The 121,896-nt window shown below is 40.5% G+C and overlaps 2 protein-coding genes across 2 annotated transcripts; one reads left to right on the plus strand and one right to left on the minus strand.

The window, feature by feature from the left end:
- Nucleotides 1-8,507: 8,507 nt before the first annotated feature.
- Nucleotides 8,508-85,710, minus strand: mettl15 (methyltransferase like 15). Its single transcript, XM_053616722.1, has 6 exons — nt 85,588-85,710; nt 82,386-82,650; nt 37,814-37,950; nt 26,359-26,550; nt 23,230-23,408; nt 8,508-9,312 (listed from the first exon to the last, which is right to left on the minus strand). The coding sequence occupies exons 1-6, from the start codon at nt 85,608-85,610 to the stop codon at nt 8,858-8,860; spliced, it is 1,251 nt and encodes a 416-aa protein (XP_053472697.1). The 5' UTR covers nt 85,611-85,710; the 3' UTR covers nt 8,508-8,857.
- Nucleotides 85,711-86,065: 355 nt separating this feature from the next.
- Nucleotides 86,066-121,388, plus strand: kif18a (kinesin family member 18A). Its single transcript, XM_053617082.1, has 18 exons — nt 86,066-86,201; nt 87,017-87,358; nt 92,224-92,381; nt 92,998-93,102; nt 95,298-95,408; nt 97,500-97,697; nt 102,918-103,094; nt 104,458-104,532; nt 104,777-104,877; nt 107,173-107,335; nt 107,655-107,819; nt 109,135-109,256; nt 110,160-110,404; nt 110,908-110,967; nt 116,140-116,521; nt 116,739-116,831; nt 117,641-117,750; nt 118,209-121,388. Exons 2-18 carry the CDS (start codon nt 87,040-87,042, stop codon nt 118,346-118,348), a joined length of 2,724 nt encoding a protein of 907 aa, XP_053473057.1. The 5' UTR covers nt 86,066-86,201; nt 87,017-87,039; the 3' UTR covers nt 118,349-121,388.
- Nucleotides 121,389-121,896: the final 508 nt, after the last annotated feature.

Here is a 121,896-nt window from a genome sequence, read left to right on the forward strand (position 1 = left end):
AAATTTCAATAAATAATTTTTTCCTGTGTCATTCTGCTTTATTACACATAACTTCATTTATGGGCTTTAATGTTTGAACTTTAATGATTTCTCGAGTCTGGTGAAAATTTCATGTGAATAACCTCATTGGAAATATATTTACTGAAATATTAGTAATACATACACATATGTGTGTGTGTATATATACACACACACACACACACACACACATACAAACATATCCACTGTGCTGTCTTTGTGAATGAGATTTATGGCTTTATTGAATAAGGTGGGTCATTAAAAGTCTACAGAAGGTCAACTTCCACCAATTCGGTTAAGGACAGTGTCTATGAATGGAGCAGTGAAATACGAACATAAATGAAATATCAGATTTGAAATGAAAATTTAAATGGGGCTTGGGATCCAAGGTTAAAACGTGACTTGAGTGAGGCTGTGGGATTTAAACAGGAGGGACTTGGCATTGGCATGAGTGAGGAAATTGGGTGTGTAAGTTTTAGGGTGCTTTCTGACACACTCAGGCTACTGGAAGACAGATGAGGTGGCACTAATCAGGAACAGTGTGAGAGGAGGGAAGGGGGACAACACAAGTGCATTAAAACCCATTAGCTGCCTCCAACACCGTTACGCTCACTTATTTTGACAGATTCATGCAGCCGGGTGATTCTCTGCACAGAGGGTGTGCACACACACAATTCGTCACGTCCCTTGTACCAACTGGCCCATCCAGGCGTGACTGTACACAAGCAAATTGGCAGAGCAGGTTTCTATGCTCAGAGATACAGTAGCTCTTAGGGAGCATTTGGAAACAAATACAGGAATTTTATCCATGTTGTACTTTCTACAGAGGAACACATTATCAGTGTTGTTATAGATTAATTTTCTATAACAGTAGCTCTGACAGTAGTTCCGACTGGAAGTCAAATCACAGGTTTATATCAATACGCATGTTCTAATACATTATCATTTCTATAGTAACAACTCCGTCACAGGAACTTGTACAGCAGGCTAATAATGAACAAAACCATCCATTTTCTGTACTGCTTATCCTACACGGGCTTGCAGGGAGCCTGAAGTCTATCCCAGGGGAATTGCAGCACAAGGTGGGGGACACCCTGGATCGCAGGGCACAATCCCACATACATTCACACACCACGGACAATTTAGAGATACCAATCAGCCTACAACGCATGTCTCTGGACTGGGGGAGGAAACCGGAGTACACAAAGGAAACCCCCAAAGAATGGGGATGACATGAAAACTCCACGCACACAAGGCAGAGGCAGGAATCTAACCCCCAACCACGGAGGTGCGAGGTAAATGTGCTAAACACTAAGCCACAGTGCACCCAAGAAATCTAAAATAAATAACTAAATAAAAATGTGATATTTACGCAAGAAAAACATGTTCTAATTGTTGATGTGGTGAGATTTTCTCTAAGATGTTTATTTACCATTTATGGAAGGAGTCTCCAGCGTCAACGTTTTGTATCGGTAGATTTTCCGCTGATGGAAAGTCTACAGGCAACCTTTTTTTTTTTTTTGTCTTATTAACTTCTAGAGAGAGAAAAGCATGAGAGACTGTTTATACGTAACTACGTAACATAGGTGAAAACCGCAATTCGTTTGTTAATTGAAATTCCACAACATGAAACCTAACCATAAATGGTTCAAAAGCACGTTATGTGATTCATTAATCAATTCAAATTTGTAATCATCAGCAAGTTGCGGTGGTACAAGAAGAATAAATCACTTCAGGACGTGCTGCTATTGGAAAATTTTCAACTACAGGGTGCTAACAGTAACTCCACATCACACAACTCAATCATGTATTATTTATCACATCACAGCACCCATTCTTTCGTTCCTTATTGTTTATTTTGTGCTCCTCTGGTGGTTTTCCAAAACTCCCCATTCACACTTCAAACAGAAGCTCCTATATTCCAAGGTGACTCCACCTCCACAAACAGCCAACACCTCCTACTGAGCAAGCCTTTCCCACCATCCAAGGTAGATTTCACATAATGGATGAAAAAAGGCTCTAATTATAGCTAATTAGCAGGAATACACGTGTGGATCTCATTACCTGCCCCAGGATTCTGTTGACTCATATTTTTAATTAGTACATGGCAAGGGAGCCAGTGTGGTGCTGGGTAGGGATGACCATATTAATTGAGGTTTGGAGAAAAGTCTACCTAGCGAACGTCGGAGAAGAAACCGACGGGATTCGATCACGCCCCCGTATTAGCATACACCTGTTCAGATGATGTTCAAAGCAATCTCTAGATTCATTAAGAGAAATGATGAAGTTAAATCAAAACTCCTATCATGATGACTTGCATAAAGACTGAACTTTTTCTTGGAACTGCAGTGAGCTTGAACAACCGGATGAGACAGAGTAGGATGCATGTTCTTTGTTGATGCAATGATTTTGCTTTTAGTGCGTAAAAACTTGATGATTAAGTCATCAAGGGGCCAAGAATATTCATCAGATATATAAGAAACTTTGTTGGTTAGTCACGTTTACATGACTACCACATAGAGCCAACTCTCACGCCATGAGGAGAGGCAGAGCCATAAATAAACCTGCGCCAGTGCCAAGAAACAAGCCAACACACACACACACACACACACACACACGCTCTGCGTCTCTTTCTCCCTCTGATAGCATTACTAAGGTAACTCATGTTTCCATAAAAAAAGGTACAAAAACGAAAACAGATATTGATACTGACGCACTGATCATTTTATTCTTAGTTGAAATGAGTACAAATAGCTTTTCAGAACATAAATGTATTAAGAGAAAAGGTCGAGAACATTCATACACTCTGACTGGGAGGAAAAATAATGCTTTTGTGCCAGAAGTTTGCATTTTTTTTTATCATTCTTTTAAATGCAAACTTAAAAGTATTGCTATTTATCCGTCGGCATAAAATAATCGCATGTCAGAACCTGATTCATGATTAAACTGCATATTGCACATCATCATTTCAGATTTCATTTGTAAGCTATCTGACAACCACGTCTTTAACTCCTTCTATTATGATATTTGTCTCCTTAATCCAAAGAAATCCCCTCAGAAAAAGGTGGACGTTGTTCAAGATGAGAAAGAACTGGCGTTTAAATGAGCAGAACTCCCGTGGTGCAGTGTGTCTCTCGTGCATCACGCTCACATTTCAAAACGGCGGCTCGAGCGGTTCGTGTCTGTCTCCTGTTAGCATGCAGGCAGCTTGCGCGAGAGGCCGTGACGTCAGTGAGGAGGGGGGATGGATAAGAGGCGGGGCTGTGAGAGGAAAGGGAGGGTCTGTGGCACCAGAGATCGCTGTGGCCCCTGAGATGAGGGGGTTGGGACGACTTTTAAATGTTATCAAGTTCAATGTTATTGGTAGTGTTTAGTTTCCATGGCAACCATGGGGCGATGGATATTTAGAGCAGGGGCGTCCAAATGCAGTCCAGCGCAGTTTGGTGCTTTCTTGAGTTTAGCTTGGCTTTACGGACACAAGAGGGTGGATGAGAGGGGGGAAAAAAGAGAAAAAAAAGAAGGCGAGAAAAAGAAGTAGAGTGGGTGAATTTAAAAACATGGTGCAAATAGGAAGCAGAGAATGAGACAAGACCGTAAGGAGAGTCTAATTTGCAGATAGTGATGTTCATTATGACTCGTTTTCTGATTCGGCTCTTTCGACTCCTCAGACTGATTATTCAAAGGAAACATGATTCATTTGGATTCATTTGATTCACCACTCAGAGCACCATCCAGAGATGCTGCTTATCTGGCAGCTCATTTTAACAGCCAAGAAAGTACATTCATTTGTGTGATTACACTAGCATATAACACCACATTTATCATCAATCATTTATAAGAAAACAAAGCACAAAAACAACCGAGGGAAGTTTTTCTGTGTTCGATCTGGCTTGTGAATCAATCCGTCCAACCTAATTAAAAAGAGTTGTTAGGAAAGAATCGATTTGTTTGCAAACCACTCATCACTAGTCACAGACTCCTGCAGAGATGCTGCCATGTTTTGAGTCACTGAGTATTTAAAGCATCGGCACGCTACTGATTCATGCCAAGCAGAACAGTACAAACCAAGGCCGGGCAACGTGTTTTTTTTTCTTCTCTGTCTCTCTTCCCTCTCCCACTTCTAAATGTCATCTTAGCACTTGTGAAGTGCTCATGAACGTCACAGGAACATAGCAGTGGTCAGCTCCCTTGAGTGGACATTTGATCTGGAGTTATTTTTTTAGTTAGGATTCTGGCAGATTGTATTTTTTAAACGTCGAATGCTAACCAGATTGAAGAGGAGGCGGCAAATCGAGTCCTAATACACCGCAAAAAAACGCTGAGAGACTAGCAAGTGAATCAGATTCAGATAGATCATATGGAGTGCAGGATTTTAGTTCGATATTATTACAGATGAACATAAAACAATCTAATAACTTTTGGAAACAATGCAATTTTGGAACATTACACACACACACACACACACACACACACACACACAAGTGCCATGTGACTTGGCTGACAACTCAAATGCACAAATCTAATCAGGGCCAAAAGGACATAAGGATTCATATTAATGGCAGAATTCATGGCACACTTTCATTTTGCTGTTTTTCGACACAAACGCCGAGGTGTTTGGTGTCTTGAAATGCGGTGTTTATGCAAAGTTAATCAGATCTGATGTGACTCAGAGTTTGAGCGAGCGAGAGAGAGTACAGTGCACAAGGCGCAGTGCATCACCATGGCAGCCAAAGTCCCACCCGCGTCCTGCAGGTGTGTGACTCACCCATCAGCTCCACAAAGAGACAGAGGATGCCGCAGACACAATCTCCGCATCTCTTTCTCTCTCTCTTTCCCTCTCTCTGTGTGACACATGTCATACTGCCAACTTCCAACGTGGACGCACTGCACAGCCACGCACTCATTCACAAACTCACTCCGTCACTTTCGCTCACAGTGCAGTAATGCGAAACTTTATAGATTGTAATGTTCTAACCTCTGATAGTCTTTAACACTGATTAGTCTCTCCCTCTGTAAAGAATCGACACATAAACACTGCTACTCCTGCCATCTCTTTCACATTAAAAAAAAAAAAAAAAATCAATCATTCAGTCAAAGTGACATGAAACCTTCTTCCTGAAATATACATGCACCTGGCATCGGGTATTAGATTGTGGTGAAGGGTGTAGTCATGGTGTGGGAGGACAACAAAAAAAAGAAATATTGAAAGATCCAGTGCCCTGTGATGGATTGGCACCCTGTCCAGGGTGTACCCCGCCTTGTGCCCGATGCTCCCTGGAATAGGATCCAGGTTTCCCCGTGACCCTGAAGGAAGGATAAGCAGTATAAAAGATGGATGGATGGATGGATGGATGAAAGATCCAGCTTAAAGAAAAGTGTGAGAATCATTTTTCTGGAACTCCTCGTATTTAAAGACAGGATGAAATGAACGTAAACACGAACGCAAAATCAAGCAAACGCCGCAATATTCTGAAGAGCTTGCAGTTTTTAAAATTACAGCAGATTTTCTGGAGGTTTCAGTCAGTCAAAGCCCTCGTCGATTCATGTGCGTCGAACACGAGTACAGCTAAAAATGTCTCATTGACCAACAAACATCACTGCGAAAGACCGTGCAAAACAATTTCACCAATTCAAGTCATTTTACTCAAAAAAGGCACCAAAAAAAACTCATAGCAAATTTTTTAAAAAGCCACAGCAAATCAAGTGTTTTTGGCTGCAACGATCACACAAAAACTCCACGAAATCCTGTACAGATATTAATACAGTAGCGGTTGACAATAAGGCCCCAAAAAACATGCGGTGGTCTTGCGAAACCTGTTGGATGTCGTCACTGTGACTGATTTCTGGGAAAAAGCCAAAATAAAGATTGGATTTTTGCCAAATGTTTATTTTGGGTTACAGCCAAAATTGGGCTTTTCTTTAATATAATTTGACACGTCAAACTGTGAACATATTTCACCAAAAAAATTTTGGGGGGGGGTTTTATTTACTCTTTTGAAATCTTGCTCAGACTTGCTTTCTCCAAAGATCATGTTGTGTAAGTCACTTTAACAAATGTGGTGAAACTGGACTGCTGCAGATTGGTAAAAATGGCCAGTTTCGGTGAACCTGTTCTCACAGTAGCCTCAGTTTACTGTTTTTGGCTGATAGGAGTGGAACCTGGTGTTTTCTTCTGCTGTTGTAGCCCCACCCACCTCAAGTTTTGATGTGTGTTCTCGGATGCTTTTCTGCTCATCATGGTTGTAAAGCATGCTTATTTGAATTACCGTAGCGTTCTTGTCAGATTGAGCCATTCTGGCCATTGTTTTTTTTTTTGCTCCATTCTGTTTAAACTTTATAGACTGTGAAACATTTAAACCAGCCCATTTGGCACCAACAAATTTGCCATGGTCAAAGTCACTAAGGCCACATGAATGAGCAGTGCTCATATTAAAGTGGCAGGTGAATGTATATTATCTGTTTTTTCCTGGTGGTAACAAGCTAAACAGCTGCATAACTGTAAAGATGGTTTGGTTATATACATAGATATGTTGCTGTGATCTCCAATCAAATAAACGTTTCTTATTCTTTGTCAAATCGAGCATGCATCATTGGCACACACAGAACAATGACATTTACCTATGATCATATTTCATGTATAGATTTTACTTCAATCGCTAAGCGGTAGAAATAACCAGCTGTTATTCAGACACACCACATACAGTGGGGGGAATAAGTTTTGAACGCGTCAACATATTTTTCAGTAAATATATTTCCAATGAGGCTATTCACATCAAATTTTCACCAGACTTTGGTATTAACTCAAGAAATCCACACATATAAAGAAATCAAGACATTAAAGTCCATGAAGAAAGTTCTGTGTAATAATGTGTAATAAAGTGGAATGGCACGGGAAAAAAGTATTGAACACGCTAAGAAAAAGCAGTTCTCCAAGGAAATATAAGGCAAGGAACCAGCTGAAATCTCTAAGTAATTATACCCCCTATCTGTGCAAATTAATATCCGCTGGGTTAGTAAAAAGGCTTTTCGTTACCAAGGTGTCACACAAGAAACATCTCATGATGGGTAAAAGCAAAGAGCTCTTCCAAAACCTTTGGAACCTTGTTGTTGCAAAACATATTGATGGAATCGGATACAGACGTATTTCAAAACTTCTGAATCCTCCAGTAAGCACCATTGGGGTCATCATCCACAAGTGGGAGCAACATCACTCTGTCATCAACCGGCCACGCACAGGAGCTCCTCGCAAGATTTCTGACCAGGGAATCAGAAGAATAGTCAGAAGAGTAGCCCAAGAGCCAAGGACCACTTGGAAAGAGCTCCAGAAACACTTGGAGGCAGCAGGTACCATCGTCACAGAGAAAACAATAGGAAATGCACTCCACTGTTCACACTCACCTCGCAAGACTCCATTACTAAAGAAAAGGCATGATGAAGCTCGTTTAAAGTTTGCTACAACTCATTTGTACAAGCCTATGAAATACTGGGAGAGTGTAGTGTGGTCAGATGAGAGCAAAGTTGAACTTTTTGGCCGTCATACTACACACCATGTTTGGAGAAGAAATGGCATTGCAGATCAGCCTTAAAACACTATACCAACAAGCATCATGGTGTGGGGCTGTTTTTCATCACATGGTACTGGCAGACTTCATATAACTGAAGGAACAATGAAAGGAGCCCTTTACCGGGAAATTCTTGAGAAGAATCTGCTGCCATCCAGCCGGATGATGAAGATGAGACGTGGGTGGACCTTCCAGCAGGACAATGATCCAAAACATGTAGCAAAGGAAACTCTCGATTGGTTTCAGAGAAAAAAAAAATCAAGGTGTTAGAAAGGCCAATCAATCGCCTGACTTAAATCCAACTGACTATTTGTGGAAAGAGCTAAAGATCAAGGTTCACAAGAGGGCCCCCCCCCCCCAGAATCTTCAAGATTTAAAGACTATACGTTTAGAAGAATGGGCCAAAATCACACCTGAATACTGCGGCCGATTAATTTCTTCATACAGGAAGCGTCTTGACGCTGTCATTACAAAGGCTTTTCCACTAAGTATTAAATAAATTTCAGTTAGTGTGTTCAATACTTTTTCCCCCCCCGTGTCATTCCTCTTTATTACACATAACTTAATATATAGACTTTAATGTTTGGATTTCATTTTATTACCGAATTTGTTGAGTTAATACCAAAGTCTGGTGAAAATTTGATGTGAATAACCTCACTGGAGGAACCTCACTTTTTTTATTTACTTAAAAAAAAATGTTGACGCGTTCAACACTTTTTTCCCCCACTGTATGTCTCATTCACATTTAGTAGTTTGTTCTTATTTGTTATGAAAAAATAACCCTGAGTGCGGCACTGCAGTCTGCGAGTCTGAGTCCTTTTTCCAATTTGAAAATACCAAATGAAACAGGCAACTAAGCATAAATGCACAGATGTTATATTAGCAAATTACTCTGGTGACTGGACAAAATTGATCCATTTATATTATATGGCTTTGAGATGTAAAGAATATAGTGTGGTTAATCCGAACTTACATTACTGCAATTACAATAATGGAAGTTCTTATACAAGCCTACTCCGCAGTGCGTCATACCTTGTACAATATTGTCAATTTTTCTTGAAATAACAAACGTTAATTCATGATCATTTACGATTCTTATCCACTGAATTTCTGTAACAGATCTGCAAAAGTCCATTTCACATTGAAGACCTTTGAAGAGTTTGGCTGCTGTCAAGAGCAGACTAGTATGTACTCTGTACTCTATGTACCCTATAATCACTGATGCTTCTCATTGAAAGCCTCTCTCTTGTGTCAAAGTTCAGGATCAGAAGCTCTACTTATCGCCTCACGGCTGCTCTAAGCTTAGCCGATCTTCCCCTCGGATTCTTCTCGATTTCCTCCTTACTGGGAAGCACAACTTTCCTCTGCAGTCTGACCCAGTGGACACTCTCCCTATCTCCTTCCTCCTCCTCTGCATCTTCATCTTCCTCTTCTTCTAGTTTCCTATGGAGATGGGCGCGCGCCCTCTGGCGGACGCTGCGGTTCGGAGGGGCACTGAGATCCTCTCCTCTGAGGAAGCGCTTAGCGATGCGGTCCTCTAGCGAGTGGAACGTGAGGATGCAGAGGCAACCGCCCGGCCGGAGGAAGTCCTGAGCCGTCTGGAGTCCCGTTACAAGCTCATTCAGCTCATCGTTCACAAAAATTCGCAGTGCCTGGAAGGTTTTAGTGGCTACATGCGAGGGCCTCTGCAGGCGGTCACGACGGGCGTAAAGAGCGCTAGCAGGGAACGCACCTGCAGAGAAAGAAGAATTGAAAATATCTTTAAAAATATATATATACATTCTGGAATTGGTATCGTTATGGACTCAAAGAATCTTTGACTAAGCTGTGAGAAATGTGGGTTAAGGAAGGTTGTGCTGTATATTACAGGGTACAAACATTTTTAGTTTTCTTTTTTCTTTCCAATTTCTGTCTGCTCGACATGCTTACTCGCCCTCACACGTGCCACCGAGTAGGAGAGAATTTGTAGGGACTTCAAAATTCGCAATGACACAAATCCCTTCTTTTTCTACCGATATGTAGCATTGCTGCCTCAGAGCTATAAGGTTCAGCTTCTGAGAGGTCAGGACATGTTCTCAACAGTGTCCCTTTGGGTTTCCTACTGGTTCTCTGGTTTTCTCCCACCTACAAAAAAACATGGCAATAGGTTTGACTGGCCACTCTATATTTTTGTAGGTGTGTGAGTGAGATAGTGTGAGAGTGTGTGAGAAAGAGTGTGTGAGAGAGTGAGTGAGAGTGTGAGCGTGAGTGTGTATGAGTGAGAGTGTGAGAGAGGGTGAGAGTGAGAGAGTGTGAGATTGTGAGTGAGAGTGTGTGAGAGTGAGTGAGAGAATGAGTGAGTGTCAGTGTTTGAGAGTGAGAGAGTATGATTGATAGTGTGAGAGTGAAAGAGTGTGTGAGAGTGGGAGTATGAGTGAAAGTGTGTGAGAGTGAGGATGAGAGTGTGTGAGAGAGTGAGAGTGTGAGAGAGTATGAGAGTGAGAGAGTATGTTAGTGAAAGTGTGTGAGAGTGAGAATGAGAGTGTGTGAGAGAGTGAGAGTGTGTGAGAGTGAGAGACTGTGTGAGTGAGAGCGTGTGAGAGTGAGAGAGTATGAGAGTGTGAGTGAGTGAGAGAGTATGAGAGTGTGTGTGAGTGAGAGAGTGTGTGAGTGAGCGAGAGTGTGAGTGAGAGTGTGTGAGAGAGACTGTGTGAGTGTGTGTGAGAGTGCGCATGGTGCCTTGAGATGGACTGGCATCCCATCCCAGCTGTATTCCTGTCACATGCATAGTGTACTCGCGATAGGCACCAGAGCCACCATGATCCTGAGCAGCATAAGGTGCTTATGGAAGATGAATGAATGAATTCAGGATTCTCTTTGTGATATGGCTGTAAACCCTGTCTTACTGTTTCGTATTCAAATACGATACGAAACAATCACAAAATAGCCAGCAAAAGATTAACACTGTGTTTAAAAAATTCATTTTTTAAACAAACCTTTCGTGTCTACAATGTCTAATAAGATAAATTCAAATCTTTTTTTATTCATGATATTTCATTAGCGAGAGACGTTATTTGAATTTATTTCATCCTTTTCAGTTTGACCATTTTAAAGGTTCAGAGCAACACTAACATTAATCAAACTGTCAATGCTATTAAAAAAATTAAGATATCACAAGACCTGTAATATTTCAGAAAAGAGTACTGAAACGAGCTATCATGTTTTCGATATTATATTATCAGATTGACCAGCCCTACTAATTATTTCCAGTAATTTTATACTTAAATGCAATTCTAAATACCTCTGACAGCTCTAGCATACGTGTTTCATTAGATATACTAATGAGATTTATTAAATAAAAAATTTTAAAAAGGCCATTCAAACTCAACTCAACTATTCAAATGTATAAATAATAGAAGTTAATCCCCGAACTGGGTTCTAATTCAGTTGTTCCCAATCAAATGTCCCACCCCCATGATAAGATATTCCTGAACTGGGATACATCTATCATAAAGGAAACACATAACTCAACAATTTAAACGCAACACGATTAATCTCCTGCAACAGACATCTATTCGTTGCTGCAGCTAAGGGCTGCTGTCACTCTTCTGGACCTTAATACTATAAAACCAGAACAGCAGCACAATATGTGCTTGAAAGCCCAAGATTTATAATAACCATGGCTTAAGATATTAATAATGGTAAAGCAGTCAAAAAAAAAAAAAAAAAAAAAAAAAAGGATCCTGGCATATACAGGTCTAAACTTCGGAGAACACATTTTCAGTATTATCACAGCTCAGCATGGGTTATGCAGCCACGATTCTGCACAAGGACTGATGTACTAACAAAGCTTAGGCACAATGAACACGGCACAGAGGACATCATATGCTATAAACCTCCAAACAATAGAGAAACCTCACAACATGCTTTAGACTGAAGTGCACAGGGGCTTTTTTTCTGCCTCTCCACTGGGAAAAAAAAGGATTTATTTCCAGTGTTGATAGTTTCTTGCTGATCTTGAGGCACAATTCCGCTTCGGCAAGTCAATCAAAACACGGAGAACACAATGTATATCATGTAAACTTTTAAGAAACTGAGCACAAACCAAGAGCAAGAGAAGAAGCAGCTTTTATTTGTCACATACAGTTGCAATCAAAATGATTGAACCTCCATTGCAAATCAGGTTTATTGTAAAATGTACAGACTTTCAGCTGTTTGCAATGAAGAAATCAAACAAAAGCAATTGAAATAGTTCAACACAATGAATGCTTCAAGTTGTTTCCCCGAATTCAACTGAAAGTGCAACTTATAACGACTTCTCCAGTTTCACAATTATTCAAGCCCTTCATGGCGAGTATCTTTAATACTTAGTAGCACACCCTTTTGCTGTTATGACCTGCTGCAAATGAGATGCATAGCTTCTGGCAGTGTTTCTGAGGAATCTTAAATCATTCCTCATGAGCAATGGCCTCCAGTTCAGTAATATTCTTGGGTTTGCGTGCTGCAACCGCCTTCTTCAAATCCCACCAGAGATTTTCTATGGGGTTCAAGTCAGGTGACTGTGATGGCCCTGTAGAAGCTTCCAGGACTTCTTCTGCAATCAAGCCTTGGTGGAATTTGAGGTATGCTTAGGATCATTGTCCTGTTGGAAGGTCCAATGACGCCCAAGCTTCCGCTTCCTCACAGACGGCATGACGTTTTCTCAGGATTTCCTGATGCTTCAATGAATCCATCTTGCCTTCCACACGCTGCAGGTTTCCAGTGCCAGAGGATGCGAAGCAGCTCCAGAGCATCACCGAGCCACCACCATGCTTGACTGTGGACAGAGTGTTCTTTCTTCATTCTTCTTCCTCCAGACATACTGCTGATCCATCGTGCCGAAAAGTTCCAGTTTTGTTTCATTGCTTCACAGAACAGAATCCCAAAACTTCTGTGGCTTATTCATATGATTTTGAGCCGACCTTTCTTGTGCTTTTGGGTCAGTAGTGGTGAACGTCTTGGAGTTCTGGCATGGAGACCTTACTGACTGTGTCACTGAAACCTCAGTGCCTGTTGCCACCAAGTCTTGCTGCAGGTCTTTGCAGTCACTCGAGGGTTTTTCACAACCTGCCTTCTCAGAAATCTGGTTGCAGCGGTTGATAGCTTCCTTTTTCTGCCCCGTCCAGGTATTTCATGAGTTTTCTGCCTCTAGACAGTTCAGATATTTCATGTGTTCCAGCTCATACACACCAAGTGCAACTAATGAAGCCCTCGATTAGTTACATCAGGTGTGCTTGAGACAACACCTGTTTTGCATATTTGTGCTGTTGTGAGGGATTCTATTCAGGAGGTTGAATCATTTTGAAACTGGAGAAATCATTATAAGTTGCATTTTCAGTTGAATTCGGGGAAACAACTTGAAGCATTCATTGTGTTGAACTATTTAAATTGCGTTGGTTTGATTTGTTCGTTGCAAACAGCTGAAAGTCTGTAAATTTTGACAATGAACCTGATTTGCAATGGCGGTTGAATAATTTTGATTGCAACTGAATACTGTACATTACAGCATTGTTTACATCACATATCCCAGCTTGTTAGGAAGCTGGGATCAGAGCGCAGGGTCATCCATGGTACAGCACCCCTGAAGCAGAAAAGGTTAAAGACCTTGCTCAAGGGCCCAACAGCTGCAGCTTGGCAGTGCTGGGGCTTGAATCCCCGACCTTCTAATCACTAACCCAGAGCTTTAACAGCGTATATAACCTAAAATTTAGTTCAGTTCAAAATAAAGAAATCAAAAGATTTGTCAAAAAAGTCTGTAAGAAAATACATATACAGCTATGACTGGCTAGTTTCACTGTGATTGACAGGGGAGAGAGAATGCCAGCCCATCGACCCAAACATCACCATTTCTGCTCTCTTGGCGCCTGACCACGAACGGCTGTGGCGTTGTCTGGATTAAAACTTGCAATGATCCAAAATAGGATGAACGCTTTTCTGCTGCACCGGTCTGCAAGATGTCAAGCATTTTTAACAATGCAAATCAGATTCACATTAAGCAGGTATGAACTTCTTCATAAACGTATTGCTCAGGCCCTGTTTTTTTAAATACATTTTGCACAGTTCCTACATAAGTCGCTCCCAAAAGGACTAAAATAACTTTTCTGACATTATTATAATGCCACACAGATACAAATAAGGATTCACTTTCATCCAGGTGATTAGATCAGAAAAAAGAACAGGGTACTATTTTATTTATGTTGTGAAAATTAAGTAAACACCACAATGTTGAGCATTTTCCAATAAATTATTTTCTTAAACAACAGCATTTGCCAAAGATGACAATTTTTCATGACATGGTACTTTGTCAACTTTAAATATAACAGTTAAAAGGTCCACAAAACAAGTTAGTTCATGTTATCACTTAGGCTATAGCGGCTATAAACACTAGATCTCTCACCAGCCACCTTTTTTTCTCCATTTTAAAGTTATTAAGACAAAAAAAAAAAAAAATTGAGCTTGTCATGTTACTGAGAAACCGAAAATCGGTAAGCCCACCGTCCGGAAGATTTTCCCTGAGCGGACACTGGAGACGCCTTGCGTAAATGTTCCTTATCCTTACAGAAAACTTCACCATATCAACGATTATACATTTTTCTTTGCTAAAATAAAAAAAAAAACAACAAAAAAAAATCCATCTGTTTAATATAAGGCTTGGATTATGTAAAGCATCTGCCTTTCAAGTCCCTGTAAATGAGCAGTTACTATAGATACAGCAATGTATTAAAACCTTAACATAAACCTGTGATTTGAATTACAGCTGGCACTACTGTCAGAGCTGCTGTTATAGAAAATTAATTAACACCTTCTGACCAATCAGATTTGTGAAGTGCTGTGGTATAATTATTCTTAATATTCAAATAAAGCTGCAGTTCTTTTCACTGTTTTTTTTAAATTTAGGGAATTAAGACAAAGAGGGAAAAAAAAGCCTGCTTTGCACAAAATTATTAAGATAAAATCAATATACGTTTCGAAAACGGTACTGGAACGGTGAAGAAAAAAAGGACAGAAAGAAAAGAAGAAACGGAGAGACAGCAAAAAGGAGCGAGAGGTCGTTCTCACACTTCTGGCCTTAAGGGTGAGTCATGAACCAATCAATAAAACCACATGCCCTAGCCCAAGTTACTGCTTCTACATTTTATTTTATTTTTAAAAAAAGAGGGGGAAAGAGAGGGAACAGAGTGAAGATAAAGAGAATCAGGTGAACGATCATAACATATGGACAGAGTAAAATGAATAATCTAGACAAAGGAAGGGTGTGAAAGAGTGAAAGGATGTAAAAGGTGTAAAACACAGGCATAGTTAATGGCTTGTAGGATTCAGGGTGTGAGTAAGAATGAAAATGAAATGGGGGGGGGGGATTGAGGAGCAGAAGATGTCATGCTAGAACAGATGGTGCTAACTTGAAAATGCAACCAAGAGGGTATGGGCACGAGCAAACAAAACAAAACAGACAAACAAACAAACAAACAAACAAACAAACAGAGGCTCAACTTTGGCAAACATCACTACAACATAAAAAAAAAAGTTAGTTTAAGGACAATAATGTGGACATTTTTAAATCGCAGTAATGCAAGAAATAATTTTCAATAACAGAAATCATTTTTTTTCCCCCCCAAATGAAACATGAGAACCTTATGTAGGATTCTGCATAATATTATTTTGCTTTGTAAATGCAAATAATGTTGAATCTGAAAGTATATTTGAAATTTAGAATTTTATTGGAGTCGTGTCCTTGGCTTCAAACATCAAACCTTTAGACAGAGAATGAGTCAGACCTCCTTACAGAAGAAAGACTGATGAAAGAATGTTTTCGTTAAATAATCAGAATTTTTGAGTCTCTCAAAGTTATACTTCTAAGGTCATGAAAAAGCCATAACAAATATCAATTTTAGTTTATGTACATCTTCAAACGTGTGTATTTTAAAAATGTGATCCAGATTTGTAGAGCGATGTATAGAATATAATACTGTGCAAATGTTAGACACCCAACATTTGCTGCTTATTTTATGCCTAATGCAACAGTATGTCAGTAGAGTAAAAAAGCTTTCTAATTTTTTCAAAGAATTTATTTTTGCACTTTATCAAGTAGTCAGTCCCTCCAGGATTTCAAAATTGACGCAAAATCAAGCAAACTCCACAATATTTGGAGGAGATTTACCACAGATTTGGGTCAAGACGCCTCAAGTGCAGCCATCACAACACAGCCCTCTTCTAGTCACATGGGTCGGACACGAGTACAGCTAAAAGGTCTCATTGACCAACAAACATCACCGTGTTCAAAACAAGTTCGTGCCGTCATGATTCCGCCAATTCAAGTAGTTTTTCCCCAAAAATCAAGCATTTTTGGCTTCAACGACCGCAAAAAAACAAACTCCTGAAATCCTGTACGGACTGAGTAATACACCATATTAGTTAGCAGGCGTCATCGAGCATGTCTGGGATTTTACCTGCAGAGACGAGAACTGCAGAAAGTTTTGCGAGAAGCCCGGAACAACGTACAAGCAGTTTGTCAGAAAACTCAAACAGTGTGCCTAAGAGAATTTATAGCGTTTTAAACCCACAGGCAAACTGCATTGCTTTAACTTTTTTACTTGGTTGTTTTACACTTTAGTGCTCAGAATAGTAATTATCATTCCAATATTTCTGAAAGTATCTTTATTTTAGAAAACGTCTTTAGGTGTGACTTTAGGTGCACTGTATAGTGTACATATCCATAAAACATTGATCATTTAATTCTATACAGCATTATAGAACTCTCTCTCTCTCTCTCTCTCTCTCTATATATATATATATATATATATAAGAAATATTTGTAGTAATTCTTTAATTTGACTAAATTAACAAGAAAGTATTCACAGACATTTTATTTACTTACAATCTATTAACTCCCCTTTATTATTGTACTTTTCAACTTAATTTTTTTTTTTTCTACAAAAAAGTTAATTAGATTGGTAATTATAATGGATGGAGTTGCATATGAGATACAGGAAGAAAGGCGTACGGGACCGTGTCGGTTATATGGAGCGGTCCTCATTAAGAGGAGAAGAAGAGAGCGATTATCGGGTAACTAGCTGCTTGAGTACTGGATAATTGGCACAACGTCTTGCTTGGGGCTGGCTTTATATTGTGCGACACCCTCCTGTCCCGAAGAGAGAGGGCACTCTTGAACAAGGCTCTGCCCTCACACATTTCAGCCTGAATAGGAGGCTAATTCTTAATCGAACCTGTGGACTGAATGACGACCTTCCTTTTGTAATACTCTTTTATTATTAATGGACCCCTCTTGCCCCTACAGTCAAAAAGCCCATTTGAAATTCAAGGCTACATTACTGTGGCCATAATTAGCCTTGTGTTCTTAGAGCTTGTGCACATGAACACATTATCAGGTTGCTGAACTGATTGTGCTCTTCTTGTGTTCAACTGATAGTATGAAAGTCCTGGCCTAAAATACTATGATTGTGGTTAGGCTTTCATTGACTGCTTCAGAAAAACAAGTTGTTTGATTTACAGGGGGGAAAAGAAAAAAAAAAAAAACCTCTTTTTAAAAGCCCTTTAAATCATATAGCTCTTAAATCAAGTCGCTTCAATTATGAAAATTAATTACTGCCCATAAATTTATTAAAACTGGTATTAAAACGCCTTGGCAGGATAAGCAAGCATAAAAAGGACAAAACTGAAAATGAGAATGAATAAAGCAGCCTGCTAAGCATGGAGCAAATGTACTACAGACAGTGGTGTTACTGTATACACTGTATAGAAACGAGATCCCACTGTCTCAGAGTTACAGCCCTGATCCTCCTCGTACATGCATTAGACAGGAAGTAATCCTATTTCAGCAGCCTTACTCTGTGGGACTGTTATAACACATAATCCATGTGCTTCACACGCTTCTACACTTGGGATTGTAACTGAATAGGAGTACATTATTCAGAATGAACAGATAATGTGTTCTAAACAGATACAAATACAGACCTAAATAGGACAGACTATTCTAGTTTCACATGGGATTGGGAGTTTTTTTTTTCTTTCATTCTTTAGTAAGTAGTGAGATATGAAGCTTGCAGGACAAAGAAAGACCACATTCGTTAACATGAATGATACATTTACAGCATTCATTCGTTCGCCCTTAGCAACTGCCTGGTCAGGGTGACGGTATCCGAAACGATACTAATTCAATTTGTATATATTTACGGAAATACAACCAAGTATATTTGTCAGAAATGTAAAAAAATTAAAAAATTAAAAAATGCAGGATTAAAAACATTTAAATTCAAATATATATATATATATATATATATATATATATATATATATATATATATATATATATACACACATATATATATATATATATATATATATATATATATATATATATATATATATATATATATATATATATATATATATATAAATATAGATACTGATATGTTGAACACTAAACAAGATACAGATAGTGGCATTGTGTAACATCTATTCCACATTACGCGGCATCACTAATGCCAGGGGTTAAGATATGATAGATATAGTAGCTGAAAAATGTCTGAACTTTCCAGGCCTTCAAATAAACAGTTAAGTGATCTGTACGCCAGGAAAGAATTCAAGCCAGATATCAAGCTTTTGCTGACCATGAACCATTCAGAATGGAATGTCTGGGAATTTTTTTGTTATTTTATTTAACTTTTTTTTCACGTTTTTCCCGTCAGAAACGAGTGGGTGGAATTGCATATACAGTACACGGTAGCACAAATATTAAATCAGATTTCTACTTTCAAGATTTTGAAGCTTGTGGGCAGAGAAGTGTAGACAAGAAACCAAATGCTTTGTGGGCAAGAGATGGAAAAGCATCCGATTTTAAGATTTCATTTTGGGCCATACATGCTTTCAATTTAACTGGCTTGGCTAATCGTACCCAGGTATCCAGTAAAGACAATCACTTCACTCACTTATTTGAGTCAACTTAAAAAATAACAGGAAACTGAACTAGAAGTCTAGTCCATTCTGGTTTAAAATGACCGATAGGAGGCCTGCATATTCTTAATGCAGGACTGAATCCCTTGCTATGACAACAAACTGATGAGCCATCTGTGCTGACTGCGTCTCACGGACAAACCCAACATATTTCTGCCGGTTTCTCTCTAGGGATGAAAAAAGAAAAATGAGATACAGAGAGATAAAATGAAGGCCCTCCATCTTCTCATTTACTCTGTGCAGCTAGCTCAAATTTAAACATTATCTTCCAGTCGGGGATGAGCCCGGCTTTTGCCTGTGAGACAGAACATGGAGGATCTAATAACTTTAGACAGCTCCGATTGATACTGCTTCCCTTGAACACCCTATAAGGACCATAACCGACTGGCACAGCCAATGTGTCGCAGAGGCATTAGGCGGTTTTATGCACAATGTTGGTGAGCAATAATACTTCATTATTAGCTCATAAATCCCGCTTTATAAAAGCAACTAGCTGTGTAGGAACATAGTACGCTAGAAATATTGTCAAGTGCTGTCGTTGGTGAGGGAATCTCAACGGAGCAGGGCTTGGGTATGGTATCGGATTTGACGATAAAAGCTTGATGGGCAAGTGTTAGTGGATAAGCCACATGAAGCTTTGCCTCGGCTAACGTTACACCAGTGATCCGGACAAAATGCAAAAGGCACTAAACGCAGCCAAGGTAGTCAAAGAAATCAAAGCCTTTCCGTTGAGACGAAAAGAGACTCCTGCGTAAGATAACCAGGAAACAGACCAATAATTCAGCTCTGTACATTACTGCCATAGAAATTTAGACAACAGGATCTAGGATGAAGGTGTAATAAAATACAGGCCAAAATTATGATTCTTTCAGATAGGCCTGTCACGATAACTACGTTTGTTGGATGATATATTGTCCCAGAAATAATTGTGATAAACAATATTATTGTCATTTTAAGACCATTGTATGTCAGTGATATAATGATAATATAATAGCATAATAATGCAAAATAATACACCCTTTTAAAGAGCAATGAAATTTTAATTTGTAAGAATATTCAGACATTGAAATTGCAATGTCAAAAAATTCTTCTTGTCTTCTGACAAAAAATATCCTTTCAATTTAGTTAACATTTCATCAGGTCATATTTATTAACTTTAGTCAATTTTACTGCGACTAAAACGGCACGGAATAATAAACCGCAAAAAATAAACTAAATATACACATATTTATATATTAACTTAAACATGCATCATACATTCGAATGTACAGTTTCTGCACTGGGGTGCGCATTTTTATCTTAAATCCGACGAACATTGGAAGTTCGGATTTTAATTTGACGGCCCTAGAGCAGCTGAGAGGACAGAAGCAGCGTGAACGGCTAAAATGTTGGTGACATTCATTCTTATGTAAACAAACACACAAGTTAACACAATGGCCGATATCGAGGTCAACAAAAACCATCTAGTCCACATATCGCATAATAAGTCAATAACATTAGACAGGTACACAGGTCTACTTTCAAACCTGTACAGGTTGGCATGGTGTTGGACAAGGTTCTGCTAACACAGGCTGTGAGAATGACTAGGGGCCAAAAGAAATATTGAGGGAGAAAGTTGAAAGATCAATTTTCATCAGAATTACAACAAGGCTACACTCCAGCCAGTGATCAATACTGAGCTGATTAGCGTCCCATACTCATATTAACAGGAGCAGAGGGCCAAATGCGTCCCTAACCACTCCACTGGAAGGTCCAGTCTCTGCCAAATTAATCAGCTTTAGATTTTTGTTTGACGGCTCAAGTGCATTTTTCGCAGTGTAAGTAGAAAAGTGTAAGGTGCAGATGCATAAGGTTTATTAATAAGACTTAGGAGTCCATCATCAAATTTAAATTAACCTGAAACGAAAAATTATTCATTGTTTTCGTTTGTCTTGTTTTGAATCCAAAATAGTAAATGAGTAGTCATCTGACCTAATGTTGTTGTTCAGTAAAATTACTGTTAGATATCATTTTACCCTTTACAAGGTGGCACAAATTTTCAAAATGTTTTTGTTAGAAGGAGCTAAAAATCTCACTGGCGAATACTGAAATATTGCATAAGAAATACGGGCTTCCACTGTTTTCTTCAAGGGATCTTTGGATAGTTAGGGGTTTGTAGCTTCCCAAAGAGGTTTTATCACTGATAGAAAATATCACTCACTTGTAGGGGTGTGAACTGAATGTTAAAACTGAAAAACCTTTCAACTAAATGATTCCAGATTTAATCTATTTCCTAAGAATTTATAATGTCACAATAAGGGCAGGGATATATGACGATATATTATATCAATACTGCAATAAATTTTCACAATACTTTTTGGAGATATCATGGATGTTCTGACATTATTCAATTCAAATCTTTTTTTTTTTTTAACAAATAATTACAAACTGACTGGAAAGAGCTGACTTGATGTCAAAACTTGACATTTAATCTTAAATGTTAGAATTTTTACAGATTTCTAAAGCTTTTTCCCCCTCCTTTCAGTGTTCAATATTTTTTTATTTAATTATTTTTCTCAAGTAAAAATGCGTATTATTACAACAAGTTTTTAAGAATAAAAAAAATCCAACTATATTTATTTTTGTTGATATTAAACTATTAAACATTACTGTATTGCTGGGACATTTCTGTACTGTAGAAATGTCTTCAAGAATCATGATATGATCGTGATAGGATTATTTTATTGTCATATTAACCAACCTTAATTACAATATAGAAATGTAGGCACTGAAAAACACTGCCTGGCTTCTGATATTGGATCAATTTACAAGAGAAGGTGGCTAGCGCAAATAGAGTTGGGGGTGTTCCTAATTTGCATATTCATCCAATCTGGGCTTCTTGTTCAGGGCAAATTTGTGAGGGATTCGATGATATTTTTTGGTGTTTAGTAATGTTTTAGGTTGTACCTGCCGTATAAAAAAAGAAATCTAAATAGTTAGGTTGACAAAATTCAGTTTTAAAAACTAATGAGCAAAAACAAGAATTTCATTGATTGAGATGAATGATAAGATACTGTTTGGGAAGGGTGGGGGGGGGGTGTATGTGTGTGTGGTCATTGTAGTTGGGGGTGTTCGGGGGGGGGATATATGTGTTTGGTGGTGGTTGAAGGTGTTGGAAAGAGGGGGTTATTTGCTATTGGTTGGTGTCACTGAGAGTGTGAACAAGCTGTGGGCCCAGAGCCAGCATTTGGGCTGGAGCTCATTATCATTCATACTGGGCCAACACACACAAAACCACGGAGCTGCGCTCAGGGGGCGAGGGATCGCTCTCCGGTGGGACTGTGTGTAATCTCCTGTCACACCAGCTGGGCCCATACTGATGAGAATATTAAATCTGTGTAGACCTAGCTCCTATCCGATATGTTCCATTAAGCAGTAGCATTTATTAAATAAGGGTATATCGGCCTGCCAGAGAGAAAGTCCGTTTTAAAAAAAACAAAAAAAACATAGCTTTATTTACAAATTTCATGGTTGACAACAATTATGAGGAGGGAAGATGAAAAAACCTGGTGCATACTGCAAACAACAGCAGAGATCGATCTCCGGTGTGAGGGAGGGGGGATGCTGGATAAGATGGAGAAAAAAATGAATTCCCATTTTTGTACGAGGATGCAGATGCAGAGGCTGGCTAAACCCCTAATGCCGGAGCAAAAAGGTATAATGTTATGGGGTAGATTCATCTGCATAAGTTAACAAAAATGAAGAGAGCAAGAATTCCCATGACACCCATCATCACGGTTGATATGCCATTCTTCCCTCTTTCCCTTTCCTCTCTCGACCACAGTTCTTGCTTCCCTGGGCAATGGCGAGGCTCCCAAGGGACCCGTGGCAGTCAGGACCTTTTGGATTAATTGGAATAAACACTGGTGTTGACTCATTCGGCACTTCAAAAAAGATGAAACAACTGCCCTCACTCACACCTGTTCTCCCGTTGTGACGCACGTGCTTGCTCCGACACCACCGTCATCCACCGAACCTCCCTTCTTTCTCGCTCTCTCTCTGTTTCGCTCCATCCCCCTTTATTCACCTTCTCACCAGCAGTATAGGGCTATAAAAACAGCGAGGGTGCAAACAAAGCAAGCTGATAAATATAATATCGTATACGGTCATGAAGCTGCCGCAGTGTGGTTTGTGTACATGGTGAGACTTGTGTGTGCTGATGGGGGGAGGGCAAGAGGGCAGGTTACAACAAAAGACAAATGAGAGAAGGGAAAAGGGACATTGTAGACGTAAATATAAAATATGAAGAACAAAAAACAGGGAGACTAAGGGGAGGTGTAAGTGTAAATACAAATGAGAAAGAAAAAAAAAGAAGAAAAAAGGGCACCATCCAGATGTATCCCTGCCTCCCTATCGCTATGTTTGTCTCACCTTTTTTTTATTAATAAGACTCTATTAATAAGAAAGTCAAATAGGAGCCAACGGGAAGGAGGACAAGTATTTCGCACTACAACCGACATTGTTCTGTATTTCTCGCTCTCAGCCTCCCTCGATCCAGCATAAATAGATCCCAAAGGGAGACTTCAGATTAATATTTCCCTCTCCCTGCCTCTCTTTGTGTATCGTTGCTTTTTTTTTTAATTAAGCGAGATGGTGTGTTGAATTAATTTCGGGGGGGTACCTGCGACAATGCTGGCCAGTTGCTGCGTCCGGCTGATGGGATACAGGCTGCGTGCCTGCACGATGGCCGCCGCGATTTTCTTGGCGTGTTGCTCCTCCCCGTACGCAGCCAGCACACACGCAAGCGCCCGCTGATCTAAAGCGCTGACGGCGTCAGCCGCGCAGGGCATGCCGGGGTACCTACGCACAAACAGGAGCCCAATTAAGCCACTTGACGTCACGAGTTCCTCGCCGACAGGAGCAAAGGCTGACGGCTCTTCGACAACAGCGCAAAGAAAGAAAGAAAGAAAGAAAGAAAAAAATAAAACACCCTCCCTCACTCCCTCCTCCTCTTTTCTTCCCCTTCCCACTCTGGGAGATGTGGGCTCAAGATCTATAAAAAGAGCATGTGTGTGTGTGTGTGTGTGAGCAAGGAAGAGAGAGGAAGAAAGAGGTGGTAGATAGCAAATATATGGATCTCAACCCCAATGTCTAAAATAATCCCACAATTTATTTGTGTATGAATAGTGGAGTTCTCCGCTAAAGGCACCTACATCCTCAAACTGTGGGAAACAAGCGAAGGAGAGGAGAGGAGAGCGAGCGAGCATACATCCACATCATTAAAACGAACTGGTAAGACGTTAATGAAATTAACAAAGAGTTAGCACTTACTGAGCCCGAGATGCGTAAACAGAGCACCTGATAGGCTCCGCCCCTTTCGCCCACATCATTACAAAGATAATCAATGCGATTCAACGCTAAAGTGGGTGGAAAAAGACACCTAATGCAACCTAATGTAATAATCTCACCTTTAGAATGTCAGATTGAATAGTGACGCAAATCTGAAATCAGAGTTAATAATACTTTTATACTGAAAACTGAATTTGATTCATTTAACCAAACTGGCAATAGCAAATTCGATTCCTTTGTCAATTTTAGTTGACTTGACACTGGAAACTATGCATAGAATCAAGGGGCGTCACTTGAACCAAGCATGTCTTTACATCGTCACACCAAATCCTGTAAAACTATGTGCTGGTAAGTGGTACATAGGTGAGCATGTAGGCGAGCTAAAAATGCAGCCTTTCTTCCTGCACATTTTGGCAAGAAAATGCTGAACGTACCTCTCCATTGTGGAGAGTAACATCTAAACTTTATTAATCCTATATATAGATATCAAATGTCCACTGTAAAATGCTCATCCTCTAGAGATGTCCCTTGAGGGAAAGCCAGTCACACAATACTCCTCTGTAATTAGCAGGGGGCCTTGAGATGTAGGCATCGCCTTGGCCTTTCCGCTATTAAAAAAAAAAAAAAAACGAATCATGATCCTTCTTTTCCAGAACACGAGGACATCCACGGTGGCTTTAGCGGTGATGTTTTGTTAATTACGTGGGCACAACACATAGCAGTGGAAGCATTACTCAGACATGAAGGGAAAAGAGCATAAACCACCTTTTCTTCCCTTTCAAGGTCAGTGGGAGTTGAATGCGTGCATCACGTGGCCTTAAAGTTTAGTTGCTGTTGGTAGTGTTGGGCGATGAGAAGAGAAGTATTAGCATTTACAGACTCTGTGGGCTGGGCCTCACTCGACCTACTCAAAACTTTTCTCTCTCTCCGTCTTATTCTCTTTGTCGCTTTCTCTCTCCCTCCCCACTCTCTATCTCGCCCCCAGAATAATTCAAGACTCAGTCATGGTGGGTGTTTTATCCACTTCATTACCATGCAGAAAACTTCTCTCCGAGTTCTTTTTTTTTTTTTTTTTTTTTTTTTTAAATATAAAATAAATAATAATAATAAAAATTGTATCCATTTTTCAAAATGACAAGAGGGACATTAAATGGGTAGATAATGACGGCTTTGTTAGACGAATTGATATTAATTCTGGCACAGAAAAGAACCCACAAGTAAACAAAGCAAATGACTGCTATTAGCAATGGCAAACTGTTTTTCTTTGTAAATTTTTACATTGGCAGCTATGCATAGAGACAAAGTGCGCCACTTTGAGCTGGCATGTTTTCACATAGTCGCATTCTTCAGCAAATTATGTAAAATGATGTGCTCATAGGTGGTCATTTTAGATTGTGTACTTGGGGAAACTTGTTGCTCATCGAGTTGACTTATATCCTATTCTTCTGGCTTCTCTTCATGTTTGCATAAACAGTTTTTTTCTCGGGACTGGAGCTTGATAATGTCAGGATCATTTTTTTGTAAGGGTGTTATCTCTCCATTAGAGAAAGCTTCCAGCGTGTGGGTGGCTGATTCATCTTGAAACAGCCTTACAGCTTAAATGAGGGGAGATTACCATCATACTCGCACACCTACTCGCCCACACTCTAGCTTGTAAATACCCATTTCACACTCTCTCCCTTTCCCTTTCTCCCAGTGTCCCTCTGTTTCCCATCTTCCTCCCATCCCGTTTCGTATGCACTCAAGGGAATGCCCTTAAACAGAATGCCTTCGCGATGCCCCTCATGCCTGGTTTAACAGGTTTTGGTGTGTATTTCTATGTAGTGCTGAATACTTCCGCTATCCTATCGTTAAGAACAGCTGACAAACTCACAAGGACTGCAGAGTCCTGTGTTCCTAAGTACATCTCTCTGGAGTACTTGGTCATATATGTATCATGTGAAAATCTGATTGGTTAATTTCTTCCTGTGCAATTTTTTTTTTGCTGATTTGAGGCAGAAGTAAATAGTTGTAGGCAAAAGTACAAGATATACGGAACTATAATCATGCACTGTACGTAACCTGATGAAAATAAACTTCGATGTCCTTTTCAATAAAAGTTCACTAAAATCTTGGCAGGACTTATTAATGATTAATTAATTAAAATAGTATTATTATTAAAGAAGGGTTCCTAAAGGTTCCTTTGAGCAGTCAAAACTTCTTAAAGGGGTTCTACTTGGAAAACTTTAAGGGGAAACTGCTCTAAGGTTTCGTATAATATGTAGCACAGGTAAAAAAATAAATAAATAAATAAATAAAAAGTTCCACCAGAATCCTTTGAAACCTAGAAAGAACCTTTTTTTTACAACAACAGCAAAGATGGTAGATGTAATAACTGTACCAGCAAAACAACATTAACTTAAACACTGGTGGTAGTCAGAGCTGGTCTATGTAGAAACATGAAAAAAGTTGTATAAGGCACCTGTCTCCATCCATTCTCATGTCCAGAGGGCCATCCTTGCTGAGAGAAAAGCCCCTCTCTGCCATGTCCATCTGCATTGATGAGCAGCCAGCATCCAACAGGGCAGCATCCACACTCCTGTTTCCCAAACCGAGCTCGATGAAGAGATCCTTTAATTCACTGAAACGCCCAAGAACAGGCTTGACTTGGCCCCTTCGGAGAGAAAATAATAGAATGAGCTGAAGAACTCTCGAATGTGTTGTTTTCAATGACCTGCTAGATCCCAACCAGTGGCTTCAATAGGAGCCACTCCCCTGAAACTGGTCTATGGACCTTTTTGTGGACACCCAGAATTCGACAAGTCATCAGTTTGCACTCTGCCGGATCTATCCCCAGCTTTTGACTCAATAAACCATGGCATTCTTACTCATCACAAAGATCCTCCTGTTCGGTGTCATGTAGGCAAAAAGAGTTCAAGTCACCTCAGGCAACAACTTGGCCCACTCTTCTCACCGTACACCACACCACTGGGACCCATGAACCACCAAACAATTTCTACCACTGTTATGCTGATGACAACCATCACTACATGTCCTTCCCACCTCTGAACTCCTCGGTACACCTTAGTCTAGTCACAGACTGCTGAGAAATAGCACTTCAGTGTTCTGTTTTCAGTTCATTTCTTTTTATTTTCTTATAAAAAAAAATTACCTGCTACGCCAAACAATGGCTTCCAGATGAGTCACTACCTTGAGACTATCCTGGAATCTATCTTCAGCGTTTGACTTAGTGAACCATGGCATCACAGAAACTCTTCAAGCCCTACTTCCTCCAAAGATCTTTCAGGGAGGAGGGGAAAAGAATCCAAGTCATGTCAGGTAACAACCTGGCCCTGTTCTCTTTTCTTGGTTCACCACATCAATAGGACCACTAATAATCACAATCATGCAGCTTCTAAAATTGGTACAGTAATGGCACCCAACTCTACCCATCCTTTCCCCAGAGAACTTCTCAATCACGGCACAGACTACATCATGCCTCAGAGGATTTTGAGTCTGAATGAAGGTCTGCCATCTCCAACTCACACTATCAAAAGCAGAGCTTATCATTCCCACCTTTCAATTCAACACAGCCTTACTGTGAAGTTTAGTTTGTCATCCTAGGGGAACCAACAACTAACACACAGTGACCAGCTACCCTTCATAGACCATTTTATGGCTATCTCTAATGCTTGTGCATAAACATCTGGAAGATCTGGAAGATCTGGATTTGTAGTATGTTTCCTTGTCCAGACACTCACCATTTAAGGGTTGGACTACTGATTGGTTGAACAAGAGAACTTAATTGATAAATCTGACAAATGGTCCAAGACGCAGCAGTGGATCTGGTTCTTCCATCAAGCAAAACGTGCAAGTTATGGTCTTCTTCATCTTAATGACTCCCAGTCCTTGATGTTTGCCTACACAATAACAAATGAAACATCATCTACTTGTTCAACGACACCCATCAGTTCCCACACGCCATTCTAAGCACAAAGGTCTTTGTGTGAATGTCATGTAATCGGGGTCACCACCATGTGGTGTTACAGTACCTATATTCTTAGAAAAAAGGTTTCATTGAGCACCAAACGGGTTCTTCGTTTTTTTTTTTTGGTCTGGGGGAATCCTTTACGGTCCTGTGGAGAACCATATGTCTAACAGATGGTTGCCATTTGAGAAAAGGTTTCTTTCAGAATCTCTCTTCCTATCAGAATCCCTTAAAGAGTTAACACTTCCCCCCCTAAGAGTTCCACAATGGTGAAATGAATTGTCCGGCTTTGGCATATTTGCTCTGCAGATTCACTCACAACCTAAAATGACTGAAGACTCAGCTCTTTCAAAATTGCTTTTCTATTGATGTAGAAGCACCCTCTTCACTCTCATGCCGAGTGTGGTTTTGTGTTTATTTTCTGTCTGTCCTCTTTTTATTCTTTGAGCTGACTGCTGACCCGAGTTCCTCACTATTATGCATATTACACTATTATTTCTGTTATTACTATTATACATTACTTTACAGAAACTGTTTCAAATTAGCCATACATGATAGTATTTCGAGTTTTGCTTGGCTGTCTGTACTGTTTTGTCACTAGCTGCTAGAAATCCTGGGCACTAGTATAGTCTTCAAAGCTCACAATTAGTCGTGACTCTCTCAACAACTGTCTTGCGATTGTTTCAGGTCATTGACAGAAACTTACAGCATATGTTCAGCTCCTTTATCAGGTAAATGTTTGGATTGTACTCTGCTTCAGTTGTAGGCACCTTAAGGGCAAGATGGGGTAAGAATTCAGAGACGAGTACGGATCTCTGCACTAAATTCAGGGGAAACTATGGCCTCATGCTACCTGCAGTCTCGTGGAGTCGGAAACGGAAAGCAAACTATGACAAGTGCACTTCTGCTGTAGTGTGGAGCTGGTTACCCAGTTGCTAAGGTCCTAGTGGGTGTCTGACTACTGCAGTTCATAAACTATTGCTGAGAGAGAGAGAGAGAGAGAGAGAGAGAGAGAGAGCGATACCAAACCAAATAAAACCAAATAATATGCATCCCACGGGGAAGATAACATTCCATTTGTTTATCACCTTGGAGACACTGAGAAAAAGAGAGATGGGGTGGGGAAGGAGATTTAATACAGCATCCAAGTTAATTCGGCATACACCAACATGCACTGAGAGTATGCATCAATGCTTACACACACTTTAACATGTGTGTTTGGCAGAGATGGTTTAATTTTGCAGTAGAGGTGGGAATTAGAAGGCAACACTGGCATCTTTAATCAGTCATATTGTTACAGTGCATTTTTTTCAGCTTAAACTTCATCGTGAACTTCAAGCATTGGCAGATTGATTGGAACATGTACTCAAATGAGTGGTCAAAGTCTCGCAGTGTAATATACAACAAGAGCACATTTGCTGCAGTGTGATTTCTCCACCTCTCGGTCACGCCCTCTTGCCGAACTCCTGCCCGATTGATGAGGAGCCATACATTTTTCATGTGACCTTTTGTAGGTGAGTGTGCAAAAGAAGCATGATCCAGGTAAGCCGGTATAGGTCACACAATTTCACAAAGGAGAGGAGCAGAAGAAACATGAGGAGAAGGAGGAGAATCTATATATACAAAACTAGGCTGGAATGATGTCTTATCAAGGTTTTTATCTGGCCATCACGTACCACATCGGGAGATCCTTCGCCTTCTTGCCAAAAATTCTACCATGATGCAGGGAACGTGAGTGGCAGAGGAAAGAAAACTCCTCCCTGTTCTGCATGAGCAAAAGTCCTCCTTCTCTCCCACACATTTTATCCGGGGGCTCTACCCATTAGGACATGTAGTGCCTGTACGCCCACGAGCCAGCTTGAAAGATCAAGGGCAAGTCTGCACCCACAGCCAGGGCTTCCCTCGCTTCTCTCTCAAACCATTTCTCTCATTAATTTGTCAGAGAATCTATAGCGAGGCATTTTCCTGCTCGCCCACACACGCTCACGACGGGACCCACCATGGATCAGTGGGTTTGGAGAGATAGAAAACAAGTGCTTGGGCAGCCACCTCTACCCTTTTCAGTGACAATACACAGACAATTTAAGGCCTCAGAGGTGCCAAGTTTCCCCCTGCATCTTAAGCCCCTGATCTGATCTGATAGCTTTAATGCCTTTATCTTCACCAGTTTTTATCTCTCCAAGTAAAGCCCCAAGTGGCCAAACAATAAGAACACCATCTAGGCTCAGACATCACTTCCAGTGACAAGGGTTAGGAGATTATCATGATACAGTTTTTAAGATTCCACCATGGCCTGGGGTTTAAACAAAAAAGACTTGCAAAGTTCTAACCTCTATTAGTTTGATAACTTTTGCTGGCTGGGAAAAGTCTCAAATGATGAGGAGTGGGTAATCACCTCAGCATGACACAACAGAAGACCAATAATGGTGTCCTTGAAGCCTAATAAAACTTTGAACTTCAATAATAATATATTGAAAATGTCAGTGAGCAATGGAACCTTTACAAATGCTTTGCTTGAACGATTTACGGGGAAACGGACCCATTGTGGCATGCCTTCAGACAGACCACTTCAAAAGGCTCAAACAAAAAATACATTTAAAAGATTTGCCGTTCTTCCTACAAATTGGTAATCAGCCAAACACCTGTAGCATTCTCTCAATTAAAGCATTCATTGGGAGGTGGTTTTTACCATAGATAGGTGGTTTTGACCATAGATATATAAACGCTGAAGGCCAAAGCCAGACAAGGCAGCAGTGCTGCAATCTGAAAACAGTCAACAATTCAAATTAAATGCATTGTCTTTAATGGAATTTACAGCATTATGATGTCCCCAAAAACATATCTGTGCAATACGCAAGATCTGATTGTGGATTTGCGACTGAATACTGTTGACGAGGTTTTTCTAGCGTGTTTGTCATGATGTATATTAATCATCAATACTAGCTGAGGTTAGCATGAGACCAGAGGTTTGTCAAAGTAGACATCAGATTTGATCCCAAATCTGTGAATTAACATTACACAGGTTTACAGTGAAACCTGACCCATCTGCTGCCAAAAAGGACTTCTTGTGCCATAAATATAACAACATTTGCATGACTATATAGTGAAGCACCATTCAGACCAAATAACCGTTATCCTGTGTATAAAAAAAGGAAGATATTCCACCAGAGATCTGTTTCAGTGCTCTGAAATAGGCGGTAGGGTGGGAGGAAGATAAATAAATCACATAAAAATCAACTACTCTGCATCGCTTGCTCATTTTACCCGTGGAAGGAAACCTCAGTGATATGCCCTGCAACTGGCAGATCAATAACTGAGAAAAAAAAAAACACGGATTAAAGTGGGGGGAAAAGAGAATCCCCAGGCTGACATCTTGCCCCACCACCCTGCATCCTTCTCTACACTTCTCTCATAAACACAAAGCAGTTAACACTTCACATTCACACTGATGATTAAACACATTAAAAATGGAAAATCTTTGTACTTGTCATGCAACCCAATTGCCTGTAACTTTCCCCAAATCAAACTAATAAAAACTACAATTTATTTCATTACTGAATTCAATGATTAATTCATTAGTTATTGAATTCAAATGCTGTATAAAATGCCGGGATTATACTACATGACAGTTCTTTTAAAACAAACAAGTAAAGCAAATGAGTTTGTTTTGCTTAAAACACAGATTGAAGATGATGGTGTCTAAATGTCTGATGACACGGACACAACTTGTCGTGACACACACTGTCATGGCTGTTAAAGCCCAGCGTTTATGACACATCTATGCAGGCATTATGTCAAATGACATCGTGTGAGATATTTGATGAATGGCACGATGTAATTAATTTGACAATGTGAGAGGCCACTGAAATGTGCACATACACATGCACACACACACACACTGTCTCCTTTACATTTGATACAATTTCTCATTGTACTAGTGAACGTGGCTAAATGTGACTTGGTAGTGTTTTATTTCTATAATCATTAGTTCAGTACGTCAGGTTTGTTCAGATACAGATGATATAAATAACTGTGTATACGTGTGCCGACCAGCGGTGCAAGAAAAATGTCCGAAATCACGGAATTATGGAATAAAATCAGGAAATGGATAAGATTTTGCTCAATATAACCTGCTGTGATGTTTAAATCAAGGATAATATACATCGAGCAGACATAACATTAAATCCACAGTGCAGTTGGCAGCAAAGAAAAAAAAAATGTTATCTGCTATTGTAAGATTTTTTTTTTTTCAGGTCTAAAGTCAAGTGCTTGTCTTCCGAGGAGTTCTATATCAAACGTTTCTATATTTTCCAACCCAACATTGAAACGTACTTAAATTTGTGCCAACTGAGTGAACAATATAAAGGTAAGATAACTGAATAACTGAATAACATGACTTGCGTATTATCCACTCTTAGGGCTGCCACATTGTGATCAGAGATTAAACTGAGATTTAGGTATTCAGAAAGCCTTCAAAACTGGGAACTGATCTAATTACATGTAATAAACCACTTTTGTAGTAGACTGTATTGGAATTTGTATTATTTGCATTTCCATCCATTTACAGTTAGAAGCTAAGCCATCTATACGAGCCGATGCTTTAGCTGACACGCTCAACTATTACAAACTCATTGCAGAACTTTCAGAGAGTTTTTAGGGGCGTCTTTTTGGAATCCTGCCTTTTTTATTGAGTAAGTCAGCTCACTATCAGATATACGTGCAGATCCTGCAGCTCTTTATAGATCCAGTTGGGTATCAATGCTTTTGCAATACCTGGGAATGACAAGAGTGCCTAGCAACCCAGCAGGAGTGGGAGGCAGCGTGTCACAACTCACAGTGGTACAGAGAGAGTGGGCAGCATGGCAATGGCCGCTTTTGTCTGCTACCCAACATCAAAAACACCTGTGAGCCCAAACTCTGACTGAAAGTCACAGAATGAGTAAATGACGCACATATAATCGGCAGACGCAAACCTGCTGGCTTCTAAAGACTGATTTTCGCTTCAGTCACCCATAATGCATCCATTATCAACATTAAAACACATGCGTCACTGACAGTGCAACAAGCAAAGGTTACTAAAGCTGTAGCTTCTTAAGAGTCCTTTCAGCATCTACACTGCCATGGCTTTTCTACAGTAATATTGTTTTCTGTCCTCTCTTCCTTCTCCATCTCTAGCTCGTTTCTCCAGCAGTGCCAGGTTCAGCTCCAGCGTGTCTACAATCTCTCTACGGCTCTGTTAATTCACAGAATTATCCGGAATATGCAAAGCTCTTGCATAACAATTGAAATTATTAACTCGTGTAAGCTCTGAGATCATTAAACACGCAAGCGTTTAATCATTGGAGAACTAGAATACATGTTTGTGAGAACATATGCCATTGCATGCACGTGTGTTCTAAATAAAGCATTTTAATTGCTTTAAAGGACTGGTCTATTTATAAGTGTGCTACCCACGACGCTGATGTCATTTAAAGAAAAAGGTGCGCAGGAAGAACTGCATGCATCTTGCCTGATTTGATCCCACTCGGTTCTGGCAAGAGAAAAAGTAGCAACTCTTTGCACACTGAGATCAAGTCTAAAACTTTGTCGTCTGCGCAGGTTTCCATTGCAAAATGGCTCTAGAGCTAAAGGGGCTAATGGTTCTGGCCAATATCGAGGGATCTGGGAACTGGGAAGCTTAGAACCTCAGAGCATGAAACAGTCATTTGAGCAGATTTATCATTTGAACAGTATGAGCGTCTGGAATTCTGTGGCATCAATTCAAACGGTGCCCGTGGTGCAAAGTCAAAACAAGAGGCATATTTTAAGCAGACTTACGGGTTTCCGTTCGTACAAGATACGCTTTAAAATGATTTTGGCTGGAAAATTGAAAGGTTCTTCTGTTTGTGCAGTATTTTTGATCATATTTCACTTTTCAGTAATACCCCAGGTCAGGGGAGTTCAACCAAAATTTGTGAATTCCTTGGATACACGTTCAGATAAGCAACTAAAATTAACTAAGGGCAGTGGTAGCTCAGTGGTTCAGGTGCAGGTCTACTGCTCAGAAGGTTGTGAGTTCAAACCCCAGCACTGCCAAGCTGCCATCGTTGGGCCCTTGAGCAAGGCCCTTAACCCTCAACTGCTCAGATGTATGAATGAGATAAATGTAAGTCACTCTGGATAAGGGCATCTGCCAAATACCATAAAAATGTAAAAAACAAAACTTTTGTCCTGTCTTCACGAACCGCACACTGCAGACCGCAACAAGCCACAACACTGGATCTGCTACAATAGATGCAATGTTTCATGTTTAGGAAATGTAGATTGCTTCTACAGTATTTTTGTGCTTGGTTCATTCCACTGAAATTCTTTGCCGGGTTTGCACCTGGACCACGGCTCACCAGTTGACAACCCCGATCTAGGTCATACATCCCCTTTTAGAATAAATGAAGCAGTAACCAAATACCTCTCCTGGGCACTTTTTAGAAACTGAGAGCTTTTTATATCCGTACATGCACTAGCTTACTGGTGTCTCACGGTTAAGGCTCTGGGTTACTGATCAGAAAGTCGGGGGGTTCAAGCCCCAGCACCGCCAAGCTGCCACTACTGGGCCGTTGAGCAAGGCCCTTAACCCTCCCTGCTCCAAGGGCGCCTCATCACGGCTGACACTGCGCTCTGACCCCAACTCACTAACAAGCTGGGATACACGAAGAAAAGAACTTCACTCTGCTGTAATGTATATGTGACAAATAAAGGCTTCTTCTTCTTCTTCTTACTGTGAGCATCCATTTTTCCCCCAACCTCAAGCAACTGAGTAAATGCTCTTAGAATAGAATTAGTATGTTCTCAGAAAGTCAGAAAATACAGTATTCCCTGTTTTCATTAAAGTAGCACTTTTTCAAGTTCTAAAAAATTTCATCAGAATGCCTTATTATTCAGTTTATCCTCTTGATAAATGATTTTAAAAAGGAACATTTGGTGATTTCTACATTTCTGGAAAGTCAGGTTTATTTAAAGAAAGTACAATGTCTTGGTATTATCCAAAATGTTGATAAAAAAAAAAAATGCAATGCAGGTTGATTTGAAGTCAAATTAGGACAGCAAATCAATGCTAAAGAACAATAATTGGGCTGGATTAATTAGTACAAAGCTGAAAACATTCCCCCTCCCCCCCAAAAAAATACATTGAATTATGACTCTGCAAAGCAATAACACATTGCCTGGATCCAACCTGAGAATAAGTCTGTTGACGTCCCCAGGTTTGCATAAAAAATAAAAAATAAAAAATGAGAAAAGAGCTTTTCGGTGTAAGCTGTTAAGCCGGATGCATGCTTGAGTGTCCACTTTGAATAATCAAAAAGCAACAATTTCCTGCTGGCATAATATAACGTGACCCCTGACCGCCTCAACACCACCAATCCATAAACGATGTCCTCAAATTCAGAGAGCGCAGACAGACGGGGATTAGAGATGTTTGTTTGTGGAGGACGAACTGAATATGTTATGTGTGCATTGTATGCGCCGAGCCTGCTGTAGGATTATTATTCATTAATAAAATATGTGCATCCTACAGAAAAGTAGAAATCCAGATGCTGTCCTTATCAGCTCATCAAACGAGCATGCTGGATAGATACCGCGGTGTAACTTTATCCATTAGTGTGTGTGTCGAGTGTGAGAGACATGCTGTTCCCTAAGCAAATCAAGCATGAAGCCTTCCCCTGTACTGCCCTGCTCGGACACCGCACCTACGTCACTGCAGTCAAAGACAAGATGCTGATTGACTGCATTCAACAGGGGAATGCTGGCAAAAAATAACTACAGAACAAGTCCTGTCAGGCACACATAGACCCAACACACACACAATCACAAGCAAGCACACAGACAAAGCCATACACAAAGGACTAGGGTGCACTGCCTTTCAAGAGAGCATGTCTGCCACTGGAAGATTGAACTCTAACAAGTTTCCTTTTTTTGTTTCCCCGACCTTGAAAAATTGAGCTGCTGGAAAAGGCTTCATTTGCAGAAAAGCAAGAAAACATTAACCACTTGTATAAGACTTGAAGCTGTAGTTATTTGGAAGCAGCTTAAGATATATTTTGTATATGCCATGTGATTTGGACCATTTGGTATTTATCAGTTATAAAAACATTACATGGCCATTCAGTACACACACACACACACACACACACACACACACACACACACACACACACACACAACATATACTGTGCCTTAGTAACTGCTGAAGTGGCTCAGGACAGAAGGTACTGCTGTCATCTCTGACGTGCTTGTTTTAGTTGACGTGTGTGTGTGTGTGTGTGTGTGTGTGTGTGTGCGCGCACTGTTTTTGAATTGAATTAAGATTAAGAAAAATCTGACATGATGTGAAAAGTGGTCAAAAATGTAGAAAGCTGTGCAAATCCGAATAAGGAAGTTTTGTCCTGGACAAATGGAAGTGAATAAGGAAAGAACAGGGCAGGCTAAAATATATGAGAAGATATGAGAGGAAAATGGAAAGGGAGAGGGAAGGAAAAGGGAAAGCAAGAGAGATCAAGGCAGTCTAAATGATCGGAGGAGATACTGTATGAAGAGGGAAGGGGGAGAGGAGAGGAAAAGGAAAGGGGAAGGGGAGGGAAGGGAAGAGGAAGGGGAAAGGAGAAGGAAAGGAATAGGAAGGGGAAGGAAGGGAAAATGTGAAAGGGTATGTGAAAGGGTATGTGAAGGGGGATGGGAAGGGAAGAGGAAGGGGAAAGGAGAAGGAAAGGAATAGGAAGGGAAAATATGAAAGGGTATGTGAAAGTGTATGTGAAGGGGGATGGGAAGGGAAGAGGAAGGGGAAAGAGAAGAGGAAATAGAATGAAAGATAAAGGGTGGAAGGGATCAGAAGAGAAGTGGAAAGAGAAGGGAACATGAAACAAAAAGGAGAAGAGAAGAGAAGAGAACACTGGGGTGTGTGGGCTGTGTAACACAGGCCTGCGTACATTCGCTAGTTGCTAGTTTTCTTCAGCTCCTCTCACTCCTTGCATGAGTGGGAGTCCGAGGCCCAATTGTCACGGTATACATAGCTGCTGATGGAACACCTTGTCATAATCTTCTCATCTCTCCCCCTCCCTCTTGCTTGTTTCACGTGTTCCTGTAGCTGCAGCAGTTCCCCTGAGACAGGTTTCCCCAGCATCGACGTAAGAGAAGGCTCTCTACCCACGCTGCAGCATCAGGAACATCTCATTTCCATCCACCCTCATATACTCCCTCGCTCGCACGAGGCTGAACGCCTTCTCTTTCTTGTCTCCCCTTTATTAACCACTATTTCTCTCCTGCCAGCTCGCTTCCCATCCTCTCCGTCTCTCTCTCTCATTCTCTCTCATCATCATCCTCTCCCCCGAGCTGAAAGCAGGGAGAACCTGCGTGGGTGGCAGCGTCTCTCCCTGTCACTGAAGCCTTAGGCCCACATTGACAAATGAGGCATCGGGGCTTCTCTACTGAGCGTGGGTGTGAGTGGGGTTTCTGAATCTCTGCAAACACAGCAACCCTGGCTGCTAGTTAAGTGATACACACAGAAGATGGAAGAAGACTTTGGGTGGGTGTGAAGACAGAGAAAAGACTTATGGGCTGTCTATCTTCAGTAAAGAAGATAAATGCAATGCCAATGTTGAATACACAAACAGCAGCTCCGTTCTTACCGCTCTGCTTTTAATCAAGTTCTCAGCAGCCTCAAACCAGCAGAACTATCTAAAGCTATCAATGCTGCACACTAGTGATTGTTTTTGCATATAAAGGATGGAAGCACAGGTGTCTTAGTGTAATAGATGAAAATTAGGGCCATGGCAATATAGTTAACTGCTATAATTAGAGATTTGTCTAAAAGATGACATTCAAATTGTATTGTACCTTCATTAAGACAGCAAAAAGTGTCAACAAAACATGCGATTCTAACAAGTAAAACGTTTTAATGAGGGGGGAGATAACTCACGGGTATTCCTCTGCTAGCTGCTGTGCAAAGCCAAATGCCACAGGATCACGATCCACCGCCACCAAGGTCACACCTGGCACAGATCTCAGGATGGCCTTGCTGTGACCTCCAGCCCCAAAGGTCATATCTAAGACAACCTGTTTCAAGGTAATGAAAGACATCAGTGAAATGTAACATGCACCATATAATCAATATGTAGTGCATCAATATAATCAATCTGTAGTGCAAAAGATTTATTTTATGATTGAATTGATTGAGTTGACTTTTTTTTGGTGTATATTATTGCTTTGGTTAACGGTTTCCAACGTTACCCACAACGCAGTTAAACTACTTAGTAGAGATTTACGTCTTGCTTCATCTCTACCTAAACAGAGTGATGCAGCAGCGCTTTATTCCTTTAGTCTATCTGGCTCTCTCGCCTATTCATCTGTAAACTCTGCTTAAACAGATCAACTTTCATGCTAATACCGCCGTCGACGTCATCACATACGTCGCTAACTAGCCGACCCGTGTCTCTGCAGTAACTCAGTGCCACTGTGTTATATAACTGCATCGCATTCTGGAAAGTTGAGTCCAGCTTTTGCTGTCTCCACTACTTCTACACTGGATTTCTCATTAATGTGTAAGGAAAACTGGCGAGTGAGAAAAGAGGCTCTTAGTCTTTTGTGTTTTCAGGAGCAAAGCAGCGAAACCTAAAGTTTTAATAACCCTTATATTTGAGATCATTGAAATTATTTCTATTTCTATTACACACCACTGTAACTGCATTAACAGCAGCAAATGTCCCCCTGTGACATCACACAACCTCTAAAGTCTGAAAATACAGCATCAACCAACAAATTAGTACCAGAATAACTAAGCACATCGGAAATAGATGTTAATTCATAATTGATGTGTTCTTTAACAGGAAGTGGAAACCGAACATCATTGCTGTTAAACGACATTCAATCATCTTTAGAAACCACTTTATACTGGTCTGGGTAGTGGTGGAGCCGGAGCCTATGCTGGGAACACACGGCGTGGTGCGGGAATACACCCTGGATGTGACACCACTACAACAACAATTACATAATAACATACGGACATCCCGATCCCGATCAGTATTTGTGGTGATGCCGTCTTGAACACTGGATTTAAAATGAAGATTTTCTACATGAACATACAGTATATGGCCAGAAGTATGTGAACATCTAATCATCACAATCATGTGATGTGCATGTTGAACATCCCATTCCAGAGTTTGTTCCCCCTTTGCTGCTGTAACAGCCTCCACTCTACTGGAAAGGCTTTAAGCAACATTTTAGAACATGGCTGTGAGGATTTGAGCTCATTCAGCCACAGGAACATTAGTGAAATCAGGTATTGATGGCAGGCAAGAAAGTCTGGCATGCTCAGTGGAGTTGAGGTCAGGGTCAGGTCAAGTTCTTCCACACCAACCTTGGTAAATCATGCCTTTATGAACCTCACTTGTGCACAAGGCCACTGTCAAGCTGGAGCAGGTCTTGGGCCCTTAGTTCCAGCTCAAGGAATTCTTAAAGCAACAGTACACAAAGACATTCTAGACAATTGTGTACTCCCAATTGTCCCCTTGTGGCAACAGTTTGGGGAACACCCACAGGTATGGGTGTGATGGTCAGGTGTCCATGCAGTTTTGGCCATATAATGTAGGACACAAAACGCCATCATGCTTCTGAGGTTTCTCAGAACTTTGGTAGGAGAAGCTTGAAGAAAGTTCCTTGGTTACTGTAAGGATGACAATATCAGTTGATTCTCAGTGGTACCAGTATCATATCAAAAAAGTATGACGGGTACATCCTTATGATAATAAGCTATATATGAAATCTATAAAGTTGTATGACATGCGCAATATACATTATATTGCAAGCTGTTATGTAGAAATAATAATGCTGCCTCATTCCACTATATGCTTCTCCTACATTACAGCTTGTCCTACTCACAAATACAGCCCTCCAACTCCCTTTGTTGCCTAATAACTACTCGTATTCCAAGCACTGAAAATAGACTGAGAGGTATCACAGACAAAGGCATGTCCTTAGCAAGGAAGCAAACGGAATGTTTAGCGTCTTTAATAGCGATTGGCGTTTATTGATCCATGTATCGATTTAGTCAGTTCCATTGTGGAAAAGTGGAAAGATCCCCTCGCCACCCGAGTTCCCTTGGTTACTTCTTTCCGAGTGGTCACATTCAAACGAGTGGTCACATTCAATCAAAACAAAATTCTTCAAAAATCAAACGCAAATAATATAATGGCTTAAAATAGTTACTATAAGTGCAGTGTTTCAGTACTCGATACCATTTAGTCATGTGTTGTAATTTTTGAGATGTAGGTCTGCTTCAGAGTTGCGTGTCGCTCTGATCTCACAACTGATCTGAAATGTGGCGATGACTAGCACTGTGCTGTGGACACCAGTGTGAAAAGCTCACTCTAAAAGGTTACAAACTACATTTGTGCATTTACCCATTTTATCGCTTTTTCGCTCTCGCACTCAAACACTCCAGACACGCTGTCCTCTTTTCTCCTCCGAAAAAGTCAATGTATGAGTCATGGTCTCTCCTGCTGAAAAAGCTTTGGTGGGTTTTAAGAGATACTCCTGTACGCGTTCGCACTACCTGTAAGCCTCGTACTGCATAGACGCTCCAGCAAATATTATGACACTGAAAAGTAAAATCCCTGCAGAACAAATATTTACAATAGGCTTGGTTGCTCTCCAGACTCCTTGATGTCTCGCTCGGCTAAATCTGGACTGACGGTTGATTATAAAGGCGTTTATTATTTCAGAAGTGATGATGTGTCTGTAACCGGGGCCTTTAACTGATGTCCTGGTCAGGTTGTACAGATCTGATCATGTAGTATCTGACACACTGGGGGTAATGTACAGGAACAAATTGTCCGAAGGACGCTCCCATCATGCCTGTTTTGCATCACAATTTTGCATAACTTGGCAACAGTGGCTCAGAGAAAGTCCCGTCCCTGTTCAAGTCATAACATTTGTCTTGAGTGATCCAAATGCAGATGGACAGCATTTAATACGAGTGTATTTGGGTCAAATGTGTCTTGGAGACACACTGTTATCAGATTAATCAAACCATTTTCGGAGGTGGTTGTGCATATGGCCACATAACATCTGTAGTGTGAACACTAATGTGTCCTGATGCATCGCCAGTAATCGGCGGAGAGTAGCAACAAACCTTCCTTACATATAAGCGGCATGAAAATAAAAGCTGTCATCTACTTTACTCAAATAACCTTAACATGGATCCTGATTAAAACTACTCTTATGAGTATGATTTATTTTAAAAGCTAAATAAATGTAATGTGTCGTAGTCAGTCACTCTAGGGATGTGCCGTCTGCCTACTATTATTATTTGAGTATACTTAAGGAGTTAATTAATGAATATAGGATTAATTGCTAGGAGAGCGAGGTGGGGGGGATTTGGGGAGTCAATCAAGTGCCATTTTCCCACTGCAATTATATCTTCTTCCTGCTGATGGCCACGTAAGCCACATGTGTCTGACATGCAATATTGGGAAACAACAAACAGCAAAGGTTATATTGAATGTCAGCTTTAGCCTTTATTGTCTGGGAAAACCCACTGGATGTCGCTGTGGCTGAATTCTGGCAAACAACCAACAGAAACCGAAAAATTGGTTCAAAATGTTTTTTCTGCCTGGAACATACACTATATGGTCAAAAGTATGTGGACACCTGACCCTCACACCCGTATGTGCTTTCTGAACGTCCCATTCCAGATCCAGTCCCCTTTTGCTAATATAATAATCTCCACTCTTCTGGGAAGGCTTTCCGCTAGATTTTGGAGCGTGGCTGAGGGGATTGGTGCTCATTCAGCCACTGATGAGCCACTTTGTGCTGGCACTGATGTTGGACGAGGTGGCCTGGGGTGCAGTCGGTGTTCCAGTTCATCCCAAAGGTAGGGCTGAAGTCAGGGCTTTGTGCAGGACACTAGAGTTCTTCCATTACAACCTTGACAAACCATGGTCTTCACAGACCTCACTGTACACAGGGGCAACTTCATGCTGAGGTTTGGGTCTCTTAGTTCCAGCGAAACTGTAATGCTACAGCGAACAACAACATTCTATACATTCTAATTCTATTCTATTGTGTGCTTCCAACTTTGTATTTCCAACAGTATGGGGATGGTCAGGTGTTCACAAACCTTTGGCCATATAGTGTATACATCGATCAGTCATAACATTAAAGCTACTGACAGGTGAAATGAACAACTTTTGAGTGCCTAGAAAAGTGTTATATAAATCTAAGAAAAAATATTATTAACATTATTTAACATTGATTATCTCGTTACAATGGCACCTGCCAAAGGGTGGGATATATTAAGCAGCAAGTGAACAGTCAGTTCGCAAAGTTGATGTGTTGGAAGCAGGAAATATAGGCAAGCGTAAGGATCTGAGCAACTTTGACAAGGGCCAAACTGTGATGTCTAGACGACTGGGTCAGAGCATCTCCGAAACTGCAGGTGTGCAGTGGTTAGTAAAAGTTGTTCAAGGAAGGACAACAGGTGAACCAGCGATGGGGTCATGGGTGCCCAAGGCACACTGATGCGAATGGGGAGAAGATCAGAAGGTGACCTGGTCTGATGAATCACGTTTTCTTTTACATCGTATGGATGGCCGCCATGCGCGTCGCTTATGATGCACTATGGGAAGAATGCAAGCCAGCGCAGCCAGTGTAGGGACTCAGGACAATGTTCTACTGGGAAACGTGGCATTCATGTTGATGTTACTTTGACACTTACCACCTACCTAAACATTGTTGCATAATATAATAATGCATCCTTCCACACTCCAAAAATCGTTCAGGAACGATTTGAGGAACATGACAGAGTTCAAGGTGTGACTTGGCCTCCAAATTCCCCAGATCTCAATCCGATCGAGCGTCAGTGGAACATGCTCGACAAACAAGTCCGATCCACCTCACAACTTACAGAATTTAAAGGATCTGCTGCTAACATTCTGTTGCCAGATACCACAGAACACCTTCAGAGGTCATGTGAATTCCATGCGTCGAGGAATCAGAGATGTTTTGGCAGCACAAGGGGAATCTATACAATATTAGGTAGCTGGTTTTAATGTTATAGCTGATCAGTGTAGTAACTTGATAACCAATGTCATACTTATTGCACTGGATCCACTTACACAGCATGTATTTACTGTCTAATCTGTGCTACATTTCGTACAGTGACTATCTTGTACAACACTGTTGTCACTTTTCTATAATCTATTGCACCAACACCATGGAGAACACTATTTTGTTCTACTGTATATTTGTATATGGCTAGAATGAAAATCAAGCTCCCCCTCGCTTCCTGCCAAGACAATGTATGCTAAGGAGCTAGTTAAACAAATGTGTTGAAAAAAATTAGAAATGAAACCTTTAAATGCAAATTTGCCACTTTTTTATTTTGGGTCTCTTTTATTTGGGACTCAAACTTCATGAAAGTTCTAACTGCCAAAACGTCACACAAGCTTCATAATCTGACCAACTGCATGTACACCTACAACTTGCTCACGACCACAGTGCTACTCTATGCATAAACTTTAATTCAATTCAATTTCATTTATAATAGACATTGTCACAAAGAAGCTTTACAGAAAAATGGATGCGGATTTAGATCCCTAATGAACAAGCCAGAGGCAACAGAGGCAACGAAAGCTTCCCTGACACGGCATGATGAAGAAACCTCGAGAGGAACCAGACTCATAAGGGAGCCCATACTTGTCTGGGTGACACCATGTAGAGGAGTTACTAAGCATTATGATATACACGTATAGAAAAATAAAGGCAAACAGTGCTGAGTGTGTTGAAAGCATGAGCAGATTGTGAATAAGGGTCATAGGATGAACACAGGACAGTCTTGATGATTACAGCAGCAGTTCTTAGAAGGCATAGGCGAGATCCAGGTGAGATTATCCACTGAAGCAGGACGTGCAAGTCTTCAAATGGTCTGCACTTATATAGCGCTTTTATCCAAAGCGCTTTACACTGGGTCTCATTCACCCATTCACACTCACACACCAATGGTAGCAGAGCTGTCATGCAAGGCACTAGCTTGCCATCGGGAGAAACTTGGGTTTTAGTGTCTTGCCCAAGGACACTTCGGTATGTGAAGTCACGTGGGCCGGGAATCGAACTGCCAACCCTACGATTAGTGGACAACCCGCTCTACCACCTGAGCCACAGCCGCACAGGGTATCTTTAGGGTATCGATGTGAGACCATCCACAAGAGCAAAAAGGAAGTAACAACTGCATAAACATTACCAGACATGCCTTTCTTTTGTATATTTTTTCACTGTCTTGCATGCAGAGACAGGCCATAATGAATATCCAAATAATGACTTCGGTATTTGAAAACAAGCGGTTAAGTGGGTATTCAAATACCTATGCACACCCATAGTAATAAGTGGAACTGCACTCAGGACCCATGAAAGAAAGGTGTAAATGACTATCCATCAGATCAAACACCTAAAATGGATGTTGATAAAAAGGGGCCTGTGAAACGGCTAACACCAGATCAGTAATGAGTATCTGTCAATATTCAGCGCTCCGATATAAGTATTACATCAAAAATGGAAAAATGACATCAGTCCACCCTTAATTCTGTAACACGCACAATCAAATTCTATTTCCCCCCTTGTATAATGAAAGGTGTTGGTGAATCTTGTATAAATTCTCATTAACGTTGGCCATTAGAAAGGAAGGAGCCAACAAAAGGTTCTAATCATCCTTTTCCCATCACTGAGATGTGAACTACATCTCCCCCCCGTCTTGTATCAAACACTTGCTATGATAGCCATCTCCTGGTCTTTATTTCTTCAGCTGTTTAATCCATTAATACTTCCTAATAACTGCAAAATCCGCTCGGAACAGCGATCCCATTCAGCAGGGCCGCTGTTCAGAGAAAACAATCAAGAACTACAAAGCTATCTTTGCACTCGCTTGCAATCATACGGTAATTAACTTCTGAAACGGGCAAAATCCTTCCAGGCAGCCAGCACGGGCCGAGAGTTCCACTCCAAAGACGAGGTAATTAGTCTCTTCTAATGGATACATGTCCTTACATTGTTGTGTACACACTGCAGGGATGTTGCAAAGGATGTCATGAGGCATGAGTTTTCATTTAATTGCAGTCAAAGAGCGCAAGTATTTATTTGCGGGAAAAGATCTGAACTTAGAGTGCCGAAGTGTACACAGATTTGTCTGAATATCCGTGTGTGTGTGAGTCGATCCCTCTTTTATTTGCAGCTGTTAAACAAACATCTGAGGAAGTTAAATTCTTGGCAATTGAAAGCCAGAGGATACGGCACTCAGAAGCCGTGTGATAGATGTTCCTCATTTCATTTCCTTGATCCTTGCTCCAGTTTTCCCTCGTCTCTTGAATCAACCAACTTCAGAGCCGACTGATGCAATAAACATACGTGCTGTTCATTATGCTTCCCTACGTGAGGTCAGACTGCCCTTATTGCGCAGTGTCCATAGCAACCATCAAACACATCCCTTGCCTCGCTTCGTTATGAACTCGTATTTCAACAGGACGATTTAGAAATTGAGGAAAAAAAATATAGAAGGATATTCAAACTTTTCTGTTTTTTTTGTTGTTGTTGAGTTTTAAACAAAGCACTTCCAGTTTTAATGAAGATATACGAGTGGAGTCTCAAGCCATTCATTTCATCTTGTATATCTTCAAAATTAGTTCTTTGCTGCCCTGCAAAAATCTCATCCAGGGTTTCTCCAATGTTCCCAATATCATCATATCAACCAGCAATAATTCCCAAGACAGGCTCTGGATATGAATGAATGAATGATTGAATGAATGAATGTTCTTGACTCAATTTCTGCCTGTGCCGTCTGTGCTTGAATGGCACAATCTTATTGTCCGATTGATGACTCACTTATGGGCTGTCATCAAAAAGTGTCATTACACGTAAGAAATACATCAAAATAAACGTCTTTGCACCATGAAAAATAAAAGAGATGACGCACATCCAGGTTTATGGATGTTAAATCTTTTCGCTTTAGACACCAAAATACATGACTTTGGCTTCTTCTACCATGCTACAGTTAAGTTTATTTTTTTTCTTTTAGCAACTAGGATGTTAAGTAGCATGGGGATCGATAGTGACGTCGGTGGAGAAGTGTGTGTGCATGTGTGTGTGGTGTTTGTGCATGTGTGTGTGGTGTTTGTGCATGTGTGTGTGCAAGCTGGTTGAGGAGGTGATCGATGGCAGGCTGAGTCTCCCTCTCGTGTCTGAGACTCAGGCAACAGATGGGGAGGGAGAGTGGGCCAGCATGATGAGTCACAACCAGTGCCATCAGCACGCTTGACGCTCCATTCAATACCACAAAAGAAAATGAATATACGAAAAAAGGGATAAATAAGAAAACTATAATACAAACAGGGAAACTGCATGCTTGGTTGAAATCCACAATTGTCAGAAAGGCATTTATTTTTACACACTTAGCTTTTATCCAAAATCGACTTACAATTGAGCCGAGCTGATCAAGGTTAAGGGTCTTGTTCCAGGATCCAACACTGCTAGCTCTAGGATTTGAACTCCTAACCTTCTGATCAATATCCTAGAGCATTCATCGCTGAACCACTACTGCCAGGACTAGTCTGCACAATTTCAAATTTTTGAACAGACTAGAAATGTCTATCTTGTTGGTATACATTTGTAACTGTAAGTGTAAAGTGACACATATCCCCCAAAATGCCCTATATGCACACACTGACTTCTTGGGAAATTCAAACACTACTCCAGTTTTGCTTGATCACCATCAAACATCTAGTAAAATCACTGCTGTGCTGACGCTGGATGATGATGGATGACAGTGATGTGAATGTGCGTTGGGAAAAAGCCACTGATCTGATCTGCTCAGATATGGCCACTTATAAAGATATGTATCCCATCTAGGACAACATATAAAAGTGGCTCAGGTGTAATTCAAAAAGATCGGAGTTTTCCGTCTACGCAATCCTGAAAAAAATGAGATCATAAGGCAAAAAAAAAAAAAAAATTGGATTTGTGCCACTTGGTAATGTGAACCTGGTCACCTGTTAATGTCAGCATAGTGTAGACTTTTCCAGATAAATGGAAATGCATGGTAGGACCACCAAAGCAAAGAATAAAATGGATCAAAAATGAAGTAAAGAAGACCAACAATGAAATTCACTTGGTGTTTGGTGTGAGCAGAATCCAGTTTTAACTAATTATACAATAGTCAGTTTTAATATAATTATACACTAATTATAGATACTCCAGTAAACCCCCAAAATCTAATAAGTTCATCTGCTGGTTACAATGATAATCCCACAGAAGTTCTACAAACATTCGTCCACTCTTTCCTGTGGTATCATGCTAAAGAGAATCTCGGACGGACAGACAGGCAGCTGGACAAACATACAGAAGGATGGACAAACCTTCAGGAAATTCATCATTTTTCTTCCTTCCTATCTTTCTTCCCATCGTTTTTGCTGTATTCTGGGATGGCTGGTATCAGTCAAAATGTCAGTCACATAAGTAAATCTCACAACCCAAAGTCTTCTGTGATGTCCATCTGATCTGGGCTGAGATAGACCAGAAGCTTTCACCTTGATGCAGCTAGGTTCAGTCTGGGGAGTCTGAAGTGGGTGGAAACACCAAAAAGGTCTCTGCAGGCAGGACCATCCTCGATTCTATGGTGTCTCAACCACTATACTTCAAATTTGGGGAAAAGGATGTATTTCAACAGTTCAAAAAGTAGCAAGGCCTTGGAGACAAATTATGGTTTTGTTTTGGGATTTTTTTGTTTGTTTGTTTGCTTTTGTAGTGGCTCTGTATTCTTTTAATTACCTGCTAGCGTCAACCCATCATCTCCATTGTGAAGGAGTGCAAAGCAAAGTGAAGGAGGGCTGGGAACCTGAGAGACAGCATAAATTCTACCCATGGCTCTCCAGCCGAGTTCAATTACAGCTCGAGGTCTAAAATGTCACTGGGGCACATTTGGAAAGATCTGCTTACACTTGCATCACCTGGGCAAGCCATACCTGAGCTTCTCAGCATGACTAGGCATTCTTCCATCAACCACTGTTCCACTGGAGTAACCCGAAGGCCAGGACAAATTTATTCTCCCTTTTTAACTGTGCAATCTTCTGCAAATAGCCCCTTTTACTTTACCCTTAAAATGCCACACAGTAAGAATGGCACAGTATTTTCCATTCAAAACAGTGAGTCTAAAGAAAGACGTACATAGATTAGAGAGAAATGAGATTCTGCAGTGCTGCATCAAACTAAAATGCCCTCCAACACAAGTCTGAGATGTCTGAAACAGCTTGTAGCTTTTTTCAACCAATGGTGACACAAAAGGCAACATCACAGCATCAAACGCAACAACCTGTGCCTACCTCAACACTTTTGAACAGACCCGAAATAGCAACTCGGTTTCATGGGAGCACCTTTTGAAGTAAGGTTGGATTCAACTTACTTTACCCCCGTTGTGTTACTCCTGCTTATCAGTTTGGGGTTTTTTTTTGGTTTTTTTTTTGCACTAAACATATTATAAATTGAACACCTCCTATAATACCCTGAGGTAGCATTGTTTAAAAACTCATGCTGCCCCTTTAAGAAACCTTTCTCTACGGGCAGAGATGGACGTAACAACTCCCTGAAGGATTTGGCTATAATGGGCTTGGCATTTGCAATGGTGATTTACATTGAAGTCGAAGTGAGTCATCTGCATTGATATTTCATGCTGAGCGGCGTTGAGAGCTGCGCTTCCTGGGTGCTCCAGGACCAATGCGGCTCAGGGAAAGCAGGGAAAAGGTGAGCAAGAGGCTGGCAGAGAAAAATTCCGCCATGCCCCTGTGCTCTCAGGAAACAGAAAACTGGGTTTCCACTAGTCTTAAGAAGGGATACATTTCTTTTTTATTTGATTTTTTTCATAAAGTTGTTGTGTAAGCCATCAAGAGATATATGCACAAGTTTTATTTGAAGGCGTAATAAAGAAAAGGATTGGCGCTGTGTTGTGCTCTAAGCATCTTGATGCTTGTGGTTGGGATGAGGAACTGTGGCCTTTTCAGGTTGTAGTTACTGCCTTTACCAGTAGAGGGAACAGGAGAGTCAGGAGTGGCTCTCTATCACCAGGCGGCAAGAACACTAGACATGAAAAAGCCACCATGTACCAACTTGACCTCCTTGTTGCTCTACATCTTAGAACAAAATGGCAAAACTTAAACAAAAAGAAAGTCATGCCAAAAAAAAAAAAAAAAACCTAGGCCAATGTTCCTCGATACTGAAGCTCGTGATAGGGTAGATAGAATCCTTCATTAGTGCTGGAACCAATGACCAGACCTTTTGATAGACAGACAGACGGGCGGGGGGGGGATGCATTAATCCTCTCGTCTCTCATTTGCACAAAGCGATAAGCAAAGGAGGTAGGGAACATGAGAGACAGTACTTCTACCTGTGGCTCTCCTGTCTAGTTCAGTTACAGTGTGGGGGTCTAAAATGTCAATGGGGGACTTTTGAAAATATCTCCTTACACTAACTAACGCACCATTAAGGAAAGAGATTGCCTGGAACAAGATCGCTTTTCCTCGTTACTTGGTTGCCATGGCACAAACTGGACAGGAGTGGAAAGGGTGCCTCGTTCCTTTTTTTCCACCCTCATTAGGAGTTCAGCACATTATTCAGTTTGTGCGTAATTGTGTAGCTGTGTCAATAGTGTGTGGTGTTTTTCAGGAACCCTGTTTTGCAAACTGGTGGTAAAAAAGTGCTCATTTCTATTCAGACTGATGGTCAGGCTTTAAGGTTGGAAAGTGGCCCATACTCTGGTGTTTACAGAAAAGCCTGCTTCACCAGGAACAAACATTAAAAGAGACTGAGGTTCTGCCTTGGTACACTGATCACCCCAAAGTTAACACCTGTGAACACTTAAAGTAAAACAGATAGTAGTGCAAGCTATTTCCAGCGGGAAAAAAAAAAAAACTGCTGGGAAAGAGGCGTGTCTGCACATCATGTTGATTGAGAAAAGTCAGTGAAGCATGTCTATACGCATCTCGTTTCTTCAACCATGTTTCTTGTACCTTACATCCATAATTGGCGTGAACAAAAGTGCTTTTAGGATGTACTAACCTCTATGTACAGTATGATAACACCTTTGTACCTTCAGATAAGATTTAGATAAGGTCATGTTGAGATAAGTACCATTATTTGATTTAAGGTTTGTTGATTGTGGCTTGTTGTAAACAGCTGTCCTCAATCAATTATAATTAAATGAAATAACTAAGGAATACAAAAACGCTGTCAGAAAATGAATGAACGGCAGGGTGGTTTGATGTGGCCTGATTGTCATCACCCGGTTATTTTCCTAAGGGTTTTAAACCACAGCAATTCACCAACATTCACAAACATGTATTAATTGTACTACATGTACAATTTATTGATTTGCTGTTACGCTTAATGATGTGGAACATCTGTAAAACAAGTTTGTTCCTCTTACGGCTTACATTATGAAAGTCATAAGCAGTCATTCCAACACTTAACTTCTCTTGCAGCTAAGAAAAAAAAATGCTTCTTGTCATGTTACCAAGAAACTGCAAAACACAAAGACGTCCATCATGGTCTGAGAAGGTTTCCCATGTCAGAAAACCCGGTTACGGCTTCCCACAGACGTGCTGACACTGGAGACTCCTTCCATAAACGTCTCCTTACAGAAATCGTCCCAATTTTAACAATTACGCTATTTTACTGTTTGTAAAGACCCTGGGTAAGTTGTTACTATAAAAAACGATAACGTATTAGAAAAAACATTAAAGAAACCTTGCAGCCACATTGGTCCCGAGTACAGTTAATTCCCTTCTTGAAAGCTCCTAGGTATTTAATGATTTATTCAATTTTGACTAGTTAATTTTATTGAATCATTACTGAACCATCAAAAAGAAAAAGAAAAAAAAAAACTTCATTGGAATTGCCGTACAAGTCTGAGCAGAATCCAAGATGGCCTCCAGAAAGAACCTTGGCAGATGAAATATCTGACTGATGAATGTTAACTAGGTGGATGTGTGCAATCTCAATGATATTCGAACAAACAAAAGCCTGACCCAAAAACCTTTAATGTTAGCAACTGGATCATTGCCAAATGTAGAACTCTGTAAACACAAAGTCTAGGGGAGAGAGAGAGAGAGAGAGAGAGAGAGAGAGAGAGAGAGAGAAAGCGTAAAGGCTAGACAGCCAACAAGGTGTTTTGCCTGCCAAAATACAGGAAAAGCTTCTGGCAATTTCTCTGCCAAGTTGTAATAGTGTTGTTGACTGTAACCATTGATGTAAGCCGCCAAGGAGCATGTGCTCTCTTGCCCTTGACCGTTTGTTTAGATGGGATCTGAGAAGACCTACAGACGATGGCAGGGAACACTTGTGAGGTTAATATTCACTCATGAAAGACTGAACCGTGGCACCATTAATGCATGCTTGACGGATTTGTTTAGAAATCCTTACATATAAAGGAAAGGCTTTTCCGTCATGACGCTTTCTTAAAGCAGATCAATCTTTTTTCGTATAAAAGGGTGACAAAGCACACCGCATTCCTCAGCTTTGCGTGTCTGTGAGTCACTATGCAGAGGGCTAAAACCCTCACAGTGAACACTAAGCCTGTGGAGATCGTGGCTCGGCTGCTCCAGACAAAACAACACCTTCACATGCTGAAAACTGGCAGCGGAGATGCTTGCGCTTGAGGAACATCTCACTGTCGGTGTGAACGAAGATTGAAAAGTGACTTGTGACTTTACTTGTGGCATGCAAACGAATGTGAGGATGCATATATGTTTGGGTCTATGTGTGTTCGCTTCAAGTGAGGAAGAAAGGAAAAAAGCTAAAATTGAACAAGGCGAAAAAAAAAAACAATTGTAAGCAGCACCTATGATTGAGATCACTTCCAGGTGTAGCCCTGAAGTTCTGCAATGTGTCTGAATGTGTGCTGCTGTCTGTCTGTTTCACTACACAGGCGGTCCTGTACCTTTCCAGTGTCCATCCTGCCTTAGTGTCAAATCACCTCAAACCCAACCATCGTCACTCAAAGCCACAGTTACAAACAGCTGGATGTATTCATGGATACAGTAATGGGTACCAATCTGTGCAAGAGTGCCATTTATTTTATTTTATTTTTTGCATTAACTGAGAAGTTTCTGAAAAGTTTCTAGGAACACTTTCGGAGATATTCAGAAAAAGTAGATAAAAATTGGGGATTCGTAATCAGAATTAGAACAACAACAATAATAATAATAACAATAATGATAATAATAATAATAATAATAAAAGTGCCTTTGGTGGTATTATTATTATTATTATTATTATTATTATTATTATTTTGTTGCTATTCTTGTTGTTCTTTCACTGTATTCAAAAGCAGTATATGACATCTGGAAGAATTATAACAAAACAGGAAATAGTGAAAGATTAGCCAAGTAATCTGGCAAAGTCAGAAAAGATAAGTCAGTATAAAGTGTACTGTATGACAACAGAAAAGCAAAGAAGGGCCATTGAAGTAACTAGACAACATTTTATCAGTTCAAACGTTTGAAGTGTTTTGGGGTTTTTTTTTACGTTAACATACACTATGCAGGAACATCTGTGAACACAAGAAATATCGTGTTGCTATAAATAACAATTCTTTGTCCTCATTTGGTCATAATGGTAAACGTTTCCATTGTTCGTGTATATACATTATATAAAAACCTCAAACTGGAGCTGTAATTATCTTTCATTCAAACAGAGCCAAGTCGAGTCCATGAATGTGTTTGTTGTCTGCTTTAGACTGTATTCATCTTTTCCTGGCAGCTTCAGGGCCATAAATGAGTGATGTGGTACACAGAAGCTGGTCTGATTCCACTTGGCACAACCCAAATGATCAGCAGCAATGAGAAATGAATAAACGGTAGTGGGGTTTTTTTGTTTTTTTTCTTCCTCCAGGGAAGTCTAACACTGTATGCTTGGCTTTGGCAGCCATGTCTTTATTCAAACTTATAAGGAAAGGAATATTCTAGCACCTCTCAGGCTCAGAGAGCACAGCACAAGGGTGCTCAACACAGGAAGCAGGAACAGCCTACCAATTTCTTCTCAGCAAGTACAGAGTGAAATTTTCTGGGAAAAGCTGCATGTATTGTTTTTGTTGTTGTTGTTGTTTTTAAAGGACGTCAGACAGAGAGGATTCCAAAGGGCCAGAGCTAAGACCTGAAGGGCCAGGGAGCTAAGAAAGACATAACTTAAAAACTCAAATAAATTGGCAGTATTGATCGTCTTGTTTGCACAGGTGGTTAACTGCCTCGTCAGGGCTGTAAATTCTTTTTAAGGGCCTGTGATCGCTCATACGCTGATAAACTGGAGGCTGCTGCCTAATGTCGAGACCGGGGGATGGAGGACGGGTTGAAGAACAGCCCTGTCCTTAGAGACAGAGAGGAAGCAGAGGAGGAGGAGGAGGTAAGGAAAAGCTGAGGAAGGGATTTATGTCGGGGTTGACGCCCCCGCGCATGTCACCAGGTGTTAGCAATGACATCTACAGCGCGTATCCACCTCCGTCCTAAGTCAGGGCCTGTCAGAGAGGACTGGCTCGGCTGCTTCACCTACACACGTTCTCTATAGACGAGAGAGCCGAGTCAGGATCGAGAGTGTGTGCATATATGTGTGTGCACAAAGGATAGAGATCTCATTTGGACGTCAAGTGCAAGTGCATGTTTGAGGAAGAGAGACCTCATTTGCAAAAGTGCGTGCGTGAGAGACCCAGAACGCGAGCATGTGAGCATGTGTGTATGTCTTAGAGTCGACACTAATTAACATAATAGGCTCTTGTAACTTTCCTTCAGGGGGTAAAATTCTCTGCAATACGCAGGTTGCGACACGTGCGCCGCCACGATGACCCAGAATGCAGCTAAAGCTTAGTGTAATTATGGAGCCGCGCTTATAAAAAAAAAAAAAGAAAAAAAAGAAAGAAAGAAAAAAGGTGACACAAATTAGAGCTCACAATACGAGTCTGTGTTTGCTAAAGCAGCAAACCTTTGCCTTCTAGGCTGCACCATTAGAAAAGTTGTGTATTATGAACAAACAAATTATTTCTTTTTGTTATTCAGAAGGGTTGCGGGAAAGTGGGGACTGGATGGCATTTGGTTGCGTTCTTTGAGCATTCTAGGCTTAAACTGCTTTGTTCCAGGGCACAACAGCAATGTGAAAGAAGGAGGGTTCAAAGCAGTGGCGTTCAGAAAGTCGACATGTCAGTCATGTCACCCGGGATTCAAACCCGCAATCCTCTAATCCACACACTCGTAATATTCCCAGAGCAATGTGGTGAAAAGAAAAACATCTAAACATACTTGCAGACAATAACCATTATAATAGAGCCAGACGTAAAACATAAAGCAATGATCTGAGTATCCGAGCATAAATACACACACACACACACACCTTCCTGAGGCCCTGAGAGTGACAATAGGTAATGCTGAATAGTTTTAGAGCAGCTGTGCAGTTGTGGTCTTGTCTGGCAGCGATGAATGACGGCTGATAATGAGATGTTTTGATATGAAGGTGAAGTGAAAGAAATTGCCTGTATGACTCATATCCCCATCCCATGAATTATAACTCCGCCGCTCTCACTTTCTCCCTCTCCAGAGTAAGAACTCACGAATAACTTCTTCTAAGCACCCATAATGAGCATGGCATGCCAGCACCGTCCTTTGTCATCATCTTCATCAAAAATGAGGCAAGAACGTGGAGCAGTGCCTGAATAGATAATACCCTGCATTAAAATGTTATTCCCTGCAGCGACAATTTCTTGCTGCGTTTAACCATGTAGTCGTGTTTTAAGAAGGGAGTGTAGGCACCTCCTGTGAATTGTAGAGAGAGAACAGATTTCGCAGAGAAGCTGAAGAAAAACGCGTGTTTAGGAAGACAAACAGCCGGACCCACGATCACAATCTGCATCAAATCCGCAGACATAAAAAATAATAATAATTCTGAAAGATCAATAATAATACTACGTTTCTGAAATATAATACTAATTATTGAACTAAATTCACATCACCCCCCCAAAAAAAAATTCGATTTATTGATCGTTTTGGATATTTTTCATGCTTCTTATAGTCTTATTTCGTTTGTTTCTTCCAATCAGAAAAGTAGACGTGACTTTTTTTTTTTTTGATCTGTATCAGGATTTTGCAATCGCAGACATGAACACAAAATCAAGGAAACGGCCACAATATTCACGGGAGCTTGCAATTTTTCAAAATTACCGCAGATTTTCTGTAGCTTTGGGACAAGACGCGTCATGTGACGTCATCACAACACGCATTTAGCCAAAGTCCCCTTCAATTCATGTGTGTTGAACATCTAAAAAGTCTAATTTACCGAGAAACATCACTCAAAAGACCATGCAAAACAATTTCGTGCAATTTTAATTAGTGTTAATTTAAAGTAGTTTTCCGCAAACAAAAAGCAGATTTTTTTTTTAAAAAAGCCGCAACAAAATCGAGCATTTTTGGCCGCAACAATCACAAAAAACACGAAATCCTTTATAGACCGAGAATAGTAATTTACTACGTAAACGCTGTGACGTACGCCTGTGATGTCAGTATCAAGTATATCACTGGATCAGTATGGGAGCGAATATTTAAGGAAGACAGGATGGGGTGTGCTGTTATAGGAAAATAATCAATTGATAAAAAAATAAAGTGTTTTTATTTTTCAATAACAGTTGGTCCTAAAGTGTTTTTATTCCTCTTATACCACAACAACTTGCAAATGCTAACAACAACAACAACAACATATTTTTACCCATTTATAGTTACATGTAATATTGTGGAACATCCGTTCTCATTGTCACAAAGCGCTGACACTGGAGACTCCTTCCAAAAATGCTAAATAAACACCACACAGAAACCTTATCATATCAACACACATACGTTCTAAAAATCAGTTTATGTGGTAAGTCTACCAATGAATTCCCTCTTTAATGGCGCTTTTCCACTGCACGGCTCGACTCTGCTCGCTTTTTGGAGGACTTTCCACTTTGGATATAACCTGGAACTTTTTTTTTAGTACCACCTCGATCGAGGTTCCGAGCGAGCCGAGCCGATACTAATGATAATGAGTCTTTATTGGTCACATATACAGTAGAGCACAGTGAAATTGTTTTCTTCGCATACCCTAGCCTGTCAGGAAGCTGTCAGAGCGCAGGGTCAGCCATGATACGGCGCCCCTGGAGCAGAGAGGGTTAAGGGCCTTGCTCAAGGGCCCAACAGTGGCAGCTTGGCAGCGCTTGGGCCGGAACCCCCGACCTTCTGATCAGTAACCCCACTACTACATGTGAGCTACACACTGACGGAGTAGGGAATTCTCCTTAACGAGTGGTTCTATGTTGTGCCTGAATAAATGTGTGTCATTTAATACAAACGTTGCATATGATCATATTCTCCATCCATCCATCTTCTATACCGCTTTATCCTTTTCAGGGTCACGGGGAAACCTGGAGCCTATCCCAGGGAGCATCGGGCACAAGGTGGGGTACACCCTGGACAGGGTGCCAACCCATCACAGGGCACACTCACATACACTCTCACACAGCTATGATCATATTCTATTAATTGAAAATTATGAATGTTTTTCTCATTACAGATAAAATTACAACACAGGTTTCTGTCTTAGATTTTTACACCTCGCTCGTTACCGATTTCCAAACAGGCGTTTATCGAAGTCCCTCCTGACGTGACTGAATCTAACTTGGTCATATCGAGCACTACGTAGGTTCTAGAACGCCATTATTTTACATCCTTAGTAGGGTCCGTGTTCAGTGAACAGGAAAGGCGTTTGGCCTGACCGTGTATTTGTACAGGGCTTCGATAATACAATATTATTCCTGCGTGAAGGCGAGTGGAAGATGGTACTCGCGTTGAGGCGACACTAAACTGCAGTGGAAAAGCAAGCTCGGAAAAGTAAAGCGAGCCGTACGGTGCAGTGGAAAAGTGGCTAAAGTTATTACTATAGCAACAGTAACGTATTAGCATGAGCATTTTAATTTAAACATAGCCGCTAGAATAGCCGCTGCTCTGGTGCAAGACATATATATGCATTTTTAATGTGGTGAACGTGTGTGATGTTGATTGACACGGCAAGGATCTAACATGAGAACACGGCACGCTAATATCACGTCTACGGCTTCACGTTAACTTAGATTAAGAAGCTTGCTTAGAGTCATTCTGGTATTGGATTAAGTATATCAGTATTGCAACAAAAATGGACAAATTGGGGCTCCCAAGTGGCAGCCACTGCTATCCATCGCCAGGGGCCAAGGGAACAAAACTGGCTGTATCTGAGGGATGAGGTATTCTCTCTTCCCTGTCAATTACAATGACCCTAGCCAATCACGGGCATCTGTGAGCTCATGTATGCAGGAGGCAGATAGTGCTTTCCTGCAAGTCTGTTACGCTGCCCTGTGAAGCAGCATGAGCAGCAGCTTGAAAAGATGCATTTGTCTGGCTTTACATGTCCCTGAGGAAGCACATGTGATAAACTGATCGATCATTCCTACTGCATGTAACTATATATAACTACACAAAATAATACCCCGTAATACTGAAATCGCAGATTCCTCTGAAAGTCTGTTTATTATCTTTTATGAGCTTTCAAACTAATCTGAGAGGTGTACGATACATTTTCTGTGGGTGTTTAAATTAACAGGCTTTGTTATCTCAAATAATCATTTTGATGCAATGCATTGCATCAAACTTCGTAAGGTTTAAAAGTCTTGCAGATGCCAAGCAGCCTACTTTAATGCAAACAAAACAAAAGAAAAAGGGTCAAATCTGATCTAACACACTCTATTCAGCAGCAGGCCACGGTCGACTGCTGGCTCCTTTCAAAGGCTTTGCAGGAAGCAAGGAGTGCAACGCTATCGCCTGCAGTAAACAATGTGTTCTATATTTAAACTCTAATGATGGGAGAGAGGGTGTTTTAAAGCCTTGAACTACATACAGAAATTTAAGAAGGGGGGGAGGATAGAGGGGGGGGAAAAAATGGACGTTCCCTGCTGAAGGGAATTTCATGTCAGTAGATGTGGACAAAGAAGTGGCTGATGATTAGGCCATTAGGACGTGACAAAGAGCCGAGCTAAATGAAGACATGCCCTGTCTCAGAGTGATGATGGGCAGAGAGAGAGACGGAGACAGAGAGAAGGAAGGACAGAAACCCCAAGAAGTAGTCACGATGGGAAGTTGCTTCCGGTCGTTTAATAACAGTACATAAAAGAAAGCGACTTAGATGAATAGATGAAGAAGGAAGGATAGAAAGCGTGTGGGAAGTGGAGGAGAAGGGGTTGGTCTGAAGGAGGCCTTGGGCACCGTGTTTTAACACTAGAATTAGCAACTCATGGAGGATTTTATACAGAAAAACCCCACTGAACCGGGGAAAAGCACAGGACAGCACAGCAACCTACTTTCTGAGCTGACCAAAAGCACAAGTATACACACACACACACACACACACACACCTAAGAGTTCCCCTAATTCATCCAAGACCATGCAGCACGCCGGTGAGAATTTTCAGTTAACCAGGTCAGGTAGAAGTTTCTATCTATAGTAAGTCAGGACAACAGGTCTTGTGTTATAACCTTGACCAACTTTCACTGCTTGAGCTTTATGAAGAAGAGCAAACATTGGAGCAGTGATGAGTGTTTGGTCAGCGACAGATCTGCTGTGGATAAAGGACGGGCGGCTGAGCCAGACAGTTTTCGACAAGGCTCTTTGTCTCGGAGGTAAGCAGTATCCCCTGGTATCGCTTTACGGGGCTGCACAACACCCGCGTAGGAAGGAGGAGGCTGGGGATAGACGACTCGAACTGTCACACTATGTCAACCTGTCATTCCCACATTGAACCCAGACACCCCAGTGGAAAAGACAGCAACAAATTTACATATCCACACACTTAAAGCTTTACTTGCTCTTGACAAACAAATCAATTACAGGGGTAGCACTAATGCCAGATAATTATGTTGTATAATGGCAAAACGGAGCCATGTGACGCATTTTTAATGACCGACAACCTTTATGTTTATTTCATTAATGTCACGTCAGCCGATATAAATAAATTATGGGCAGCACCTCTTCCATGTCATGCTGGCATCCTCTAAAGACAGTAGCAAACCATGTAAAACAAGCGTTAGACTGTTTCTTTGCCGAATACACGAGGCTGCACTCTTGACATTGACAGGCAAACAATGGGGGGAGGAGGGAAATCATTAGCATACTAAACATATTTAGCTCCCATGTTCCTTTTCAGTAGGAGATATTGCTTACTGCTCGGTGAGGAATTAAAGCAAGAATTGTTGAAACAGTGCAGAGAACTGGGGCTTTTTTTTTTTCCCCCACAGCTTAGTGTTTTCCTAGATCTTGGGGTCATTTACATTATCCACCAGTAGCACATCCCTCTCCTCTCCACCAACATCTGGAAGAAATGCGCTTATAATATCGGAATTTTTATCAATTACGTCACGTTATTACAAGCATTGTCCGTACTTAGAGTATCTCACACTGACCAATGACACTCGTCACGTTTCTCACAATAACAAGCTGACTGTGTGTTAAAATCTCATTCATCGTTGAAGACAGCACTTCTATCATGATAGAAATGTTTCATTCTGGGATAAAGGTAATCCGTTAAAATAAGTTTCCATTGATTTGCAGTGACTAAACCATGCCAGGAAATTAAATAAATGACCCCAACAGTATATCAGTGTCACTAATTGTTCCTTTAATTCGTCAATGGATGAGGCATTAAACCGAGGTCCTGACTCTCTGTGGTCATTAAAAATCCCAGGACACCTCTCATAAAGAGTAGGGGTATACCCCCGGTGTCCTGCCGAAATTCCCCCATTGGCCGTTCTATATCATGGCCCCGTAATAATCACTCTCCTCTCCACCAATAGCTGGAGTGTGGTGGGCATTCTGGCGCACTATGGCTGCAGTCGCATCAACCAGGTGGATGCTTCACACTGGTGGAGATTGAGGAGATACCCCCCCCCATAAATAAAGTGCTTTGAGTGCCTAGAAAAGCGCTATATTAATCTAATGAATTATTATTATTATTTGATATATGCGAACACTCTTTTACATGATGCTACATTAATTTACACATCATCCAATAGGTTCTTCAGCAGTAAACTGGATAGGTTAAGGGTTCTTAGCTTCCTAAAGGGCTTCTACAGGTAACCCTCTTTTTGGAGCATATCTCCAAAGCTTTAAAGGAATTCACTCTTGGGGGGAGTTGGGGGAATCTAGCACTCTAAAGGATTCGTTAGTTGGTCCTACTACAGAATATCAGTATGGTTCTGTGTGGAAACAAACAACACTAGATACATAAAAGACACTAATTATTTTCAAATTATAATTTTCAAAACCATATTTATATTTTTCTTGAAATACAATAACGACATTCCAGAACTAATCCAGCTGAAGTAGGGGGAAAAAACCTAGCGGTAAAGCTGTAAAGAATTGCATTTTGTATGCCCTCTTTGTAAGAGCTTCTGCCAAAATACACAAGCATTACACACCAATGAACATGAATGTATTTCAAAGTTTATAGATATTCTTCATAAGACATGTACATGCCACATGACCATGTATTATAGGAACCTGCAGAACCTTTGAACTAACAGCATAATGCTATTCAGAGAGTGTGTGTGGCGGTCTTCTCTTTGCCAGTATATAAGCCATCACACCTGTATCTCTCCTAGGTTCTCCCATTCAGCGCACAATAACACAGTGTGTTAACCTACAGAGGACAACGGAAAGCCTGCTGCCTGCAGCCACAGGCAAATATCTGCCATTCACCTGGGAGTGTTTGCACTGAAATCATCAGAGTTCAGGCACACCATGACACTAATACAATGTCAACAGTTGACCTGACTGCTCCACAATACCCTGGAAGCTCCTGTTGTTGAGAGACAGCCTGTCCAGTGTCGGGTGGAACTGGAGGTAGGGCTTAAGTTAAAATGAGATTTAGAGGGACCAGGATTGGCAAAAGTTATTTTTATTTTGTGCTCCCAAATGTCTGAACCCTACAGCATCAGTCACCAAGCTTGTCTTCACAAATCACATCAGCTAATATCATGTTTAATGTTATATAAAATACCTGTTTCTCTCTATTAACAGACAATATAAATTTCATCCTTACAGTGTTGCCAACTCTTTTCAGGGGAAAGTAGCTAATGCATGGTCAAAAAGTCACTAGAAGTCGCTAGACGACATCACAGACTAATTTACTTCTTCATTGAATTGTCATTATAAACTGCATAGCAAAACATGTTACACAAAGATTTTCGGAAGACACCTTCAGTAAGGAAAACTGGTGATTGGGAACAATGATGATTAGTAATGTATGGTTTGTAACATTGGTGATAAATTATTGGCCACTGGGAAAGATGATCAATGGTTGGATGTTGGGGGGAAAATGGTAATCAGTGATTAGTCATTGGGAACAACTGTGATCTGTAATTGGTATTTGAGAACAATGGTGATCAGCGACTGATCATTGGGAACAATGGCAATCAGTGATTGGTCCTTGGGAACAATGGTAATCAGTGATTGGTTGCTGGGAACAATGGTAATCAGCGATTGATCAGTTGGGAACAATGGTGATCAGCGATTGAGTAGTTGGGAACAATGGTGATCAGTGGTTGGTTGTTGGGAACAATGATGATCAATAATTGGCTGTTGGGAACAATGGTGATCAGTGGTTGGTTGTTGGGAACATTGATCAGTAATTGGCTGTTGGGAACAATGGTGATAAGTGATTGGTTGTTGGGAACATTGATCAGTAATTGGCTGTTGGGAACAATGGTGATCAGTGATTGGTTGTTGGGAACAATGATGATCAGTAATTGGCTGTTGGAAACAATGGTGATCAGTGATTTGTTAGAAAACAGGCTCATACAAATGCAATGAAGTCTGACTTTACACACTGGTGGTAAGTTGACTGAACATGCTTTCTCAACTCGTATATCCAGCAGTTGTGATGTGAGCTGGACAGCTGTATTGAGTGCAGGACAGTCACTAATGCATGCTCAAAAATTCACTAGATTTGTCGCCAAGCTTTATTTTGAAATAGTTGCTAAAGGGGTCTAAAAAGTCGCTAAGCTGGCAACATTGCATCCTTAATGGTTCTTTGAATAGTTAAAGGTTCTCAGCTTCCTAAGGGGAATTCTACTCAGAACCCTCTCTGATAGCAAATGTGACTCACCATGCATTCATTTTTTTAAACAGCTACATAGCAAAACTGCACTCTCAGAAGATGGATAGAACTGTTACACCAGCAGCACCAATCGAGGAAGCAAAGGTGCATAAAGGTGTGCATAGGGACTATCAAAAGAGCATGCAATCTTTAATCTCGCATGGGCAGGGAGATATGAAGCTCATCGGACATAGGAAGGGCACACTGATTAACACAGGATTTTACTGAATGCGGGTGATCGGGCAGCACATTCACTGATCTTCATTAACTATTTTATCTTGGTCAGGGTCACAGTGGTCTAAATTCCTTATTTGTTTATATTTTGGAAAATAGAATAAAGTATGTTCATTAGAAAATACTGTGGCCAGTATATACAGTAGTAAGGGACGGGATTAGTCAAACTTTTTGTGGGAATGGCCGGGATTGGTCTGAAGTGCTTTGGGAGTGAGCAGGACTGATTTTCTTTATATATTATATTTTTATTTCCATTTAAGTATAGAATTTACCAGAAAACCCAGTTTAGTCCATTCCAACTGATCTGATTGGGTTTTTTTTTAATCAAAACTAAAAACACTTTTAAAAAGCACTAAGTAGAGGTTATTTAGTTATTAATAAATGCTTCACAATCAGTGAAAGAGAACTGATAGTTAAGCACTCTTACATTTCATAAAAGGTTCTACTTGGAACAATCTACTCTAGTGAAAGGAGAAAGATTTATTTATTTATTTATTTATTTATTTATTAACATATAACCTTTAATGGCTTTCTCAAGGGAACAAACTAGAGAACCTTTTAGGGCTAAAAGCTGAACCTTTTTTTTAATAGTGTACCTCCATAACTATTGTTACTAGAACACACTTGAAATATCTAGCACACGAACATATTTTTCAGTTTTGCCTCTTTGGAGGAATCCCTTCCACCCTTCCAATGAAGGTGTTCAATTTCACAAAAAGCAGAATGGCTATAACCCCTTTAGAACCATTTTCCAAGAGGACAATTTTGCTAAATAGATTTTAGAACCGTTTGTCAACAATAAATTACCTAAATAATAAAAACAGTGTATTTATTGTAAAATCCAATTGATTTCTTCTGAGTTGGATTAAGAATGAACTGCTGCTGCAGTACAGCAAGTTAGATGGAGTTTATCGTCCCACCCCTAGAGAGCACTCTAGAAACAAAATGAGAGAAATGTGGGGAATAAATTATGTGAAATCATTTAATTTAATAATAATAACTATAAAAATAATAAATAATAATAACAACATCATCATCAAGTAACTTCTATATCACACCACAATAATTGGAAGTGATGCTCGGCAAAATATTGTGTTTTTTTTGTTTGTTTGTTTTTTAACATTTGCAGTGGAATTATTCACATTAATTACATTTTTTGTGATTTTAACAACCATTGCAACCCACAGCAAACCTAATATTCCACTGCAGAGGAAATTGTCACATTTTACATCATTATGCAGTACAAAATTGTTTTGCTCACTGCTGCTAAACCCAGTTCTGCATCACCGGCCCACTTCCATCCTGTACAGGCCCAGATAGATATCTCAATGGAAAAAAATTCCTCCACCACTGATCCTAAGAGCTTGTCATCAATGGGATTTGGGAGTCTCTTTTCCTTAAGTGCTCCTTGACAATAGACTTGTATGGGACCTTTAGAAATGAACCAGATCTGATATTTCACCTGCTCTTCAGTCTGTGTCCTGACACCAAGGCCACGTCTTTGTAGCGTCACCTAGCAAAGCTCTTTGATACCCAACACCGATAGTAACTAAATTGGAAGAGGGGCACAAGGTGAAACCTAAAAAACATTTTCATTATGAGACAATATTCCCGAAGTGAGAATTACAGAGACAGTGGGAATGACAGACCAGATAAGAACTTTGAATTGAATCTGTAATGATTTGTAATTTAATTCCCAGATGTTTTTCGTCAAGATGTCTTGTATTTTTCTATAAAGTACCTGCAGATGATCTGCACTATTAATCTAAGGGCAATGAATAATATTACCTCACACTAGAGGCAGATGATATGACGATATGTTGATATTGCGACATGATCTGACACTTTTGTGAGTATCATGGGTATAAACAGCCATCAGTGCTTTTATAATCTCACAGTTATATAGTCAATTTAACAAGTAATTAATTGGACGCTAAAATCTTTATTTATTTTTTTTGTTTGTTTGTTTTACCAATCATTTCATGATCCAAGCATTTCTTTGTACATTTTAAGTATACAAGTTCTTCTTAATGCGGCTTTACTGTTTTGTTGGCACGATGTTAGCCAAAACGATTATGATGCATATACTTTCGGTTACAAATAGCTTCAATTATCATAATATTTTTTTGCCACCCCTACCATAACCCAACCTTTATCATAATCGAATTTCAACAGTATCACATTTTCCTATCCATCTGTTGAAATACGCTGATCTAATCAAACCTACCACCATGAAGCCATTTCCAAGTAAAGGAAGGTCTTTCGTATCTTTGTCTCCCTTTTGTTCCCACCCTCACTAAGTCCACCAAGTGTAACCCAGTACAGCTTAGGGTAATGCATCCAATCCACCACCTGTATCAGACCTAGAGCAGAAGATAGAGCTACACCCCAATGTAACTCTACAAGCCATCGCTCACCCATTATACATCACCAGCAGTCTGTGTGTGGTAGGTAGTTTAGCTAGAAGATTCACTGACACACAGTCTATGTAGGTCCTCGTCTCAGTCATTCGTTGAATTTTCTAGTTGATATGAATATATATAGACATTTTAATTATAGCCGACTTAATAAAACGTTGAACTTAAGGTAAATAATCCTTTTCACTAATCTCAGTGACTAGCCTTTATGATGCTTCTTTAAATGATGTCATTATTTTTAATCACAGTGCTGTTGAATTCTCAAAATCTGATTAGCCGTATGTGTAGATTCATTCATTTTCTATTATACCACAGTACGGTTGAATGCTCAAATTTGATTGGTCAGGTGGTGTGTAATATTTTTTAATAACAGCATGGCTCTGACAGAAGTTCCGGCTGTAACATTAACAACAGGTTTATATTACTGGTCTCGTTATAATTTGCTATTGTTTCTATAGTAACAGCTCATACACAGGGACAGGTATGGCAGATGCACCACATTATCTAAGAAACGGACTTTGAATGCATAATCTTTGATGAGGGTTTGTTTTTGGTTTTTGGAGACATACATGTAACATTTATGGAAGGATTCTCGGTTATAAGAGCTTTGTAACAATGGTCAGCACTGAAAAAGCTTCAGGACAGAGGAGTTTATGCTTTCCATTTTCTCGCTAAAATGGCAGGCTGCATTTTGAGAGAGAGGGGAAGGTTGGCGAGAGAACGACTTTTTATCGCAGCTATAATTCTGGCAAATCGCTGTGGTGTAAGCTCTTTTACAAAAATAACACACTTCAGGGGGGCTAGTGGCACTCCACTTGTGCGTTGTGCCATATCACACCCCTCCGGCATGCATTATTTTCAGATACGTAACAGATCAGCCTGCTATGTGTTATTCCTTACTTTAAGCACTGCTCTGACAGTAGGTTTGGCTGTAACTCAAACAATAGATGTTTGTAATGAAATCCCGTTATCATTTCTATAGTAACAACTCATTCACAGAGAATTGTACGGCAGACACTGCACATAATAAATGGATAAACAAACATTATTTAACAAAGAAAAACTAATAAGTGTTGATATGGTTAAGTTTCCTATAAGGAGACATTTATATAACATTTATGGAAGAAGTCTCCAGCGTCAGCACCGTGTAATGGCCAGTAAGTTTTCCACCTCTGGAAAGTCTTCAGGACAGAGATGCGTTCCAGGTTTCTCGGTTACATGGCAAGCTGCATTTCTTTTGTTGTTGTTGTCTCAATACGTTTTTTTGACACAAATTTAATTCCCTATATAAACATCAATAGTGGAAAAAGAGAGGCTGGTGAGGGAACAGCCAATTATTGTTGATATGATGTACATGATAACACGAATGTCTCAAGGAGACAAGTAAATCACTGAGAAATAAATAATGATCCTTTATTAAGTACCTTTATTAAGATAAACTGGTAAAATGTCTCAAGGACAAGTTTATTAACAAAGACCATAGTAATGTACATGTGCATAGTCATGGTATCTGTGCATATTTTAGCTAATCTGAAAATGAACATGACAGATATTCCTGTTTGGTCCTACAAAACCTGCTTGTACTAAAGAATGTAGTATTGTACAGGACCGAAACAATGGCTTACTTTTTGTTACATTCAGCTAGAAATAGAATGTACAAAGAAATTAAATGCTACTAATGCATGCCCATTCATGTTATTATGGCAAAAGCCGGTATTAGACAGCGTAATAAAACCCTGCAAGCAATGAGCCCAGAATCACAAGGAAACGGTCATTACCTTTTATTTGTAGCGGTCTGTCATAAAAAAAGTCTTTGCCTCAGGCTCTGAGTCACTGTTCCGTTCCCGACTCGATTCCCCCCTTCTCACAGACACCCGTAACCACCTGCTTCACATTGGCAAAATAAACCATCATACATTATAATACTTGTCATATAAAGGCACAATGGCCACCCATAACAAGTAAATCCATCCATAATGGAATCAGCAAGAGTTTGTCACTTAGTCAGAGAATACGCGAGCGTGAGCCAAGGTCCCCAAAAGGCCAACAATACGCACATTTCTGTGCCACCGACATTCATGTACAACAAACAAAGCAGTGGGGTTTGTATTTAACAGTTCTCATTCGGGTGCTTGAGGCCAACTGTGGCACTTTAATTAAACCGGAGGCAGTTTCCAATTAGTCAGTCCAGGCCACGGATGGTCAAGAAAGCTCTGAGTCAGGAAGCTGAGTCATAAAGCAAAAAAACTTGTTTTCTCTAGCTTTCTGACTCTCACCGTCTTCACTCCACGCTCTATCTGAACAGATCTGCCCAAGAAGAGGGAAGAAACCAACCCAAAAAACAAATTATGAATACAGGGTCTCAGCATCCACGATCCAAGATCATGAAGGACACATGGTGACCTGTTGGAAAGTCTGATTAAGTGAGATTTGTATATTATTCAAACTTGATTAAAAACTTGGGGGTTTTTTGGTCTTATTTTTTACTATGGCAGAAGCGTTCATCAATAGCTTGAACCAAAACACGCAAAAAAAAAAAAAAAAAACAAGCTTCGGCTGCACCGTATACCATAATACACCACTGGCCTTCACCTGCCCTGACCCGCCCCGCCCACCCTAACCCAATCAACATTAAGCGCGATAACAACATTCTGCACCCTGATAAACCAACAGATGAGTATCTCCTGGTGAGCCTCCAGCATAAATCTGCTGCAATAAATTATGGAGCATGATAATTCCAATAACAACATGCCTGCGGTTTTTGAGCTTTCGTACAAACCCCAATCAAGGCCATCACTCGATCCAGCTGGATGAGTCACTGCCTGATCCAGCTGTCCATAGGGCATACATCTGATTAGCAAGCCCACGCTCACACGGTAGGTGTAAATGTAAATATTGTAATAAACCCTCCATAATAACTTCGTTCCTGTCTTGGTGAGGCTTTGCTTAATTTATCAGTGACCCTTGCTTTTAGAAATACTGGGTACTGGAGAGCACATGTTCAAGCAACCGTTAATAAAGCCGCACGTCAGGTACACTTTCCCAGAAACTGTTATTCAACTCCTTTTCTTCACCGAGGAGTCACTCACATCATTAGCGTAATTATCCTTCACATCATTGCACATTGAGCTTGCATCAAAGGAGTGTGTGTTTTTTGCTTCACATTCAGACTAGCAGGCATTCTGAGAGCATCATATAACCAGAAATGTCAAGGTTACAGAAAGAACTGATGTCTCCATTTCTAGCACTGGAGGCCAAGAGTCCAGAATGTTCAAGGGGGCTACGGTAAGCATTTGCCCTGTACATGGGATGTTATGACTTTGCCAATTGCCGAACATAGCCAGGAGTCCAAGAGAGTATAATTGGCCCTGATCTGTGGGTGTGAACAACGGCATTTCTGTATGGGATGCATAAAGAACATGGCAGTTAGGGCTCTCCTCTAAGCATGTTCAGCTGCCCTCTGAAGTTGCATGGGTAGCAATTTGACAAATACAGAGTGGCTAGCTTTAAGTGTCTCAAACAAACCATTTGTAACCCCTGACCATCCAGATTTGGGACTTGTCAAGCAATATATGAGACTCAGCTAATGGGTGGAAATTTGGAATGAAAACCTAGGATATAAAAGTTTGTGATTCTGCTTTTCAAAGGCCTTGAATTCAACTCACCAAAAAGTACCAGGTTTATTATATGTAGCAGTCTGCATATGGACCACACAGGAATAAAATTCACCAAATTTATTTAGAACTTAGTGAACTTTGATAAACTCAGCACCTTGAAGACAAAAAAGTGGACAGTGTCCTTTTTGTAGGGAGTGAAATTTTTTAATTGCTTAATAAGTTTCACAATAGGGTGGAATGGTGGTAAAGCATGTAACACTGCTGCCTCAGTTCCAGGGTCCGTGGTTCGATCCTTAGCTTGGGTTACTGTGTATGTGGAGTTCTGCATGTTCTCTCTGTACCGGTGTGGGTTTCCTCTGGATTGCAAGGTGTCCTGTGATGGACTGTAGCCTCATCCAGTTTGGATTCCCCCTCACACCCAGCGTCCTATGATAGGCTCTGTACTGACCACAACCTTGACCAGGATAAAGTGGTTACCGAAGACAAATTAATGAAGTCATTTTCATAATATCCTCTGACACTCGGCTGAAAAAAAGCTAGCTAGCTAACATGACTACCAGTCCCAATCATTATCACCTGAATTTTGCTCTTCCCAAACAAAAAAATCAATGGGCAAAAATCCAGCACAACTGCTGCGTTACAGCAGGGAAACTCACACAATAAATATATAAATAAAGATAAAAAAAATTAAAAGGACTCTCCTGTTAAATTTACGGCCAATGTTCTGGAGCTACTCAAAACGTAAACGACCTAAAAGGTCTGCAAACAGGAGGTGCTGACAGCTTTTCCCAAAGAAGTCAAAAATTGGTATGTTGCCATGCGAAACGCTCGAAGGCTCCTGCTGAGCTCACGCTAGGAGGCAGTCCCCTGTGCGCCAGAACAGCCACCTGGTACGGGCGCAATACATTTGGCTAATGAACTCGTGGACTCTGTTTCATGCCGCGCCTCCACCGCCGTTGACGATTTTCTATTCATGAGGGTAATGAGAAGTGGGGATCAGAGAGAGACTGTAAGAGAAAGAGGAAGAGAGAGAGGGGGGGAGCAGTGTTCATGGCCACTGATAACCCCACACCAAACTCGCAACCTTACGAGGCTTGAGCTCAATATCTGACAGTCAATCAGCTCCGTCGTCCCTCGCCGGAGTGTTTAATTACAGGGATCAATTATTAACCAGCCTCCTCTTTCAGCAGGACACACTCCTCCAAAATAACACTGCACCAGGCTGGAGGGGATGGAGCAGAAGCAGAAGCAGATGCCTCTGGCCCACAAGCGGGCCTTACATCCCTGGGAGAAAAAGCTTTACACCACAGAGATCTATATAAATCACCTTTGGACTACAGGATAATGAAGATGAGGAAGTGTAATTCCCCAGTGCTGCAAAAATGACGACTAGAAAATATCTTGTGTACGGTCCTGAGTTAGACGATGGCCTGTTGATGTCATGGCCTGTTAAAAAATAACACCTGGCGTCGCTGTCACTGGGGCTTTCGTGCATGGCCTCGGTGTTCATAAATACTTTATGCACAGTATTTAAGATGCAACAGAGAATGTTCGACACCACCTGTTGCATGCAGGAATATTGGGGGGGGAAGAAGTCTAGCAATGTAACGCTTGAGATACATTTAAAATTTTTCATATAATACTGCGTAATAGAGTATAAAGTATACTACAAAGTAGTGTTGGCTGATCTTCTCCATAGTCAGATCATCCTGTCGTCATCCCGTGAGATCGCTGATGCACGTTATTACCGCTTGTGGGGGCGGGGCAGAGCAATAGTTATTATTTGCTCATTTATTTACTCATTTATTATATAGTATATTTATTGTATATACAGTTTTTAAATAAAATATTTTATTATATTATTGCAATAAAATATACTTGTCACAAGTAATGTCTCCTCCTTCCAGAAACATTGCCTCTGCCTCGGAATCAATATATGATTCGTCACTATTTACTTCTGAAACGTCATCCACAGACTCGTCACTTTCACGCTGAGTACATTCTTCCAGCATATATCAGAGTGAGTATTTTTGTTTTCCTCGTTCGTTTCGACATAATTCACCTTCCAAAAGTTAGTCACAAAACTACACTTTTCACCTTTTATGTACGGATGCACAAAACACTTTGCATTGGTTAGCCAGCTTTTTAAGTTGCGCACAGATGTTTAAGTTGAAGTGTTGAAACTTCCCACTAAAGCAGCGTGTTATTTTTCAGAATTTCATTGGCTATACGATATGCTAGTCATCCACACAATTGGCTGCAATAGGCTAGAGCTTTTCATGAAGGAAAAGGGGAGGGCACTTCATGTCTAAACGGATTCTCATTGGCTATTGAAGGCTATGGACAGGACAAGGGAGCTCCTATTGGCTCACATGAGGTGTCAGTCGAAAGCTCTAAGCGCAGCAGACATTTTTATGTCAAAACATCTTTAAATATTTACATGAGAATTAAAGTTATTATGGAGAACACATGAAAGATTTGGCACATCTGTCAGTAATTTGAAATGATGCAGCAACAGTCCGTGGGTAATTACTGATGTAATAATGTGTTTTAGACTAAATATTTTTACTTGATTCGATTGTTTGGACCTTTGCCAATGTAACAAGACTGTTTTTAATCATGATGTTATGGATCAGTGGACTACTATGAGGCTTCATAAGTGAGCTGCCTCACTTTTGTAATTGTTTGTTTGTATGTTGGTGGTCTGACAGAGATGTTAATTGTAGCTGCTGTTGTGATCGTATCTTGGTTTATATCAATCAAATCAAATCTTAGCTTTCCAAAGATATATCGCATGAGTACCTATGTACACACGCAGTTGTGTACATAGCATAGTTTTTTTTCAATACTGCGATGGCCCACCGACAGGCCATGGGATTGTTAACAGTTGGAAAAATGAGACAAATATCATCTTTGACATATTGTCAAAGCCATCAGCTATATCTCTGACTGTCGCCAATCGCTTATATCATGGTCTATCGGCACAACCCTAATACAAATTATAAAAGTACAAAGTATAAGGCAGGATGAAAAACTGAGACCAAAATCTTACATCCTATAATTATTAAAATATGCATGCAAGCTAAAATAGCTAACTACATTCATACAATTTTGTCAAATGAATAAAACATACACTACATGGCTAAATGTTTGTGGACACCTGACCATCACACCCATATGTGTTTGTTGAAAATCCCATTCCAGATGTAGCCCCCCTTTGCTGTTATAATATCCTCCACTCTTCTGGGAAGGTTTTCCATTCAATTTTGGAGCGTGGCTGTGGGGATTTGTGTTCATTCAGCTACAACAGCATTAGTGAGGTCAGGCACTGATGTCGGGAGAGGAGGCGTATTCAGCATTCATCCCAAAGGTGTTCAGTGGGGTTGAGGTCAGGGCTCTGTGCAGGACACTCAAGTTCTTCTACATCAACCTTGGCAAACCATCTCTTCAAGGAGCTCACTTTATGCACAGAGGCATTGTCATGCTGGAACAGGTTTGGTCTCGTAGTTCCAGTAAAGGGAAATTGTAATGCTACAGCGTACAAAAACATTCTATACAATTGTGTCTAACTTTTTGGCAACAGTGACCCACATATGGGTGTGATGGTCAGGTGTCTTTTGACCATATTTATACTTTATAGTGCACAAGCTACAGTAAAACTGAAAGGGTACTTGAAAACTAGCCAGATTTTTCTAACCCTAGAGAATGACTATGCCTGAATAAAAACTTAAGATTATTTAATCAACTGTTAAACTTTAAACATACCATACAGCATTGTTGAATTCTTAAATCTCATTGGTCGAAAGATGTAGATTAATTTTCTAGGACAGCAGCTCTGACTGTTTATATTAATTCGGTAGCTCTACTACGTTATTGTTTCTATAGTGACAGAAGATGTAAAAAAACAGAGTCTCCAGTGTTTGTAATCTCCAGTACTCTGTAACGAGATAAAGCTGTAGCTTCATGTATTAAAATTGTTTTACCATTATGTACAAATTAAAAAATGTTAGGACAGGCTACAGGTGGACCAGACCATCTCTGGTGTGTATTGCCAAAAAGCTTTATTTTGGTTTCATCTGACCATAGATTCCAATCCCATTTGAAGTTCCAGTAGTGTCTGGCAAAATGAAAACGCTTGGGTTTGTTTTTGGATGAAAGTAGAGGCTTTTTTCTTGAACCCCTTCCAACAACTTGTGGTGATGTCGGTGACTTCGAATTGTAGTTTTAGAGACTTTCTGACCAAAAGATGCAACTAACTTCTGCAATTCTCCAGCTGGGATCCTTGGAGATTTTTTGGCCACTTGAACTGTCCTCTTCACAGTGCGTTGAGACAATATAAACACACATCCTCTTCCAGGTTGATTCATAACATTTCCAGTTGACAGGAACTTCTTAATTATTGCCCTGATGGTGGAAATGGGCATTTTCAATGCTTGTGCTATTTTCTTATAGCCACTTCCCATTTTATGAAGCTCAACAACCTTTTGCCGCACATCACAGCTATATTCCTTGGTCTTACCCATTGTGAAGAATGACTAGGGAAATTTGGCCTGTGTGTTACCTCATTTATACCCCTGTGAAACAGGAAGTCATGGATGAACAATTTCCTGTTCATAGTAACCCAGGTGTTCTAAAAAAAAAAATTAAATATCAATGGGAATATACTTCAATTATATATTTCTCATATGAATTCATAGGGGTGCCAATAATTGTTGCATACCTATATTTAACAAAGGTTGTTTTTTTTTATAAACCTGTTGTGCTTTTCACAGCCTTCTTTGCTCATATTTACCAAGGGTGGAAATATTACTGGAGAGCCCTGTAAAAACTACAGTCAGGAACCAGTGCAAATGGCAGACTTGTTTTCACTGTGAATTCAAATCCCAAGCTTTTGTAAATTCATTTATGTTTAGTAATTTGTTACTGGAGCTTCTAACATGCCACGGCAAGACATTTTCATCATTAAGAAGTTACGCAGATGATGCTGGACGTTCTGTAAATTAATCCAATTGTATGTATAATGTCAAAGAAGAGCGAATTAATCTAAAAGCATATTTACCCTAATAGCATGTTCTAAATACAAGCAGGAGAGACCTATGTAAATGGATTCAGAGGCCATTTAGACACTGAGGCTGGAGGGTTAATGATCATGACCTTCATCCAGGCTGCATGTCACACTAGGACGACATTGCCCTTTAAGATTGATATAGGAGAATCTCCTTTCTCATATCCATCCATTTACCATTATAAGAAAAACTGACTTCAGATCAGTAATGCGTGCCTTCCATTGACAGCTCGTTAATCATCACTGGGCCTGGTAGCCAGCACCGGGGCTGAGGATTCCCTAACTCTTGCCCATGTATGCACCCGCTGGTCCACCTGCCAAACATTGCCGCAGGAAGGGGTGCAGGAGATTCCAACAGGCAATAAAGCAAAGCAAATCGATTTCCACCAGGGTGTGCCTATGCAATTTGGGATTGTATGCGCAGGTCACTAAATGAGATGCAACCAGAAAGAAAAGTCTTGCCTGACATTAATCGTCTGTGGGCAGACTTTAGGGGGATGCCGGCAATAAGGAATCCATCACAGCAGGGACGTCTGATCGTGGGTGAACCTGCCTCTGTGAAAAACAGTTGTGAGACTACAAACATAGGCACTCCATAAGTCTTAGGGAAGAAGCGTCAGGAAAAGACATTTGCCTGATAATCAAAGGTGAGGTCAATAGTTAGTGAGTCAGTGAGTCCACAAATCCATAAATTGTAATGAGACTGGACAGCAATGAGTCAGGAAATTCATGTGAACTTTGATTTTCTCGGTTTCCTTACGCAAGTAAGTCTCTGATTAAAATTCAGTAGAGGCATCATGACAGGAGGGAGTGTTCGCCCAGGATAACAGGATTTAAAGAATTTAAAATGCTTTTTAAAACCAAGTCTAACACCAACCTGAGTAAAGCCACTGCACGCCATGACTCGGGAATTCGTACAATTGCAGAAGCCCATCAGCAAATACGCATCCAGAACAGCCATCCTAACAAATACCATTAAGCCAGGATTGACTCAAATGTAAAGACCATGTCATGGTATTTGTTAAAACAGAACTGTCTCTGGGAAGGAAGCATGGTGGTGCAGAGGGTTGCATTGCCACCTCACAGCTCCATGGTCCTTGGTTCAATCCTGAGCTTGAGTTACAGCATACACTTTCGAATGTTCTCATATGGGTTTCTTCAGAGTTCTCCGGTTTCCTCTCACCTCTCAAAAACATGCAAGTAGGTGGATTATTTACAACAAATTGTCCCTAGGTGTGTATTTCCACCTCGCACCCTGTGTTCAGGGATAGGCTCCAGATCAACTGCAACCCTGATCATGGTTAAGTGCTTACTGCAGAAGATGATGATGATGATGTTGTCTCTGGTATTAAAAGAATTCTCAGGCGGTGCACTCAAATCAGTCCATACAGGATTTCGAGGAGTATTGTTGTGGACAAAAATGCTTGATTTTGCTGCCTTTTTTTTTTTTTTTAAATGTGCGATGCAACTTGGAGTGTTTGGTGCTTTTTTTTGGGGGGGGGGGGGTACTTGAATTGGCGAAATTGCAATTGCACAAAATAATTTTTCACAATGATGTTTGTTGATAAACGAGACCTTCTAGCTGTACTCATGTTCTACACACATGAACCGAAGACGGCTTTGGTGGAATGCCCGTTGTGATGACGTCACGTGATGCATTTTGGCGGTGATTTGAAAAAATTTATCTCCAGTTATTGCAAGGGTTTGGTTGCAGTTATCGCTGCTAAAGGTGGCACAACCAGATTTTAAGTTTAAGAAGGCAACTAGTTTTACACATTGGTTGGTAGTTGGATAACTTTTTTTTTTTGCTCCAATAAAAAAAATCAAAACTGTATTGTGTGTTTACTCAGGCTGCCTTTATTTTATATGTTATATTTCATTTGAAGATCTAAAACTATTTGAGATTATGAGATATACAAAAAAATTTAAAGAAATCAGGATGGGCAAATACTTTTTCACGGCACTATATATGACCAATAGAGCTACATTTGTGATTCAGTCAGAGAAAAATTAGTGCGGTAAAAAAAAAAAAAACTGCGGTAATTTTGAAAAACTGCAAGCTCCTCTGAATATTACGGAGATTGCTTGATTGTGCGTCCATTTCTGCGATCGCAAAATCGCCAATGTCCTGTAGGGACTGTCAAATTACACATACTGTGTCACTTAAAAAGTCGTACCAGAACTGTAATTGTAGCTGTAAATGCCCAAAAGACTCAAAGACCATTGTGCACTAATAACTAAGAGACATCTACTGGAACATCCTGAAAGCCTTTGTCATACTGGCTGCAGTGCCACACGTGGCAAAGAGAAAATTACCACCACTGTGTCACATCTGGTTTCATGATTGGGCCGAAACAGTAAGGAATGAAAAAACCTGAACCTGTGAACTCCCCCCATATGAATCTGTTCTGCTCAGTTAGGCTCCATCTGCACTTGGAGATTGGGCCAAAAAAGAAACACTACAGAATGAAATGACATCGCAAATGAAATCTGCCTCACTACATTTTCATTTAGCGCAAATCTTTCACAAACAACGCTGCCACTGAATGACACACTTGCACAGTGCTACCAAGCTAATTCACAAACAGCAGGCGGCAGGATGTAGCGTTGCGTCTCTCTACAGATGGGTTCAGTGTTCTTCAATCAGTAGATGGGGTTGTAGGTCTGATGCAGGACGAAGAGCTTTTATTTCTTTCTCTGATGTGGAACTCTGCTCCTCCTCCTTTTCGGCTTCCTCCCACACTACTCCGCTGTAATCAAACCGTCGGCCCGCTGCCTCGTACTGCCCATTATTCAATTAGCCAAATGCTACAAACGCATCCTGATGGCTAAGATAATTAGAGTAAAATGGTTATCCACACTGGCCAAGTGGATCTGCAATTCAAGGTAAATAGAATAATATCCAATTGTGGTAACTGTAATCTTTCTGAGGCTAATTTGGCAGCTAATGAGGCTGCTGTAGTCTGGGTAATTTATGGGTACAGGTTAGGTAACAGATGCCGATCTGAGGACTAGCAGGTCTCCCTTTCTCAATCCCTTGTCATACTGACACAAAACCCACAGCCCGATAAATCTGTAATAGAACGAACAAGAGAAGGGGAAATCGGGGCTCACTTACAGACGGCTGGAGTCTTTTCTACTCCTAGGCTTCATTACATCTATTTCTACTTTCCATGTCTTCATTCTGCAATATGTCCATGAGGAGATCTTTCTTCCAAAGTGAAACTAAATGAAAAAGGATTAGAGAGGGGCCCAGAAACAGAATTCTCACAGTGGTACATTCACTCTTCCCACCTGATATTCATTTTCTACTGACATTCTGATAGGACGTCCCCAACTTCTGTCCCCCCCCCCCCCCCCCCGTTTTAAATAGCTACGTTTTTAAAGCTCTGAATATTGGCTGAATATACCCAAAACTGATCCCATAATGACACCCTTTATCAACTGTGCCAAATCTCTACAAGTTTCTGTTGCCAAGTTATGAGAAACATCATAGGCAGCATTCTTGACAGCTCGATTTCTTGACAGAAGGAGCACTCAGACTAATTTTTTTGTGTGTGTTTGTCTTTGACGAAGCTTAACGCCACCAAGCCTACTGATCAATGTGATGTATAGATAGCCTCTTTACTTTGCTCGACACATACATGTGGTCACAATACCAGTCGCGATATGCTACACTGTTAATTAACATATCCGTTTATATCAGTCACATGCATAAAGTACCTCTGCTTGAGCTTTTAGAGAAGTGTAAAAAGGGAGACATGTAATAGCCTTTCTACTCTCTCCATTCATGCCTCAACGTCTGAGGAGGAAGCAGATTAGAGCAATGTAATCTGTTTACACGCATTTGTGGAATCCCCATTTCTGCAGGCGCAGTGTAGCAAACTGATGGGGAAAAAAGGAAGCGAATCCTCCACCTGTGCTGCTCTCCGTGCACTGGATACCTGCGTGGGAGGCGCTCGACCGCTGAAAGCCTACATTTACCCACTTTGGCATAATTGCGGCGTTTACTCTCGGCCCGCCTAAGTGCTCCATTCATGCCGCTTCGCCTCGCCTGACGAGAGACTCCGCACAGGGGTTGATTGCTTTACAATAGCAGATCAAAATATTAGAGTGATTCCTCTCAGGGATCATGGAGTGTGTTTGACTAACACTATCATTAAGTTGTCCGTCAAGCAGCACACACAGAAGGCTGAATGAATAGATGAGTGGAAAAAAAAAAGAGGCCCATTGTAATGGCAGTGAAACTACTGATGGTCTGTTTATTCCAGATCATTAACTGCAGTGAGCTGTCGAAGAAACAATTCTCCTCTAAATATCAATTACCGAAATTATTCAATTGCCGCAAATTGAACACAAAAGGTGGTTACGATTAAGCTTTATGTTATGTATATTCCTTATCTCAGTTAAATCCATTTCCTAAAATGCTGTTGATATTACTAAAGCAGGCTGGTTAAACATGTTACTGATCCCTTGATCCAAGAAGCATCAGGGTCTTTACTTACTGGTTAAACAGAGATTCCTTGTTTGTTTTTTTAAGTGTCCTATTTTTTTTTTTCCTAAAGCAACTCCATGTGGATTTTCCATCAAACTGAGCTGAAAAAAACATGTTCTGTCTGGGTGTATGAGGACATCTCTGGAAATATAGGATACTTTAAACCCAAAGCTCAGAACTGAGAGCAGGCGAATCCACTCAGCCTCTTGGCCTGACAAGCAAAACATGACTGCAACATCTGTGGCACTGCAGGTTCCCAGCAAAACCATGAGCTGCATGGTTATGCTTTATTTAATTGCCTGATTATATCCAGGCAATTTTGGCAAGCTCTCCCTGCACCAGTTGGCCCATGGGCGGATGATGGTTAAGTTGAGAGATGCAAACTTTAGTCGGAAGCCGAGTGCTTGACTCACTCACTGACCCGAGGCCTCCACCTGCACCGGCAATGCTTCTAATCGTAGGACCCGGAGAACTTCTTGCTGATCTGCTCGCCACAGCAGAAGGCCTTTTGACTCATGCCCATCTGGCCTGCTAGCACATTAAGAGCACGCCAAGGTCCCTGCTAGCACCACGCTACCTCGCCCGAGCGAATCGGAGCGCCTTCGAAGTTTTGGTGATGAACAAGTTCCCTTGCATCACGACTGCATGTGGTTACTAAAGGAGATGACAAGTCAACAAGCCGCCTCCGAGTTCTCCCACGTGCGCACACGATTACACAAACACAGAAGTACAAAATCACACCCCGAACAAGATATTATTTACACCATACTAATTATTAAATATTATGTACACTTCCAAGAAAATTTGGGTGTATGCTTCTCTTATTAGATATCTATCTAGAAGCTATGCTAAACAATCTGAGCGTATTAAAAGGATGATGATAATTCACAATTGAAATCCTGTCTTTCGGCATTATGGTTATCTACCAAAATATATGGATATATTCAGCCGGGCTTTTTCTTCCATATGTCCTTTTAGTTGTGAATATTTTCCCTGACATCTAAACATATGCATCTGACTTTTTCCTTTCCAATTGATCTCAGTGCCATGTGGCTATGCTCACCAGAACTTCCTGCCCGAAGTTTGTGTGCGTCGTTGGTTTGTCATGGTCAAGTGTCTACCTCACAGGGTGCGAGATGGACAGTTATTTTTTTTAATGGTAGTGGGATATCAGTCTACAGCTATGGCCAAATTTCACAGACAGAACCATGTCCTTTTTCTCAGAAAAGGGAACACAAGCACTGATTTGAATACCCTCTAGCAAGAAGGAGTCTGGTTGGGAGTTGGATAATCACCACAGACTCCCAGGATCTTGACATTTTTTCATGGACTACTACATAGGGCCAGGTCCCCATTTACACTATGATGGCAAGCCACACACACACACACACACACACACACACCCTTTAGTGTAGATGGGGATTTGACCCTATCTATTAGTCCCTGAAGAAAAGTCAGGATCCTGGAAGTCCAGTTGGGGCAGTGACCAAATGAAGACAAATAATGTTGACATTTCTTCAGGGATGAATAGATAGGGTCCCTATCTACACTAAAGTTGTGTGTGGCCACCACTGCACTGCACCACAGCACCATGGATGGCATCTCTCTTGGGGCCTATAAGTTTATTACTGCCTTTCTAAAGGGGGCAAAAGCACCACCAATTCCATTGTACCCTAGCAGTTTCGTGTAGAACTACCCCATTGTGCTGGAGTCCTATGGATGCCGACATGAAATGGGTGTCTGTAAAACTGCCTTTTGTTTCGCAATCATACCAGCAAATAGAGTTGCGGTGTTGCCTTGCATTCACTGGTGGTCAGGTGACTCTAGGGTGTCTTGGTGGTTGAATATGGGATTTCGGCCCCAAGTCACATCACCCAACTTTGTGAATAAACCGTTTGTCCTTGCAGCCTTTATTGAGCGTCCGCTTATGATGTATTTTTTGCCGTGCCCGCTACGTACCCTACCATATTATTTAGACCAGCTGACAGCCAACCAATTCTCAAACCAAGTGTTAATCTGCCATGGAGAAAAGACATGATGAGCTCCTTTGTCTAAGCAGAGGCTTGCGCACTAGGTGGTGGACCGTCAACACCTTGGCCAATAGACGGGCTGAACGCCCACCCCCTACTGCGCCATGCCACTCTACAAGGAGATTCTCCTCCTCATGGTATTATCAGGGGCTCACAGAACCATCTTCACATACATAAGGGAATTGGTGAGTTTATGGTGTCTACTGGTGATTCACTAATAATGACACATCCCATTGGCCACTATGCCATTCATTTGACAAAGCATTTCATCCTGAGCACAAATGGTCAATATCTTCTTTCATTTCTGAATGGCGTTTCTCCTGCTCTTCACCTTTTTTGACTTCTTTAGTGCCAGTGTGTTTTTCCTGGTATCTGTTTCTGTTCACACAACTGGTAATTCCATTAAGTCTTAACGCTAGCAGGTATTCACATTTAAACCCCTGAACATTTAACTGCAGTTCAATTCCTGCATAAACATGCACGTGGGAAGACAAAAGAGGAAAAGGCATGTTGAGTAGCTGCCTGAGAAAATTCCACTATTTGAATAATGCACAGTAGCTGCTTAATGTTAGTCCATGAAACCACACATTTCTTAAACCTTGTGTCACACTGACGTGGGAAGAAGTGTCTGAATAAATGCATGCTGTTTATGGCACACTTTTTTACATTATGCATCACTTTTCTAACTAATATTCAAGATCCTCCAGGATTTTGCGATTTTGCAATCGCAGAAATTAACACAAAATCACGTAAACGCCTCAATATCCAGAGGAGCTTGCACTTTTTTCAAAATTACCAAAGTTTTTTTTACCGCAGTAATTTTTCTGTAACTGAATCACAAATGTAACTGTATTCGTCATATACAGTGCTGTGAAAAGGTTTTTGCCCCATCCTGATTTCTTCTGATTTTGTATATATCTCATACCAAATACTTTTAGATCTTCAAACAAAATATAACATAAAACAAAGGCAAACTGAGTAAAGACACAATGGAGTTATTTTTTTATTGACGCAAAGAACGTTATCCAACACCAGTCACTAATGTGAAAAATGAATTGGCCCCTAAAACTTAAAATCTGGTTGTGCCACCTTTAGCAGCAATAACTGCAACCAAAGACTTCTGATAATTGGAGATCAGTCTTTCGCTTACTTCTAGTACTAGGACTTACTCCTATGCTTTGGATCAGTGTCTTGCTGCATAATCCAGTTGCACTCGAGTTTCAACTTACAGACTGAAGACCGGACATTCTCCTTTAAGATTTTCTGGTAGAGAGCAGAATTCATGTTTCCCTCAATTACTGCAAGTTGCCCAGGTCATGAAGCAGCAAAGCATCCCCACACCGTCACACTTCCGCCACCATGCCTGACTGTAGGTATGATATTCTTTTTGTGGAATTCTGTGTTTGGTTTACGTCAGATGAAAGAGAGGCCTTTAGGTCATTTGACGTTGTCCTTGGCTCTTTTGCGACTTGCTTGATGAGTCGCTGCTGTGCTTTGGGAGGAATTTTGGAAGGTCTGCCACTTCTGGGAAGGTTCACTACTGTGCCGAGTTTTCCATTAGGAGATAATAGCTGTCACTGTGGTTCTTTGAAATAGCTTTGTAACCCTTCCCAGACTGATGTATTTCAATCACCTTCTTCCTCATCATTTCTGGGATTTCTTTCAACTTTGGCATAGTGTGTTATTGGGTAAGACCTTTTAACCAACTTCATGTTGTTGAGAAAGTTCTATTTAAGTGTTGATTTGATTGAACAGTGTTTGCAGTAATCAGGCCTGGTTGTGTCTAGTCCAGATGAAGCCATATGAATGCAGTTTCATTGATTTGGCGAATTAGTAACTATGGGGGCAAATACATTTTCACAAAGGCCCAGTTGGTATTGCATAACTTTTTTGCTTCAATAAATAATCATTTAAAAACTGTATTTTCTGTGTTTACTCAGGCGGCCTTCATTTTATCTTAGATTTTGTTTTAATTTCCGAAAACAATTTACATTTATGGCATTTGGCAGATGCCCTTTTCCAGAAAGACTTACTTTTACTGTATCTCATTTATACATCTGAGCAGTTGAGGGTTAAGGGCCTTGTTCAGGGAGGCAGCAGTGGCAGCTTGGCAGTGCTGGGATTTTAACTCATGACCTTCTGATCAGTAGTCTAACTTCTTAAGCAGTGATCTACCACTGCCCATACTAATTTAGCACGAGATATACACCAAAACAGAAATCAGGATTTGAGAAAATACATTTTCACATCACTGTAGTGCTGTGTGTAAGCACTATGCTGTTTGTTGCACGAAGATACAATGTGGTATATCAACGTCTTGTGTTTTAATATCAGACCATACTGCCACATAAACATCACCTAAATTCTCCACATACAAAATAAAAAGTGACAAATTGAGAAACAGAAGTTTCTGACCTGGCCTGGTTTAATGTCCATGTACTGCAGTACTTCTTTCAGCAGAACTGGAGTGTGTGGTTCTTGGTCAGCCTGCAAAGACGAATGCTTCGTGCTTCGGCTATGGCAGTCTGGTGTGAAAGGAGAAGAACTGGAGCAGAAACGCTGAGGCTGGTTTGGCTTCCTCCAGCAACAGCTAAATGCACGCTTGTGCGCACTCCACTTTCCACGACAAGCCAAGCGCATGGGCAACAACAAGCCATGACAGAAGAGAGTCATTTGGAAACTGAAAATGGATAAAGAGTTCTTATTTATTATAAGCAGAAATGAAAGCCGTTTCTATAGAATATCATGTATTTAAAAAAAAAAACTATACCGTATACTACTACTAATAATAATAATAATAATAATAATAATAGCACAATGACAGACCACAATGACTACACAATAGATTCTGCCATTCTTAACAGAATTGTATAAATGCCGATTCAGTGTGTTATTAGAAGGAATGTACAGGAAACACTAATATGCACAAACAACTAATCAGTTCTATTAAAGCAAAATTATTTGTGTCAACCTTCTGCAAATATCAACTTTATGTAAAAAAAAAAAAAAATTACTATATTTATTCATAATTCTATATTTATTATGTACTGACAAGGATTTATTAATAGAGGATATTAGATATTGTTGATATGATTGTTTAATAGAAATAAAGTTGCTAAAATCATCGCTATTCACCAGTCACCAACATTATTAATACATGATTAGTTAAAACCAAGTTAAGCTTTGCCTTATTTTTCTCTTGAGATATTTTATGGTAGATAAAAGATAGCAGATATATACACAATGTAGAAGTTATTTTGCAGTTTATACATGGATTACTACTAAACACGAAAAGGAATAAACCACAAACAGCAAATGAAATTATATTTTAGTTAATGTTAAACATTTTTTTCATTTCATTTTGTTCTTGATTTTACAATGCTTTCAGTGAATAAAAAGAACAAAGGGGGGGGGGGGGGGGGTATTGTAGACATGCTTCCCATGGCAAGCTCCTTTTGCCTCACCGGATGGTGGACACTAATGTAATTGTAATTACACAAATGTGTAATCGCTGACCGTGTAATTGTAATCTGTAATTACACTGTAATCTCTGATGGGTCAACTACAGAAGAATGCTACCCTGTAGACGGCGAGAAAAGACTCGCCACATAATTAACAATAGCAATTTGATATCGAGTTTTAATTCCACATGTTACCACATTCAGGAGGACAAACTAATACTTTGTAAAAAGATGAAAAAGAATGAAACGAAAAATAAATAAAACCAACCTGAAAGAAGTCCCAACCATTTAAACAACAAATACATCAGTTGCCTTTAGTAGTAGAAATTGTAGGTGAGAATTTCTACAGTTTGACAAACTTCTTCCAATTTCTAATTTATACAAGCAAATGTCCAAATACCACTTGCACCCTAAACTGTACATTTGCACATTTACTGATTTTTGCTGCTCTCTCATTTGACATGTCTTTTGAAAGCTTGTCAATCAAATAATTTACACCCCTAGTCCATGGTGACATCATCTTGCACTGACAAAAACTGATAACGCTGAGATAGCCCGTAGCTGTCACCTGTAATATCATTAAGCCTGGCTCAATTTCCTTGGATGAAAAATTTCATCTAGGGGTTATGGTGATATTTGTCACTGTTGAAATATGAAGAGCTATTTTAGCACATGGCATGTGGGGCTTTGACCTCTTCACTGCTCCCGATTTCACTGGATGACAGTGAAATCCATGACATTTAAACTTCTTAAGGTTTGCCATTCTTAGGAGACAACTTTAAAGTTTTATTTTCAAAGAAATAAAATACAGCTAAAAAAAAGTAAACGTAAATAAAAACAAACAAAAAATGGGTCTTTACATATATAATAATAAAACCAAAAACAACCTACAGTGCACGATAACCTTCTAAATACGCATTTTAAAGTCCCCATGAAACGAGTAGATGCCGCATGTTGACGTGTTTGCTATTCAAACAAGAGGTCGAAGTGACAAAGTGTTTAAATGCTTGACTGATTTACACAACAGCCACTAACATTAGAGATATGCCACATGCCGGCAGAGCTAAAAAAAAAAAAAGAAAAAAAGAAAAAAAAGAAAAAAAAAAAACCTTGACAGCATCTTAGAAAATTAGCTAATTATGGAGAGCAGCAAAATGTTTAGTAAATGCCTGTAGACTTTAACGAGGATGATATCCTAGACAAGATTCTCTGTGTTTTAGGAGTTACGGCATAGACATTTGTAAAGCGACAGCAATCCCGAAAAATGACAGTAGACACCAGGGTCAGAACCAGGATGCATCAGCTGCATCTGAATGGTAGATTAAATTATATTACATACTGTTACTAATGAGTATAGAGACAGAAACAATTTTTCGATCAGTCTTGAGTATCGAGACATTCCAGCATTGAACAGCCCTAAGTTAGTAAAACACCCATCTAAAATTTGTGTCCACATAGCTACTGTACCCGTTTGTATAAATTCCACCGTCATCAAAATAAACTCCAACCATTTTTTAGCTCAAGCAAGTGGCCATATTCACGGCTAACAAGCTGCTTCTGTATAGAACCCTGGGTAGGACAAATAGATTATAGAGAGCATTTAATTGGGCGAACACATGATTAGTACAGGTTGAGTCTTTAAAATATCTTTAATTGCTTTCCTGTAAATAATGAATTATAAAATTAAAACAAAAATATCCCCAGAACAACTTCTTTTATTAATTTATTTTTAAGGTGGGGGGGGGTCTTGTTTTTTCACATTCTCTCGTATTGATGTTCATAACACATTAAAAGACCTGAAACACCTATTATGATTTCAGGGGCGCTTTAAATACTCTTACAGTTACAACCTAGGACACTTTAACTAACTTTAAATGACGCGATGCACAAAATAGCTTGCCTTTTTATTTTACCCTCGAACACTTCTTTTAATATGCAGCTATTGCAATGACAAACTGTGTCCCAGAAGATTTGTTTGTTTTGAGGATGCTTACTGAGGCACAATGAATAACAAAATGAAAATTCACACGTAGTGTGTTTAATTAAAAATGCGTACACTATGTAATAATAACGTGCAAAATGTGTAAATTCATCACTCACTATCTAAACAGCTATTACAGCATGGACACATAACACTGAACAGAGGAACAACATACCACTCGGCAAGCTGCAGCGGCATGTGTTTTGATGGTGTGCACCTTCGAATTGTTCTCGGCTGCAACGTGCAGCGAATTCGCGTTCCTACTGCGTACAAGATTTTTTGAAATTCGTATCCTGATAAATTTTAAAGGGTTTAAAATGACCAAAAAAAATTCACGTCGAAAATTTTCGTCATGTTGATACGGGTAATTTTTTACATGTCTTATCTTATCTCTAACGGCATTCGCTTCTCATTTAAACCAACTGCATAATGCAACTACGGTATATTTAAATCCATCACTTTCCTTGTATGGAATATATATATTTAATTCTGCTATATAAAACATTTTATTCAGATTTTGTATTTATTTAATTTTTTTGCAAAAAAATAAATGAATTAAATGTAAAACATTATACTGACGTTCGCCGTGACACCTTGGCCAAAACTGGCGGCGTCACGTAACGTGCCTGTCCTCTCGTCCAATCAGATGCCGAGTTTGCTGGGTGGATTGTGTTTGAAAATCTTCGCGCTGAGAGCTGCGACTGAAAGATACTATTCTATAGCAAGTGATATGTTTTATATTTAATATTTAATTCCGCGCTTCACGGTGGATATATATGGTTCCGAGAGGTAAATTAACTCTACGTTATTCTATAAACATGAAGTAGTAGCTGACAGCTGTGTGACTGTTAGCTGTATTAGCTTAGTACCGCGCTAAGGTTTAAATAAAGCTAAGCCAAGCTAGCTGGCTAAAAGGGCCATGCTGGTACAACGAGCAAGTGTTTCATACGTTCCAAAACCAGAAGGAATTTTTTAACTTTATTTTAAAAAATAATAATAGTAGTGTTGTAGGAATTACAAGCCAAACAGACAGTGAGTTGCTACTGTGCAGTTCTTGTAGTTTCATGTATAGCTGATAATAACGCTGGCTAACTAGCTGCATAAGGCAGAATTACACACTGGTATTGTCATGTATAATAATTATGCATTGTTGTACCTTTTAATTATTATTAAGCCATATTTCATTGTCATTATTTATTATCTCTAATGCCAGCATTGTTGGAAGAAATGCAGGAGAATCCAATATAAATGGTGGCCCTCACCCTCCCCCTTTCAGGATTAATGGGTGAATAAAGTATAATAAAACGTTATTTTAATATTTAAAATATATATATATGAAATTCAATTTTGAGGGGGAAAAAACCCACGAGAATGTACAATGAAATAAGTGTATCCTGTAACAAGGCATGGGGTGCACAAACTTTTGTGCACAGCTGTAGCTAGGTCTTATTTAAAGCATTTGATGGCTAGAATGAAAAAGAGATGCATTTGGTAGTCAAACATGGCATGAATATCATAATCCGAGGACTCACTGGGTGTCCAGTACGTTTGTGTCCACCGTGTCCTATTGTTATTTATCTCATAAACACTGTCATATTTTGCAGTGTCGGGGTGAGCCGAAGCCGTCATGTCGGAAGGAGAGGTGTGCAGCCACGTAAAAGTGGTGGTCCGTGTCCGCCCTTTGAATGCCAAGGAAACGGATGGAAACTTAAAGAAGGTGGTCCGTGTGGTGGATAACCACATGCTCATCTTTGACCCCAAAGAGACAGAGATAACGTTTTTCCGTGGCCAGAAACCAGGAAACAGGGATGTGAGGAAAAGAATGAATAAAGACCTGAAGTTTGTGTTTGACCAAGTCTTCGGGGAGGATTCGACACAAACGGAAGTGTTTGAAAACACTACTAAGGGAGTAGTCGATGGAGTCCTGAACGGCTACAACTGCACAGGTGAGGCCATTGCAGCTCCAGATTGCAGAAAATGTGACTGTGCTCGAGCGGTCAGTTAGAAACGCAGAGATACGAAGGTAATAGCTTGTACTCGGTACACTAGGTTCTTCCCAGGATAATGAATACTGATCAGCAGAGCTTCAGATTGTAGCAAGGAAACTTGTAGGGTCCACTTTTCCAAGTTTTTTTTATTTTTTTTTATGTGATATCAGAGATCTGACTGTTGTCTGATATCTGATACTGTGACGAGAGAATGCTTTAAAGCAGTGGTCACCAACTCTGTTCGTGGAGATTTACCTTCCTGAAGACTTGAGCTCCACCTGACCATCTAATCATTGCCTTAAGAAGTTCTTAATCAGCTAAAACAGGCGTGTTAGATTTTGGTTGGAGATGAAACCTGCAGAAAGTTAGATCTGAAGGAAGAGGGTTGGTGATCACTGGTTTATAGGAAACCTCCACCTTGAAACACCTTAAATATGTTTCAGTTGAAATATTTGTGATGCACTTAGTGATTCTTGTCCTAATTTCTTTGTTGATTTTGTATTTAGTCCATACAGGATTTCAAATTTGTTTGTGATTGTTGCGGCTTAAAAAAAAAAAAAGCTTGAAGACCACCCCCCCCCCCCCATCAAACTTGCTAGTGTTTTGTGCGTGTTTTGCAGAAAAATATTTGAATTGGCGAAATTGTCTTTCGCAGGGATGTTTGATGGTAAATGAGACCTTTTAAATCAATTCAATTCAGTTTTATTTATATAGCGCTTTTAACAGTGGACATTGTCCAAAAGCAGCTTTACATCGCTTTATAAATGTGTATGTATGTTTGTTTGTTTATTTATAGCTTTTAGCTGTGTTCCTGCTTGACGTGCATGGATCGTAGAGGGCTTTGGCCGAATGTGCGTTTTCATGATGTCACATGACGCATCTCAGCCCAAATCTGCGGTAATTTTGAAAAATTGCACGCTCCTCCGATTATTGCGGCGTTTGCTTGATTTTGCATAAATGTCTGCGTTCGCAAAATCATGAAATACTAGAGGGACTGTGTATTTTCACTATTCCTGTGAGAACTTCATGGTTTTGGGTTGCTCTGAAAGGACAGGAGGGTGTCGCTAGCACAGTTACAGTGACATTTAATAGGAGAAAAATATTCACCAATCTCAAACATAATGCATGGTAGATTTTGCTGTTAGGTCAGTGAAGGGAAAAAAGCTTAAGAGCTTCTTTTCTTATTCACCATTTTCCAGCGATGTTCGAGTTAAGATTGATGGGAAACCAGTGTAAAGGAAGTGGAGGCAGCAGATGTTGGACTCGGAGTCCCACAATGTAACGCAGCCATACGACAATCTGTAGACTCGTCTCGGCTAGTTGGCGATCTACGAGATGACGGTGACAGAGGTGTCAGCGTGAATGTTGACTCTTTGGAAGTTAATCATTTTGAGCAGAGTGTATGGATCAGAATACGAGACAGCTGGACAGACTTAAAGACTAAAGCGCTGCTGCATCGCTCTCTTTAAGTAGAGATCAATTCCAGCTGACACCACTATCAGCAGGTAGTCGAACAGCATTGTGGGTAATGTAGGAAAGTGAAAATAGACTAAAATGTCGATGAAACATGTTTAACTCTGAATATAATTACATAATAAATTATGGACTCCACTTAAGTTTTGTCTGTTTGGTGGATTTCTCCTTTAAAGCCCTATTCGGACAGGATTATATTTATATGGGGTCCTGGGGTCATTTTTTATCTTACAGGTGCTACTTTAATTTTATTTCCCTCCGGATAGGCCATGTCTGTGTTTTTCTCCGTCGAATTACCTGCTTTTTTCCGCCAAACTCCACGATCGTCTGATCATTTTAGTCTCATCCTGATACACAAGTCTGTGATTTTCTGTCCAGATGTCGCATCACGATGGAAAAACAAGATCTTTGACTGCTGCGACTTGCCGTATATAGTCCTGTAGCGTGCGTTTCAGTGACCCACCCCCTGATTTTAAACACTTCCTGAGTCGCAAAATGAAACTATGGGTGCCTCTTGTACACTTTGTGATTATTGTAGAGCTGCAACAACTAATCGGTAATCATCGATTATGCAAATCTTTGTCAACGAATCTCATTATCGATTAGTCGGTCTGCACAGGGTACGTTTACTGACTTCGTTACTTCTGTTCCCAAAGCATGCTTCGGAGAGTAAATACTAAAGTTGTGTCCCAAATGACGTCCTATACACTTACACTATGCACTATGTACTCTACTCTACCGTCTAGTGTGTGAATTTTAGAAAGGTAATATCATCTCAAATATATCACTAGCAGTTTTTTTTGTGTGTGTATTGGGTTCTTTTCAGTCTTACATAATTGGACAAACAGTTGTTTGAAGTCGTACTTTGAAGTTTATATTGAGAACACTGTTTGTGGATTTTATTATAATTAAATGAAAGAATTGTACTGAAAGCCCCCCACCCCCACAAATAATCGGCCATCTAATCAATTATGAAATAATCGTTAGTTGCAGCCCTAGATTATTATCATCAAATTGTTGCTGGAATCTTGGTTCGGCCCAAACTGAAAAAAAGAGTCTGCGTCTCTTCTCTGCCCCGACGCCTCTTCGACCGCTTGGAACAGAGCGTGGTCTTATGACCACGTGGAGCACACGTCCAGGTTCGAAGAAAATACAGCACTAGAAACTGACTCCTGCGGTCATTTTATTGCCGTCCGGACACGCGAGTCGATAAACTAATAAAATCCGAATACGGCTGAAGACAAGTTGCGTTCTGTGTTTGCGTAAGAGGTGTTTTGTCGATCAGCATCACGGTTTTATGACATAAAACACGTCAACGGATCGGAAAATATAACAAACCCTATGAAGCGTTTCAGTATCAGGTCACTATAATAAAACCTATAATCTCATCGTGGCTTGTGTGTACAGTGGATGGAAGGCTATCCTGGAATTAGTCTTTTGTTTAATGATTACTCATGTTAGCATATTGGCCTAAAGGCGTACTGTTTATCAGTAAATCAAATGATAATTAAAACCCATCGATTGGCCGAGCGTGATTCTGTGTAATGAAACCCGGGTGCCTTTTACACGATTGGTTTGACTCTGAAGGGAACCTGCTCGGAGGTCTTATTCTGCCTTTTTTTATTTTACTAGCACGTGTCTAATAAGATTCCTGCATATGAGATCGATTCAGACATTTTCATTTGGGTCATGGTTACAATTTCCCTTTGTGGGTGTAAATGGTCTTTTCTGATTTCGCCGTGCACTTCCAGGAATTACTCCATACAATTTGGTGAAACAAAATGTCTCTAAAAAAAAAAAAAATTTAAGTAATTGAAAGACCTCCTACTTTCTGACTCTAGGCCTCTGAGTGAGCATCTATATTCAGACTAAAAGGCTGGACCTTTCCATCCAGGAAGTAGTATATTGCTTACTATGTGATTTTCTCCGACTCTCATGGTGCATGTAATCCACAAGCATTAATCGATCACGATCAGGACGACCACAGTGCACTGGATCTCGATTCAACAGACTAAATTGAGTATTCTTTGTTCACTCGAAATCCCTCCAGAAAAGCGTAGCACCCATTTGTCTGGGCCTTTGATTGATGCATGGTCATGCTTTACATGCGTATGCAAGCTGGAGGGAGTGAAACGGTAAGCAATAAACTACAGGAAGGATTGTGGTATGAATGCCGATATGTTTATGAGTTATGGTGTTGCTTGAAAGTTTTTTTTTTTTTTCCCAATATATCTGCATAAATATGATTTAAAACATCGTCAGATTTACATACATGTCCTGAAAGTAGACAGAGATCCAAATTCAATAAATGAGAGAAAAACATTATACTTGGTCATTTTATTTATTGAGGAAAATGATCCAATATTACATATCTGTGAGCAGCAAAAGTATGTGAACCTCTAGGATTAGCAGTTTCATTTGAAGGTGAAATTAGAGTCAGGTGTTTTCAATCAGTGGGATGATGATCATGTGTGAGTGAGTATGCGCCCTGTTTTATTTAAAGAACAGGGATCTATCGAAGTCTGATCTTCTCAACACATGTCTGTGGAAGTGTATCCTGGCACGAACAAAGGAGATTTCTGTGGGCCTCAGAAAAAGAGCTGTTGATGCTCATCAAGCTGGAAAATGTTACAAAAGCATCTCTAAAGAGTTTAGATTCCAGCAATTCACAGACAGAGAGACAGATTGTGTACAGATGGAGGATTTTCAAGACCACTGTTCCTGTCCCCAGGACAGGAGACCGACAAAGATCACTCCAAGAGAAAGACATGTAATAGTCTGTGAGGTCACAAAGGAACCTCTCGCACAAGGAAGGCCTCTCACACATGGGCTAATGTTCAGTGATCTCCTGATGGTGTTCTCATGAACATTAACAATAATGGTGTGCATGCATGGGAAGGTGGACATCCATCCCTAGATGAGGCAGAAGAATTAATCCCCAAAAAAGGAGATTCCTCTGTAATATGGAAGCTGTTCAGATACAGAAGATCAGATATGAATCAAACGTGTGTGTGTGTGTGATTTGTAAAGTGTGTCATAAACCCATATCAACAAAGGGTATATTATATATAATTTATATATAATATATAAATATTAGCCTTTTGAATCGTCGAATAGTTTTCAGGGTTTGTGTTTGATTTTAATGGAACAGTCGTGGAGGTTTTCTTCACATCCGTGTATGATTATTGTTATTAATTTTATTATGTTTAAAAGGCCGAGCTAGGTTTGGACTGTGTATAGTTATGCTGTGGAGATGAATTTCAAGACTGCCGCACACTTTCACTTGTTCTGATCGAAAGGATGATTTCAAATGTCATTCTGATTTAAAACCATTGTGTGTGTGTGCGTAGTGTTTGCTTATGGAGCTACAGGAGCGGGGAAGACTCACACAATGTTGGGCAGCAGTGAAAACCCGGGTGTAATGTACCTCACCATGAAGGAGCTCTTCAACAGAATGGACCTCATTAAGGAGGAGAAAGTATTTGACATTGCTTTCTCCTATCTAGAGGTAATCGGGGGACTGATTACTCGGGGATGTGCACTAATGTTTATTTGTGTATTATTACTAATATTATTTAATTTGCTATTTTGTTCTTTTTTTAAATTTATTTAACATTGTGAGGTTTCTATTGTTACTGTTGTTTATCTTTCTTGTATCTTCATTATTCAGTCCGAGTTTAACTATTCAGTCTATAACGGTAATACAGGTCTGCATTGGCCTAGAGTTCTCCACAAAGAACATTTTGCCTCATATTTGTGGTGGTTTTAAAATCACTAATTAATCATACTTTAATTAAATATTGGCTAATTCGCTGTCTCTTTTAAAAAAAAAAAAAAAAAGTGGAGCCTTAATGTATATATTTGCTTGTTATTGCGGTGGTACATTTTAAAGATTAGTGAAAATGGTGAACTAACTAAAGGTACAGAAACGTTCATTTGAAGGTAAAACGCAGGCAGCGGTCCGAGCGAGTAATAATGAATAGACTGTATGCGTGTTCTGATCTTTAAACAAATCCCATCTTTCTACATTTCTGTCAGCGTCTTATTAAAAACGATTTCCACGAACGCAGACCCTTAATATAGCATTACGCATTATGAAACACTGTTTGTTCCTTAATCAACAGGTTTACAACGAACAGATTCGGGACCTCCTAGTGAACTCGGGTCCTCTAGCAGTGCGAGAAGACAGTACAAAAGGAGTGGTGATCCAAGGCCTGACTCTTCACCAGGTATGTGTGAGACTGAGAGCACTAAATGGGCGGCTGTGACTCCTAGTGGTAGAGCGGGTTGTCCATTAATCGTAGGGTTGGCGGTTTGATTCCCGGCCCACGTGACTCCACATACCGAAGTGTCCTTGGGCAAGACACTGAACCCCAAGTTGCTCCCGATGGCAAGTCCACGACGTCACTTCACAATGGTGAAAAACACATTTCTATGAATAAAACGCATTTGAACAAGAGCAGAGGTCACAGAGTGAACTGCTGCTGGAAAAGTGCTCGATCCGGGTCGTCCAAAACATGAGTGTTTTATATTAAGCGCTTCAAACAAACTCGTAAGTGTATTAACGTGGCTCGTCGTGTCAGATACTGTGACAGACGCGTATGATGTTTAATGTGTTCCAGACATGTTTTCTTCAGTGCAGAAATGACATTTTTTACCTTTTTATATCCTTATCTGTAAACGTTACAAATTCACGCCAGTATTTCCATTTTACATAAAGACTTGTCCTGATAGCGAGCGAGTCTCCGTTAAACTTCACTGAACGAGCGCGAGTCCACACATGCGCGTCAATCAAACGGCGTGCGATAGAAAGGAAGCGCAATAACTAACTAAAATATTAATTTTGATCAAATATGTTGTTTGATGCTATGTTTATCGATATTTATAAGCTAAAGTAATTGTGTTTATGAGAGCAGTAACTGTAATGGGGTTATAACATGTTAATTGTATATAAATGTATGAAGTGTCAATAAAGTAACATGTTACTGTGTTCAAATGAGTGAATGTGTGCGTTACTGTAGAACGTTCTACCTCTTACCAGTTAACACTTAGTTTGTGCTTTTGTTTTTCTTTTTTTTCTTTTTAAGCATTTTTAATATAGTGATTTAACTTCTACTTTAAAGGTTATGGACAATCAGTTGGTTGTTTTTTTCAAAATATTATGTTAATATTAAAAAATCCTTTGCAAAATGTATAGCATAGCCCACATAGATACATTTAATACATTTTTCATAGCCTTCAATTCGCACAATGTTTGAAGGACAACATCGGGCTGAATGTGAAATAACGTGTGTGCCCCACCCCAAAGAAAATTTTCCGAAAAATAAAAATTGGCTATTTAATCCGATTAATCGAAGAATAATCGACAGCTTAATCGATTATAATAATCGTTAGTTGCAGCCCTACTAATATTAACCTGTGATTTGCCTTGTAGCCGGGACTACTGTCAGAGCTGCTGTCGTAGGAAATTAATGAACACCTTGTGGACATTGAATAGTTAGAAATCAAAGTAACTGCTCATTTATGTGATTAATAATGGATTTGGATTGATAACTGTTGGGGTTCTGTGCAGAAATGGGCTCGTTGGGTTTGGGGAATTGGGCTCACTGGACACTGAAACCCTTTCTGCAGATATATGATTCATGTTTGCGTTAATTAAATATTACTTGACGTGAGCGGATATGAGACATACCCGGTGCGATTCAGGAGGAAATGCTACGTTTGCACGTCATGTTTGAGTACCGATGAGTCATGAATGTTAACGAGCTCTGTGGTGTTTTAAATGGTCTGTGTGGTTTTCCCCACTTCACTCTTCAACTCTTTACTTTTCATAATTACTCGATTATATTCATATATACGTGTATATATAAAACCCCTTCCCTACTGTTCATCCTTTTGCGTGTGATACTGTTCCCTTTGTCATCGCAATAACAATCAGTGAATTTAAATGAGGGAGACTGTGCAAGTCCTAACCTTTAGACTAATCTCCCATTCTCAGTTTCTGAATCTTTGCTAATCTCCAACTCTCAGTCTCAGAACCCTCGATAATCTCCTAGTCTTACTCCCAGAACCTCCACTCGTGAATTAGTACTGCAAAGCAAACCGTCCTTTATTAAAATGTGAAACATGTCGTCTAGGAGTGCAAAAGAGTAGGTAGATGTGGAAAATTTGGCTTCTGGCTATAGATTATGTACGTATGGGACGATTTAGTTGTTTACAGCTTGGGTGGGTTTACGCTTATGGCGTATTTATTTGCGTTTAACTTCCTTTTTTATGGCTGAGACGTTTGTATTCCTGTGTGTGTGATGTGTGTACTTGTGCCCACTTACTCTCTCACCTTGATTGACTTAACCACAGACCACTAAGAGTAGCTATTGATGAGGTATGTGTGTGTGTGTTTTGTGTTGATCTCTCTGCTTTGTAGCCCAAATCCGCTGAGCACATCCTTGAAGCTCTGGATTACGGAAACAGAAATAGAACGCAGCACCCCACTGACGTGAACGCCTCATCCTCCCGATCTCATGCCGTATTTCAGGTAAATGGCCGTCTAGCCACAGCGCCAGACGAAACACATTCTCTAAATGGACATTCTTATAATGGAACAGAAAAGTTGCAATGGCTCGTTCGCCATCCTTTTCTGTGTTTGTTCTGTATATTTATTTATTTATTTATTTTTCACAAACGTGTGCTAATACGCTGTTTATCAGGGACATTTTACTCTAGTATTAAAAATATACTTTATTTAAATGTATATTTTCATTCGTACACCTCCTTTCCATATTCATATTAAAGGCTGTTATTTTCATAAGGAATAAAACACAGGGGTGTGCTGTTACCGGAAAATAGTCACTGAGCGGGTGGTGTGATGTGGCTCAATGTGACGTGGCATTACTTTAAAATTTTCTTATAACAACTCCTCCCGAGAGTGTTCTTCCTCTTACAGCACAACAGGTTGCTGACAATTACAGTCATTTTCATCCATTAGTTACATTTAATGTTTAATGCGTTGCACAACAGATACAATATACAATAGAACAAGTAGCATTCCAAGAGTGTGGATATTTACTGTAACAGCACTGCGACCTTTCGCTGTTCGTATCCCTCCACATCTCTGTATCCGCTACATAAAATTCCAGTTCAAGAGCAACAGTTCATTACGTTGAACCCGTTACTACACTTACTACAGGCTGTCAGTCAGTCTGTGTGTTGCATGGCAACACGCAACACTCTCTCCAGCTGTGGCTTCTTCTGGAATTATTTTCATTTCATGGGCGCAAGAAATAAACGGCTCACGGCCACGCTGACATTTAGTGGAACAGCACTCTTGCTCGTATGATGTTGCTTAAATAGACACGTTTCTTTGTTCAATAAATAAAAAATGTCCATTTTTTATTCTTATTATTTTATTATTAAACTTTTCACCGGTAGTGTATTTGAATGAATTATAATAAATAGTTTTGAGAGAGAGAGTGTGTGTGTGTGTGTGTGTGTGTGTGTGTGTGTGTGTGTGTGTGAGAGAGAGTTACCTGCGTCTGTGCAGCGTCTCTACTAATAACGAAGCAGTGAGTTTGACGACTGTATGCAGCTGTAACTGTGTTATCATGGTTACAGGTGTTTAAAGGCGGCGCATGATTTTATACCGCTGATTAAACTGACTGGAACTACCTGTGCATTATACGGTTTGAACGCACACCAGAATCGAACCATGATATAATATAAATCCTAAATTGCAGCCAGTACTACTGTCTAGGGTGTGCTGTTGCAGAAAATGAACCAACAATTTTTTTTGACCAATCAGATTTGAGAATTCAGCAGCGAAAGGTTAACGTAAACACGCTCGCTCTGAAACGTTAGTGTTTCTATAGTAACCGCTCATATAGAGGGACTTGTACAGCGGCTGCTCCACATAATCTAAGACTAATAATAAATGTCTCGTTGTTTAACAAAGTAAAACATATTATCGTTCATGTGGAGATGTTTTTAAGGAGATATTGTATTTACTTAGCGTTAATGGGTGGAGTCTCGGTTTTAAGCAGTTTTTAACAGTCCGAGTTTCCCAGCACAGGACAGAGGAGTTTACGCTTTCTGGTTTCTTGCTAAAGTGGCAGGCTACATTTTGAGAAAGAAAGAGGGAGGGAGTGAGATCCGATTGAATGAAAGAGCGAGGGGGAGATCTGATGGGGAGAGAGAAAGAGAGAGAGAGAGAGAGGCTGATGAGGGAACAGCTGTTAATCGCAGCTATAACGTAGGTGAGAACAGGAACTGATTTGTCTCTCGGGTGTTCCATGACATTAAATCTAACTGTAAACCGTTAAAAAGCGTGACGTGTTGTTCATTAAGAAATTGAACATTGCGAACGTTGGCACATCACAGCGGTGTAAGTGGAACAACACACTCCATGACGGACCGTGCTGTTATACAGACACAGTGCACTTCCGGAGTAACGGAACTTCACTTGGGCGCTGCATCAGCACATCCACCCTCCCCACTGGGAGCATTATTTTTGTAAAACAGCACGGTCTGTCATGTTATTTCTTACATAACAAAGACCCTTAAGGTCTTTTACACATGTTGACTTGACTCGTTCATTCTTTTTTGTTTTTCTTCTGCTTGTCTTCCTGGGCAGATCTACCTGAGGCAGCAGGATAAGACGGCTTGTCTCAATCCGAGCGTGCGTGTAGCCAAGATGAGTCTGATTGACCTGGCTGGTTCAGAGAAGGCCAGCGCCACCAACGCTAAAGGAGCTCGCCTCCGGGAAGGAGCCAACATCAATCGCTCTCTCCTCGCCCTGGCCAACGTCATCAACACACTCGCTGACCCGAAGGTAAGGGTCACCCACACAGACAGAAATGCCCGCACTGAGCAGGATCCTAGTGGTGATCCCCCCCCCCCCATTGTTTCTACTGCCAAGTGAGCCATAGTGTGCCTAAGTGCCTTGTTTCCAAAGCACCAAGTAGGGAAATTGGTTGTTCAAACCCTATCATCACAATCTCCTTTGTTAACATTTTGCCAAACTGAGGCTTTTTAACCTTAAAAATAAATCTTAAAAATAATCAAGCTGAAATAATAGCACTCTGTTTCAGGATACGTATTTAGCCCTCGTTTTTTGTGAACGTCAGGACGTCAAAGACTTTTATATATGAAAAACAAATAGATTTTATCCCCTCCAAATTACAAGGGTGTCTGAAAAGTCACACGTACTTACATGTACTTCGTTTTGTATTTTCCGTATTTACAACATGTGCTCTACATGTGACTTTTCAGACACCCTGTAGATCTCTCAAGCATCACTATATTATCATTAATATAAGTAAAAAATGTTCAAAGCAGTAACAGCGATGATGTATAATGCACTAGAAGTAGGACTGGGCGAAATATCGATATAATATCGATATCGTGATAAATGATTACGTGATACACCTTACTGAGATATCGTTGGTATGGTGATGTATTTTTTACGTTTTTAATTATTACAAATTAAATCGTACTGAATGGATGCTGTTGATTTTGAAGTAATCTTTTTTTTTTTTGTCTTTGTAGGCATTAAAGAAAAGTATTGTCAAACTCAAACGTGTTTTTGTTTGCAGGCAGTTTGATAGCTACGTTATATATCGTGATACACAATGTGTATCATAGAAATGTCCTCAAGTAAGGTGATATGATATTTTTGTTATATCGCCCAGCTCTAACTAGAAGTAGTTGTAGTGAGCCAGTATCGGATATTCAGATTTGTTTCAGTTCTATTTTTCATAAATGGGAATTTTTTTTATTTTTTTTTTTAAATAATTCCTCATTTTAAAATAATGTACTATTGCTTATTCTATTAAATAAGTGTCAATTGAGGAAAATACTCTACCGGTCACAAGTTTGTGGACACTCGACTGAAATGTTTCTCATGATCTTAAAAACCTTTTGATCTGAATGTGTATGATTAAATGTGTGAAATCGGTGTTGTAGACAAAAAATATAATCCTGCCAGCGTATTCATTTCTTTCATTAGAAAACTAACTTTTTATTTACAAAAAGTATTTTTTCAAATGGATTACTCGAGCGAAATATCCAGAAAAGCAGCCAATGAGAGTCCAGCGTAGGTGGGAACTCCTTTAATACTGTTTAAAAAGCATCTCAGGGGAAATTCCTCAAGAAATCGGTCGAGAAAATGCCAATTTCTGGAAATTCTAGGCAAAAGGGGGTCTGCTTTGAAGATTCTAAAATAATAAATTATTTTGATTTATTTTGGATTTTTTATCACAACATTCCCATAGTTACATGTGTGTTACTCCAGAGTTTTGATGACTGTGGAAAAAATAAAGAATGTGTGTGTCTAAAATTTGACCGGTAGTGTAAGTCTTTAATAAGTGATTCAATATTTAAAACTTTTTTTTTTTAATAAAACGTTTTTTGATAACGGACAATTGATTTGAACTCCCGTGTGTCACTCTAAACATCCTTTGGCACCCAGGCGGCCGGGGTCAGTCGGGTTTGCGTCCCAGTGCGGCACGCTCTTCCTGGCATCCGCTCCCAGGATATCAGTCTCCGACTCTGCGCTTCTCCTTTTGGGCTGAACTGATGCTATCTGCACTGGGAGAGCTACACCTCTCTTAGCCTTGCCTCTATTGTCTACACTAATCCCTCTCCTCAGGGGCCTCTGTTTGTGTGTGTGTGTGTGCGTGTGTGTGTGGGATCCCTGTCTGCGCACTGCTTTTGGCTCCAGTACGCCGCCGCCACACACTCTGTGTTCAGCCGTATCCGGATTTTCCCGTGCCGAAAGGGATGGAGAGTAATTTATATCCGATCCCATTAGCGCGTGACTGCTATAGATTGTAGTCTCACAAAATGCTGTTAAATCTGCCTGTAAGTGTTTCATGTCATTAGCTGTGATAAACTGCTTTTCTGTTTGTTTTAGAGGACTTGCCACAGCTCAGCTAGAGAACACGTTGTTTTTCTTTTGCCCTTTTCCTCAATAGCATTATGCACATAATTGTTTTATTCATGGTTTACAAGATCCACTTTGCCATTTGTCTCGTACAGTAGGAATGTGCGAAAATCATTACACGCCAAACCAAACGATTAACTCTGTATGCAGAATACACACGGATGAATGAATAAAAACAGGTTTACCATAAACAAGTATGTGAACTGTGAGCACAGTGTAATGAATTAATCAACATGTGTGTCAAATCTTAGAGACAAACTTGTTCTAATGGTATAAGTTGTCCTAGGTTTATGTTCTTGCTTAAGCAGTAGAGGTAGTTTTACTTTAATGTTCACGTGGCTCGTTAGGATTTAAGGTTACGGTTAGGTGCTGGTTAGTGTTTACGATTTGAAATCGAACAAAATCCATCCACGTTGCTTTTGTTTGTTCAAACTGATGCTGAGTATTTCTTTGATTAATTTGTTATCGTATTGTCTTATTTTTATTCATGTTTAAATTTTTTAGTATTCGTTTGTTTCATAGCGTTCACTCCCTGAGATTCTTGTCATGTAGTGATAGAAATCAGTTGGTAGTAATTCGATCTGGTCCGGGTGACCTCTGACCTTTACCCATGGCTTGTGATACTAATTAGAAACAGGCTGTGGTTGGTTATTTGTTTATTTATTTATTTATTTTTAATAGAGTGTGTATGATGAGGGCTGTGGGTGTGTGGTGCAGGTGATCCCTCCGTTAGAGCTTGATCATCAGAACCACCCTTTGTCCTGAGTCGTCTTTGTCAGTGGTACGATTTTTGCCCTGTGTGGGGTAAATGTTTCAGTAGCAGGTAAACTCTTTGAGATGTGCATGGGAAATGATTTTTCTACTCCTAGGCACCTCTGAAGGACTTTTTGAAAGTTTTGAGTTTGCTTTCGCAAGCCGACATCCAAGTCATTTTCTCTTGTTTGTTCGCTTTGTTTATTTGCCTGAACAGCACAGAGCCTTGTAAGGCTGTCTTATAATCTTAGCTGCTGTGTTGGGTGGTGGTGGTGGTGATGGTTGTTTGTTTGTTTTGTTTTTTTCCATCCAGGGTGTTTGCTTTTGTCCAGTACTGTGGTTAGTTTATGAAATAGCCTTTCCCAAGAAGTCTTATGCTGGAACCGAGGTCGGCCTTAAAGGTAACAGAAGTGAAAGTCACTGTAGTAAACATGCACTAATAAGCTCGACTCACAACTGTAAATAATATTTTTTTAGTCATGTGGTACAGCGGTAGAACTCCTTCTATTTTTAGTATTGTTCTCCACTTTGCTTGTATTTCCTCATTTGTAAGTCGCTTTGGATAAAAGTGTCTGCTAAATGAATAAAATGGAAACGTAAAAATGGTATAGTTCTTGTTTAAGTTCATTCTCCCCAAAAGCAGCTTTTTTTTGTTTTGTTTTTTAGTGTTTTTAGGTATATTATTTTTAATTTGCATGATTTATATCTTTTGGGCAGCTTTTCCCCATAACAATATGTCTCTAGTACTCAATACAGCATCATAGTATGTCTAGATGCTGGTGCAATTAAAGACGAAAATATTTAGTGTGTGTTAGTGTTGGTAGCGGAGGGGAGTAAGGTGAGCAGGCTTGTCCCTGTCTCTGGGCCTCACTGCAGTGTGGGTTTGTGGGTATTGTTTTCATGACATCCGCATACATTAACCTGTCACACAGACGTCTCGTCTTACCCACACCCGAAACAGGCGGCTCGTACACACCGAACACACACCACAAAGACAAACATGGCCTGCTCCTTATAGACATTTAAAGCCGTGCCAAAACATGGGGTTGTTCAGCTTGAAAATTTTTAAGATAAGTGATGCTGTTGTGGAAAATCTTAATTCATGATAAGTGTGTATGATATTTGTTTAAAGAAAGAAGACTAGGCGTTGTAGACCAGTAGATGTCCGAGTCGGGCCTGAGAACCCCATTTTGCTACAGTGGTGGAAAGAACAACACGCCATTATCAAAGTGAATATATTATTATTGAGTTCTTATATTTATTGTATTGCTTGGCTGGTCTCTAGTATCTGATTGGTTTAATCCAAACCTCAATAAATCAAAACAAGAAGCTCATAAACAGTGTCTGCTTGAATCTATTGTGTTTTTCGGCGGAAAGTTAAGGGATAGAAAGCTCTGTAGCTCGAACGAATAGTCTAAATGTTATTGTACACCCTTAAATAATGTTGATGAAATAAATCTGTACTGAGGCGGTCCAGTTAAAGGGTTCCCCAGCTGCAGAAGTTTCGAGAGCCTCTGCTGTAGACAACCATTGGGGCGTGTTAATTTAGCTTTGCACAGTTCGTGAAATTTTATTTTATTACAGGCTTTAGAGAGAAAATGGTAAAAATGTGGTCGTAATCTGTTTCTTTTAATTACAGCCTGGTGTTTTCCTAACTGCAATGAAAATTAAATCAACTGTAAAGTTATGTAAACTGTAATGTGTTGCTTGCTTGCTCACGCTCGTTCTCTCTTTCTCAGCCCACTCTCCTTCTATACACTCATTACACACCCGTCGAGAGACACACCAGTCCCAAATGCAGCGTGTAGTTGTACCGAATAAGCTCCCTGTGAACTGGAATCACCCAGTCCTTCCACCTGGAGCTGCTGCCATATGTGTATGCAGGGCCAACAGCTTCCTGAACACACCCAGCTGTGCAGTAATTTGGTCATAAAACCTCATGCTTGTTGAGTTTTCAACTGAGCTGTGGGATTTTGCTTGGTATTTTAGAACCTGAGATTGCCTTGGGTCAGCTGCTGTGAAATGTGACTCACTCCTGCGTAGATACGCAGAGAGAAAAAGAAAGAGGGAAAAAAAAGACATGTACATCCTTTCGAACCGTGTATTACAATACAGCACTAGCCAGTTCAAATCAATAGGCTGCCACTGTGGCCATGTTCAGGAGTGCACTTTTAACGAGTATGTCACGCCTCCTGTCTCAGTCGGAATCTGAGACCTGGTTTAAAAGCAAATCGTGCGCTTTTCATTTACAAAGGTGTCTGTCGAGCCATATCTTGTGAATCTAATATTGCTTGCGGAATAATTGATTGCTTACTTTTGTTTTTGGCTTTTTTTTTCTTTCCCCTCCTTGTTTAGAGTAAGAAGACTCACATCCCTTACAGAGACAGCAAGCTGACGCGGTTGCTAAAGGACTCTCTGGGCGGGAACTGTAGAACCGTGATGATCGCAAACGTTAGCCCGTCATCGCTATCGTACGAGGACACGCACAACACACTCAAGTATGCCAACCGGGCCAAGGAGATCAAGTCCGCTGTAAGATCATGTCTCACACACACACACACAGCACAGATTTTAAAACTCACCCGCTAATAAGCATATTAAGTTATTCATTATTAATTTTTTAGCAGCCAGCCATTGATGTACGTCCATGACTGACACAGAACCACAATTTCAGGAACAGCAGCATGAAATTACAATTGAAATGTTCTCAATTCTATGCAAATTAGGTATGAAGTGTCAAGGCTATAAATCCAAAACGATTGACTCGAATGGTTTCTCAGACCAGTCCTCGTTCAGCATCGCTCCACATCCCCGCTCACAACTTTAGTTCCTACTGTTTAACCCACAAAAATGGAAGACAAGCTTACAACCTTGGTTTCTTCTTCTCGTATCATGCATGGCCTGTCATTAATACACATCCAAGAAAGTTCTATGAAGCCTAGCAAGAGAATCTAATCACGCAACCAATTTTCTCACTGATTAGTGCATTATTTGATCTGTTTTCAGACACTTGGCTTTAGGAGCCAATATTTATATAGCTACTTTTGTTTCTCATCAGCATTTAAAAAAAAAAAAAGTCTGGAAATTGAAGCAATTAAGATATAAAGGATGAACTTCTTCTTTCCTAACCCCTTGATTTTTATTCATTTATTATTACTAAACTCGAGTATTTCATACGTAAATTAAACCAGATATTTATAATATTTTACACATGTGAATGCACACATACTAAATACATCATAAAATACTGTTTAAGAGTCGTGGAAGTGAAGACTGAACATTACCAGTACAGGTATGAGAAAAATGACCCTTCAACAACAGAAGACCACATCGGGTTCCTATCCTGTCAGCAAAAAAACAGGAATCTGAGGCAACAGTGGATACGAGTTCACCGAAACTGGATAGAAAAACATCACCTGGTCATTTTCGATGTCTACTGCAGCCTTGCTTGACAGGACTGGAAGCCTGTGTGCTCTGCTGCTGCTGCTGCTGCTGCTGCTGCTGTAGTGAATTTTGAAACCACGGTTGTAAACAGTGGTTATTTGAGTTACTCTGGCCTTCCTGTCTGCTCAAACCAGTAGGGCCATTTTCCTCCAACCTCTCTCAACAAGGCATTCCCGCCCTCAGAACTGCCTCAACAACAACTACAGCATGCCAAAGTCACTGAGATAACGTTTTTTTTTCTTTTTTGTTTTCCCCCATTCTGATCTTCAAACATTAACTGAAGCTCTTGACCTGCATGATTTTATGCATTGCACTACTGTTAGATGATCGTCTGATCTGATAATTGCTTGAATGAGGAGGTGCGCAGGTGTTTACAGTGCTATTATAGTGGCCCGGTGACTGTGTATCTGAAATGTAATAATTACGCACTTTTCTGTCATCTCTCACACAGCTGAAAAGTAATGTTGTGAGTGTGGACAGTCATGTTGGACAGTATGCAGTCATATGTGAGAAACAAAAGGCTGAGGTAAGGAATTATTTGTTTGTTTGTTTATTTATTTTGGTCATGTTTACATTTCTCATAATTACTCTCTATTGTGTGTCCTGCAAGGAGAATCTTAAATGCAAACATACATCATAGGTCTCATAGCCTGTACTGTGTATGTGTGTAAATACGGTTTGTTTCTTTTGACAGATGAGATGGATAAGATAATTCGAAATGCATGTTGGTTGAGACCAGGCTAAGTGTGTCTGTGTGTGTGTGGTTGCAGATTATGCTGCTGAAACAGAAACTGAAACAGTACGAGGAGAGGAAGATGGAGCTCCCTGCCTTCAATCTAATCTCCAGCCAGAAAAGAGTTGAAATTGTGAAGTAAGCCTGCATGTGCATGCACATCCTTTGCCGTCACGCAGACATGCCGGGCATAGTTTGCAGGAAGCGGTGTGTGGCATGAGCCCAGCGTTTTTGTTTGTTCGGTTGTCGTTTTATTGTATGTCGTGTGTAACGAGTAACTTCTTTTCAACGCCGTCTTTTGAAAACTTTTAATACGTATCACTAATCGATGAGTAAGACTACACGGAACAAGACTCGAGGTCACCGCAGGCGGAGGTCTCTGTTTCTCGACATTTTTCATCAGACCCGCCAGGAATGGAAGCTCGCGTTTTTTCTGTTTTAATTATTTCCCTCCAGCTACTTATTCAGAGATGGGAATTTATCATAACGTGGCAACGCGCCCTGCTCGTCCCTCGCCAATTCCGTCTCCCTGTCCGGCTGCATCACGAGGCGCTCGTCAGCAAGTGCTGCAGCGCCATCCGTGAGACGGAGATAGAAAAGCGAGTGGGGGGGGGGGGTTGAGAGTAGGCGGCGGAGGACTGAATGAGTCCTACTCCTACGCATTTTCATTCACCAGCATTAGAATTCACAACTGGGAGGCAGGCGAGGGAGACAGAAGGGAGGAGTTCAGCAGGGTGGAATGGCGGCACACTCCTGCCTGCATTCAAAACTCTCCGTACACAGAAGGCTGCCGGTGGCACCACTGCACCTACGTCACACTATTGATGACCTCTCTTGCTCGTTCTCTCTCACTCTCTCTCTTCTCTGTTGCATTTAAAGCATTTTTCCCTCACACGCTCAACTCCCACCTACGCACAAATACCTTCCTGCGGTGAATGTGTGGGTTCTGTGTACGTTTTCCAGATAGGAGGAGGGCACTCGAGCGTTAACCGAACATAGCGAATGAACTCGGCGTTCCAACTGTAGCTGAAAACTTGGATTGCGGATCTTCAAAATGTCTCTGGCCACCGGAAACCGCAAACCTAGCACGTTCATCTGAATACGCAACGATGCCAGATATTTTGACCGAATGCTTCTAGCTGTTTGTTTTCTAACCCTCACTGCGTTCCTGTTATTAAAGGCTCTTTTCAAACAGCGACGGCACAGCACTAGAGAAATTGTCCGACACCGAGCGCACAAAGCCCCAATCGATAGCCCAAACAATGTGCAACAGAACACAACACCCTCTATGTGCGTGTCTGTGCTTGGCATCCTAAAATCCATCTGTATGTGACATTCAGGCTGTGTTTCTGTTCACTGTGTTTAGAAAGGGTTCACGATACAGCTGGCTTTAGAGGGGCTGTGAGCAAGTGAGCGCATGTAAAAGGAAATCTCATTCACGTTAATAGTTTAATTTTTAATTTGGAAACATTTTGGTTTTAGTCAGCTTCTTTTCATGATACAGTAGGTACAGTGCTAGCAATTATAGATGTTACTTACTGAATAGCATAGTATGTTTAACTGATTAACTGTCAGGGATGGCCTGACATGGAGAAGGCGGGGTTTATTAGATTACATGGAGAGGGTGGGGTTTATACCGCATCCAGCCACCTGGAGACGATCGAAATGTTTTGGCTTCACTTTTCAGGACTTGTGCGCACTCTTGGTATGGACTGAGTAAACCTCAGGCTTCCACACAATACGATTTCAATCCATAAGGCAACAATTCATCTACCTAGAATAGGTCCTTCTACCATCAACCAAATCCAATGTGTGTAGTGCAGCAAGTGGTGAGAATGAGTAGCTCACACTGTAAACACAGCATCTAGGTGTGTCACAGAACCATGAAGCATGTTTACATGCCAAACTTTTGATTTGAGAAAGTCATTTGGAGAAGGGGTTTCAGTAAATCCGCTGCTTGGAGACACCCAGGCTACCGAGTTGTTCCCCCATGTTCGCTGGTTTAAATCCACGCCAAGTTCAGCTCTCTTCTGATACGGCCTCAGTGCCAGAAGAGAGGCGTCGTATACATGTGGCTGTCCTTCTGCAAATGCTGTTTGTCTATGCTACCGGTTTACACAGGCTTCCACACCCTCTTCATGTGGGAGTAGCTGTTGACTTCAAATAAACTAGCTCTATTGTACTCTCGCCATTTTCAAGAACGACAGAGGTTTTACATTTCTTTTCTTTGTGTATGTTGCTTTGCCCCGCAATGTTTGGATTCTCAACAATACTATCATTGTTTGGTATGTTGGCGTTGTTTATATACCCACATGATCCTTTAGTATGACATAAACATCCAAGTGATAATTATGACAAATTATACAAATCTACATTGCAGCGCTGGGCTTTCGACTAGAAGCCTTGTTAAATAGTGTTTGTGTCGTGGTGCAGAATGTCCGAGTCCCTGCGCAGCGCATTTGCGGCACGGCTGCTACTGCGCAAGGAGCAGTTGGACATCGAGAAGCAGTTGAAGGAGAACCGGCTGAGGCTCGGTCACAGGGAGGAGTGGCACCAGCAGGGCATGCTATTCTTCCCAGATGACAAAGCAGAGAAGGTACCAGTTTCACCCTTTTACACACACTGCCAAGCATAAAAATGAGGTTGCACGAGGTCATGTTGTGTTTTTACATTTTATCACTGGCTTTCAAAAGATTAGCTCAAGCTGTGTGGTGTGTTTTTTTGTTTTGTTTTGTTTTTTGTTTGTTTGGTTGTTTTTCACCCCCCAGTTCTGGGGGTGTGGTTGGGGGGCTGGGGGATGTTGGGGGCAGGGTTATGTCAGGTCAGGTTATGATGATGTCATGTGTGCACTGACTGGAAAACCTGAATTCATCTAGTGAGGATTTAACATTTCGTGTTTGTTTGTGTGTGTTTAGGCCACCTGTAAGTACGAGCGTAAGCTGGCGTCTCTGCAGTCTCATCGGCAGCATCTACAGAGGCGTTTGGAGGAAAGCGGGAGGCGCTTCCAGGAGAACGAAGGTTGGCTCCACCGCCTCGAAAACGAGATGAAGCTGCTTGGGCACGACGGACACACTCCAGAGGTCAGTTCCAGGGTCAGAGATCACAAGCTGCATGGGCTTTCATAATGGCAATAGTTTGTTTGTTTGTTTTCCGGTTGAGGGATAATATTTTCCTCAGATATGGATCTGCTTCCTTGTCTAGAAACTGCGAAAAGGGTTTTATGTTTGCTGTTTGTTGTTTAAAACGGGTCTACACCTGAAATATATGCGGAAGCGCTTGAGTGGAAGCCAAAAGATAACCCGCTAAAAATAAGCGAAGAACTGAGATCAATGCTCCCTACTTTGATCTCTCTCTCTCTCTCTCTATCTCTATCTCTCTCTCACGCTCAGCTACTTCCTGAATCTATACACCTCACTCTGGCTTTCTCTCTACCTGTCGTTCTCTCTCTCTTTTCTTTTCCTAGAAGTAAAGCATCATAGCGATTCACCCACCAGTCCAATGTTCCGTGATCTGCTTGCGTTTCCGTATCCCTGCGTCAGAGGATAGTAACAGATTCCTCAGAAAGCACATTCGCAGAGAGCAAGTGAAAAACAAAGGCCACACTGAAACAAATCAGTGGAGCTGAGACCTGCCGCTATTGTTTTTGTGCCAGAGCTTCTCTCTACTGGTTTCTCGGTATAGATGAGGGATTGGTACAGTTTGATCCCTTCTAGGCCCAGAACCCTCCTCCTGCTGTCTCCTTGTTCTTGTATGAGCCATCCACGTCAGTGCACTACCCCCTCTTCACTTACACTGCTGTTTGTTTTTCCAGCCACCTAGCATGAGTGCTTGGGAGACTGGGCTCCTTATTTATTTATTTATTTATTTATTTATTTATTTATAAACCTGTTGTTGTTGTTGCTGATGTATATTCTCTGAGAAATCTTAGTGATGCTGCACAGTTAATTGCATTTTAATTGTGATGTGTTTAACTACAACTGACTATATTGAGGGCTTGGCTGAAGTTAGGTAATTGGCTAACATTAGATTTTAACATTTATCCACTTGTCTTTTTTTATGAGCTCTGTATTCATTGTTTTAGCTCTCTGTTCTACTGGTTGACAAATTGGAGGGGGGGGGTATTTCTTCCTTTTAGCATCCGTGGAGAAATGGAGAGAGATAGCACAGTATGGCCCAATATTCACTAGCAGTTTATTTAAAGAGAAAGAAATGTTGATGTCACAGCAACACACTGAGCATTCAAAGCCAGAACACCATTAGTCCTGTGCTAATTTATTTGCTTTGTGTATTTATACAGCCTATATCATCTCTTTAAACATGTCAAAATGAAACTGTCTGTTTGTACTGATAACTGTTTTCATTGGTGTGTGTGTGTGTGTGTGTGTGTGTGTGTAGGAGCTTAAAAAGGAGCTGCAATGCCACAGACTGCAGCTGCAGGTGGCTGACCTGCAGCAGCACATCGAGCACATGCGCTATCTCATCAGTTTGCAGGACCAAGAAAACAAACACACACACAAGTACGTATCAGACCCCGCAGAGTAGAAATAAGCAACATATACACTAGTGGGTTCAAAATCTTCATTCACATATTATTTGATGAATGAAACACATTGGTGTAAATTATACATTCACACGAATTAAAATGCAATCAATTCAAGTACAGTTAATTTCATTTTAAATCCTAAATTAAATTTGACATTTTTGGGTTGGGGGTTGGTGTTTTTTATTTTACAGGGGGTTGGGGGTTTTCGTTTCGTTGTGTGTGTGTTTTGTTTATTAAACATTGGTGACCGTCATAATATGGAAATTAGCCTTTTTTAATATAAAAAGACGATGTTACACAGTCTGTCTGTATTTTTCAATAATTGCTCTTCATGATACTGTCTCATGCACCAGAGATTTTTCCCCCAAGTGCGTGAGGTTTTTTTTTTTTTTTTTCTCAGTATGATGAAATGATATTGATATTGTGACGCAATACACTTTTTTGAGATATCGCAGGTATCAGCACTATTTTATAACTTTTTAAAACTGTAATATTATACGGTTAGATGTTAAAATTTTGTGCTCAATTCTTGTCATTGAAATTGTCATTATTTATGTATTTTATGTTAAATGCAGTACTACACAGAGAGAGGTAGTTTGTTAACTAACCTATTTATTACGATACATATTTATCATAGAAATATTTAGAAGTTATATTTATATGATTCTTCTTTCTTTCTTTCAAACCAACCACCTAGTCTCTATTAATGTTCTGTGTTGGATATGCATCCTGCATTTAATTTGCTACAGCTGCTTTTCTGTGAATAGTTGCCACTTCCATGTCTTTATTCAGATCATTTGATCATTGTGCTAAAACCTTGAAATTCATGCAGAATGTCTGTCTCTCTCTCTCTCCCCCCCCCCCCCCCCCCCCCCAGACTGGTTCACACCCTACTTCCTGCCTACCGCCGCCAGCGCCTGGCCCTTCAGGCAGCAGGCATCTCCACAGACGACACCGAGCAGGAGGAGCTGGATCACCTAGTGCGGAGAGAGCGGGCCGTGGTGTGGGCCGACCAGGAGAACACAGAAGAGAACGCTGAACCAAACGGGTGCACAGAGAACACCTGTCTCCAGCCCATTCTGTCTTTCTCTCACCTCATCACTCACCAGAACACACCATGCAGTGAGTGCTGCGCTCTACGAACGGCAGTTTCTAGGCCAGCTACTGTATAATTATCAGAGGCACATCAGAATTGATTCAAGTCAGTGTGTATTCAATTTATGTGTTTACTCAGTTATTTAAGGACAAAACTCATCACACATCTTCCATAACTGAACTTATGTCTGAGGGAAACACGCTCAGCACTGTTTACTTGAGGTGAAACATGACATGATATTTTTCCCTGCCTGTGCAGGGAGGCAGATAGTATTCATAAAATTTTCGTTAGTAATGACGGAAAAACAGTGTTTTGGTTTTAATACAGAGGATACACATTAGGTCCAGGGACATGAACTAACTGGGTGAGAAAGGTTTTGATTGATTTAGTGTAGATTTTTGCATGATCACAGTAAAACTTCATTCGTGCTGATAGTTTAACAGTCCTGTTGTTGTAGCTTTGTTTATTTGTGTGTACAGCTGTGTGAAGTGCTTTTATCCAATGGTAGTTCTGTCTCAACTCTCTACAGGTGCCGAGAAACACACACGCAGAGTCTCTCAGCGGCTCAAACTCTCTAGCTCACCGAAAGGTAAACGTGTGTGCCATCATTCTCGTGGTTCATGCTCGCGTAAAGTGCTGCAGGGATGAATAAAAGTGAAACATTAATAGTCATGTGAATTTTTTTTTTATTACATATTTGGACAAGCGAACATTTGATCCTCTTTGAAACAGTGCCTGTTAATGAAGTTGATATACTTGAACATAACCACAAGGAAAATGAGCTTTTTCAATACTTTATTTAAAAGAAATATCAATAGATGTGATATTCTTCTGTGGGAAAAGTAAGAACACCCTTGTTCTCAGAAGCTAGTATTGCCCCCTTTAGCAGAAATAACCATAAATTTGTGACCACTCTTCCATGTAATATTCTTTCACTTACAAGATGTTTTTGTGGGTTTTCTTGCATGTACTGCCTTTTCAAATCCCCCCACAACAATTCAATGAGATTCAAATCCGGGCTTTGACTAGGCCATTCCATAACCCTCCATTTCTTCTTTTTGAGCCATTCCTTGGTGGATTTGCTAGTGTGCTTAGGATCATTATCCTGTTGAAAGGCCCACTGTCGGTTCAGCTTTAACTGTCGGACAGATGGTCTCACATTATCTTCAAGCACTCTTTGATGTGATGCAGAATTCATAGTTGAATCAGTGAATGCAAGCTGTCCAGTCCCTGAGGCAGTGAAGCAACCCCAAACCATAACATTTCCACCACTGTGCTTCACAGTTGGTATGAGGTGCTTCTCTTGAAAAGCTGTCTTTGGTCTGCACCAAACATCTCTGCTGTTACTGTGGCCAAACAACTCTATCTTTGATTCATCTGACCAGAGCACATTATTCCAAAAGGCTTTACAAGACTGTCATCTTGTAAAGGCTTTTTCCTGGCAAGCCTCCCATGCAGGTCAAATTTGTGAAATCTTTTTCTGATTGTAGAAGCATGCACTTTGGCACCAACAGTTGAAAGACTTGCTAGCAGATACTGTGATGAAATTTTGGGGTTCTTGAAGACTTCTTTTTGCCTCAGACGGTCTGCTCTTGGGCTGAATCTGCTGGGACGGCAAGTCCTGGACAAATTGGCAGTTGTTTGAAATCTGCTCCACTTGTGGATTATTTTCCGTACAGTGGAATGATGTAATTCAAATAATTTTGAGATCTTTTTAAATCCCTTGCCAGACTCCTAGGCATCCACAACTTTTTTCTGAAGGCCTTGCAGAACTGCTTAGATCTTGGCATGGAGACACCACACACCTCAATAGCAAAGGGAACACCAGACACTAGATATGAGAGGAGTATAAATAAGACCGGTTCCACCTGCACTCCCTGAGCAGGTTCTAATCACTGACAACCAATCTAGAACACTCGATTCTAATTATATGAATTTGAAGGTGTGATAAATGTAGGGGTGTACTTACTTTTTCCATGTGACTGACCTGTTTTTGTTTTTTGGTTAATTTAAATTGTGAAAATTACTACAAAATGTCGATTTTATGTCATTTGACAGAGTATCATCTTTATTAATAGGCACTGTTTCAAAGAGGATCAAATGTTTGCTTGTCTAAATATGTTTTAAAAAAAAAAAAAACATTTTCATGGGGTGTACTTATTTTTTGACATGACTGGAACTGTGTAAAAAGTGTCGAATACCGCTCCTTATTTTTGCCATTTTCCTTGCCGTGTGTCACAGCTCTGTCTTTGTCCCTTCAATCCTCTACTCTGTTTTCCCCACACTGCACTTCAACATACTTCAGCTTCAGTCATTAATCCAGCCTCCAGTGACGCGCGCATCACTCATGTTTCTTGTGTATGTGTGTATTTGAGTAAGAGCGAGGGAGACAGATCCATGACAATGCCAAACACTTTGTTGTCACGTCACTCTGAACGCTTACAACTTACTCTTTCTCACCAGTGATTAGATTTTAGCAGACATTCCATACTTTTTTTTTTTTTTCTGGCTTTTTTGTACTTGCTGCTAGATCGGATCCGTCATCCACATTGAATAGAAGTTGCAATTAGTTAAGTCAAATCTGCATCCCATGAAATAAACTGCGAATGAAAAGTGGCAAGCATCGAGAACATGAGAGAAAACTGTTCCAAAATTCCACACAGAGAAAAGACCAGGGTTTGCGATACGGTTCCTTTGCACAGCTGACTTAATAAATTGACACTCGCAGACGTTTAAGCGTATATTGAGAAAAGGGGAAAGGAAGAAAGAGGGAGGAACCCTATTGGGGAATGGTAGACGGCTTGAGTTATGGCTCTGTAAATCGGCCATAATGATATTTGCTGCAGAACAGGTGTTATTCATTTGATTGAGACACATTGTGGGGAAATATAGGAACACACTAGGTCCCAGATGGGGTCCTGCATTGGGTGAGAGGGAAAACCATAAAGCCAGTGAGGCTGAGAAATGATGGTGAAAAGAAATAATCTGCAGCACTGAGACCTATTAAAATCCTTATATGGCTGACTTCTAAATTGTGCATTAGGAATAAATCATAATCCTTGGCCAATGGATTTATTCTGTTCCAATCAATAGCTTTTGCTCTTGGCCTGTGCCACATTTCTCAGATTTCGAAATATCAGTTCTGTAAAAATTCCGATTTATCGTTCACACAGGAATACATTTAAGAAAGCCGAACTCTTTAAAACATACTCTAACTGTTTCCTCCTTTTGTCGTTCGTGGCAGTTTTTCAGATTTAAAAGAACGTGAAATGAATCCGGTTCTGGACCGTGCTTCTCGTGTAATCTCTTTCCTCATAATCTCTGTGTCTTTCTCCCACTCCGTTTTCATTTCATTAAGCAGTGTTTACATAATTCTTAATTACATCAGTGTTTATGCATTCTTCTTTTCTTCCGGTGATTTATTTTGCAGTCTCGCTTGTTTTGTTTTCTCTTTTGTCCATCCTTCTTTGCAGTCTCATTTTCCTCTACTCTCTCAGTCTACCCCTCCCTCCCTCTCGTTCTCTCGTTCCCCCCCCTCGCGGCCCCACCCCGCTCCCCCTGCTCTTCTCCAAGTCTCATTCATAAAATCGCTGCCGAGCGGAAGAGGAAGGGACAGGCGGCGAGCTGAGGGGCTCAGTCACGTAGGGTATGAAACGCAGCCGGATCATCAGCATGGCGAGAGGGAGGGAGGGAGGGAGGCAGCAGCCAGGCGACCCTAATCCGAGCCGTTCTGTCCTCCAGAAATAGAACTTCGTGCATGTATTAATCCCATCATCCAGAAATACGGCATCCGGAGCACTCTGGCATGTACACGCACAAAACCTCGAACATCACCCTCAGCCCTGTCTGTTATTACACCGCGTTCCTCACACACAGGCTTCAATCATCCAGCAGTGTGTGTTTGTTTGTGTTATTGTCATTCAGACCCAGTAGTGACGTAGACGAGTGCTGTTTTCTATCCGTGAGCATCGAACAGGGCACACTAGGCCTCAGCTCATCTCTAATATGTTTTTACTGAACCCCCCCCCCCTACACTCCTGTATAAGGGTTCGTGCACTTGTTAGCCATTACAGCAACATGCTGTCCTTTCAGGCAGTCCAACTTGGAGAGAGTGACAGGAGCTCTTAAAGGATACAGCTGCTGTCTTTATCAATCACACTTCCTCTTTGTATATCTGCACATGTTCTCCCCTCCTCCCTACTCTGTCCATGAGTCAGTGTGCAGCGAGAACGCGACGTGTTCCAGCATACTTCAGCGCTCGATACTCAGTGTCGGACCTCTCCAACAGCGTCCAGCATCCTTAAGCCTCCCTATGCATACACACACACATCGCATGAAACCTGTTACCCATGACAGCATGTGTTTGTTAAACACCTTGCCTGGACAACACTTTCTCTGATTTGAGGTTTTTTATACACACACACACACACACAGTCTTTGGTTTCTCTTTCTCATCCTCGTTCTACCCTGAACTGCACTCCTTCTCTCTCCCACTTTCCTCTCCAGTCAGGTGCACTGCTACTGACTCATCTGACCAGGTGACGAAAATAGCTAAATTATTCAGTAGTGGATGCATATAGAACTACTCCGGATAGAAGCATCAGCTCTATGAATAAACTTGAACATATGGGATATAGAGTGCTAGTGTGGTTGAAGAGGGACTGGGAGTATCATGAATGAACGTGTGACTCATCATCCGTCATCGGTGCGTGCTTGTACTCCGTGTACCATTTTAAGAAGTGAAGGGAGAGGACCTTGATCAGGATTTTGTGCGATTCCGCTCACATCGTCAGTGTTTGGGTTTGCCTTTTCGTCGATTTGTCTGAATTTAACGTAGAGCTCACGCCGAATGACACACAGTGACACATCTGCATTGTGAAAACACAGCTTAGCAACCATTTGACAAATCCATGCTTTATTCCAGTACCCCATTGTTCAAAACATATGTACGACTATAGTAACATTGGTATAAATTATTATTTAAAATTGTGTCGACTGTGTAGAGCGTGTGGCAGTTTAACGTGGATTTCTACAGTGTTTATACTTCACCCAACACACACCGAGCATAAAAACAGAACACAACGTAGGGATTTGCATTTTGAAGGGCACAAGTCGTGTGTGTCACAGAGCCGGCATGGATTTGGAAGCGCACACGCATAGGATTGGCATAGTATAGAATGGATAAGAGAGACGTGCGAACTTATTTGCAGTATAGCACACACAAAGAAGCGGTTTCTTAAGGTCGAATATTATTAATCAATCAGTTTGTTGGTTAAGTGTGGACTGTGCCGAAAATACACAGCTCCTGTTTAACAGGCAATTGATAAATGAATTCATGAGAAAAATATGAACTGGATAGATCAGAAATTGACTGATATGGCACACTTTCTTTCCTCCTAATTTAAACTTAAATGGAGCTTTTTCAGAAAGCTCAGGAGTGGATGCACATCCGTTCTTTGAAAGGCCAAGACCCGTGGGTTAATGCATAACTCTGTGAATTTCTCTAAACCTGAATGTTCTCCTGTGGTAAATTGTCTAATCAACAAACCTAACAATTTTATTAAAGCATCCATCTAAAGGAGCCGCACTAAATGTTCAGTCTGTTCAGGCTATCTGTCTTACCTAACTTTGCTTTGTATGTCAGTTTTGTCTGCTTTACAGACTAAACCAACTTAACAAAGTAACTAATGTCTGCTTATTTTAGCTTATTAATTGTATTAAGTGCTGTTTTTTTTCTTTCTTTTACCTGTTTCTCTTTCAGAACCTACCCCTGGAGAGGAGCATGAATCTGAAACTGTGCCTAAAATGCCAATCAGGAGGAAGCTGGCAATTTCTCCTGTGAAGCCTGGCTCAGGATGTCAAGGTGCAGTGCCGTCTCACTGTCCTCCAGGCCTGCAGGAGGTGCTGGGTCAAGAGGGCGTGTACCCGCTGCCGTACACTCCCGAGACACAGGCCTCCACCGCTCCAGTTTCCATCCACCCTGATTCCACCTTCGACTTGGGCGGAGATGAACAGGGGGACGAGACTATTCAGGTTAACAGCACAGTAATCCTGTCTCCCAAATCAGACGAGCCCCCTGGAGGTTCAGGCCTGAGCCAACTCCGTGTCCTGCGTGCCAATAATTCCAACGATGCCCCTAAAAGGTAGGAGCGAATGAGCATCACTCGAAATGCACAGTCTAGGGAAAACATTCAGCTTGGAGTGTGTGCTATATACAGTAGATCCTTCATTGGGATGTTGACAAAATGTGGTGCAGAGACAACACAGGGTTAAAGATTAAAGTTTGCTACACAGTTGTAAGATGGTCAGGGCTTTTATCCAGGTGAATGATGGAGGGTGATAACTTTGAGTGGTTTGTAGGTTGGAGATTCCATCTCTTCTTGATCTTCGGCGATCCAAACCGTCCTACATGGCCATGACATCAGCAGCACATGGAAAACGCAAGCTCAACAGGTGAGTGTTGACTCAGTAACTGCTCACTAACATGGTCTCTTGGTATATTTGTTTTATATATATGTATATGTGTGTGTATAAAATTAATTGCCTGACTCGATTTGTATGAAACAAACAGTGTTTGTCGCTTGTCATATGAACGAAACCCGGTCAAATTAATTTGTACAAATTAGAAATTTCTTAGCTGACCCAAACCTGCCCAGACCTATGTTTTGGTTATGTTTTGGAAACCTAACCAAGCTAGTTAAGTGCATTAAGAGAGACGGGGGAATATACCATCATATAACACTTTGTATTTGTGCTTTTGACAATAAGTCACAAAGTCGTTGGTCAATGTTTCAGCTGTGCGAAAATTTGTATTTATTTTCTCTCGTTATGTTTAACCACGTGGTGACTTCTTGTAAAATGATGGCTTTCCGGATTCTGAAAAGATCATCTGTCACCCATGAGCGCTAATTAAGCCTCCTAGGTTAAAACCATCGTGCAGTCGGCTGCATCGTGGTGCAGCTGATGTGTGTAGTGCAGCAGGTAGCAGGATTCAGAAACACTATAGTTGGAGCATTTAAATATTTAAGTTTATACATAGCTACATATCAAGTGTCATTTTTTTTTATTTTCCGAAAGTCAATAACAAGAATTTATTTGTCCTCTAGACTCACAACCAAGAATAAAATTTTAATAGCCTAGGTAGGGAATCTGTTTGTATCTGGTGCCTGTGCTAGGTTTTTTTTTTTTGTTTTTTAATCCACCCCTGATTTGTGAGCAGAGAATACTTACAGTTCTATGTGCATGTTTGTGCCCTGCTCCAGCAATGGAAAGGAGATTGGCCCAGATGCTACCCAGAGTGTTGCAGCTCCCAAACGTATAAAACGTGATCCCTCCGATACCACGAAACCACTCCGGGTGCAACGCTTTGGAAGTAAGCATGGTCTTTCATACAATTTGATTCACGTGCATTGCTTTTTTTTCCACTGAATCCCTTTACTGACATCTTCATTTAGGTTCCAGCTGTCCAGAATTCCAGCTGTCCCTCTGGGCTCTGTCTTTATTTCAGAAGTGAAGCACGATCATCCCTTGTGGCTTTTTTATTTATTTATTTATTTTATTAAGCCTTTATATAATCTATTATGTTTGTCTAAGTGCTAATGAAGTGTTAGGGCAAGGCCACCTGACAGCTGTTAAACTCTCGGCCAAAACATATTCCCAGGCTCCTCCCATTCTCACTGCCTCGTACACTTGAGGTCTCCCTTCCCAGTCTTCTTTCTATTAACCCATCAGTCTTTCTCACTTTTTTTTTATTTACAAGTCTCTAACAGCAATTTAATTGTTTTCCTCTTTTTAAAATTTTTTTCTTCATGTTGTCCTTTCACTCTTCAGAATCATCCGAGAACGAGCCAAGCAGGAGAGTGGTACGCAGCGTATCCGAGGGAAATCTCCATCAGCTCGGCCCTCGTAAGACCAAATCTGCTTTTTTGGGCCCCGCTGCACTGTTCAAGAAAGTCACCAAGAGGATGTGAAATGTCTCCAGCATAACCACTTAACCACACATGTCTTCTAAAAGCTTCATGCACTGATCACTCTCTCTCACACACACACACACACACACACACGTCTGCCTTATGGACATTGTGAGGAGATTTGAAGAGACGAGACGTCCTAAGGGTATAAACTGGACCGTGTTGATGTAGTGAATGTCATTTTAAATTTTTTTTTATTTTAATGTACAGCTTTTTAACAATATTAAAAATAATTTTGTACATAGAATGTTTCAACCTAGTGTCAAGTGGAAAAATAAACTTGCAATGGTTTTTGTTTTTAGTTCCTAGTCCTTCGTTGTTTTCCTTCTATAGAAACCTTTTAGACAATTAATATTTCCTGTACAAGGCAAGACATTACAATAAAATGCTCTGGATACTTTTTTCTACATGTGCAGTTGCTTGCAATAAATGTTCATTGAAGGTTCTATTTATATATATATACATCTCTTCAGGGCAAAAACATATATAGTTTTCTGGCAACAAGATTCAGGATGTTGAAGGTCTTAATGTGACTGACTAAGCATACCTTTGTGTTTCCAGCAGAAGATTGTATAACAGTCTAACACAAATGGCATTTCAGAGCAAGATCTATTCACTAGACTGAAAAAGGTTCACAGAATCCTGTGTTTAAGTGTTATTAAATATATATTTTTATGTTAGTGGTGATGTGTTTGCTGGCTACAGGAAAACAGTCTGTGATTGGTCATTTGTAACGTCAGTCAAATTACCTCTTTTTGTGCAAGTATGTGGATCTTCGCCACATTTACAGACAAAACGTACTACAAAAAATCAAAAATCCAGTATCTCAAAATATTAGAATAAGTGAGTGAATGTAATGTTTTGACCCTGTCCCGGTTCCCATTGAGCGGTCCCTCCAGGATTTTGCGATCACAGGAATGAACACAATCAAGGAAATACCCCAATATTGGTAGGCGCTTGCAATTTTTCAAAATCGCCACAGATTTGCGCCAAAATGCGTCATGTGACGTCATCACAACGTGCGTTCCTCCCAAACCCTCTTCAATTCACGTGCGTCAAACGTGAGTACAGAAGGGTCTCCTTTACCAACAGACATCACTACAAAAGACCGTGCTGAACAATTTCATTCAATTCAAGTAGTTTTCCGCAACAACAAAAATGCACACACAAATCCAGCAAATTTCATCGCAAGCTTTTTTTTAAAAAAAAAAAAAAAAAAGCTGCAGCAAAACCAAATATTGCAAAAAAAAATAATAATAATAACTGCGAAAGCCTGTATGGACTGATCGAGAGTGTATCAGAGAACAGACACTTCCTCTAGGAGTTCATAAACCCTGTACCAGCCGAAACATCGGCTCCGGGCGTAAGTACAGAAGCTCGTTAGAAAATCAACAAGAAGGAGGTAAAGGAGTTCAGCACAGAAGAGGACCAGCAGCTTGTTCTGATATGAAGGGTTTCTATGGTTTCATCGTGCATTAAGCTCAATGGCACATTAGGTTGTGTTTATTGTGAAACAGTTTTTATGTTAAGGTATGGTTGTTTTTTTTCTTGTTAGGAATAAATGAGAAAGATCTCATGGACCACTGAGTGATAATTATGTGATAGATTTTTGTGCTGTACATACAGTAGCATTCGTCACTGTTTATACTGATACTGAGCTGTAGACAAAACAGTAATGTGAGCTCGTCAGTTTAGTCCCCTGGGTCACTTTTTTCTTTTCTTTTCTTTTCTTTTTTTTTTTTTTTTTAAATACTCCTGCTGCCAAACATCACAAAAGAATGGTGTTAAACATGCATTTGGACACCTGCCTGCTAGTTCTCCATCTCTATTCAAGCAGGATTTCCAGGGCTGAGCATTGTGCCTACTGCTGCAGTGAAAATATCTACATTTTGATGCAAGTTTCAATACTTGTGTTTTGCATCAGAGTGCATCTGCTTCAAGGCTTGAACAGCACACACATCTCTCTTCTCTCCGCTCTCTATTGCTCTGTCACACTTAGTCGTTGATGAAAATGTCTTCGTTGAAGCTCTTTTGGATTTTTTTTTTTTTTCCAGAAAAAGGGAGGTCTCGACTAAAGTTTATTAACTTTGTCTCAGCCAATGAGGCGGATACTGTGTCTGAAACGGCGTCCAATAAGGCCGAGCGAGAGGCCGGAGGCGGATGTTGCTTAGCAACTGCAGGTAGAATCTAGGATCATGTCGAAGTCATTGTCTTATCTCGGATCCATGTGAGACCTCACATGTTTATTACAGTGTTTTTTTGTGTGATATTTATGGTAGAAACATCTTTGTGTCAAATGTTACACAAGCATGTGAAGTTGTCTGATTGGCTTAAAGGGCAAAAATCACAACAGAGAGCATTGTGTTTCTTCGCCAATTAGCAAAATGAGCCTTCTTAGCCTTTAGGATTGCACTTGCAAATGTCTGTCAATAACAGAAGCACTCCATGTGTTAGTCCAATCTCTTTAGCTAGATCAATAAAACCAGTCCATGCTGATATTACTGCAGGAACTCGTCATATCTGTCAGAAAATGTCCGAAGCCAATACATGTTTGTAAACATTAGTGTCAGTAGGGATTATCTCAAGCAGACCAAAACTGTTCATACACACTGCGCATTTGAATCACTACGCAACTTACTAACTCGTTTATTATTTTTTTACTTCCTATCTTTGTTAGTATGAACACGTGTTCATTTCATTAACAGTATAGCTATGTGTTTTGTTCATAAAAATAACAGTGACGAAGGCAAGTGAGGACAAAACGATGTGACGAGAAAACCGGGGTTGGGGATACTGTTGCTGCGTTTCAACTCACACTGTTCCCATAACAGGTGAGTGGCGGAAGAAGACGCACTCATCCTCCTACGTGCCGATGTAAACAGATGCGTGCACTCCTCCCACGATGCGACACAGCATCGTTGTCACCCCACCTCCCCCCAACCCCAACTAGCCGCTTCACAGATGCCATTCTTTTGTCCCCCAGGTAATTACAGCAGCGTCTGTGAGCCTACAGCACAATCCGGCCTTGAGCGCTTTTCAACCCGCCGGCACGCCAAACATATTTAACACACTAACGTTACGGCTGTTATTCCGCCTGCTGACATAAGACAGGATAACGCCGGATTCGGGATGTGTGTCAGGAGTCATAGTCTTATCAAGTTACATGAAGTGTACTGTATGACATCAGTCTGTAATTAATTAGACCATGTTGACTTGAGTGTGGGTTCATGTTCTTATATTCATGTTTCATGAGTACTTACCCATTACTTTATCAAAAATGCCTAAAGCAGTTTTTCGTCCAACGTTATTATAGGCCTGGAAATAAAACTGCTCATTCAGTTATTCAGCGTTATCATTGTATTGTTTTGGGGGGGAAGGGGGGGGGGTGTTGTTAGTTTTTGTTTTTTTTCCAAACATGCTTTTAGGGCACCTTTTAGGGCTCTGCTCTCATTTAAGAATTAGAATATGAAAAAGACGAGTTTTTTTTTTTTTTTTATATAAAACTTTCAACTTTTCATTATATCTCAAAGTGCTTCCCAATCATAAAA

The sequence above is a fragment of the Ictalurus furcatus genome, chromosome 27 (assembly GCF_023375685.1).
Source record: "Ictalurus furcatus strain D&B chromosome 27, Billie_1.0, whole genome shotgun sequence".
NCBI classification, from domain to species: domain Eukaryota; kingdom Metazoa; phylum Chordata; class Actinopteri; order Siluriformes; family Ictaluridae; genus Ictalurus; species Ictalurus furcatus.

Bases quoted from the DNA above. Each gene is read 5' to 3' on its own strand.
- mettl15 (XM_053616722.1), bottom strand. From the start codon at position 85,610: ATGCCGCTGCAGCTTGCCGAGTG. The intron at 82,651-85,587 runs GTATGTTGTTCC...ATCCATTTTCAG, and splicing joins CCGCTGCAGCTTGCCGAGTG to TTTCCAAATGACTCTCTTCT. The intron at 37,951-82,385 runs GTCAGAAACTTC...ACCTTGAAACAG, and splicing joins TGGACATTAAACCAGGCCAG to GTTGTCTTAGATATGACCTT.
- kif18a (XM_053617082.1), top strand. From the start codon at position 87,040: ATGTCGGAAGGAGAGGTGTGCAGCCACGTAAAAGTGGTGGTCCGTGTC. The intron at 104,533-104,776 runs GTAAGGAATTAT...GTGTGGTTGCAG, and splicing joins GTGAGAAACAAAAGGCTGAG to ATTATGCTGCTGAAACAGAA. The intron at 116,832-117,640 runs GTGAGTGTTGAC...GCCCTGCTCCAG, and splicing joins GGAAAACGCAAGCTCAACAG to CAATGGAAAGGAGATTGGCC.